General features: G+C 42.5%; 1 protein-coding gene across 1 annotated transcript; it reads right to left on the bottom strand.

Moving 5' to 3' along the window:
* Positions 1-30,095: 30,095 nt before the first annotated feature.
* LOC309561112 (small ribosomal subunit protein eS25-like) lies at positions 30,096-30,547 on the bottom strand. Its single transcript, XM_082264857.1, has one exon. It carries the CDS (start codon positions 30,515-30,517, stop codon positions 30,140-30,142), a length of 378 nt encoding a protein of 125 aa, XP_082120983.1. The 5' UTR covers positions 30,518-30,547; the 3' UTR covers positions 30,096-30,139.
* Between the last annotated feature and the right edge of the window lie 113,632 nt (positions 30,548-144,179).

The following is a 144,179-nucleotide window of genomic DNA, read 5'->3' as shown; positions in this document are numbered from 1 at the left end:
GTGGGATACTCCTTTAGGCTTAACTAATTACACTTGGGACTTGATCCTAGAAAAATGCCCGTTGGCACTTACTTGACGCCAGCAGACGCCAGCCAACGCTCACTAACGTTGAGAACACACTGTAGCTTGATAGAAGTGCTGGATCCTCGACAATAAGTGCAGAAGACCCAAGACTGTGAATTGTAGAATTACTGACACTGCTGTACTGCAAAGTCACTGAATACTTCTCTCCCGCCTTGCACTGGCTTGAGGTAGCACGCTGTAGGGCTCTGTAAAGCTGCAACTGTTAACTGACACACTTTGTAAAATCTAGGGCCTAACTGCAGGTGCCCCCTTTAACCTTGAACTCTTCAGGGTTCACTGACTATGTACCCCCCTCTGTACCTTCAGGGTCCTCAACCTAGGTACCCCCTTTCAGCTAGCTGGCACTGGGCAACCTTAGTACTCCATTGTGGCCATCCCAGAAATCTTGTTCACTGAAAAATTTTCTGGGATGGCCACAATGGAGTACTAAGGTTGGGATACCCATAATATATACACTATTCATTCTGGACACGGGTGATTGGACTTGAAGCAAAGTGGACCAGGTGTAAAGTGGACCAGGCGACCGGACCCCCCTTCCTTGGGAGCGATCCCTAAAATATCGACCTGCATTCTACCCCTGTGTGGGGAAATCTTTCTGGTAAGCTTGGTATTTACTGGAAAGGGGAGCACCGGACCCACGGCATAGGGGAGCACCAGGTTATTTTACACCACAGCTATCCACCCCGCGGCACCAGAATTTCGTGGCACTTATCATTATAACTTCGGACTGTTTTTACTATATTTGGCTTTGAGGACTTTTATATATTTTTCTTTCTCACTGGCATTATATTCCGTTGAAGGCATCTTATATGTATACACTTTGAATTTGTGTATTGTTTAATATTTCTTTCCACCACCATTCCATTGGTACACCATAAATTCTTTGATTACTTTTATCACGTCCTTTCGGAACCTTTAAGGCTGAGATCTTTTCATTGATCACTGTTCACTTTATTCACACAGCCGGGTTCCAATATCTTTTGTCACATTTATTGTGTTTATTTTATATTGAGGATTCATTTGCTCTTGCTTTCACTGTATAGTGGATTCTTTGCACCACAATATTTTTCGCTCACTTTATATACATCCCCATACATCAATTTTTGTGGGCACATTTTCTTTCTTCTTTTAGTTTGGGTGGTGCTTACCACTTATATTGTACTAGTCACAACGTCACTTTTTTCACTTTCATTTGAGAGGCACTAGGTTTTATTTTCATTTTCAACAGCGTTGTATACATGTTATGACATCATATAGATTTTATATTCACTTATTGCTGTCTTTTATGATTATAAGTTTTATGTGGATTTTTTGCTACCCTATTGCACTTTAACAACATATTAATAATACACCATTTATATCATTTTAATATCAACTAATTATTGGCAGCGCCAAGCACTTCCCTTTCTTTCCACATTCAGTGTATAATCCTTTGAGGTTATATTCCGAAGTGGGCTGCAGCCAATTGAACTATTTTAGTGCTTTTTATCCTACTACCCTCCTTTATCCTAAGCGCGGATTTTCTTGTATAATATTCCAAAGAAAGGAATAACACCAGTGTTTCTTAAGAAGTGTCCACTGTCACAGGAAAAGATTGAAGGCATCAGACCTTTGGTCTCACCCTACAACACTCCCATTAACCCAGTGCCTAAAACAGATTGCACTTATCGTTTTGTACAGGATCTAGGAGGGAGTTAATAATCTAGTGATCCCTATAGACCCCATTGTACCTGATATGCCATCGCTGAATACCTCTATACCCCATGAGTCTACACGTTTTTCAGTAATTGATTTAAGTAAAGCATTTTTCTCCATCCTTGTTGACAAAGAGACACAACTACTTACGGCATTCAGTTTTGACGGCTGCCAACTAACCTGGGCCCATCTTTCCTAAGGCTATATAGAATCACATGCAGTCTACTCCATAGCGCTCCATGCTACATTGCAGTCTTGGATAGCTGGTCAGGGTTCCGTCCTCCTTCAGTATGTCGATGACTTACTGTTGTGTAATCCCTCCCTGGAGGCTAGTCAGGTTGATACTGTAAGTCTGCTGCATTATCTGTGTAAAGAGGGTTACAAAGTCTCCCAGTCCAGGGTCCAGCTCTGTCTTCCACAGGTTGAGTATTTGGGGTATACACTCACCCCCCAAGGGAATGCAAAATAAGCTCAGGAAGGGTTACAGCTGTCATGGCAATGGCACGCCAACTAACAAAAAAAGACATGCTGTCTTTTTAGGTATGATTGGTTACTGCTGCCAATGTATACCTTGTATACCTGACTGTTCCCATTTTGATAATATACTCAGACAAAGCACTTTGACAGAAGCTCCAGACCTAGTGACTTGGGATGATGAAAAAATGCATGCTTACACAAGGTTGAAAACTGCAATGGTGACTGCCCCAGGGCTGGGACTCCCTGATAATTGTAAACCTTTTCATTTTTATACGAGAATTGTAAAACAATGGCTGCTGTCCTTGCGCAGGAGCATGAAGGTAAGCTGAAACCTGTAGCTTATTTTTCCAAAGTAGTTCCAGTTCCGGTATAAGGAATGCCGGCATGTCTATGGGCTCTTGCAGCCTGCGCAATGATGGGGGGTAGAGATGTCAACGGTTCTCACATTGGGACATTCAACTGTTTTGCAGACATCACATCAAGTTTTGCTATTGTTAAAAAATCTGAACACACAACATATGACAGCTCTTAGAATGAGTGGTTATGAGATACTTCTCCTGTCTACTATCTCTTTGACTATACAGTATGCTTCTCACACAGCAGGACCTGCCCAATTCTTAATGCTTTATTGGGTTTAAGTCCCGGTTCACATGTGTGCGATGTCAGACATCGCATGTGATTCAGAACGCACTGCTCTGAAAATCACATGCGATGTCTGTGCGATGCAAATTCTGCCATACAGATTGTACGGCTGAATTCGCATCACATTTAGACACAACTCACACAGGACCCTTTTTTGGGTCTGCACCAGAATCAGATTGCATGGGTGTTCACACCTATGCGATCCAATTCATGTCCGAACTGACAGTTCGCGCTGCGATATGCAAACTGATCTGGGGGTGTTGTTAAACCTGTATTGACACCCCAAGTAATTCGCATATGGCAGTGTGAACTGCCTGCGAGTTGAATGTGATGCGGGAACCCGCAGTGGATTCACAAGGTTCCCGCATCGCATATGTGTGAACCAGCGCTTAAAGGAGAAACTGATATGGTTATTGAGCCTCATGACTGCATCACACAGATTCAAGACAGGCAGTCAATATTTATACTGATTCCAAATGTGCACATGGTGTTGCACATGATTTTGGATGCTATTCTCTTGCCTTCAGAGGTTGCTGTAGTTCATTATAGCACACATACACATCCGAGATATTTTGTCTCCAGAGGCAATGCCTTGGCTGAATAAACAGCAAAGGAAGCTGTCCTTACACAGCCCTGTTTTCTTGCCTTACCACCCTTGCAACTCCCAATGTAGACTCATTGCCAAAGAGGGTTCAAAGGGGAGAACAAAATACTTTAATAGGTATTCCCAAACATAGTGCCTCTGTGTTTAGAAGTCATGTACACAGAGTAGAACATAAGAGTGGGAAGGAAAGCAGATTTTAGGGATTTAAAACAAACTTAAGCAGGGAAATAAGTTAAAAGAAAGGGAGAGCACGATATGCATGTGTTGTGTACATATGAGAAAAATGTAAGCAATTTTAAAGAGATAATTGCGTGTGTGTGAATGCTGGAACTCTTAGTTCTATATCTTGTGTCATGTTAGCTGTGTGCAGACGTGATCTTCTACTTTGCCCCCCTCCCTTTTCTCTTTCTCATAAAAGGAATGCACTGGGATGAGACATTAGTAATAACTGGCAAGGTCACCCATGATATGACAACACGCGGGGTTAATTAATCTAATGATTAACAATGTGATCACAGTTATTTTGAACCTGTTTCCCAAACAGAATGGTAAAAGTCATAGTTAAAGAAATAATTCCTCCAGCTGATCTTATCATGGATCGCTTACTCCAATAGCTCCCTGTATGTTCTGTCTGCAGGTTATGGAGCAGATCTTTAATGTGTGCTCGTGTTACCATGCTTGGGTGTGTAGATGTCCTTACTTTACTGGGAATGCACTTTCTTGAAGATGCCATGTATTTGTTGGTTTATGCCTATACTCTCTTTGTAAGGGAGTCTTGTTGAATTGAAGCCTGTGAACTTTCAATTGTGTTCAATAAACTTTGTTTTTGATTTAAAAAAAAAAGAAATAATTCCTGGGTGGGGTTGTCCCCTAGTGATTGCTGATAATGGGCCAGCATTTTTCTCCAGGATCTGCCGGGAACTTGTAAAATTCTTGCAGATTCAGTGGAAATTTCACATTCCATATCATCCTCAGAGTTTGAATGAACAGGACAATCAAGGAAAGAATTGTGGAAGGAGGGACTTTTAAAAAAATTGGGAAGACACTATTCCAGCAGTATTAGCAGAAAAAAGGATGACACCTGCCAAAAATAACAAAATTGTCACCATTTGAAATTTTATTGGGAAAACCATTTTACCTTGGGCAAAAGGTCCTCTTGAAATCATGCCTGGTGATTTGGAGCACATTATTGTACTGGGTTGATTCAGACTTTGAATGGCATCTGCAGTGATGTGTCTGTTTTCCACTTCCTTCACAGGAACCAACACACCCTTTCCAACCCGGAGATGTAGTCCTTGTGAGACAACTAAATAAAAAAACCTTCATTAGCATTTTTACTTTCCACAATAAGGTACCGACAGTGAAGAAAAAGCTGCCCAAAAGGAAAAGCACAGTTTCCAACCTTAGATTTGTTAGTTAGCAGATGTTAGCAGATGTTTTAATACTCATACCTAAGCCTGGTGCTGTGCTCAGGAGTACTAGTTTTCTACCATTAGATGTCCTCAATCTTTCTGACTTCATGACAGCCAGCATTATATAACTCACAGGCTGGCATGTACTCACCCCCAGCCTGTGACTGGACAGTTAAGAAGGAGTGTCCCAGTGATGAGTTCAGTTTGACTCTCGTCTCCTTTTAGCCTGCTCTATGTAAGCACATGCTTTGATTGGGTGTCAGTGCTCTTTGTCCTCTCCATATATGAGCTTTGCTGTACCGGAAATGCTAGAAGCTTGTAGGCAGGTGCAGTCTGTCCTCCCATATGTGTGGTGCTGCATCATAGCGGCAATACAAAAAGGCAAGGAAGGTCAGATGAACTTAGTTCCTCTGCAACTTCCTGCCATCATCAGGGAAGCAGCTGTCTGATTGGATGCTGCTGCCCTGGCTGATCCCCACGGCCATCTTTAATGGGTTAGTGCTTATTTGCGGGACTGACTCCTGGGGTTGACACACAGTTTGCGAGTGGTTAGGTAAATGGTAAGGACAGCTTCCCCATCTGTCAGGGAGAGTGTTAAGGGTTAGGCAGTGGTTCCAGAGGAGTAGGAACAGCGTAAGGACTATGCCTATCTTTTCCCTAAGAAGCCTCCTGTTTTGGCGTGGACCAGCCAGGCCACATTCCCGCTACTCGTTGCAAAAGCTGTCGGCATCATCCAAAGTTAACAGACCCCTGCTACAGTTCTGTAAGTGGCAGCAGACGGCTGTGCCTACCCGCCAAGCCCCGTTGTACTTTGTGGAACTTTCTGTAATACACTGTTCTCGCTAAACTCAACCACTTTAAACGAACTCCTAAAATAAACCTCTAACACAAAACCTTCCTTCCTAATTCTCTAAAAGTAAGCCAAACAATCATCTAACCCCTAAACTAAGCACAAAACAAATGAATCTACTTGTGTACACACCTCATTTAGCCCCTACACAAAAATCACACAATAGCAGTCCCTATTCCCCAAGTCCCGTTTTACACTGATGCAATGTGTAAAACCCAGTTCCCGCATTGCACCTAAATCACACACCGGTTCACACTGACATCTGCGAACTGATAGGGGTGTCAATGTAAAGTTATTGACACCCCCAGATCTGTTTGCAGTTTGCAGTGCGAACTGTCAAATGGTGCAGGAATTGGATCGCATAGGCGTGAACACCCATGTGATCTGATTCCAGTGCAGACAAAAAAAAAGGGTCTTTGGCTCAAATGCGATGCAATTTCAGCCATACAGTTTGTATGGTGGAATTCACATTGCACAGACATCGCATGTCATCTGCACAGCAATGCGGTGCGAATCACATGCGATGTCGGTGATCGCACAGATGTAAACCCAGCCCTACAGTGCAAATCTTCAAGAGCAAAAAACTGTTATAACAATGTATTATATTGGCTAGCAAAATAAAATTATCGGGTCATAATGGCAAATTATTTAACTTTTAAGAGGACATCAAACTGCAAAAGCCATTTATATCAGCATGCTACTGTAAGTTACGTTAAAGTGTATGTGAAGCCAAAAACTTTTTTCTAAATATTTTAAAGTCCCTGACAAGTTACTTTTTTGCTATCTGTGTCTTGCTGGCAATTTTTTATTCACTTTTTTTCGTGGTTATGAGACAGAATATAAGAGCAAATTAAATGGAATTCCCTTTTTAAAGATTTTTTTTGCTCTAATGCTCAACTGTTTTATTCTAGTGACAATTTTAAAATGTTTGCGTAGCAAAGTATGTCAACCAGCTAGAGCAAATTATATAAGCCAGCAAGAGCATAGCACACACCACAAAAGCAACTTATATCAGACAACAAGAGCATATCTTACAAGCTAATTTATCACGTACCATTATATTACGATATATAGGTCAACTAGAGACTTGACATCACTGCCTACTTGTTGTAGCACTCTTCCCATTCACAGCAGCATTTTACAAACCTCCTCTCAGTAGCACTTTACTCCAGCAGTATTTTACTCTCAAATTAAATTAATCTTCACAACCCCCCCCCCCCCCCCCCCCCCACCTTCCTTCATCTATGTAGTATTTTCCTATTCATCGGCAGTATAATTTTCGCAGCAGAATCTGAACCCACTCTACACTAACGCACAGTAGCTCGTCACTGCCAGTAAGTGGCATTTTTAATTTTCCTCTCCAGAATAACTACAAAACACCCACAAAGCAAAGGATATTTACTCTGGCCATTATTGCTCCTGCTGTGATGAAATACTGCCAGTAATTTTACCAAAGATCTGGGTCAGTGGTTGGAAGCAGACAGCTAGGTACAGGGTCCATGTTAGAGAAAAGAAATATGGCGGTTGTAGGCTTTAGACCCAGAGAACCCAGACTGAGATGCCCCAGAAAATAGATTCCAGGAATTGAAGGCAGCCATTGGGCATGGGTTTCCCATAGGTAGCAATAATCAATGTAGTAGTAGGAGGGGTCTGAGACCTCATACTGGTTCAATGGAGCCAGTTTCAGCGGGTCTTTTTTTTTGTTTTTTATATACTGTGACACTATTAATTATTGGGCCCTAAAGTCTCAGAGGCCTTCTGCACAGGATATATGTGTGCCCTCATGGCAAGTAAATGGGAATCTGGAAACAATTGAAAACAGCACATCTTCTAGGACATCTTCTGTTGGTTTGAATTTGCCTGTGGTTTTAAAGAATATCATACAGTGGCCAGGTGGCAACAGGCATGAAAAAAGATGGTAAAGTGCATTTAATTATTTGAAAAGTTTGTTATTTTATTTCCTTAAAAAAACTGTTTAGACAAGAATCAGGAAATGCGGATACAAAATTTACAACTGAGAAGAAGCATTTATGACTTTACTGTATGATGGTAAAATTAACTGTGCCCAATTTCCAGTGGGTAAACAGCATCTGATCTCTGATCCTATCACACCACACTCACTGCCCACTTTATCAGGTACACCTTGCTAGTATCGGGTTGGACTGCCTTTTGCCTTCAGAACTGCCTTAACTCTACATGGCATAGATTCAACAAGGTGTTGGAAAAATTCCTCAGAGATTTTGGTCCATATTGACATGATATCATCACGCAGTTACTGCAGATGTCAGCTGCATATCCATGATATGAATCTTCCGTCCCACCACATCCCAAAGGTGTTCTATTACATTGTGATCTGGTGACTGTGGAGCCCATTGGAGTACAGTTAACTCATTGTCATATACAAGAAACCAGTTTGAGATGATTTGGGCTTTGTGGCATGGTGCATTATCCTGCTGGAGGTAGCCATCAGAAGATGGGTACACTGTAGTCATAAAGGGATGGACATGGTCTGAAACAATACTCAGGTAGGCTGTGGCCTTTAAATGATGCTCAATTAGTATTAAGGGGCCCCAAGTGTGCCAAGAAAATATCCCCCACACCATTACACCACCACCACCAGCCTAAACCGCTGATACAAGGCAGGGTGGATCCATACTTTCATGTTGTTTACGCCTAATTCTGACCCTACCATTTGAATGTCGCAGCTGAATTTGAAACTCATCAGACCAGACAACGTTTTTCCAATCTTCTAATATCCTATTTTGTTGAGCCTGTGCGAATTTTAGCCTCTGTTTCCTGTTCTTACCTGAGAGGAGTGGCACCTGGTGTGATCGTCTGCTGCTGTATTCCATCTGTGTCAAGGTTCAATGTGTTTTGCGTAAAGAGATGGTATTCTGCATTCCTTGGTTGTAACGGGTTGAGTGGTTATTTGAGTTACTGTTGCCTTTCTATCATCTGGAACCAGTCTGCCCATTCTCCTCTGACCTCTGACATCAACAAGTCATTTTCGAGCACACAACTGCCACTCACTGGATATTTTCTCTTTTTTGGACCATTCTCTGTTAACCCTAGAGATAGGGTACAAAAAGATGAGCAGTTTTTGAAATATTCAGACAAGCCCATCTGGCACCAACAACCACGCCATGTTTAAAGTCACTAAAATCCCCTTTCTTCTCCATTCTAATGCTCGGATTGAACTTTAGAAAGTTGTCTTCACCACGTCTAGATGGCTAAATGCATTGAGTTGCTGCCATTTGATTGGCTGATTAGCAATTTGTGTTACTAAGCAATTGAACAGGTGTACCTAATAAAGTGGCCGATGAGTGTATGCTTGTCATTTTTCCCTTACGCAGAGATGGTCAAAATAGTAAAAATATCCTCAAATGTTTTGCTATACATACAGAGGTATGTGAAGACTTTATACCAAACACTCCAGGAACCAAACACCTTGTTTCTAAATATTGGGGTCACCCTAAATAACATGCATCTGTTTGAGTAGACAGCCCTTAGGATGATATCTACAAGCCAAAAATCCTGCAAATTCTTGATTAATGCCAGACCCCTTTGACTAACCAAATAGACTTTGTTTAAATCTATCTATACTCATACAGGATGTTAGAAAAACCTGTCAGAGGGTTCAAAGGACTGCACAAAGAATTATTGACATTAAAGATGCAATACTTCCCTCAGCAGCAGGCTTTGATACGTCAAAGAAACACTCATGGAGCATAGAAACATAGACAAAAGAGTAGTCCATCAAGTCTGCCCCATTTTTTTTTACTTTTTTGTCTTGAATATAGCTCTGTTTGTCCCAAGCATGCTTGAAGCCATATACATTTGACTGACTCACTGCCTTTGTTAGAAGTCCATTTCAACCATCAACTACCCTTTCAGTAAAATAATGCTTTCTAAAATTAGACACAGTATCCTGAGGCTGGGTTCACACTGGTGCTATTGCAGACATCGCATGTGATGCGCACCACAATATCTGTGCGGTGCGAATTCAGCCATGCAGTTTGTATGGCTGAAATCACATCACATTCACTCCAAAATGGTGTAAGACCCTTTTTTTCCCCGCACCTGAATCGAACCACATGGGTGTTTGCATCCATGCAATGTGATTCTGGCAATCGCACTGAAATATGTCCCCCCAAAAATTCTTTCCTCTGTAGTGCTGGTCAGCACCGTACCCCCAGTGTTGTACTCTGCCAATGGATCCTTTTTCCCTAGGTGCATTATTTTACATTTAGAAATATTGAACTGCAGTCTCCACTGCTTTGGCCAATCTTCCAGCAATGCCAAATCATGTTCCATGTTACAGACACCTCCAGGGATATCAGTAAATATTGCATTAAAAACATTTACTGCAATATGAATAATGTTACTACACTGGATTTGAGTGCACTCTATGGGATTGGCTAGGGTACTATGTAGCATGTGGGTAGCAATGGTAAAGGGGCAGTCCTGACTCTTCAGCTGGCTAGCGTTGTGGCCCAATAACCATTGGCACGCTTGGAGACAGTCAACAAGACCTTCAGGCAGTAAAAGAGCTATAAAGTAGCTTTTTAGAAGGTTTCCAAAGTCTCAGTCTCTGAAGTCCAGGTCACACTGCTTTCCATAGACAGCACACTCCCAATGGCTACATGTCCCATCCTTCTCCTCAAGTATTTCTTGATTGGCCCCATCGCTGCTTTCCAGGAGGGGGGACGTGGATGGGGGGGAGTGGGCGGCAAGGGGGGATTACACAGAGTCCGCAGCTGGAAACAGAGAACAAGACCGGCAGGCAGTCAAAGAGCTATAAAGTAGCTTTTTAGGTGGTTCCTAAAGGCTCAGTCTCTGAAGTCCAGGCCCCACTACTTTCCATAGACAACACACTCCCAGGGAGCTATGTGTTCCATCCTCCTCCTCAAGTATTTCATGATTGGCCCCATCAATGCTTTCCAGGAAGGGGGGACTGAGGGGAGCGAACGACAAGGGGGAATACACAGAGTCCGCAGCTGTACCTCTCTCCTGGCTAAGCACAGCTGCTTCTTTCCCTAGTGAGGCGGCTGCAAGGTGGGGGGGGGGTGGGGAAGGCAGGCAAGAGAGCGGTGCACATCTGGCAGAGCACCTGGATGCACAACCTTTTGGTTTTCCTGAGGCACCAAAGCCTGTAAACTCAAACTCAATTCCTTGAAACATGGCTTAAACAAACATTAGGAGCTCAACATTTGTAACCACTTTTCACTATTGAGAGAACGTACTGTGTACCCATGAAACCTTTGCCATTGGGCTCAAAACTTAGACCACTCTAAGATAAATCTACTCTATTTCAAGGATAAGGAATTTATCCTCTGCTTGGCTAGACAACTCATATAGAACCCTTAGCAACTTCTGGAGAAAGCCTAGTTGGGAAAAGGCTGCCCTAGACTCTCCACTTAGTATAGTATTCTAATATATACAACTTGTAGATTAGTACTGCTGAAATTCAATTGGGATTCCAATTGAAGACATATTGGTTATTCATGTTAGAACCTTTTTCTGTAGAGAGATAATGCATAGACACAACTCAACTTTACTGGAGATTGATATGTCTTCTTGTCTTTCTGATGTAAGTTTGGATTTGTTATAAAAAGTATCTTGAAAAGATAACTGACCATTATTCATTTGAATTCTATTTCTGGAGCAAAAAAAAGCACTTTACTATATCTGAAGAACCAAAGGAGACACTAATACGTCATGCGTCAAAAATGATGAATTGTCTTTTTTTAACAACCCGGAAATGTTATCCCAAAGATACTATTATTGTCATGTACAATATACTGTATATTATCAGTTTAGGATTGCGTTTTATTGCATTAGTCATACATAATATGTTAGCCAGTGTAGAACAACTATGTCAATCTCATATCTTAGTTATCCTGTGAGGTTTTATTCTCATCTTAGGAACATTACATTTGGTCATGATAAATTAAAGATGTTTACACTGGCTTTTTTAAGTAGCTCCATGAGGATAATACAAGTCGGAAGAGCTGTGTTTGTTCTTTTATTTGATACAACGTCTGTTCCTTTGCAGTGGAGTTTGCATTAATGACCTTAGCATTTAAAAAGAGAGAAGAGTAAATTATACACTGTGACTGTGTACATGGTTCTAATCACAAAGCAATGGTGTTTCCACACAGGCTCACTGGTGCCACTTGTAGAACTTAGTTAGGTAAAAGGGATAATTAAAGCAAATAGTAGTATGATCAACTCCCCTCTCATATTCCATATGCTGCAAACATTAATAGTCCCTTTCCACCCTTGAGTTATTTTTTATTTCTGTCTCAGGGGAGAGGAACATGTCCTGATCTTACCTCCCCACTTTGGAACTTGAGAATAAGGGACACTTTAGGGAGAAGCTGACCTGCTACATATACCATACCACTGAAAAACGTGGATGTAGTTAAATTACACGAAATTTTGCATGTAGTTTAAGGGCCCATTCACACTAGGCATTGCATGTGAATTGCACAGGAACACATGCAGTTCTAAATTGTCTGAAATCGCACCGCACCAAAAGTAGTGCTTGCACTACTTTTTTTAAACACACGACAACTGGATCACATGGTACTTTTGTATCCCCCAACCCCCCTTTTAGATCAAATCCTCTTACTTCCCACAAGATCCTCCATCCCAGCACACATCCTCTTATTTTACACCCCAAATAACTCTCTGCAAAAACCCTCTTTCCCCAACACACGTCCTTTCACATCTAGCTTTCAGCTCTAATCTTTGTTCCCTCCCTCCCCCAAAGCTCATTGCCCCCCTAGTACAATGTGTCCCTTCCACCTACAGACCTCAGATACAGCACGGCTCAATGCTGGGAGATGTCCATCCTGTGAGGCCCCATCATTATGTCATGAGACATGTCAGAGCCTGAGGAGGAGCCTAGGGGAAGCTTCCCTTGGCTCTGACATTTACTGTTGTGCCAGGCAACCAGCAGGGAGAGATGCCAACTACTGCACAGTTGGACAGTTGCAGCTTCTGAATCTGGAAACCCAGCAGGAGATGCAGGGCATATGCGCTGGATGGCCAGCACCAATGCTCCCCTGCTAGCATTACAAGGTAAATTAGTAAAGCCAGCACTGGGCTCAGGGAGATAGCTCCAATCTGTGGGATGCCAGGATTTGTTGAAACCCCAGACCAGTCCTGCAGAATCCAGGACATTTGGAAGGCATGCCCCATGGCATTAAGCAATGTAGAATTACTTAATATAGCAAGGTAAAATCATCACACTGCGGCCATTATGATATCATAACACTGCCTAGGCCAATTTAAAATGTACTCCAGAATAGCATAGATCAGGGGTCTCCAAACTATAGACCTCCAGTTTTTTAGGAACTACAATTCCCATCATGCCTAGTCATGTCTGTAAAAGTCAAAGTTTTGCAATGCTTCATGGGACAAGTAGTTCCACAACAGCTGGAGGGCCATAGTTTGGAGATCCCTGGCATAAACTTCAAAAGAGATCTGCTCAATAAAGGATTATTTCATCCATAATTACCGAACATTACAGATAATGTAATAAGGAACTATGTGTCTGTACAGCACTTGTGCCACACATTTTAAGTTATTCCATAGCTGATCTTTTTCTTCTTTTTCTTCTGCTGTTCTGATCAAACTTCTGCAAAACGATAGAAGAGATGCATGCATTCTGACTAATACCCCAAGGAGGTAAATAGCTGACAGAGCCTCATTATGTATCACATAACAATCGCTATGATAGAGCATTTACACACCACAGAAATCTGCTCCAGTATGATTGTTGGTGAGAGATTTAGTAGAAGGGGATGGGGCTGGCATGTGGAGGCAGAAGAATGCTAGAGAAGAGCATGTGTGTTCCCCTGGGATATATCGGGGCTGTGCTCACTTTGAGTAGGATGTACAAGGGTCCAATCTGTGAAACTGGATGTGACTGTGAATGGTCCTAAAATAATTGAGCTCTTTATGCCTGTAACGCTCCGGCGTTTGTTTAGTGAACTGGATTTGCAGCTGCAGAATTTCCACTCAGTAGTCGTGTAGAGATGTGTTGAATCACCATATCCAACTCTCCAGACTCATCATTGTGGCCCAGCCTGCCTCAGCATGCAAATATACAGGCACTCAGATAAGATGTTCCTGGAGTGATAGGTTGTATACGATAGTATAGAGGTGATGTGCTGAAAGGACAGGCGTGAGTAGTGATAGCAATGATAGGCACTCAATAGTAATGTTCAGGAGTGTTAGCAGATGGTGATAGATAAAATGCAGATAGGTTAGCAATCATGTACAAATACCAGGTGGTAGGGGACAGCAGATGAAGTGTACAGGAATTGCTAACTCAGTGCAAGGATATAGATGGTAGTAGACTCAAGAGCTAGCAATCTATGTAACAGTGCAGATGATAGAAATAGTAATGCATAGATAGCAACAGTCTTTAGTATGCAAGAGTAGATAGTGTAAGTTGATAGGAAGGAATCCCCTGTGGGGTACTTATCACTAGTTGGTTTAGAGAGATGAGGGGTCCGGTAATGAGATAAGGATCAGGTAGCGAGATACAGGATCAGTAGCGAGATACAGGAAATAGCTGGAGGCTTCGGCAGCGTCAGACAAGGCTGTATAACAAGCGGTTTGCACGAACACCTTGTGAGTGAAAGCCGGCGATTGAAATAGCCGCTCAGAGCGGCGCCTAGTGATGACGTCATGAGAATTAAAGGGACAGGTAGCTGTATACGTTCCACCTACCTAAATGGTGGAACGCAATGCGGAAGAAATGGGCTGGAAGGGTACCGAAGGTACCAGAATCTTACAGTACCCCCCCTTAAGGCCAGCTCCGGAAGGCCTATAGCACTGGTCTCTCCGGGTATTTGGAGTGGAACCTTCGTATAAGCCTGGGAGCGTGAACGTCAGAAGTATCCAACCAGGTGTCGTCTTGGGGTCCATAGTTTTTCCATCTTATGAGATATTGGAGTTTCCCTCTGTGGATACGAGAATCCAAAATCTCCTTAATCTCAAATTCTTCTCCGCCCTCAACTTGTACTGGAAGTGGAGGCGAGATGGTAGGTCTTATTCCTTGGTTGGGAACATGTGGTTTCAGTAGCGACACGTGAAAGATGGGGTGTATTTTAAGATCTGCCGGTAAGGTGAGTTGAACTGCAGCTCTCCCAATGAGCTTCTCAATTGGGAAAGGTCCTAGAAACAAAGGCCCAAGCTTTTTACTGGGGATCTTTAACCTTAAGTTTTTCGTAGATAGCCAAACGAGATCCCCAATAGCATATTGAGGAGAAGGTCTTCTACGGAGGTCGTAGTACCTTTTTTGTTGGCTATGAGCATGTGAGATGGTGGTGTTAAGTAAACCCAGAGAATCTTTTATTTGGGTAAGATAGTCAGAGGCTACTGGGTTACTTGATGGCAGTATGCGTGGTGGAAGAAGTGTGGGATGAAACCCATAGTTTAGGTAGAATGGACTTTGCTTAGCAGTACTGTGGGTTGCGTTATTGTAAGCAAATTCTGCCAGAGGGAGGAGGTCCACCCAATCATCCTGTAGGTATGAGGTGTAGCAACGCAAATATTGTTCAATGCACTGGTTGACTCTTTCAGTTTGTCCATTGGTCTGAGGGTAGTAGGGAGAAGTACGTTTTCGCTCAATTCGTAGTATATGACATAGAGCTTGCCAAAACTTGGAGATGAACTGTGAACCTCGGTCAGATAAAAGAGTCTTTGGAATTCCATGTAGCTTGAACACATGTTTCACTAGTAATTCCGCTGTTTCCTTAGATGAAGGTAGTCTGCGAATAGAAATGAAATGTGCCATCTTTGTCAGATGGTCCACTGACACTAGAATGGTAGTAAATCCTTTGGAAGGTGGCAATTCTACTATAAAGTCTAAGGACACAACTTCCCATGGAACTTTGGGTATTGGTAGACTGCAAAGTAGACCAGATGGTTTTGTAGTGTCAATTTTGGACCTTGCACAGATGTCACATGAGGAAACAAATTTTTGTACAGACGTCTTCATATCAGGCCACCAAAATTGCCTGGTGAGCAAATTGAATGTCTTAGTCATACCCATATGTCCTGCCATAGGTACGTCATGTGATAATTCCAAGATCTTGGTACGCATACCAGGAGGTATGTAGAGTTTGTCGTTAAATTAGAGGAAGCCTTCTGCATCAGCACTTAGTTGTGGTGGTGGTGAATCCAGTCCTATACTGTGCAGAATCTCTTCCTTCAAGGAACGAACAACACCAATAATACGGTCATGGGGTATTATAGGATGTGAAGGGATTTTGGCGCAGTTATCTTCGGTTAGCTGTGATAGCGCATCCGCTTTTTTGTTTTCGTCTGCAGGCGTGTAGGTCACTAGGAAGTTGAATCTTAGGAAGAATAATGACCAACGTACCTGCCGGTGGGAAAGAGTCTTGTTGGTCTGAAGGTATTGGAGATTCTTATGATCTGTATATATGAGTATTGGCAATCGAGTACCTTCAAGTAAATGTCGCCAATTTTCTAGTGCCAGTTTTATGGCAAGCAACTCTTTTTCACCCACTGGGTAATTCACCTCTGGGCTACTTAGTGATTTAGAGAAAAAAGCAACTGGGTGGAGTGGTGAAGTATTCGTTGGTCGTTGGGAAAGAACTGCTCCTACAGCCATATTTGACGCATCTACCTCCAGGATGTATTGGAGGGATGGGTCTGGATGGCGTAGTATGGGAGCAGAAGTGAAGCTTGATTTTAACAAGCGGAAAGCTTTATTTGCTTCTTCAGACCATTTGAATGGTTTCTTTACACTTGTAAGTTGTGTGAGCGGTCTCACAATAGAAGAGAAGTTCTTGATGAACTTCCTATAGAAGTTTGAAAATCCAAGGAATCGTTGTAATGCCTTACGAGTTGTTGGTACAGGCCAATCCAGTATACACGATATCTTGCTCATATCCATCTTGATACCGTTCTTAGATATGATGTATCCTAGGAATAGTACTTCTTCCTTATGAAATAGGCATTTTTTCAATTTTACGTATAAATTGTGTGCGAGTAATCTGGATAGCACAAGTCTTACATGTCTTACATGTTCGGACAAGGACTGAGAATAAATGAGTATATCATCCAGATATACCACAACACAAACATCAAGTAAGTCTCTGAAGATGTCATTTATGAATCGCTGAAATGCTGCGGGAACATTACACAACCCAAAAGGCATTACTAGATATTCGAATAATCCGTATCTGGTTCTGAATGCCGTCTTCCACTCATCCCCATTACAGATTCGGATGAGGTTGTATGCCCCTTTTAGGTCCAATTTTGAAAAGTAGGTAGCTCCGCGCACTTGTTCAATGAGTTCGGGAATGAGAGGTAAAGGATAGCGATCCTTTATCGTAATAGTATTTAATTGCCTATAGTCAATAATAGGCCTGAGACTTAAATCCTTATTGCGGACAAAGAAAAGTCCTGCAGCTGTGGAAGAAGTAGAGGGTCTAATAAACCCTTTCGCTAAATTCTCATCCAAGTATTCCTTGAGATGAGAGAGTTCATCCTGAGAAAGAGGTTAAACATGACCGAAAGGTAGTTTACTATTAGGGAGTAGATCAATAGAACAATCGTAGTCCCTATGGGGAGGCAATACTTGAGCATTTTTCTCAAGGAAGACTTCTGATAGATCCTGATAACATGGTGGTGGTGAAATTTCATCTGACACCATGGACAGGATTTTTTTATATGATTGAAGGTTACACGTGGTCTCGCAGTAGTGAGAGGGGAAGGTTAAAGTCCGTGTTTTCCAATCAATGATTGGTTGATGTATATGTAACCAGGGAAGTCCCAAAATAATGGGAAAATGTGGTGAAGGTAATACATCAAAAGTGGTGGTCTCAGCATGAGACTCGTTAGCAGTAGCAAGGAGTGCTTGTGTCTGATTGGTAATTGGACCAGAAGATAACGGAATACCGTTAATAAAACTAACAGAGACAGGTTTAGATTTTGAAATAATAGGTATTTTATTTAAAGCAACAAAACTAGTGTCAATGTAGTTCCCACAAGATCCTGTGTCGATCATAGCCTTGGTGGTGATCCTATTGTGGTCCCACTGTAAGGTCAAATAAATAAAAAGATAGGGATTAGAAAAAGAAATCGTTAATCCCCCCAGCAAGACATGTGAACACTCACCCTCTTTTTTGCGGACAAGGGGACAGACGCTTATCAAATGATCCGGGGAGGCGCAGTACATGCAGAGATTTTCAGATCTTCTACTGGCTCGTTCAGTAGACGATAATGGTGGGCGTATGGTTCCTACCTCCATAGGAGTAGGGTCAACGGGCGAAACCCGAGAAGGATTGGATAATGGTACTCCCATTTTCTCAGCCTTTCTTTCTCGCAGTCGCCTGTCAATATTGATGCTGAGTTGTATTAAGGCATCCAAAGTGCCAGGTAAATCCGCTCGGGCGAGCTCGTCTTTAACGGCTTCTGATAACCCGAGTCTGAACTGGGTTCGCAAAGATGCATCATTCCACCCTGAATCAAGGGTCCATCTTTTGAACTCTGCTACGAAGTCTTCAACAGGTCTCCTTCCTTGTTTTAAAGCCCTCAATTGGCTGTCAGCAGTACTCTGCCTATTTGGGTCTTCATATAAGCTAGCGAGTTCTGCTAAGAATAAAGGATAGGAGTTAAGAAGAGGGTAATTTTTCTCAAAAAGAGAGTCTGCCCAAGCCCGTGGATCACCCGACAAATATGAGATAGTGGTGCAGACTTTAATTTGGTCTGTAGTGTAAGTACGAGGTTTTAAATTAAAAAGCAATTGACATGCGTTTTTAAATTCACGAAATTTTTTCCGATCACCTGTAAACACTAGAGGAGGGTTTATTTTGGGCTCACGAGGTTGAGCAGCAGTGAGCTGTGAAACACGGGCTATCTGCTGTCTCAAAATCTGATTTTCATTTTTCACTTCGGCAAGGGAAAGGATTAATGCATCTACCTTTTGTGTTAGTTGTAACACATGAGTGGCTAATTCTGCTGAATCCATTTTTTTTTCAGGTTCGTGCAATCTGTAACGCTCCGGCGTTTGTTTAGTGAACTGGATTTGCAGCTGCAGAATTTCCACTCAGTAGTCGTGTAGAGATGTGTTGAATCACCATATCCAACTCTCCAGACTCATCATTGTGGCCCAGCCTGCCTCAGCATGCAAATATACAGGCACTCAGATAAGATGTTCCTGGAGTGATAGGTTGTGTACGATAGTATAGAGGTGATGTGCTGAAAGGACAGGCGTGAGTAGTGATAGCAATGATAGGCACTCAATAGTAATGTTCAGGAGTGTTAGCAGATGGTGATAGATAGTATGCAGATAGGTTAGCAATCATGTACAAATAACAGGTGGTAGGGGACAGCAGATGAAGTGTACAGGAATTGCTAACTCAGTGCAAGGATATAGATGGTAGTAGACTCAAGAGCTAGCAATCTATGTAACAGTGCAGATGATAGAAATAGTAATGCATAGATAGCAACAGTCTTTAGTATGCAAGAGTAGATAGTGTAAGTTGATAGGAAGGAATCCCCTGTGGGGTACTTATCACTAGTTGGTTTAGAGAGATGAGGGGTCCGGTAATGAGATAAGGATCTGGTAGCGAGATACAGGATCAGTAGCGAGATACAGGAAATAGCTGGAGGCTTCGGCAGCGTCAGACAAGGCTGTATAACAAGCGGTTTGCACGAACACCTTGTGAGTGAAAGCCGGCGATTGAAATAGCCGCTCAGAGCGGCGCCTAGTGATGACGTCATGAGAATTAAAGGGACAGGTAGCTGTATGCGTTCCACCTACCTAAATGGTGGAACGCAATGCGGAAGAAATGGGCTGGAAGGGTACCGAAGGTACCAGAATCTTACAATGCCATGGAAGAACTTAGGGCAATTGCTCATGATACAACTGACAAATTCAATAAAACATGGAATGTCTGGGTTATTTTAAAATACTTACAGATTTGGCTGATATGTTGAATGAGTTAAATGTCCATCATAGAGATGGGATTTGGATACATGTAGTTCTTTGCTATCTCCCACATATGCCATTTCTGTCTTTTAACTTTTTTTTTTTCCTAGTATTCTCCTATTCTTTCCTTATTTTGATGTTACTTTACTACCACCACAGGTTTAAAAGACTAAGATATAACACTTGAGATTCTGTTGACACAATTCTTTGCAGTCAGCATTTGACTGGAGATTATTAATGCTATATTTAATAGCTTTCTAAGCATATGTTTGTGATCCAATGTTTCATATAGAATTTTGCAATCATTTGTAAACCTTATGTTACAAAATTCTTAATGTACTATTGTACATGTTTTCTTGTTATGCCTAATAAAACTTTTTATTATATATACCAAGTAACTATAGACCTGTTAGTTTAACTTTTATAGTTGGGAAGATACTGGAGAGTTTAATAAAAGACCACAGAGATAAGTATTTGCTAAGAAAAAAAAAAAAAAAAAAAAACCATTTTAAGCAAAAGTCACCATGGATTCATAAAAGACAGAAGTTGTCAAACAAATCTGACTTCTTTCTATGAGGAGGTAAGCAAAACCTTAGGGAAAGGAGTAACTGGGGATGTAGTATACTTGGATTTTGCAAAAGCGTTTGACACAGTTGGCTGACGTGTAATGTAAAGTCTACAGGCAAATATAGTGTCTCGAGCTGATCCTTAATGAAAGTGGGCCTAAAATTAAAGAGCTGGTAAAACAACAAAAGGTAACCAACATGTTTGTCTAATTTTCTTTCTTTGGAAAATAGGAAAATATCCAGCCCAAAATTGAAAAAACTATGAGCCTCTTGTAGAAATTTATTGGTTCTTCCAGCCTAGACATTTACCACATTTGGTGGTTTAGTTACAAACACAAAAATGACGTGTCCTTTGAAACGCTATGTGTACCTCAGTATTTATGTGCTTTGTTTTCAGAGGCCCTGAAAAAAAATATAGTATTATACAGCTTTGCTCTAGCAGCAGCAAATATTACCTGAATTTGGCAACATCCGGCTTTTCTGGTGTCCAAACAACATGCATAGGGTCTGGATTCCCATTGCCTTCTGGATTCCCTTTGCCTTGGATCACCTCCTTTGATTAGAGAAATTTGCTCTTTGGTACTGTGAATTATTAGGCAATGTTCTTTGTGGTTGGTATTGCAGGTCACAGTTGAAAAAGGGAACTTACAGCTAAAATCGTACAAATATTTATTAAAAAAAAAAAACGTAGGTGAGTACAAAAAGCGTCCCCTGAATTTTTTTCATGCTTTGGAATACTTACTCATTGTAAGTGTGTTTAAAATGTTTTTTTTTAACAAATATTTGTACATACTGCACAGTGAGAGACTTCTCTTTTACCTCTGTATGGGCTGGTAGGAGCGCTTAGAAACATAGGATTACCACCAGTGACAGCTTCTCCTGGACTGCTTCTCTTCCAGTGGAAACATCCAACCACGCTGTCTTTGACTACCTGTAACGGGGGTCAATACATTCTGGTGAGTGGGATGCAAATGTGAATGTTGGTGGAGAGGAGACACACCAGGTCACGGGTGAATTGTTCAAAGAGGCGTTTGGATGCAACCGAGTGTCTATGGGACTGTACTTTGAATTGGATTTGTGGGACTTTTTAAGCACTTTATCTCACTTGACACTTTAATAGATAATTCACATATTTGTGGACAGCAATATTTATTCGTTGGAAACACATTTTAATTAATTTTTCTTGGTTTGTTCATTACTAAGCTTTTGCTTTACAACGTGCAGCTCTCATCATTGCATTTTGCTTGTTTGTTCCATATTTGTGCAGGTGTTGGGGTAATTTACCTATTTTTTCACTTATCAAAATTGCCGACTATGCTCACTCTTCCCGCCTCCTCCTCTATGCATAGAAAACCTAATATAACTTTCATGAGTGAAAGACAGTCTATGAATGGAGGAGTGGCGGATAACTGAAAGGTCCTCATCCTCCATTTGTAGATCGTTCTTCATTTATGGTACAGCTTTCATGAACAGGGGCAGGACAGGCATAGTCAGCACTCTTGATGAGTGCATATGACAGATCCCTCGGTTTGTATTAAGGGGGATCAGAGGACAATGGATTTCAGCTAAAAGCACAATCAGCAGCAATAGGGACACTTCACATTGATTGTAAGTACAGTGCCTTGACTTAACTTAGGCTTTAATGATTATACAGCCTTATAAAAATCACTTATGATTTTTATCCTAAATGGGGTCTTTTTTAGGGTTCCATAAAAGACCACAATTACACTGTTCACGTTTGATAGACAGGATCCCTATTTAAGCAATATGCAAAATACTCCATGTGAGCTGTAAGCAGCCCACTTAGAAAATGCTAGACTAAAAATGATCTTGAGTAACAATATGACTACAACAGGAGACAAATCCATTAAAGGGCAAATGAGTTCAATGCAATTATAATGTCTTTCAGTCTTTTATGAAAGTTTTAGCTTCCATCCTCTGTACAACACTCAAATAAATTTAGATCTCACGTGTATCTAAGAAAAAGCCAACTGTGGCTCTGAATGATGAGTACTGTATTCTCCTATGTAGAATAATGACAGATTGAATTCTATTAATAACAAATTACCTCTATAGATAGTTATAGCATTGGACTATTCAAGCTACACACATATTATACTTCCATTTATGAATGAACACCTCTTGTAGAGATAAGCGAGGCTGAATTAAATGACTATTTAAATCCCAAGTAATGTCTCTGCCACATTGAGGGGTAACTTTTTTTTATCTCATTTCTAATTAAACTTGGAATATACCCAGTGTGTCAAACTGAAAATATTCGGTATAGCTGAAATGAAGAGATCTCAAAGTCAGGATACCCAAAAGACATAAGCCATCGAGTACTGAGCTTTTAAATGTATTCACAAACATTTTGAAAAAAAAATTAAACAGGTCTTAGGATGTACTTCAACAGACAAAAAGGGTCTTCATAGTAGTTTATTTTGCTGACTTGGCACTTGTTAGCTTACTGTAGAGACTACTCATCAACTGTTCATCACTTAGCAATAGAATCAGAGCAGACTGAAATATGTGAACATGATGTCAACTTGTAGCCATTTTCCCCTTATTTCTCAGTTAGTGTTAGACCTCAACCCCCCCCCCCCCCCAGAGGGCAATTATAACTGACATGGTGCTCTTGCTTCTTCTGAATCCAGGAAGTGTAATTTGTTCAGAAAGAGACCTACATGTTGCTAGACAAAGGGGTTGATTTACTAAAATTGGAGAGTGCAAAATCAGGTGCCGCTCTGCACAGAAACCAATCAACTTCCAGGTTTTTTGTCAAAGCCCAATTGAACAAGCTGATGCTAGAAGCTGATTGGCTACCATACAGAGCGGCACCACATATTGGACTCTCTAGTTTTAATAAATCAACCTCACAGTCTTAGACACCACAGAGATAAAAGAGTAATTGTTTACTGAATCCTCTGCAACCTTCTGGCTGGCCAGGAGAATTCTGATTTTGCCTTTCTAGAGCTAAGTTCAGCCTATCCTCTGATCGTTACTTGAGACACCTTCATGCTAAATAGATAGTCCACCTTAAAGTAAATATTGGGCAGACTAGATGGGCCAAATGGTTCTTATCTGCCGACACATTCTATGTTTCTATGTTTCTATGTTTCTATGTAAAACTTAAGCCAAGATATAAACTTTAAAATATTTACATATTGTTTAAAAAAGTAGTACATGAGATATATGTCACTGACCCATATAGCTACAGGCACTATGGAATAATTTATTCTCACACAGAGAGAATTCTTTACACAAAAAAAAATCAACTTTTTGTTTTAAACAGCTTAAAGTATTATTAAACCCCAAACCAAAAATAATAAGTTGCATCCTACCAGTTCTTAGATTAGATTTTTTTGGGGTTTAACCCTTTGTTTTTAACTGTTGATCTGGCTGGTAGGTGTGAGTGGATCCCCTGCTGAATTGCACCTGAACGGGATGGATTTCAGTATTTTGACATTTGTGCTCAGTGGACACAGACAGACATATGATAGCTTTATGGGTGGCATTGTGTTCGTTTACATCTGGCTACCTCATGTTCAGGTCAAGAAAAAGGATGCAGTCCTTTTCAATTTTTTTTCCAGACCTTGTTGGATTTGGAGATAGCAGGTGTAAACAGACACAAGTCTATTTACATCAGCCTAACCATAGAGCTGCATGGAGCTTCCAATCTGGTCTGTGTGAAAAACTGGCAGGCAGACCTGATTGGAAAGCCCCTCTAAAGTGGCCCTAACAGCTTAAAAAGTGTTATCTGGAGTTTTTCTTTTGGAAAATAAATTGGACACATATGAGCGGATAAACACAAATGCAAAGAACCTTCAGTGTTTGCCACAGCATTTGCCATTCATTTGTATAGCAGGCTGTACACTCCAAATGTGGCTGACCAGACACCAGAAAGTGCTGGGAAATGACATTAGGCATATGCCTATAAAAGAACCCTTAGACTTAATAAGCTAAAATATTTTACAATTTTGTTTTTGCGTTTAATATTGCTTTAACTCGTTTTGCTTCTCCTGTCAGCCTTCTAATCCATGTCCTATCCATGTAAACATGAAGGAAAAGTTCTGAGACCCAACTTTGATGACTTCACTGCGTCATTTGTGAATTGTTAGGCTGAATTGCTCCACAGTGTCTGTATCTGCAGAGGTCAGAGATGGCTTGTTTTAACCCTTTCTTTGCCAACAACATAACTATTACATTAGTGTAGTGCCAGCACCAGCATGTAAGCAAACACCTAAACACTATAGCAGCCGAGAGTTTGTTTTAACATTATTTTCTCCTGACTGCCAGCTTTTATCTTATAATGATTTGAGTGGATGTAAAGCTGTTAAACTGCTTCTATATCTATGTGACGGTGACAGCCCCCTCCACATCTGACCATCCTGCCATGTGTCCTGGGCTCCCCTGTCCTTCCTGGGTACTCTGGCCCTTCAAAGCAGGTTCCATGATGAAAAGTGGTGTGAGAGCAGTAAACATCATTCAGCCCTAAGCACTTCAGGGTTCACAGCTGACACTCTGGCTGGGGAAGAAGTTGATCAAGCACAGTCTGTGCTAAGTCAGCTTCAACAAAGTGCAGAGGGAACATTCAAAGTCTAATAGACCTCTGATATCTCCTTGAAGAGAACCTGTCACCAGTACTATGCTATGACATAGGGGGACTTATCAGCCCTTCTGTGAAAGCAATAAATTAAGTTTTTTTTAAAAAAAAAAAGTAAAAATATGTTTAAAAATGAAAGTTTAATAAAATAAATAAAAAAATATAGCCTCCTACCCCAATACAAGAAATGCAATCACATGCAAAGGTATACCAAAACAATGATTGCGCAAGACATATTAGGAATTTTCGTATTTGTGGCAGAGAGTCACGCTTTTGGAATATTAGTAAATATAAGAAAACTAGGACTGACTTAGCCTCCCAGGTTTCAGCTTAATAATTCGTTTTCATGGTAGACCATCGATTACATGTTTTACCTGCTGAAGATTGATTGGAACGAGATATATTGCTGCCAATAATTTGCACTATTATCTCATAAGGAACATAACATCTTTCAAAGTTTTTCCATAGAGAAAGAGACTTTCAATTCCATTAGATGAATCTAGCATGTTATTGTATATAACTTTTTGGAAAATCCCTTGTTTTTTCAATTTTGCAGAGAGATGTGGGGATGGAGGATTAGTATGCTGAGATGTAGGAGGTTACTATGCTGAGAACCTGAGAATTTCGTAGACCATAATGGCTATACTAAGGAGTGTTATTACTGCATGCCTAAACACTGCCACTTACATTATCCACCAACATCTGTTGGCTGTGTGTGGCTTGTACTCCTGGGGGCCATAAACTGTATTGGGCATTGATCAACATTATGTCCACCTGTAAACTGTCAGGGAAGGTGCTGCCATAGATACACATTCTGTTATGGTTTTATTGCAGGATACTATCCTAAAATCCTCTAATATTACTCATTCTGTAAGTTAACCACTTAAGCCCCGGAAGATTTTACCCCCTTCCTGAGCAGGGCCTATTTTGCGATTCGGCACTGCGTGATTTTAACCACTTCCTTACCGAGTCATGTAAAATGACGTCGGCAAGGTGGTTGTCTAGATCCGGGCCGCCGTCATATGACGTCGGCCCGTTCTAGCTGCTACTGCGCGCCCCCGGCGGCGCGCAGCGGCGCGATCAGGGATGAGGCTCGTCCCTCGGACATAGCCCATCACTGATCAAGGTAAACAGCCAATAGAAATTGGCTGTTTACCACGTGATCGGCTGTGTCAATCACAGCCGATCACATGAGCGGCTCCAGCACGAGCCGCTCGTTCTCTCTGCAATGCGCGCCCCCGGGGGCGCGCAGAGCAGCGATCGGGGACGAGGCTCGTCCCTCGGACAGAGTCGATCCCCGATCTAGGTAAAGAGCCAATGAAATTGGCTCTTTACCACGTGACCGGCTGTGTCCAATCACAGCCGGTCACAAATGTCAACAGAGAACACGGTAACTAGCTGTCACCGTGTTCTCCTCCTCACACACTGATCCTGTGTGAGGAGGAGATTGTGGTAACAGCTAGTTACCAACTACAGTGCACCCCAACCACACTGATTGCCCCCCCCCCCCAATAAAGAGCACCTGTCACTAGCCCATCAAAGTACCCGAGTACCTGTCATCAGGTACTCAGATGACAGGTACTCAGGTACTCTGATGGGCTGGTGACAGGTATTCGGGTACTCTGATGACAGGTACTCGGGTACTCTGATGACGGATACTCTGATGACAGGTACTCGGGTACTCTGACGGGTACTCGGGTACTCTGATGACGGGTACTCGGGTACTCTGATGACGGGTACTCGGGTACTCTGATGACAGGTACTCGGGTACTCTGATGACGGGTACTCGGGTACTCTGATGACAGGTACTCGGGTACTCTGATGACAGGTACTCGAGTACTCTGATGACGGGTACTCGGGTACTCTGATGACGGGTACTCGGGTACTCTGACAGGTACTCGGGTACTCTGATGACAGGTACTCGGGTACTCTGATGACGGGTACTCGGGTACTCTGATGACAGGTACTCGGGTACTCTGATGACGGGTACTCGGGTACTCTGATGACAGGTACTCGGGTACTTTGAGTACCTGTCAACGGAGTACCCGTCATCAGAGTACCTGAGTACCTGTCACCTACCCATCAGAGTACCCGAGTACCTTCCACCTGCTCATCAGAGTACCTGACGCCTGAAGTACCCAAGTACTTGCCGCCTGCTCATCAGTACCCATCAGTACTCATCAGTACTCATCAGTACCTATCACGTATCAGTACTGATCATCAGTACCCATCAGTACAGTATCACCTATCACCTATCAGTCAGTGAGTACTACTCATCAGTACCTATCACCTGCCTGTCACCTGCCCATCAGAGTACCCGAGTACCTGTCACCTGCCTATCAGAGTACCCGAGTACCTGCCACCTGCTCATCAGTACCAGAGTACCTGTCACCTGCCCAACAAAGTACCCGAGTACCTGTCACCCTTCATACAGCCACCATGTCCAAGTCCAAAAAGGTTTATATACGTCGTCCGTTTAAACCTAAATACCGGTGTTATGGTAGCAGATAGCTGCCATAACCCTGGTATTTTTTTAAACGGTGGACGGTTGGCTTTCCGATAAGGGTGGTCCCAGCGGCGGATTCGCCGTGGGATCACCCTTCCGGGATGGCGGAAGAGGCGCCCCCCCACCTCCCGACGCGTTCCGGTCCTTTTCCCCGCTTACCGGACCCGCCGACAGCGGGGAAAACGATCCGGTCCCGAATCCTCACAGACAGGATGTCGAGTGAGGGCAAGCTTGCCCTCACTTGACTCTATGGTCTTGGAGGACCGGAGCTACGGAAAATGTTGTTGCCTAGCAACCAGTTTAAAGGTCCTTTTTTTTTTTTTTTTCATTTTATATTATTTTTTTTTTTTTTTTTTCTATCTTTTAGTGTACTTGTGAGATCTGAGGACTTTTTGACCCCAGATCTCACAAAAAAGAGGTCCTGTCGTGCCTATTTCTATTACGAGGAATATTTACATTTCTTTTAATAGAAATAAAAATGATCAATTTTTTTTTTTTTTTAAACGGTGTAAAAATAAAAAATAATAAATAAAATAAATAGTAAAAAAAAAAAAAAAAAAAAAAATTAAAGCGCCCTGTCCCCGTTAGCTCGCGCGCAGAAGCGAATGCATACAGAAACCCCGCCCACATATGTAAACGGTGTTCAAACCACACATGTGAGGTATCGCCGCGATCGTTAGAGCAAGGGGAATAATTTGAGCCCTAGACCTCCTCTGTAACTCAAAGATGGCAACCTGTAGAAATTTTTAAATTGTCGCCTATGGGGATTTTTAAGTACCAAAGTTTGTCACCATTCCGTGAGCGTGCGCAATTTTGAAACATGACATGTTGGGTATCTATTTACTCGGCGTAACATTATCTTTCACATTATGGAAAAAAATTGGGCTAACTTTACTGGTTTCTTATTTTTTAATTAAAAAAAGTGAATTTTTTCCAAAAAAACTGCGTTTGGAAGACCGCTACGCAAATACGGTGTGATAAAAAATAGTGCAATAATCTCCATTTTATTCTCTAGGGTCTCTGCTAAAAAAAAATATATAATGTTTGGGGGTTCTAAGCAGTTTTCTAGCAAAACAACTGATTTTAGCTTGTAAACACCAAATGTCAAAAATAGGCCTAGGCAAGTGGCTAGGATGCATGATGATGCTCCTTGGATGTTCGGCCCCTCTATATGGCTAGGCTGTGAAAAAGTCTCACACATGTGGTATTGCCATACTCAGGAGGAGTGGCAGAATGTATTTTGGGGTGTCATTTTTGCTGTGTACATGCTATGTGTTAGGAATATCCTATAAATTGACAACTTTGTGTAAAAAAAAAAAGTTTTCATTTTTTTCCCACATTTTCCAAAAACCTGTGGAAAAAAATGATATGTTCAAACGACCCATAATGCCTCATAGAATATACGTTGGAGTGTTTGCTTTCCAAAATGGGGTAATTTTGTGGACTTTTCCATTGTATTGGTGCTCTAGGGCCTTGAAAAGTGTGATAGGTAGTAAGAAAGTTTTATGTGTATTTATGCTCCTAGAACGCCTGAATGTGCTTCTTGGACGTGGAGTCTCTTTTTGTGGCCAGGCTGTGTAAAAGTCTCACACATGTGGTATCGCCATACTCGGAAGGAGTAGCAGAATGTATTTTTGGGTGTAATTTTTGCTGTGTACATGCTATGTGTTAGAAATAGCTTATAAATTGACAACTTTGTGGGAAAAAAAAGAAAAAAAAAATTTTTTCTTCATTTTCCCAAGAATTGTGGGAAAAAAATTACAACTTCAAAAAACTCACCATGCCTCTTACTAAATACCTTGGACTGTCTACTTTACAAAAAGGGGTCATTTGGTCGGTATTTGTACTGTCCTGACATTTCAGGGCCTCAAGAAAGGAGATAGGCAGTCAGTACATCTGGTGTGATCAATTTTCAGTAATTGGTACCATAGCTTCTAGACTCAATAACTTTCACACAGACTAAATAATATACACTAATTTGGGTTAATTTTACCAGAGACATGTAGCAGTATACATTTTGGCCCAAATGTATGAAGAAAAATTTATTTTTTGCAAAATTTCATAATTAAAACTAAAAAAAAGTGTTTTTTTTCAAAATTTTTGCTCTTTTTTTGCATATATCACGAAAAAAAAAACCCCAGTTGTGATCAAATACCACCAAAAGAAAGCTCTATTTGTGTGAAAAAAATGATAAAAATTTTGTTTGGTTATAGTGTAGCATGACTGAGCAATTGTCATTCAAAGTGTGAGAGTGCTGAAAGCTGAAAATTGGTCTGGGCAGGAAGGGTGTCTAACTGCTCTGTATGGAAGCGGTTAACGTGCGACGCCGTACCTAAACAATTTGACGTCCTTTTTTTTCCACAAACAGAGCTTTCTTTTGGTGGTATTTGATCACCTGTGAGATTTTTTGATAATGCGCTATAAACAAAAAAAGAGCAACAATTTTGCAAAAATAACAATATTTTTCACATTTTTTTATATGAAATTCCCCCAAAAAAATGTAAAAATCTAAATTTTTTAACATTTTAGGCCAATTTGTTTTATGCTACATATGTTTGGTAAAAAAAAATCACAAAAAGCGTATTTTGATTGGTTTGCACAAAAGTTATTGCGTTTACTAACTAAGGGAAAGATTTTTGTCATTTTTGTTGTTTTTTTTTTTTTATATGGATTTATTTCTGTTAATTTACATAGAAAAGTTGGATCCTTCCATTAGGCCCTACGATTCCTCAGCTCCTGCTGGTGCATCTCCACCCTTTGTATTTCTGGTATAGATGGCCTGGGCTCTGTGCTTGGACACCAACTTAATCAGACCTTTGTTGAGCAGCTCCTGGAGGGCAGCCCTGGCCAGTGAGCCTCTGATCTTCAGCCTCTCAGACACCACAGCTGGAGTAATGAGTTTGTAGTTGGGAACTTCTTTACACAGCTTGTCATAAGTGGCTTTGTCAAAGAGCACAAGGTTGTTAAGCTTGTCCCTCACTTTTCCTTTTGACCACTTCTTCTTTTTGGCCTTGCCTCCAGACTTATTGACTGGGTCCTTATCCTTCTTGGCAGACTTGCCAGCATCCTTCTTTTTCTTGTCGTCTTTAGGTGGCATGCTGCTGCTGTCTCAAAGATGTCGGACAGAAAGCTGTTGTTTTTTTTTTAACGAGTAATGGCGGCGATCTGCGATTTTTTTTTTGTGGGACTGCGACATTGCGGCGGACAGATTGGACCCTTGACTGACATTTTTGACACTTTTGGGGTTACCAGTGACATTACTACAGTAATCAGTGCTATACATATGCACTGTAACTGTAAAAATGACACTGGCAGTGAAGGGGTTAACTTTTTTTTTGAGAGGGAGGTGTTCAGTGTGTCCCTAGGGGCATGATTCTAACTGTGATTGAATGTGGCTTGATGTATAAGAACAGAGATCAACGGTCCTACATAGCAGAACCGTTCGATCTCCATTGTTACACAGGGATGAATGACTGGCGGCTTTGTTTACATTAGCCGCCTGCCTTTCTCCCGGTGTAACGGACGATCGCGAGTGACCGGCGGACATCGGGGGGTCCGTGACCGAGCGGGAGCAGGAGCGCGCCTTCGGGGGCGCGTGCTCGCTCCCTAGAGCCTCACAGGCTAGCCACGTAGTTCTACGTCGCTTTGCCTGTGAGGGGCTGACCGCCGCCGTAAATAGTATTTACTGCGGCGGTCGGCAAGCGGTTAAAGTGTACGCCCAGCCAAAATGTTTAAATTTGGTTTGGATAGAATAGAGAAGGTAAAGAATTTCTATTTTATTACTGCTGTTTGATGGATTTCTTAAACAATCTGCAACAGGTATAGTAGTAAAAGGATGATAGGGCTTTAGAATTATTTTTCAATAAAAGAGAATGCTAGAATGTTCATGTGCAATTGAAGACTTTCCCTCACTTTCTGTCTTACAAAACCCTTGTCACCAGGACTATAAGTGAGTAGAAACCTCTATTTCTTTCTACTGCTATCTGGAGCCCTGTATAGCAGGCTCCCTCCCCTTGGATTGCGAAGGACTTATTCTAAACATAATACTTGTACCCTCTCTTGACTAGTAATTGAGGCCTGGAATGCTTCATCAAAAACTAGGTATACTTGGTAGGAATTTTGGTTATTTATTTTTGTTTGTGTCTGCTTATAACAACTTTAGTGTATGTTTAGCAAAGATATAGTTGTGATAGTAAAAACCTTTTTTAATTTTAAAGGTCCTACATTTTCAGAAAATATATAGATTGGGTTTGGCATAGTTTTCAAATGTCTCAGATCCTGTGGGACAATACTGGGATTATGGGCAGTGTTCCACAGTGTCTGTGTCTTGTGAGCTGTCCCAGAGGGTCCAGGACATTTAGCACTTTGCAGAGTGGCAGCAAGGTGCCAAGTGCTTGAATGATCTGTGTTTCAGCAGCTGGCACTGCAGGTGTGACTACTACACCTCCAAATCCAAATGCCTTAAGGTCCAAAATAGTGTCTAACCTGCATGATGATGAGAGGAAAGCTGACTCCCTTCATGCACAGACTGCAAGACCTGGTGGAAAAGGGACTGAGCAATCCTCTATTAGAGTAGAGAAAAAACTCTGCCATCTGGACTAAATTGTTTGGTATAGTTTGTATCTTCAAATCCCAGAGGTGTCCCTGTGGTTTTCTCTCTGATTCAGAACTGTCTAGAAATAGGGGCCATACTCACAACCTTGCCTATGACACAGGACCATGAATTGGCATATAGAAAATGCTTAAAGAAGGGACCTTGATGAGGTATGCACATCTCTGTTACAAAGAGATCTCTAAGAAAAGATCAAACAACCAGTTGGTATGATGCACTGATGTTTAGAAGCTTATCAGCAGTCCCAATCTGAGAGACTACACACATTTCATCCAATTGCAGGTAGGTGATTTGGAAAATTGGAGGAAAAGTAACAATGTTAAGATAAAGGGCCTACCTGAGTTGTTCACAGGCTTGACACTGAAGGATAGGTTCATTGCTATATTTAATAATCTACTGGACAAACTGGAAATATCTCCACTATAGGACCCTAGAAGCACGACCCATAGTCTTGATCAAACTCCAGAATGTCCTATGCCCCGTTATTTTTTTACTAGAGGAAGAGCTAATGTAGAAAGCCTGGGCAAAAGGTCCTTTACAGCTTAATGATAGTACGACCCATGTCCTGCTGGATTTGTCCCAATGCACCTTAGGGATATGGCCATGTTGAAACTGCTATTGACAAACATTTTGGAACCACGAGCTACCAACAAATGGGGCCTCAGTTCCATGTAGCGATCCATAAAGATGGACAATCTGTTTTCTGCTTCCTAGATGCAGAGCCTTTATTTTGCTTAACTGGTTGGAAGGATACTTAATGTTTAAAGTTCCATTATTCACCTTAGACTTTCCCAGCTTACATACAGGTTGTGCATTCTGAAACTTTACTATGTCAATCCTGGCTTGCTTGGATGCATTACAATGTCTTCTGTTAACTATTATGGCCTACCTGGCACCACTTTTTAACTCGCTTCTTAACCCTGTCTGTACCTGGATTGCTCTTACCAGGGAGCTTTGGGTTAGGGATCGACCGATTATTGGCAAGGCCGATATATCGAGGGCCGATATGCACTTTCCCCGGTATATCGGAATCGGCCCCGGAGGTTACCAATATTGCCGATATTGTTGTGACGTCATTGCGTATGTTGCGCCACGTGCCTTCCGCGCACTGGGACAGCTTCTGCCTTCTTAGGCCGGCTCCCTCAGCCTTGTCTGGAGTTGGGGAATCTCAGGACAGTGAGTGTACAGTGCAGTGTACGGTGCACACAGTGTGTTTAACACAGCCGCCATACCCACATGGAAGAAAAATATATTTAAAATATATTTTTTTTAAAAATTAATTTCCCCCCCAATATATTGGAAATATATTTGAAATGCTACAATTTTTGCCATATTCAATATATTTCTAAAAATTGTTCCCTAAATATATTGGAAATATATTTTTCTTCCATATGGGTACATACACCCACCCACCCACAGCTGCCCGGTGCCAGCCAGCCAGCCACCCACACACCAACAGGCCTGTACCAGCCAGACAGCCAGCCACAGGCCCTGCCTGTATCAGTTATCCAGGCACAGGCCCTGGGCCTGTACCAGCCAGCCACCCACCACACAGGGTGCCAGCCAGCCATCCACCAAAGGGTGCCAGCTAACCAGCCACCCACCACAGGGTGCCAGCCAGCCACCCACCCACCACAGGGTGCCAGCCAGCCACCCACCACAGGGTGCCAGCCAGCCACCCACCAAAGGGGGCCAGCCAGCAACCCACCCACCCACCACAGGGTGCCAGCCAGCCACCCACCCACCACCGGGTGCCAGCCAGCCAGCCACCCACCACAGGATGCCAGCCAGCCACCAAAGGGTGCCAGCCAGCCAGCCACCCACCACAGGGTGCCAGCCAGCCATCCACCCACCCATCCACCAAAGGGTGTCAGCCAGCCAGCCACCCACCACAGGGTGCCATCCAGCCAGCCACCCACCAATGGGTGCCAGCCAGCCACCCACCACAGGGTGCCAGCCAGCCACCAAAGGGTGCCAGCCAGCCAGCCACCCACCACAAGGTGCCATCCAGCCAGCCAGCCACCCACCACAGGGTGCCAGCCAGCCACCCACCAAAGGGTGCAAGTCATGTTAAAAATGTTAATAAACAAACATTAACATGTTCAGTAACAGATTTGTTTCGAAAATTGTGTTTATTTTGCAAAACTTTAAATGTTCAACATATTGGCCCATATCGGTTGATACCGATATGCAATGGCCAAAATATTGGTATCGGAAACGAAAAAACAATATCAGTCGATCCCTACTTTGGGTTAACCCATTATTGTAATTACCACTAGGCTTGCCACCTTCATATCTCCCCTATCATTTTCAAGTGATCTTTCCTCTCTTCCCCAATTCTTTAGGTTTCTTCAAGCTTACCCCCCCCCCCCCCCTTACACACCTTTTTTCCCTCTTCTCTTTCTTTTTCTTTTCCCCACTGTCCCTCCTATTTTCTTTTCTCCCGCGATCTACCTTATAGCCTCATTGCATAACAGTGTCCGCTTAATTTTTCCTAGAAGAGTCTTTTAGGTGCCCATGCCACAGACCCACCAGGACATTATTGTTAAAGGCAAAATTATCCAACAAACGGTTACACTTGTAAATGCTTCTTCCCCCATTGAGAATTATCCTTCCATGTGATAGGGCTATGTTTTATTCTGCTGCACACCAAATGTCAAGATTGGAATTAAAACAATTTCAGACCATTCCCCACTGACGTGCAAACTAGCACTGGGTAAAGACTCCCCAGAGGTTTTTACAGAGGACAGAATGAATCTCTCTTACTGAATCCCCTATAGAAAACACAGATACAAACAGAAATTCATGCATTTTTCTCAGCAACAATACAGCTAAAACAAACCCATTTATTGCCTAGGAAACTCATAAGTGTGATATCATTAAATTGGGGACTCAAGGGCCAAAGGAATGCCAGGCACAAGTTAATGTCATTTTAGACAAAATACCTCATTTAGACAGATCCTTCATACTACATCAAGAGCCCTAGAATAAACTACTCAGGGAGAGAATTCCTTGTTAAACAGCAAAGTTAAGGCTCAAAAGACAAAATGCAGAACGCTATACAATGAGCATAATGGTAAGACATAATCAGCACTCCAATAATATACACTCTTATTAGTGTAATGCTGTATTAGTAAAGAAAGTCAATGTTTCAGGGCTATGTAGGGAACCTTCCTCCCCTGCTGACTACTGTATTCAGGCAGGCTCACTGTACTTTGAAAAATAATAAAGAATTAAAAAAATACATGACTGACACCAACATTTTTATTCAACTGATACTAATGGTGGGACTTTTAATCCCACTAAAAGCAATGATGTTTTTCCTTTTCTCTCACTGATGCCAATGACGTTGCTTATTTTATCTCTCTGGTACCAACGACGTGGAGTTCATTTTATCCCATTATGATGAGGTATATTTTTTACTTTAAATTAGTGTTTTAAGGTAAGGTCACCCCATAGCAAGGTGGAAGACACACCATCCCCACTCTTTCCATCTCTTTGTCATTCTTTGTCTGGTGCAAACAAGAAGCATTAACAAGTCTTTGTAGCTGACTGCACACCAATCAGCTCACAGAGGTCCTGTTTGTTTTAGAAGAGACTTCCTTAAAGTGTTACTAAACCCAGGAGCCTGCATTCACTATATCTGGTCTCCCACAGTACACAGAACATGGAAATCCAATTTTATTATTGTAAACATAAACTGCTAAATACCTTTTCTCATCAGCAGGATATAGCAATCTTTTAGTACTGCACTGAACTGTCCTATCAGGATCCAGGACCCCTGGCCCTCTGTCTGGACAGTGCTGATTGGCCCTGTGCTAATCACATGCACCCTCCCAAGAAAAAAAAAAAACTCTCTAGCAATACACACCAAACTGAGCATGTGCAGCCTGACTCCTAATACTCTGTCTTTTCCAGACATGTTCTGGAGTCAGAGGAAGAAGAGGAGGATCTGTGCACACAAGATCAAACAGCCTTTTTACACAATGCAGAGGAATAACCCCTTAGGTTCCACAGTGAGTATAACAAGCATGCTTTACTTCATACACAGACTGTTTTTACTGTTGTGGGTTTAGTAACACTTTAAGTAGCCATGTAACATTTTGTTCCCCAGCATAATTCATGCCTACTACCACTGAGACTTCTTGAGAGGTAGAACCTTGATTCATCACAATCCCAATATGCTCGATATGCTGATTAAATACCTATTGGGTCATCCAGACCCCCACTACCGGGATGGGCAGACTATTGGCGGCTTTCATTTTGAGCCACAAGGGATCCAGAGTTAGAGACCCTTCACAATGCCGCTTATGGAGGGCAAAGTACATTGTAGTAACCTCAGACCCAGTGTCTATCATGCAGTGTGCGTAGGTTGATTATTTAGGGTAACTGTTTTCATTGGACAAAACAAAATAATTTTGAGATCAGATTGAGCTCAAGGTGACATATGCCCTGCAGGTTGCCCCTCTGACACAGCTCCTGGAAACATGCCCCAGAACTCGACACTGCCAGCATCTCTGGTCTCTGTCAGGGTCCCTTCAAAGGGGGTTCCTTCTGAGTGAGGGCTGCAAGGGTCCTTGCTTGATGGTAGCCACCTCCTGCTTGAAGGAGGCTAGGGATTCCCATCAAATCTCTCACGTCTCTCTGCAGAAGGGTCAGGGGAGAGGGCGTAACTGACAACAGGGATAGCATTGCCGCTACTCTATTTTCAGAAGTACCATGACCACCCCCTGAATCTGTCTCTTTTTTTATCATATTGCTTGATAACCTCTTATAGGATAGTGGCACATTTTTTTCAGCCCTCACTCTGAACTTCAAGGCCAGTTGTAATGGCCCAGACAAGACCATGGAAATAAATTGATTACTAATAACCTGATCTGGATTAAGTATGGCTAAACATCCAAACACATCTTTATCTTTCAGACAGTTCAACAGCTCTTATAGGGCCAAACCAAACTGTGGGATGGTTTCTGTTTCTAAGCAGCTCAGTGTGGCCCCATAAGCCACCATGACTGTTCCTCTTGCCCTGCCAACAGCTGAAGATGATGGTTCTGTCATCTTACTAACTACGCCAAAATGTGTGCAGGGCTAACAAGGTCTTTGTAATTTAAAAGGACCAGCAAAGACATCTTTTTGAAATTTGTCTGTTTTTTTGTACTGAATAATAAAAAGTACAGATAATACCAGGTATATGGTGCCACTAAGCCAATGGGGGCACCATATAAATCCAAATTACCGTATATACTCGAGTATAGGCTGACCCAAATGTAAGCCGAGGCACCTCATTTTACCACATAAAAATGGAAAACTTATTGACTCGAGTATAAGCCTAGGGTGGGAAATGCAGCAGCTACTAGACCCAACTGGACCACCACAAGACACAAAACAGGGGCAGCGGGCATGGTACAAGAGATGCAGGACTGTGGGCATGGTACAGGAGATGGTACAGGCATGGTTCAGGAGATGGTACAGGCATGGCACAGGTGATGGTACAGGAGATGGTACAGGCATGACACAGGAGATGGTACAGGCATGGCACAAGAGATGGTACAGGAGATGGTACAGGCATGGCACAGATGATGGTACTGGCATGGCACAGATGGTACAGGCATGGTACAGGAGATGCAGTACTGTGGGCACAGTACAGATGAATGTCCTGTATCATGCCCGCAGCACTGCATGAGGAAATGCAGGGGCTGTGGAGGAGTCTCACTTACCGGTCGGTGAGGCGCCTTACATTTAAAAATGGCACCGCCCGGCACCAAAACATCACCACGCATCCGCCGCCAATGCTCGGGAAAGCCCATACACATTCGGCTATTCCTGGGCAGACGGCGCATGCGCAGTGACGTGTTGGCGCCGGGCGCCGCCATTTTTAAAAGAATGTGAGACCGTGACTCGAGTATAAGCCGAGGGGGGGGGGGGCTTTTTCAGCATAAAAAAATGCTGAAAAAGTCGGCTTATACTCGAGTATATACAGTATACTACTGTTGACTGTGCATACTATACTATGCATTCTGTACTGACTCTGAGCAACAATAAGGGACAGAATGTTGAATGTTAGTTACTTTGGCTATGACTGTCATCAGCACCTCCAAAATATTTATGCTATCCCCTCTTGTGCTGAAACGTGCACCTTGCTTTATGCTTACTCAGCTATGCTTACTCAGCTATGATGAGTCATCCAGCCCTGAGCTTTAATGAACTCTGACCCAGATTCCATGGCTCAGGCCTAGCCCTGATCCAAACTATATTTTGCCTACACTAATTTCTAGCACACACTATAGGGTTTTACACTACATTACAGTTGGGAACTCTGACCTTCATTATAAGAGTTGCCACCACCCTTCATGGGTCAATAATATGCCCAAGGGGCAACTCTGCAGAATTGCACCAGAGATCATATCACCAAGATTATATCACCCAGAATTCACACCTCAAACAAAAGTTCCTAGATAAAGGCTATCCCCTAAATTCAGTAGATAAGGCATTTAACATGTACCCTATAGGCAAACCATCGCTGTCCGACAAATCCAGAGATAATCCACCTGCTAGATTCATTACTAGATTGCATGTCAAATATAAAAAGATGAAGGGCATCTTAAACAGACATTGGAACATACTTTTACTAGATCCCCATCTCCATAATATTTTGGGCTAAAAACCCAAAGTCACTTACCGAAGAGCTCCTACACTTAAAAACAAAATTGCCCCCAGTAAATTACCTGAACATAAGATATCTCATCCCTTGAGTCTTATTTTCCTTAAGGGAATGTACCCATGTCGCAAATAAAACTTTGCAAGACATGTGACTTCGTCAACTATGGCCAAAAATCTTTCTCCCATAATGGTAAAACCTATCCACTAGACAATTTTTACAATTGTTCTACTGACTACGTAGTGTATTGTCTCACTTGCCCCTGCAAGTTATTATATGTAGGTCGTACCATCTGTCCCCTCAGACAAGGTTTCTGCAAACATCGCTGATTTATAGAGGAAGGCTCAGACAAGCATAGTGTACCCAGGCAATTTTTGGAAGCCCATAACAGATTCACTGAGGGTTTGTGGATCTGGATTATAGAGGCTATATCCAGTCATTTTCCTGAAGCCCAGCGCTTCTCTAAATTATGCCAGCACAAGACTTTTTGGATTTACACCCTCGATATCCTTAAGCCATACGGCCTTCCGGTCCATCTCCTGGCTTCCACATCCCTGGACGCTGGATTGGCAAGCTTCCCCCCGCTGACCACCGGACCCTTTTTTCTATTAAGAGCCTACTTTTATTCATCAAATGTGAGTGTACTATTGCTGTGTGCGAATTGGGTCATTAAAAAATACTGCACTTAGAGGTGCTCCACTTTTTTCTTTTACACTACATTACGGCCACTAGATGTAGCTCACACTCATAGGAAATACACATATTTGTAGCACAATTCCCAGCCGTTTCGCTGGATATGGTTTCCCCTGGGTTACTGCTAGCAACAACAGCACATTTAAGCATGTTTCTCCAAGTGTGAGCACTGAGACAATGACCAGTCCAGTATCTTTGGGTTTTTGTATTTATTTTGTAACTTGGATAGGAGAAGGGATGAGTGGGATACTCCTTGAACTGAACTATGCACAATTTGGCGTGGACACTTGAAAAACGCTACTTGGCGCTGACTTGACGCTGGCTGAATGCCCATCAATGCTGGCTCGACGCTGGTTAACGCTGGCCAGATGCCTGTTAACGCTGAACTGACTTTTGACTGCTTTCTGACTAAAGAAGTCCTCTTTGAGCTCCCTTAAGCACTCTTGCTGAGGTAGTTACTTGTATACTGCTGCACTGCTGAACACTTTAGGGCCCACACTGGCGCCCCCTTTCTCTCTATTATCTTCAGGGCTTAGACACTGGCACCCCCTTTTCTAAGCCTCCTCTACTGGTTAGCTGGATGCCGGATCCCTTTGAGCTTCTGAAGTGGCCCCCTTTCCTAGGCAGACCCCTTTCCTAGGCAGTTTCAAGTACTCACAACACTGTTTTTCCTGGAAACTTCTGCCCAGCAGCTCCACTCGGTCAGCAACAATCTGGATCCTCTTCCTGCAGCCCAGCTCAACCTCCAGTCCTCTAAACCGACCGCCCAGGACACCTTCACTTGCTCTGACAGGAGGAGAGACAGCCGTCAGCCTCTTCCGACTCTGCTTCCTGCCAAAGACCCCCTGTCACATGCTCCCCTTACATCCAATCCCAGGGTGCATTGCGGCAAACTGAGACTGAGACAGGTATAAGCCCTGGTGCGCTTTTGGCCAGGTTTCCTCCACTGTCCAATAGGAGTCCTCATTGCATACAGGGGGAGACTCCCCAAACTCAACAGACCACACCTGGAAACATAACTGAATGATCTGAATGATCAGGGCAGATCAGGCCCCTCTGATAAGCAGACAGGGGCAATATATACTTTTCCTAGCACCTACCTAGGAGGGTGCTACATCTTGGACAAGTTAAGGGGATTATGTATGATGGTAGCACACATTCACATATAAATATTTTCCAAAAAAGACCCCATAGTGCTTAGGGAATGCTGTCTACTTTTTTAATAGCTATGTAAACCTAACATTAGTTTTAACACTACCTAAAATGAAAAATAAAATGGCTTTAGGTACACTTCAAGCTTGTAACAAGAACAAACAGGCAATACATAGAGACAGAGCTACAACTCTAGACGTAGTGAAAAACAACAAAAAAACTCTGTATGAAGCGCTGGGGGATGTAGGTATGTACAGCCCAATCATAGTTCATGTCCTCACACTTGCTGGCTGTTATTTGTAGCTCCATAGAATGGAAACAGTTACCATTGGTGATAAATGATAAAAGGTTAATCGTAGGTCAAATTAAGATTGAAATTCCAAAGACCTGTGAACAGCTGTAGGCAATATATAATAAAGAGACAATTATTCATGAAACTTCATCCTGAGCAATGATCACCATAGGACTACACATATCAGAAACCCAAACACGGAATGGAAGGCAGGAAGTGATCTGCCCAGGAAGAAACCAACCTGTCTCCACAGTGTGGTCAGCGGTGTTTCTGTAGTGTGTCACAGTATGAAGACCCTGTGTGGTTTCTTGAAGGTAATAGTGACAATCAAGAGGGGGAGAGCAGCTTAACATTCCCTGGCTATTTGTCTCCAGAGCTCTGTCACGGACGCTGCAGCAGCAGCCCTGTAATCAGGATCATGGAATTTGAGGATCAATTTAACTAATCCTAAAACTGTTCCAACTCCCTTCTAACACCTATGCTAACTACCCAGTATAAGAAAGCTGTACAGTGTATGACTTACCTATTTTTAGGGTGATTTGGTCACATGATCAGCTCCCCTCTGTCAGCTGGAAGCGGCTTTAAGGTAGAGGAGAGAGTGCTGACAACGGATGGCCCATAGTAAGCCTATAGTTGGCGTCATAACGATTCCAGCTGTTGTTGGAGTGCTATCTCATCTTCCCTGTAGCCAGCACTGGCTGACACAGGGAGATCATGTGAGTGGCCTGATAATAGGTAAATACTGTATATGCATCTTTCTTCCACTGGGTAGTTAGTATAGATATTAGAAGGGGATGGGAACAGTTTAATTACTAGTTAGATTGATTCTGGAATTCCACTTCAGGTTTTTTTTTTTTTCCGAAGCCTAGAATAGTGCTTGTGTAGCACCCTCCGAGGTAGATGCTAGGATTAGGTAAGATTTAGTGCTGGCTCACTGTGTTTAGTGAAGCTGGGTGTGTTTTTTTTTAAGGTAAATTTAGCTTGCCTCACTGTAACCAGTGTGGCTGTAATTAGTGTGTTAGGCAACTCTAGCTAGGCTCACTGTAACCAGTTTAGCTGATTAATTAGGTAGGTTCAGTGTTCTCCTCTGCTGCTAGTCTGATGGCTCCCTCTGCATTTTAGAGAGTGGAAAAGTCTCTGGAACATAGGTGTGGAGCTATGCGGATGGCAGTATGAATATTTATGCAGCCTTGGCCAATCCCAGGGAGCAAGACCCTAAAGGCTGCTTGGCTTCTGGGGTTTTTCTCGGAGAGGATTAGTCCAGCCTGGAGGACTTGCTGCCCTCAAGGGCAGTGCTGCCATGTGCTTGCTGTTCGTGAGGCCTCAGGTGGGTGACCTGGGGGTCTGGATACTGGAGCTAAAGTGAGCTGACAGAGGGGGCTGTCTGCTGAAGATCTAGTTTGGTGTCGCTGAAGAAAGATGTTGCTTGGAAGTTGAAATGAGGCAACCAGCATTCCCTGGACATTTTATAAGTACAGACTGCTGAGAGATCTTAGAGACTTTTGGGGTGCTGCCAACCCTCTTGTGCTAGAAAGTCACCTGTGCGTTTGCTAAAGTGGACATTGGCTGGTGTCCTGAAGAGCTTAAGCTATCTAGGTCTCTGTGAAGGCACTCTGCTCTTGGTGCTCTAAAGAAAGAAGCTTATGTGCATTTACTGATTCAGCTCTGCATTTAACTTTTTCTCCTACAATTCAAGGTCAAAGTTTGCTATATGCTAGGACTTCTGCTTTAGCCTTACAGATAGAAGTTAATTGTCCTCAACCTGTACATTGTTTCTGTATCCCACCTAATTCCCTCAACCCTATCAAAGTTCACCAAAACAAAAAAACAAAAAAAAACAAAAAAAAAACAACACCCCTAGACTGGTTATTGAGGAGAAGTATGGCTGAGATTGTGTGCCCTGTTGCGGGGCAATCCACTGGGGAAGAACCTGGGCAATATTCCAGCAGCTCCTAATGAGGGTACGCGCCAGGGCCGGACTGGGAATAAAAACCAGCCCTGGAAATAATTTCATACCAGCCCCATAATATTATTATCCCGGCCCAACAGCAGAACGTCATTATTTTCTTGTTCATAAAAGGGAAAACCATGCATTTTAAAAGTGTATTATATATAGATAAGACAGATATGTTCTGGCAATATATGCTACAGCATAGCAACACAGGACAGATGTCAGAGGCTGCATATTGGATGGAACTGGAGACATCTTAGGCTGTGCGGACATGGTAGAAGAGATGTCAATGGCTGTGCGGACATGGTACAGGAGTCTCAGAGGCTGAGGACATGGTACAGGAGATGTCAGAGGCTGTGCAGACATGGTACAGGAGATGTCAGAGGCTGTGTGGACATGGTACAGGAGATGTCAGAGGCTGCGGACATGGTACAGGAGATGTCAATGGCTGTGCGGACATGGTACAGGAGATGTCAGAGGCTGCGGACATGGTACAGGAGATGTCAATGGCTGTGCGGACATGGTACAGGAGATGTCAGGGGCTGTGCGGACATGGTACAGGAGATGTCATAGGATGTGCGGACATGGTACAGGAGATGTCAGAGGCTGTGCGGACATGGTACAGGAGATGTCAGGGGCTGTGCGGACATGGTACAGGAGATGTCAGAGGCTGTGCAGACATGGTACAGGAGATGTTAGGGGCTGTGTGGACATGGCACAGGAGATGTCAGGGGCTGTGGGGACATGGTACAGGAGATGTCAGAGGCTGTGCAGACATGGTGCAGGAGATGTCAGGGGCGGTGTGGACATGGCACAGGAGATGTCAGGGGCTGTGCGGACATGGTACAGGAGATGTCATAGGCTGTGCGGACATGGTACAGGAGATGTCAGAGGCTGTGCGGACATGGTACAGGAGATGTCAGGGGCTGTGCGGACATGGTACAGGAGATGTCAGAGGCTGTGCGGACATGGTACAGGAGATGTCAGGGGCTGTGCGGACATGGTACAGGAGATGTCAGATATATCGGCAAAAGTCAATATTGGCCCTCGATATATTGACCTTGCCGATAATCGGTTGATCGCTAGTAAAAACGTGCTTTCAGTAGCCTTTTCCGTTGGCGTTAATGCACGTTTAGCCGCGTTAGCTTTTAGCAGCATTTCTCTGCCTCTATTCAAAATCAATGGTTCCCTTTGAGAGCGGTCTTTGATCAGACTTTCAGCCCATTGATTTGAATTGACGTCACATCCAAGTGGTTGGACTTGTGCTCTGAGGATCTAGAAGGGGAACTTCATGCTAAAATGGAAAAAAATGAGCGTGGGGTCTCCCCCCAAGTTCCATACCAGACCCTTTGAGTCTGGAATGGATCTTGAAAGGGAACCCCATGCCAAAAAAAAAAAAAATAGCGTAGGATCCGCCCCCCAAAGATCAGACCCTCGGTCTGGTATGAATTTTAGAGGGAACTATAGAATAGTATAGAATAGATTAGAATATTACTATAGAATAGTAATAATAGAACTGTAGAATACCACGTGGGGGCATTTTTAGGCTGCAAAAAAAAAATGTCTGACGCTCCTAAAAGCGGCTGTAAAAACGCCCTGTGTGCTTGAGGCCTTACTTATAATATGACACAACTGCTCACTTGTCAAGTGATCCTTTTTTTTATTAGTATTACACAAGCCAAGGTTTTTCTGCGTGTTGCACCCTCTAGATTGGTGCTAGGTTAAAAGTATTATTATGCTCCATCTGCTTATCAGGGGAGCCTGATCTGTTAGTTAAGCCTGTTACATGTGTCCAGGTGTGAGTCACTTGGTCTGAGGGAGTGTCCCCACTGTATCCAATAGGGGAGCCAGTTGGACAGTGGAGGAAACCTGGTCAGTGGCAAATGGGCTTTTGTGGCAGTCCCAGTGGGAGGGCACCACTGCAGTGCATCCTGGGATTGACTATAAAAGCAAAGGGGACATGTGACAGAGCGTCTTTGGCTGGAAGCAGAGTCCCAGGAGGATGTTTATGGCTGTCTCTCCTCTTGCTGTCTGAGCAAGGTGGTCACAGGCAGTCCGCCTGGTGAGCCAGGTGTGGAGCTGAACCTGAAGGATCCTGGAAAGCTGACGGTGGAGCTGCTGGCAGAGTCATCTGGGAAAAACAGTGTCCGTGAATACCAGGGGGCTTGCCAAGGGGTCTGCCCAGGAAGGGGGACCACTCCAGAGAAGTCAGAGGATAGAAGGTCAGCTAACACAGTTAGCAAGAGTAAAGGGGGTGCCAAGTATACCCCGAAGAGTAAGGGTAAAGGGGGTGCCAAGCGGGGCCCTGAAGAGTAATTCACTATACAGTTGGCTTCCCAAGTACTTCACTACAGTTGCAAGGTGAAGCAGCAGCCTTGCCACACTCAACATAGCTAGAAGTCCTCAAATTGTGCATAGTTCATCCAGTTGTAGTATCCCACTCATCCCTTCTCCAATCCCAAGTTCTAAAATAAAAACAACAAAAACCAAATCCCCTGCACTGTTTCCTGACTGGGCCAAACACTTAAAGCACTAAGAATTGATAAGTTGTTCCTATGGGTAACCCAGGGGAATCTGCTTCAAGCAGCTCCCAAGAGAGTAGTGCTACATGCGCATTACCTGGAACTCCTTGTAATGTAAAGGATTTGGACAACTAATAGGCAATTGAGATAATCAGTGTAAGTTACTGTGTCCTTGAACGTTAGTTCTTCCATCTATAGATAAACTATAAAACTCATATTTTCCCCCTATAACAGTGAGTAACTCTGCCTTACATATGGATTTAATAAGAGAGAATTCTGAGGAATAAGATTTAGTTGTCTGGGAATTTTATGTGAGTCTACAAATAATTCTCCTGGGCTATAAAGATAAAAATGGCTCAGAAATCATCAGATTAGAAGTATAGCTCTGAAGAGAATAATAAAAAGCATACTGCAGAAGTGTCTGAGTCATACCAAATTCAGAAAAAGGAAACGCTGCATAGTGAAAGGTGTTCTATTCCATATCTAATACTATCTGCTAGTCATATATTTTATTATGATTGAACTAGATATTTATAAAAAGTTGACCTTACATAGGAAAGAAAAATACAGTATATCTATAAATATCCAGTGCTAAATTTTCATGTGTTTGACAGAATAGTCTGGATATATTTGACTGGCCATAAAGGCCTAGGTCTAATGTGGTAGGCAGTAAGGAGTCTTTAACCACTTGCCGACCGGTCACGTTGACCGTACTGTGGCAAAGTGGCTCGTTCCCGTCCAGCGACATAGACCTACGTCGCTGGACTCCTCCTCTTGTGGGTGGCGCGCGTGCGCTGCCGGAGGCTCGCTCCCACTGTATTCAGTCACAGCGGGAGTCGGGCCAGGGGAGGAGCGACGGCGATCGCCGCTGCTCTTCCCCGATCGTCGGGGAATCAAGCCTGGAGATCCGCCCGCTTGTGTAAACAAAGCGGGCAGATCTCCTAAGTGACAGACAGGGTCAGATTGCAGGGTTCAGCATAGCTGAACCTGCGATCTGTCCCTGTGTCACTCAGTCACCTCCCCCCACACACGTCAGTAAGCACCAGGCATACATTAACCCCTCCCTCTCCAATAAAATTAACCCCTTCCCTGCCAGTGTCATTTTTACAGTAACAGTGCATATTTCTAGCACTGATTACTGTAGTAATGTCACTGGTACCCCAAAAGGGTAAAAAATGTCAGTCAAGGGTCCGATCTGTCCGCCGCAATGTCGCACCTGGACACATGTAACAGGCTTAACTACTCGGTAAAAAAAACACCAAAAATGACAAAAATCTTTCCCTTAGTTAGTAAACGCAATAACTTTTGCGCAAACCAATCAAAATACGCTTATTGTGATCTTTTTTACCAAACATAGGTAGCAGAAAACAAATTGGCCAAAAATTTAAAAAAAATTTGATTTTTACATTTTTTGGGGGGGAATTTCATATAAAAAAATGTGAAAAATATTGTTATTTTTTCAAAATTTAAGCTCTTTTTTTGTTTATAGTGCAAAAAGTAAAAATCGCACAGGTGATCAAATACCACCAAAAGAAAGCTCGGTTTGTGGGAAAAAAAGGACATAAATTTCATTTGGGTACAGCGTCGCACGCCTGCGCAATTGTCAGTTAAAGTCACACAGTGCCGAATCGCAAAAAGTGGCCTGGACGTAAGACAGCAAAATCCTCCGATGGTAAAGTGGTTAAAGTGTACCGTGCTAATATGAAATCCTCTTACATTTATTAATTAAACAAACCTTTTTTTAATTCACTTATAGTTACTGTTTTTCTACTGCTTGTTGAGTGAGGCACTGAAGATGTAACCCTGATCTCACTGATGCATCCTGGGAAGGCTTCATCACCAGTGCCTTTCTACTCACTGTCACATATACTAGGAGGCAGACCCAAAGTTCTGGGCCGAATTCTGTGAAGTAAAGGGAAATGGTTTCATCTGTCCTTAGTGAAAATGGCCACAGTGAGAAGAATAGGGAGAAAAGAAAAATAAAGTATGGAAAGAGCACAAAGCATGCAGTTATCTTTTAATACCTGTTTGCAGATTGCCATTACCAAATATTTCCAAAGGTGCCTTTGTTGTAATTTCTAAGATAAGTGAAAAGTTCTCATTTAAAGAAGATCTATCATCATAGTTTTTATTTTACAGCTCTGTCTCCCATGGGACAAAGCACATGTAATACCTTGTCCTAGGTTTTCAAGTGCTTTCTAATCCTACTTATGAGCAGTGGCTTGGCCAGTCTGGACAACAGCTTGGAAGGAGATGGTTAATTCAGAGCTGTGGCTTGTCTTGTTTGTGAACACTTTGCCTAGACAAGCAGCAGCAAGAGGAATGCAGTGGCTAACATTTCCCCCTTTTCTCTGCTTTCCTCTTGCCCATGTTTGTCTTGGGAACGCATTCACAGCCACTGACCTAGCATGAGGTGGGGGTGCAGCTGGGGCTGTAGCCCCTGACCCAGTGTTTAGAGGGGCACAGAAATGATTCTCACTCTGTCCTGAGTGTGCTGGAACCAATGCCCTAGCCGACTACATACTTAATCACAGCTAGGTTTTTTTTCAGCCGGAACATGGTGGAACTCTGTTCCGCCACCTCTGGCTAACCCTGTTCTCTCCAACTTGTCACAAAACTCAGAAGGTGGTAGAGGAGTCTTGGCAAACTTTTATAGCCTAGCCCATTTTTATGTAGCGCTGGTTATACCTGACTTTTACATCTTTATGTACAGCAACAATTCTTTTTTTCAGATCCTCAAAGAGTTCTTTGTCATGAGGTGCCATGTTGAACTTCAGTGACCAGTATGAGAGTGAGAGCGATAACACCAAATTTAACACACCCGCACCCATTCACACCTAAGACCTTGTATCACTAGTGAGTCACATGACAGCGAGGAGGGGAAATGACTAATTGGTCCCAATTTGGACATTTTCACTTAGGGGTGTACTGTCTTTTGTTGCCAGCGGTTTAGACATTAATGGCACGTTGAGTTATTTTGAGGGGGCAGCAAATTTACATAGTTATACAAGCTGTACACTCACTACTTTACATTGTAGCAAAGTGTCATTTCTTCAGTGTTGTCACATGAAAAGATATAATAAAATATTTACAAAAATGTGAGGGGTGTACTCACTTTTGTACTCACTTTTGTGAGATGCTGTAGCAGAAAGTAAAAAATATTGTAATATAAAATATATTTTTTTTTCAGAATTGTCGCTTTTTCTTTGTTTATAGCACAAAAATAAAAATCGCAGAGGCGATCAAATACCACCAAAAGAAAGCTCTATTTGTGGGAAAAAAAAGGACATCAATTTTATTTGGGTACAGCGTTGCATGACCGCGCAATTGTCAGTTCAAGTAATGCAGTGCCGAATGGCCTGGTCATTAAAGGGGTAAATCCTTCTGGTCCAGAAGTGGTTGAAAATCTTAGAGTCTATGCACTCTGGCTTAAAGGTTAAGTTCACTTTTTAGCCTGCGTTCACATTATTGCAAACACAGACATCGTATGTGATGCGCACCGCATGGCTGAACTCGCATTGGATTCGCACGAAAAAGGTGCAGGAACCTTTTTTTTACAGCACTGGAATCGGATCGCATGGTTGTTCATACCCATGTGATCCGATTACTGTCCGAATTCACAGTTTGCACTGAGATCTGTGAACTGATCCGGGGGTGTCAATAACTTTGAATTGACACCAGCAGTGGTTTGCAGCTGCGGGGGAGATGCAATGCAGAAGCCCACACTGGAATCAAGCTGGTTCCCGCATCACAGTAGTGTGAATCCAGGCTTAAAGAGGAAGTAAACCTTCCTCTGCAACTTGTACCTATAGGTAAGCCTATGGTAAGACTTACCTATAGGTACTGTAAATATCTCCTAAACATGTACTGTTTGCTTTGCATGCAGCCAGTGACATCACTGGCGCATGCGCTCTGAAGGAATGGCCGCTCGTGACGTTCCTTCAGAGCCCTGTGCCATGAACGTCGGCTCCCTCGCGCATGCGTGGGAGTGACGTCATCGCGACTCCAGCCAATCAGATGGCTGGATGCCGCAAACCCGGAAGAAGGGCGACCGAACATGTTACCCGTGAGGGAGGTGAGCGAGCAGCACTGCGGGGCTTCGTTCTAAGGTAAGTATTTCATAATGAGCTAGTATGCGATGCATACTAGCTCATTATGTGTTTGTCTTTCAGGTGTTTGTTTTTCTGAAAAAATGTTTGAGGTTTACAACCTCTTTAAAGAAAAAAATAAATGCACATTTTTTTGGAGGTAAAAAAATGTGCATTTATTATTTTTTGTTGTAGAAGCCTGGAAAGCATTGCACCCGTGAATCAGGGCTGCTGTTAGAACTCACGGGGCCCCATACAGCCTACCTGGCAGGGCCACCCCCCCTTCTAAATTTTTCAAGACAATATTTTTCCTAAAAATACACTGAAATCATTATTAGCAGACACAAACATAACAGAGAACCTGTGTGAATTAGCCCTTTTTTAATTGTTTTTTATTTTACATTAAAAAAAAAAAAAGTTTAATTTTTTTTTTAAATGTTAACCACTTGCCGACCGCTCACATGGAGCGTACTGCGGCAAAGTGGTTAGTTATCGTCCAGCGACGTAGGTCTACGTCGCTGGACTCCTTCCCCTGTGGGCGGCGCGCGCGCGCCACCGGATGCTTGCTCCCGCTGTATTCAGACACAGCAGGAGTCGGGCCAGGGGAGGAGAGGCGGTGATCACGGTCGCTCTTCCCTGATCGTCGGCAATGTCCTATGTGACAGGCAGTCACAGATTACAGGATTCAGCATAGCTGAACCTGCGATCTGTGCCTGTGTCACACTGTCCCCTCCCACCACACACGTCAGTAAGCACCAGGCATACATTAACCCCTTGATCACCAATAAAAGTTAACCCCTTCCCTGACAGTGTCATTTTTACAGTAACAGTGCATATTTTTAGCACTGATTACTGTAGTAATGTCACTGGTACCCCCAAAGTGTCAAAAATGTCAGTTAGGGGTCCGATCTGTCTGCTGCAATGTCGCAGTCCCGCAAAAAAAATCTCAGATCACCGCCATTACTAATTAAAAAAAAAACATGACATAAATCTTTCCCGTAGTTAGTAGCTGCGATAACTTTTGCGCAAACCAATCAAAATATGCTTATTGCGATTTTTTTTTTACCAAACATATGTAGCAGAAAACAAATTGGCCTAAAATGTTAAAAAATTTTGATTTTTACATTTTTTGGGGGGAATTTCATATAAAAAAATTTGAAAAATATTGTTATTTTTTCAAAATTGTCGCTCTTTTTTTATTTATAGCGCAAAAAGTAAAAATCGCACAGGTGATCAAATACCACCAAAAGAAAGCTCTATTTGTGGGAAAAAAAAGACATAAATTTAATTTGGGTACAGCGTTGGGCGACTGAGCAATTGTCCGTTAAAATAATGCAGTGCCGAATCGCAAAATATGGCCCGGTCAGGAATGGGGTAAAATCTTCCGGTCTTAAAGTGGTTAAAAATACGCTCATTGAGAATTTTTTTTGTCAAAGACATGTAGCTAAATACATTTTGGCCTAAATATATGACAAAAATTGAATATATTGGATATTTGTTAACTGTCAAAATGGAAGAATATTGTTATTTTTTTCAAAATTGTTGCATTTTTTTACTAATATCGTAAAAAATTAAAAGCGCAGAGGTGATCAAATACCACCAAAAGAAAGCTCTGTTTGTAGGAAAAAAAGGACGTAAATTTAGTTTGGGTACGGCGTTGCATGATCGCGCAATTGTCAGTTAAAGTCGCACAGTGCCGAATCGCAAAAAGTGGCCTGGACGTAAAGCAGGAAAATCCTCCGGTCCTAAAGTGGTTAAAAATGTTTACAATTATTTTGTTTTAAAATTTTTTAAAAAGAGGGGCACAGAAGAAGACAGAAAAAGGTGGGGGATTGGTGTCTGAGATGCAATTACAGGAACGATGCCCTGTATCTGTGTCTCTCCCTGCAGCAGGTGAAAGCTGGCAGGAGGGGGGGAGAAACTGGCTTTCAGCTGCTGCAGAGAGCTACACATGGCTCCCTTCTGTAATTGCCCCCTTCTCCCGACTGCACTGATTCCGCATGCTGTTGAGGCCCCCCTGTGTGTTTGGCCCCCCTACAGGAGGGTTGGTGGTCCCCCCCTATCAGTGGCCCTGCCCGTGATAAGCAGATTGCTGAAGACCTGTCAGTGTATCAGGTTACCCGTACATCCCGTATGGGTAAGCAGATACTCTGTGACAGGAACAATCAATGAACCCCCAATGCCGCTCCACAGTGCCGTGGTAGGATGTTGGGCTTGTAGCTCATTCAGACACAGGGAGTTGTGTGTCATAATAAACGCAGCCATGTGGGCGGAGCCCCATACAGGAACACTGCTTTAAATAGTGGCGGCTAGTACTGGGACCTTCTCCCCATACTGCTGCCACAGGGAAGGGTGGCAGCGGGTGGCGACTGCAGCACTGGGAACATGTTACATGTTTCGCCTACAAAATCGGGTGGAACATGTAACATGTTCCCAAAGCGGAACTTATCCTTTAAAAATCGCTGCTCCCACAGGAGTTTTGTGTTCTGCCTGAAGAAGCAGCTCAATGTTATCCTTTGTGTCCATGCACATTAGAACAATGGTATTAGAGGCATATTTTGGGGGTCAGCGTTTAGAGGGAGAAAAAAAACCTGGTTTACGTTTTTTTGTTGAGAAAAAATGCAAAACACTCATAAACTTGCCTAAACATGTGCACAAAAACACACTATATGAGCACTTTTTTCTGTCAATAGAGCTGCCATTTTTTTAAGCCCAATGTGCATAAAGCCTTATTGTCTATTTTTTTGGCTTTCTCACTCATGGAGGTGGAAAACATTGTTTTTTCTGAAATGTTTGCTATTTGAGTTTAGAGGTAGCGCGCACAGTGGAGTTTTGCTTCTTTCAGAAAGCTAGTAGGATTATGCAAGGATGCAATTAATTCTTAGTTTTAAACCAATCACAATAAAATCCGACTTCAAATTCTCAGTTCTGTTTTCCATAATAAAAAAGCCTAATAACTTTTAATCAGGGTGGGAAAAAGCTATAATGGCTTTGGACTAAAAGAACAGCAACGTGGGGAAAGGGATTAACGATGCTTATAGCTGAAATCTGTGCAAAACAAAGATGGTCTAAATTCAAGAGGCCGGGCAATGTACGTCATGATATTGATGGTAATTACCTGGGTTATGGCCACAGCTAGCTGCTATAACCCCCCCCCCCCCCCATATAGTTTTTTTCCCTAGGCGGCCCAGCGGCAGATTCGCGGCAGGATCACTTTTATAGGTGGCAGGAGAGGTGTACTCTACCTTCCCACCACTTTCCGGTCGTTTCCAAATTTACCAGAGGGGTCGGTAAGTCCGGAACCAATCCAAAGTTGCCAATGCCTATTCAGGAAGTTGAGTGAGGGCAAGATAGCCCCCACTTGGCTCTATGCCCTTGGAGGACCGAAGCGACCTCTGACCTCACTTCCGATTCCTGGGCATAAAGAGATGATTTTTGTTTTGTTTTTGAAAGTCAAAGTGTCAACATTTTTTTTTCTTTTGCTTTTAAGGGTAAATTAAAGATGTGGGGTCTTTTTGACCCCAGATCTCTCAAAAAGAGGACCTGTCATTCTTATTTCTATTACAAGGGATGTTTAAATTCCTTGTATTAGGAATAAAAGTTTTGAAAAAATAAAAATTAAAGGACAGTGTAAAAATAATAAAAAAAAAAAAAAAGAAAATAAGAAAAAAATGTAAAGCACCCCATCCCTCCGTGCTCGCGTGCAGAAGCAAACGCATGTCACCCCCGCATATGTAAACTGTGTTTAAACCACATCACCTCGATCATTAAAATGAGAGCAATAATTCTAGTGCAGAACCTCCTCTGTAACTCTAAACAGATAACCTGTAAAAATGTTTAAAGGGTCGTCTATGGAAATTTGTAAGTAATGTAGTTTGTCACCATTCCATGAGCGTGTGCAATTTTAAAGCATGACACGTTAGGTATCTATTTAATCTGTATAACATCATCTTTCACATTTTACAAAAAAATTGGGGTAACTATTGTGGTTTCTTTTTTTAAATTCATTAAAATCTATTTTTTCCCCAAAAAATGCATTTGAAAGACTGCTGTGTAAATACAGTGTGACATAAAATATTGCAATGACCGCCATTTTATTCTCTAGGGTCCCTGCTAAAAAAAAAAATATATCTAACGTTTGAGGGTTCTAAGTATTTTCTAGCATAAAATACAGATTTTTACTTGTAAACAACAAACAACAACCAGAAAAAAGGCCTGGTCTTTAAGTGGTTTGCCTGGAGTTCAGCTTTAGAGTATACTGTATGTAAACGCTAATGCGCCATACAACTAGTGCATTAGGTTGCATTGATATGCAAGGACACAACAAATACTATTGCTGTCTTTGTGACCAGTACACACTGAAGCATTGTGATGGTGTGCACTAGGAAGAAATGTAGACATGCAGCATTTTTATACAGCACGGTGCACAAATACATGTTACAAGGTGTGTCAACATGGTGCAACGCGCTGCAGCAGATATAACACAATATTAAAAAAAGAAAAAAAAAAAGCAAGAATAACAATGCATTTTACCAATACATTGCAGCGCACATACATTATTCTTTTTAGTCTATTAAATATGCAGTGGACAGCGTTTTTGCTATATCTGTTCATTAGGTGCAACACAAATACTTATTGATCCTGTCACAAATCTTGCGGGCTCCTAACTTCATGTACTCTGCTTCTGCTGACTGTTACTAGCAATCATTGTACCCAGCTATCTCTGTTAGCTACAAAACAATTGATTCCTATATTATGTAGAGGCGGAGGAGAAAAAGTGTTCTGTAGTCCTATCACATTTTCTGTTATAGGGTGACAATGCTGCTCCCCCATAGATAAAGTACTGTGAGTGAGCATTGCCACCCTAGAATGGAAGTGTGTTACTGACAGGAACACAAGGCAAAAAGAAAGGGGGAATAAAAAAAGCCTGAAAAAGTAAAATTGCGGACACCACATCTATGGACTAGAAAAGCTACAATATGTTACATTTTTAGGGGTTGCATTTAGGAGGCTGAGGAAGTCGAGGTTGTGGCCTTACACATTTCAGGCCAGATAACTGCAGTGACTTAAGTAAAGTCATCCCTGTCTGAAGTAGGTAGTTGAATTTCTATGACTATACAAAGTCATTGTTTGACATTCCTAATTCATTTCACCAGCATGGAGAGAGAACACTCCTAGAGCCCTTTTTAGGTCCATCCCCGTTCCAGAAACACTCTCTTTGATTGTAGACACTAACTGCTCTGAAGATGTTCAAATTTTATAAATTTTTTATTTGCATTTGATCTGCAAAAAAATTGGTTCTTGGTTAATGTTAACTAAAAAAAAACTTTCAGAGAACAAAAAAAAAGAGACACAGTTCCTAGAACCATGTTTGTAAAACGCGCTTGGAACTTTCCCAATCATTTGGCTATTGTAATTGTACTGTAAACAAGGGTTTTCTAGAACAATAATTTTAAATATGCTAAATATGAGTTTAAACAGCTTTGCTGTAAGCGCTTGCACAATAATATTAGATTCTTAAGAAGGATTTGGCAGTTTTATATTCCTTACAGCTTTAGGAAAGCATTTATTCAGAACGTCCCCAAATAAACTCCAATTCAGAAAGAATAAGAGCACTGTCATCTAAAATCCAGCTAAGTCTCTTGAACAGTCCATGTTGGAAACTAAACTGAAGAAGGTTCATAATAGGAGCATCTGTTTCTTCAAACTATTAATTATAACAAAGTCTCTTATAAACATAATCAATTGAATTTCGACTGCATACTGACAATCTCAAAAGCAAGGAAGTAAAACATGTTTTTTGAGGACCAAAAGATCATGATAGCACTCTTGCCTTGTTTATCTTGATTTTCATACATTAACCACTTTAGGACCGGAGGATTTTCCTGCTTTACGTTCAGGCCACTTTTTGCAGCTTGGCACTGTGCGACTTTAAATAACAATTGCGCGGTCATGCAACGCCACAACCAAATGAAATTTACGTCCTTTTTTTCCCACAAACAGAGCTTTCTTTTGGTGGTATTTGATCACCTCTGCGCTTTTCATTTTTTGCAATATTAATAAAAAAAGAGCGACAATTTTGAAAAAATAACAATATTTTTCTACTTTGACAGTTAAAAAATATCCAATATATTCAATTTTGTCATATATTTAGGCCAAAATGTATTTAGCTACATGTCTTTGACAAAAAAATTCTCAATGAGCGTATTTTAAAACCGCTTTAAGACCGGAAAATTTTACCCCATTCCTGACCAGGCCATATTTTGTGATTCGGCACTGCATTATTTAACGGACAATTGCGTGGTTGTGCGATGCTGTACCCAAATTAAATTTATGTCCCTTTTTTCCCCACAAATAGAGCTTTCTTTTGGTGGTATTTGATCACCTGTGCGATTTTTACTTTTTGCGCTATAAACAAAAAAAGAGTGACAATTTTGAAAAAATAACAATATTTTTCACATTATTTTATATGAAATTCCCCCCAAAAAAATGTAAAAATCAAAATTTTTTAACATTTTAGGCCAATTTGTTTTCTGCTACATATGTTTGGTAAAAAAAATCACAATAAACATTTTTGACACTTTTGTGGAAGGGGTTAACTTTATTGGTGATCAAGGAGTTAAATATATGCCTGGTGCTTACTGCTGTGTGTGGGGGGAGGGGACTGTGTGACACAGGCACAGATCACAGGTTCAGCTATGCTGAATCCTGTAATCTGTCTCTGCCTGTCACATAGGAGATCCGCCCGCTTTGTTTACACAAGCGGGCGGATCTCCTCACTTGATCCCCGACGATCGGGGAAGAGGAGCGGTGATCACCGCCTCTCCTCCCCTGGCCCGACTCCCGCTGTGTCTGAATACAGCAGGAGCGATCCTCCGGCGGCGCACATGCGCTGCCCACAAGGGGAGGAGTCCAGCGACGTAGGTCTACGTCGCTGGATGATATCAAGCTACTTTGCCGCAGTACGCTCCATGTGAGTGGTCGGCAAGTGGTTAAAATCCAATACATTAACCACTTGCCGACTAGCCACCGTACTTTTGCTGCAGCAAGTCAGCTCTGTTACGCATAATGATGTATCTGTACATTGTTTAGTGTAATTGCCAGTTGGGGCCAGAGGGGGAGCCAATCAGCGGGTCACCCACCACCCGTGATCGAGAGACAGAACAGCAGACTGCCTATGTAAAAAAGGCAGAACGCTGTTCTGTCACAGATGAACACAGGGATCCTTTGTTCCTGCTATTAAGGAACACAGATCTCTATGTTCATCTAGTACAGGGTTTCTCACCCAGGGTTCCATGAAATGCTAGGGTTCTTCCAGAGGTTGTTAGGGGTTCCTTGAGCAGCTAGCATTTTCTGCCTCTCAGATAAGTTCCCACTGACACCATAATCTTTTTAGCTATCTGGAAGGGGGAATTCTTCCTGAAGACCACAAGGATAAAGAGCATTCTTCCCACTGACCATCACACTAATGTGTTATGAGTGTGATAGCAAGAGCACCCCAAACATTATCGCCCTCTACTACAGGGTTTCTCACCCAGGGTTCACTGGAATGCTAGGGTTCCTCCAGAGGTTGCTAGGGGTTTCTTGAGCAACAAGCATTTTCTGATTTTAGATAAGTTCCCACTGACATAAATGATCTTTTTAGCTATATGTAAGGGGGCAATTCTTCCCAAAGACCACAAGGGTAAGGAGCATTCTTCCCAATGACCATCACATTAATGTGTTATGAGTTAAAGATATAGTAATCATTAGCAGGGGTTCCCTAAGACTGGAAAGTTATTTCAAGGGTTCCCCTTTGCTGAAAAGGTTGGGAAAGGCTGATCTAGTAAGTACATCCCCCACACAGTTAGAAAGCGTCCCCATAGGCACACATTTAAACCTTTGATCGCCCCTGGTGTTAACGCCTTCCCTGCCAGTGTCATTAGTACAGTAACAGTGCATATTTTTAGCACTGATTTCTTTAGTAATGTCACTGGTCCCCTCAAAAGTGTCAAAGGTGTCAGTTAGGTGTACGATCTGTCCACCGCAATGTCGCAGTGCCACTAAAAAACATTGATCGCCGCCATTACTAGTAAAAAATAAATAAATAAATAAAGATGACATATATCTATCCCCTAGTTTGTAGACGCTATAACTTTTACACAAACCAATCAATATACACTTATTGAGACTTTTTTTTTTTTACCAAAAATATGTGGCAGAATACATATTGGCCTAAAATGATGTAAAAATTTTGATTTCTTTTTTTGGCTGTGTTTTATAGCAGAAAGTAAAAAATATTGTTTTTCGTTTTTTTTTTTCAGAATTGTTGCTCTTATTTGTTTATAGCGCAAAAAAAAAAAAAAAAAATCGCAGAGGTGATCTAATACCACCAAAAGAAAGCTCTATTTGTGGGGAAAAAAGGACATACATTTTATATGGGTACAGCATCGCACGACCGCGCAATTGTCAGTTAAAATAACGCAGTGCCGTATCACAAACAATGGCCCAGTCATTAGGGGGGGGGTAAAACCTTCTGGTCCAGAAGTGGTTAAGAAACATTGAATGGTAGGAACATATACAAGAGTCCTCAGCATGAGAATAGTGTAATTGTGTTGCGATATCCAAATAATCAATGTATTGAGAGTATCTTGGCTCTTGACTTTGTTTCTCCTTCTGTCTGTATGTGATCCTGTCTGTATGTGATCCATAGGCAGCAGACAGCGCAACACAGAAATCATATACTTAAAGCGCTTGTGATTTAGCTCTCACTCACCTGATGGAACACTCTGCTAAACTAATTTGGTATTTTGTTATTTGGCCCTTTTATGTGTATAACTTAGACTTCAGATTCAACTTGGCCTCAAACAGCTGGCAATGAAAAACAATGAGAGCTTCCCTCTCATCTATCTCATGATCACAGAAGTCAGATTTTGAGTCCATATCACCTAGAGGTTCCAAAGCTGCAGCCCTGATCCTCAGGCTAAAAGTGTTGTCAAAAGAACTTCCTTTCAGGTTTTCTTGCATCATGGCAAGCAAAGACAGTTGTAAATTATGTGCAAACTTAGATCTGGCTAAAAAAATGTATCTTGCTGTCTGAGATGGCTACCTGATGGTCCCATTTCTGGAGCAATTCTATTTGATGCAACCTTGCTTTTAAAACCACCCAAAGATGAAGCCTTAATGAGGATGTAGCCAGAATGATTTTCTTGATTAAGAGATCACCTGAGTTACCATCTGTTGAGTTTGCTTACTGTTATGGGCAGTAAACTGTATCTGAGAAGATCAAAGTCTATGTTGACTCCCAGAAATGCTATTCATTTAGGTTAACAAACCTTGGATTTCTGCTAACTTGTTGATTAAACTGATTTTGAAAGAAATTGATAGTTGTCTGTTCGACGGTTCCCTGAGTATTATCCAAGACTCTGCTACTATAAGACAGTCATTGAGGTAGGAGACAATCTTGACTTTCCTCTGTCTGCCTGTTGCAGCTAGGAAAACAATGATCTTCGTGAAAGTCCTCAGCACATTGTAAGTCCTGATGTCATAGCAGCAAGCTGGTAGTGTAGAACTTTTTGTTTGGGAGACTATAGCAATTGTGATATAAGCTCTGCATGGGAAGGGGGTTCAGAGATATAAATTCAAACAATCCTCACATCTATGGTTAGCATAAGTCCCCATTTGAAAGCAGTCCACGTTTCTTAATTGCCTATTGTAAAGGTTCATTAATGGATAAAATTGTCTGAGTATTGCAGATCTAAAATTTAAGCCTCGTACACACGCATCGAAAATCGGCAGGGAATTTTCGTCCGACGACCGATCTGCCGATTTTCGGCTTGTTAGTATGATGCTTCCGACAACCAACTCCGACTTTTCGGCCGAAAAAAATCTGGTGTGCAGGCTATAAAATTTTTGTCCGCCATCAAAACACGTCCGATTTTCGTGCAGTCAGTACAGATTTCGACAGGGAAAAATCTAATGAGCAAGTCTGGGCATGCTCATAGAAGAAAGAACACAAAGAAAGCAAACCAACACATGACATCACTTCTGAAGTAGAATTTTGTAGGGCGAGAAAATTCGTGTGCAGTCTAGGCACATTCCAACCAACAAAACACCCCTCTGGACAAAAGACGGACCATCGGTCGGCCGATAATCGTTTCGTGTGTACGGGGCTTTAGGCTAGACTTTCCTCCAGGCTTTGGACCAGAACTGCACAGCTGATCTAGGACACACTGAAGAACTCCCATCTGAAGAAATACTTAGAAAAATATGGGTATTGAGAGAAAGTCTTCAGGGTCTTCAACTTCTCTTGTTGGGTTTCCTGATACCAGAACCTTGAGAACCTCCTTATATTACAACTATATAATGCAAAAGTGTTCTGGCATCAGAACATCAAAACTGGGCAGGTACTTTGGGTTAAATGAAGGCGTCAGATTTTCTTTTGGCACATGAATCGCTATCTTTGTCAGCAAACACCACCTCTTTTTGTTTTCTTCATGGTAATACTTTTGTGAGCTGACAACTGAGCAAAGAATTTATCCAACCCCTAGTGCTAAAATAAACTAGGCCATCTCTCATAAAACATTAGCTTGCCCCATTCATGCCTGAGGGGGCTATATAAAAATGTTTAAAATGTACCTTTAGAAATGCTGCTGGGAGGTAGTGTGAGCAATATTTTAGCCCCCCTTTTTGTCCATTTAAAAAACAAAACAAAGGAATTGGAGGTAGTGTACTGCTATTGACGGTGTTATCTAAAATGGCTATTGCTTGGAAGGTGTAAGTGTGTGTAGCACAATTCCCAGCTGTTTTGCTGGATATGGGTCCGCCTGGGTTACCGCTAGCAACAACAGCACATTTAGGTATATTCTCCAAGTGTGAGCACTAAGACAATGACCAGTCCAGTATCTTTGGGTTTTTGTAACTTGGATGGGAGAAGGGATGAGTGGGATACTCCTTTGGCACAAATTGCTAGGGACAATTGAAAAATGTCGATTGGCACTGACTTGACGTTGGCTGGCTGCCGGTCAATGCCGATTAACGCTGGTTAACGCTGGCCTGCTGCCTGTTAACGCTGAACTGACTTCTGACTGCTTTCCTGAATAAAGAAGTCATCTTAAGCACTCCTTGCTGAGGTAGCTATTTGTATTGACTGCTGCACTGCTGAACATTTCAGGGCCCTCCCTGGCGCCCCCTTTCACTCTCTTATCTTCAGGGCTTAGACACTGGCACCCCCTTTCCAAGCCTTCTCTACTGGTTAGCTGGCTCCTGGATCCCTTTGACCTTCTGGAGTGGTCCTCTCTCCTAGGCAGACCCCTGGGCAGTTTCAAGTACTCACAACACCGTTTTTCCTGGAAACTTCTGCCCAGCAGCTCCACATGGTCCACAGCACTCTGGATCCCTCTCTGAGCCCAGCTCAACCTTCTTCCTCTAGGCCGACAGCCCAGGACACCTTCTCTAGCTCTGACAGGAGGAGAGACAGCCATCAGCCTCCTCCTGGGACTCTGCTTCCCACCAAAGATGCTCTGTCATGTGCTCCCCTCAGACTTATACCCCATCCCAGGATGCATTGCGATAGATATAAGCCCCAGGGTGCTATTGGGCAGGGTTCCTCCACTGCCCAACAAGAGCCCTCATTGGACACAGTGGGGAGACTCCCCAGACTCAACAGACACCCCTGGAAACACATGACAGCCTAGCTGTATGATCAGGCCCCCCTGATAAGCAGACAGGGCCATATAAATGCTTTTCCCAGCACCTACCTAGGAGGGTGCTACATGTGGTTTAGCCATAATGGGCATGTGAGCCTAGTAAAACAGAGTCAGGTTTTTATTATTCGTTTATTCATTTTAGTAATTAGGGAAAACTGCAGTGCCTGCATCCCTTTAGATGTGATTTCCTATTGGGAGTATCTCACCAAAAAATTAAATTTTTGTTGCAGCTGATGCCTGAAATCTGACTTGTATCTTAGTGCAGACTTCTGGGAAAATCAGTGAGCCAATCACACAAGCAGGAAATTAAATATCTGGAGGGTGTTCTGTACACATTCTGTGTACGAAACATTTCTAGGTAGCCATATTGCATTGCATTTCACAGAAAATTACAGAGCTGCAGATTGAACAGGAAAGGTCATTTTTAATAACATTCAATTACAATATGACTTGTGTTGCAATTGTATATGCTACATTATTTTTTTTTATTTGCTATTTTTTTTCCCTTGAAAGTTGAGTTACCCTTAAATGACTCCTCTTATAAATGTACAAATTGTATTCTTTGATTTGACATGTTTATACCAACACAAAAGATTTTCTTTCTGGCACAAAGAATAGTGACAATTTTTTCAGTTTTTTTAACCACTTCAATACAGGGCACTTACACCCCCTAGATGCCCAGGCCAATTTTCAGCTTTCTGTGCTCTCACATTCTTAATGGCAATTACTCAGTCATGCAACACTGTACCTATATATTATTTTTTAATTTTTTTAGACAGATAGAGTTTTATTTTGATGGTATTTAATCACCATTGGATTTTCTATTTTTTGCTAAATTAACAAAAAAAAGACAGAACATTTTGAAAAAAAAAAAGTTTTTCTTAGCAAATAAGTAATTTTTTTTTCTTCGCTGATGAGGCTGCACTGATGAGCACGGATGTACCCTAATGAGGCTGCACTGATAGGTAGAACTGATCGGCACTGATATGTGGAACTGATGGGCACTGATGAGGCTGCACTGATGTTCACTGATGAGGCTGCACTGATGAGGTGGCCGCGATGGGCAATGATAGGTGGCACTGATGGGTACTGATAAGCTGCACTGATGGGCACTTATGGGGCTGTACTGATAATCAGGGCACTGATTAACAGTGCCCTGACTATCACTGTTAATAATGTAGTCACTGTGCCCTGTCCTCACTATCTCCATGTGAGGAAAGGAGAGCCACTGTCTGACAAGTCTGTTTACATGTAACAGCTGTGATTGGACACAGCTAATCACATGGCTAAGTGCCTCCAGATACGTGCCCTAGAGGCCCGCGCTGTAGCTGTCTTTTGCAGGGATTTACTCTCACTTCCTGTTTTGGCATTTGGACAGGAAGTAAAGGGAAATCTTCCCAATGGGACACAGGAGATTAAAAAACACTAACAGGAATTATAACCATCCCTTACTCTATCCAACACTTAAAAAAGTTTTCCCTATAATTCTACTTTAATAAATACAAAATTGGTAAATAATGGGGAGGAAAAGTCTTGACTATGCTTTTTGACCTCATTGACCTGAAAATATTTGCCCAGTCTGCAACCCCTGTCGCAATTCTTTAGGTAAGCCATTCTCAACCAAGGTTTCACAGCACCCTAGGGTTTATCCAGAGATTGCTAGAGGCTACTTAAGATGAGGCTGATTGACCTCCCATTTTAGGGTGCCTACATCATTTTGGGTCCATCACCACTTGGCAAAGCCAGCAGCATGACACAAATGATCTTTTTAGCAATCTGTAAGGGTTGCATTCTAACTGCCACTACAGTATAAGGGGGCATTCTTCCCATCGACCAACAAATGCAAGGGACATATTTCCCACTGATCCTGATTCATTATTTTTTTCTGGGGTTCCCCAAGACCTGAAATTGAAGCTAATTGAGCATAGGTTCATAGGCAGAACATAAGATGAGGTTGTGGCAGGTACTGATTGGGTCTTGGGCTAAAACATTTTCCAAGGTACTGGAGAAGTAATTCTGCTTTTTGATAGGAAAAAAATATATATTTTCCTAGAACATATGTGATGAAATAACAGCAAAAGTAAAATTGGTTCAGCTGATACAGGCAAGTTCATACATGGTCAGAGTTTAAATAAGCTAAGCAAGACATAGACCTTCATACTGGATGTCTGAATAATGTCTAATTTTCTATAAGAACTTGATGACTATAATTACATTAGAATAGAGAGAAGATTAAATAATTACTTTATGAACACAAAGCCTCCTAAGACTTTTCACAGAATGCTTTTAAAAGCAATTAATTTTGATGATACTCTCAGAATTCTGTTTGGAGGATTAACTTGGCGACTGCCTAACTGGGAAAATATGTCATTTGTTTGACGTTAAATACTGGGGTTATGACGGCAGCTAGGTACCATAACCCTGGTTTTTCCCTCAAGTGCCAAACTTTCAGATAAAAGTAATTCCTGTGGCAGATTCGACGTGGGATCACTTTTAGAAATGGTGGAAGGGTGCCCAACCCCCCCCCCCCTTCCCGCTGCTTCCCAGTGGTTCCTAGGCTTACCTTACTGATCAGTGAGCCCAGGACTCCATCCAGTGCTTGCTATAGAAATCAGCGATGGCACAATGGCTGCCTCTCATCTCTATGCTCTTGGAGGACTGAAGCAATGTCATGATGTCACTTCTGGTTCTCAGGCCATGTGAAAATGCCTTTTTTTTTTTTCTTGAAGCAAAAGATTAAAAAATATTTTTTTTTTGATCTTTAGCTTTTAAGGGTAGAGGAGAGATTGGGGGTCTTTTAGACCCATAGATCAATCCATAAAGCGGACCTGTCATGCTGTATTGTTATTGCAAGGGATGTTTACATTCCTTGTGATAGCAATAAAAGTGATCAAAAAACATTTTTTTAAAAGAACAGTGTACAAATGAAAAAAATATTCAAAAATTAAAAATGAAAAAGCCAGGGAAGGAGCTGGGGTTGTTGTCTCCATGCACAGGTCGGTGTGACTGTTCCAGGGAAAGCTCATTAATGGGTAATAATTATCTTGTATATTGTATATAGGTTCACAGTGAAGAGTTATGGCAGTTTTTGAAGGCAGTGATATAAGGCAAGGCAACGGTTTGTTTAACACTGTGCTACCAGGCTTTGGTCTGTGTTACTGGAGGACAGCTTCTGCTGGAGGGGTGGAGGTTTGCGATGCACTGGGATGGCACTGTAATGCTACTAGGAAGATCCCCATGTTACTATTTCAGTTAACGGGATGTTTCCTTTCTGTGGGTGTTGTCCCTGTCCTTGCACTACTCTGTCCCTGACCCCCACACTCTCAGGGGTGCCCAAATGATGCTGGTATCCTGTTATATAAAGTCCCACACCAAAATGGCCACCTGAGATTTTGAGAGATTGTAGCTTTAAATTGGAACAGATGGCTTCTCTGAAAAATGTTCATAAGGGGACATTTATCCCAATGGACTCCATTTCATCCGTAATAATGACACAATGCCACCTACAGGGCGGAGGGGAAAACTGCACCTGTCCACAAATTTACATGCAATGCTTCTATCTACTTGTCACTCCTCCATGCAGTAGCACAGGAAACAGCATGCATTCCCCAATGGTGCCTGAGCTTTCCCTGTACTCAGGGCGGTAATTGTACATTTCACTTTCAGCAACACCTGCTGGTAAAAATAGAATGCCAAGGCATTTATTTTTTTGCATTTACATGGATGGTTTCACAATATATTGTAAATATTTATAAGATCGGGATTCTACTCTTGTTCACAAAGGGGTAGAATGGGATGAAGAACACGTTACACTAAGCAGGGCCAGATTTATGCACAGTCAAAGTAAGCCACATCCTGTTTCTGACTGTCAGTAACACATTTCCCTGTTTACCTTAATGTCCAAGACTGCTACCTTGCCATCCTGAGAAATCCATCTTGGTCTGTTAGTTTTGTGAGATTTGAAGTACAATTTTATAATGTTACTACTGTTCTGCTTGCTGGACAGGAATCTGTACTTGAAGACCTATATTGCGTGCATCTCCCCCCTTTTGCTGTATTCATTTTATAAATCTGAGTATTGGCCCACCAGTCATCAGATCACCCAGTCATCAGAGGGAAAGCTCTAACATGAGGAAGCAAAGCTACCACGATGGTCGATACACAGTGTGGAACAAGACATGGTAAGTCAGTAATGGGGAAAGGTTCAGCTGCAGTGAGCCTGCAGACAATACTAGGGACTAGGGATGGGCGAACAGTTCTGCCTGAGCAGGAATTGCATTGGAAGCCATGATTGGCTGAAGCAATGAAAGCTTTGCCCAATCAAGGCACAGAGCGCTATTAGAGCCATAATTGGAGGAAGTAAAGATGACTCTATCCAATCATGGCTCATTGCTCTTAGTCCCACTCCCACACTATAAAAGTATTCTTTCAATAGTGGCCATTTGTAGTGTGATATCGGTGTGGAGAGAGATAGAACAGGGCTCTGTTCAGTGCTACTAGAGAGTTTGAGTGGTATAGTGTACTATTCTGATTCTATTGCCAGTGTAGAATTTCAGTTTAGTGTGAATCTAGTGATAATTCAGTCTGTGTGAGTGTAGTGACCGATCATTCATTTTAACTTTAGTGTCAGTTTGTTTTGTTAGAGCAGGTTTTAATGCATTATAGTTCAATGCATTAGTGCCCGTTTAATGAAGTATATTTCTGTGCGTTACTGCATGTTTAACGCAGTATATTTCTGTGCATTACATGCCGTGTAATGCAGTATATTTCAGTGCGTTACGTGCTGTTTAATGCAGTATTATTTCTATGTGTTAGTGCACGTTTAATGCAGTATATTTCAGTGAGTTATTGCACATTTAATGCAGTATTTTTCTGTGTATTAGTGCATGTTTAGCGCAGTATATTTCTGTGCACATTAATGCAGTATATTTCTGTGCGTAATTGCACATGAAAGCAGTATATTTATGTTTGTTATTGAATGTTTAACGCAGTATAGTTCTCTAACTTATTGTGCGTTGAACGCAGTATATTTCTGTGCATTATTGCATGTTTAATGTAGTATATTTCAGTGCGTTATGTGCCGTTTAACGCAGTATATTTCTGTGCATTATTGCACGTTGAACGCAGTATATTTCAGTGTGTTACTGTATGTACCGTTTAATGCAGTATTTTTCAGTGTGTTAGAGCACATTTAACACAGTATATTTTTGTGCGTTAGTGTACTTTTAACGCAGTATATTTCTGTGCATTATTGCATGTTGGACACAGTATATTTCAGTGTGTTACGTGCCATTTAATGCAGTATTTTTCAGTGTGTTACTGCACAATTAACGCAGTATTTTTCTGTGTGTTAGTGCACATTTGACGCAGTATATTTCTGTGCATTATTGCACATTGAACGCAGTGCCGTTTAACACAGTATTTTTCAGTGTGTTAGTGCACATTTACCACAGTCTGTTTCAGTGCGTTACGTGCCGTTTAACGCAGTATATTTCTGTGCGTTAGTGTACGTTTAACGCAGTATTTTTCAGTGCATTACGTGCCATTTAGCACAGTATTTTTCTGTGCATTATTACACGTTTAACGCAGTATATTTCTTTGTGTTACTGCACATTTAACACAGTATATTTCTGTGCGTTATTGTATCTTTAACGTAGTATATTTCTGTGCATTTCTGCACATTTAATGCAGTATATTTAAGTGCTTTACATACAGTTTAACGTGGTATATTTCTGCGCATTAGTGCGCATTTAACACAGTATATTTCAGTGCGTTATGTGCTGTTTAACGCAGTATATTTCTGTGTGTTACTGCACATTTAATGCAGTATATTTCTGTGTGTTGGTGGAATGTGTCTGTGTAGTGAGTACTCAGGTTAAAAAGCACCAAACACCACTTCCCATTGATTAAAGTGCATTTGCGTACATATTTCCACATCCTAATTACATTTTGTTATTAAGCACCTTCCCATCGTGTCTGGGAGGCCAAAAAGGAGAGGCAGACGTTCCGATAGCACTGTGTGGGGGCCAGCAGCATATGTGTCCACAGGCAAAGCTGGACGTGGTCAGTCCTCAGGCAGGGCATCATTTTTTCTGTTTAATAATGTTGCCCGTGCTATCCAGTCACAGCATGCAGAGGAGGTAGTGGACTGGCTTACTAAACCATCCTCATCCTCCTCATTCTCTGTCACCCAAGCAGAGACTAGTGTGCAGTCCACTGCAGCTGCCAGAGTGGCTAAATCTCCCTCCTTGTCCACAGATATTCCTGCCATAACTCCAGCATCAGGCATGGAGGAGTCAGTTGTGTTATTTGAACACAGCATCAGCCACTTTCTCCTTGATGATGCACAGCCATTACTTGATTCAGATGTTGGTTCTGCGGTTGAGGAAGGTAGGAAAATGAGCCTACAGAGATGGGAGAACACTGGTACACAAATTCGCAGTCATGTTCCCCCATCTGCAGCGTATTGCCAAGGTGTCTCCAGTGGTAATGAGGATGGAAGAGATGATGATGAGGTCACTGATGTGACTTGGGTGACGGATAGAGCGGAGGAGGAAAGTGAGGGTGTGGCACATCGAGGTAGCCATCATGAAAGAGTAGAGAGAAGCCACCCTATTCCATTACATTGTGGAGCTGTTATCTCTTGGCACCCTTCCCACAGCTCAGCTGTCTGGGCCTTTTTTTAGCACATGTGCAGCCGATTGCACTGTTGCAATTTGCAAACATTGTCTCAAGCACATCAAGCGTTGCAAGAACACCAGCCATTTGGGTACCACATGCTTGACAAGGCATTTAGCCTCCCACCACTCAGCCTGTTGTCAAAAGCACCTGAAAGCCACACAAAAGGAATGCATTTTTGCTCCTCCTCCTTACTCACCTCAGTCTACCCCTGCGTTACTCCATGACCTCTCAGCAGCCTCCACTGACAGGGATGATGGTATGGCGCAGGGTGTTCCAGGTCCTTGCAGCACATCTGCCAGTAGCAAATAACCAGCTGTAGATTATAGCCGGCAAATTTCTCTGCCCCATCTGCTACAATGGAAAAAAAAAATACAGTCACTGCCACCCACATGCCCAGCATCTAAATGCAAGCTTGTCAAAGCTGCTGGTTTACAACTTCTGCCTTTCCATCTTGTGGATTCTGCCCCTTCAGTGAATTTGCAGAATGTGCTGTACCACAATGGCAGGTTCCCAGTTGGTATTTAGTTTCGCGTAAGGCCATTCCAGCTCTGTACTATCACGAGGAAGGCAATGTTGTGGCATCATTGGGCAAGGCAGTCATCCGCAAAGTCCAAGTTACTGCTGACACATGGTCAAGCAAGCATGATCAGTGTCACTATATTTCATTCACAGCACACTGGGTAACACTGCTTGCAATTTGGAAGGATGTAGGGCAGGGCTCAGTGCTGCAGCTTGTTGTGCCGCCATGTCTCCATACAGCTAGGGGTGATGATGCAAGATTTGTCAGCTCTACCCCCCTCCTCCTCCATACCCTCCTCTGCTGAATTGTCCTACAAACCACAAGTACCACCTAAGTGTTCAAGGGGCTATTCAATGAGTCAGGCTAAAAGGAGCTATGCTGTGTTTCAGTTGGTGTGTCTAGGGGACAGGAACCACACCAAAGCAGAGATTCTTCCAGTTCTTCAGGGGCAGGTTTAGAGGTATTTCACGCCATGCCAGATGGAGCCAGGACTAGTGGTGTGCGATAATGGTACAAACCTCCTGTCTGCCCTTAGAGAGGGAAAGTTGACACATGTGCCATGCCTGGCATATGTCCTAAATTTGGTGGTGCAGCGTTTCTTAAAAAGGTACCCAGGGTTGAAAGATATGCTAAAGCATTCCAGAAGAGTCTGTAGCCATTTCTGGCGGTCATACACAGCCAGTGCTCGCTTGGCTTAAATTCAGCGGGAATTGCACTTGTCTGTAAACAGCCTGATTTGGATATACCCACCAGTTGGAACCCGACTGTGGCAATGCTGCAGCGGCTGCACATGCAACAGAGGGCTGTCAATGAGTACCTGTGTGAGTATGGCACAACAACAGGCTCAGGCTGACTCAGCTTTTTTTCCCCACGCCAATGGCTGCTGATAAAGGATGCATGTACTGTACTGTCACCATTCAAGAAGGCCACAAGGATGGTGAGCCGTGACAATGCATGCATCAGTGACAGAATCCCTGTTGTGTTCCTGCTAGAGAAGACTCTGGGTGGCATTATGGACAGGGCACTCGAGGCAAAGCAGCAGGAAGAAAAGGAGGACTTCCTTTCCTCTCAAGGATCACTTTATGTAGACACCATTCTTCCTACACCACAGAACGCAAAAGAGGAGAGGGAGGAGAAGGAGGATTCTGGTAGTTTTCGAGGCATTAAAGCAGAGGAAGACATATGTCAACCCTCAACAAATGTTTTTCCATCCCCAGAACCCTTGGGAGTAGTACATGGCTGGGAGGAAGCAGTTCCAGATACTGTAATTCTCAGTGACCCAGAGGAGTCGTCTTCTCATGCCTCCACAAACTTGTGGTGCATGGGCTCCCTCATGCTTCAAAGTCTGTGAAAGAAGATATAAAAAGTACGGCACCTCCCCTAATAATATTTTTGTGTCTTATGTAGAGCTGCCTTCAATTTAAGTAGTAATACTTAAATGAAAAGTGAGGTTTATAACGAGGTGCTGACACTGGTTAATTATCACAAACAGGTAGGTATGGCTATAGAGGATATACACTTCATACAATCCTAAAATTAATGACTCCAGACACCCATACTGGAATGGATGTGCCTTATTCACACAAAGATGCCGTGAATAGTGGATAAAAATTACAATATATACATAGTGTGACAGGAAGTCAGGTAAATCTGTGGGTGTTGTCACAGACGGGAGATACATTTCTGCCTTGTTTAGACAATTCACCAATTACTATCAGATGTCGGCTGCGGAGGTAACCAGAAAGGTTTAGGACGTTGGAAAGCTTCAGCTATTCAGAATGAGGTAATTAAGGCCTCTATAATTTATCCAGAGGATGACTACTGATTGCTGCATCCTGAGGCTTTTTGCGTTAAGGAGAGCAGTGAGCTGAGAAAGACTTCTGAAGGTGAGGTGGTGTTGACTTTTTCTGTGTGAAAAGAAAAACAAATAGACTATTGGTTTTCTGCTGTATGACCAGCAGTGTCTGCCCAGCAGTAGGTTGTGGCAGACTCCATAGGTAGGTTCCTGTGTTGTGAAGGTAAACGACCCAAGTGGCCAGGGTTTATTTTGTTTTGTTTGATTTATGCCGTTTGGATGCTTGCACTTGTTTCCAGCAAATTGGAAGAATAAACCATAGACCGTTGTTTTCAACCACTCCTCGGCTGTCTCTCTGTGTAGCGAACCCACCCAGGGGGTCACCCACACCCGCTACCGAGCCAACCCCTTACAATAGATAAATAAATAATAATAAATATTGAATAGTAAAGTGCTTGTGCCAGTCAGTGCTATATCTCAATACGTGTTGTATCTCAGCCTGTGCAATAGATACCAAAAAAGAATAAATACTATAAATAAATAAATATTGTCATGCACAATGCAGGTGCCAGGGATCAAATAACAATAATAAAGGTGCTGAGTATAATGTGTTTGTAAAGCTCTATTAAGAATTCTCAATACTAAAAAAGTGATATTAGGTGGTCAGAGTTTCATCCAGGTATGTAGAGGATAAAGGAATTGATTATTAAAATTGCAGGGAAACAATGCATAAAATATCAACAATTAGTGTTCATAGTGATGGTGCTAAGTGTTTTCTTTCATCCCTTGGTTCAACAAATCTATGGTCCAACAGATCTCTAGTCCTCCACCTAGTAAACAGTGGCCACTCACCAGAAGCACTCAGGCCTCTAGGACCTAAAGTGCCTGTAGAACTCCTCTCTTTATGGGGCCACTTCCTTCTAGGGCTAGGTCAGGGTCTCATGTAATCCACTTGTGCTTTTTGTCTTAAAGAAATGTAAAGAATCCCTTCATTGTGTAGTATATTTTATTAAAGGTAATTAAGCAGAGATAAAAAAAGTACACCCACATTTAGAGGTGCCTCCGATGGCACTTTCTATAGGCAAAAATAATAGTAATCCAGCAACCGCCGCTCTGCAAATGGCGTGCATTCATGCTCCGACCAGACGCAAACCGGAAAGGATGTCACGCTGAAACCTCAATGCATTTCGCTAGAAAGTAGCGTCATCAGGGAGAGTGAATAAGGCACATCTATTCCAGTATGGGTGTCTGGATTCATTAATTTTAGGATTGTATGAAGTGTATATCCTCTATAGCCATACCTACCTGTTTGTGATAATTAACCAGTAGCAACGCCTCATTATACACCTCAAAGTCTGTGAAAGGACCCAAGAATATGTGGCATTAAGGAGAAGGATCACTATTGGTTGACCACCTTCTTTGACCACCGTTACAAGGGGAAAGTCTTAGAACTCATCCCGTCCCCACAAAGGCTGCAGAAAGATGAAATCTTGAGGAAACCTTAAAGAGGAGTTTATCTAATACTTTTCCCTACTCTAGTAGGTTACAGTGTCATGGGAAACATAGTTTTGAGGCTTCTTTTGGTCAAGAGAGGAGCGGTGGAGAAGGGGGCCGCCTGTCAAGGTCTTACCTTGTCCTCCTGTTGGCAGCCATCTTGAACATGTGCAGACTGCTGCCTCTTATAAACTCTGTTTGCATCATCACTTGCCTGCTGCCTGGGTGTCACACAGTGATGATGCTGCACACCTGACTATATCTATCATCTGATGGGTTTCAGTCCTTGCCCTTGCGTTTGTGCATCTCTGCTAGCAGTCTTCTTCTCTCTGTGTTACTCCGTGTATGACCTGGCTTGGCTGATGACTCTCCGGGCTCTCGACCCCGCTTTGGCAGATGACCCCGCATTGGCAGACGAGCCGGTATCGGCAGATTACCCACTTCTGAACTCGACCCTGGCTTGGATGACTACCCGCTTCTGGACTTGACCCTGGCTTGTTCCTGCTCTCACTTTCTCACTCTTGCTGTGCGTTTATTGTTGTTTGCTCCAATAAACTGCTTTATTTTACCTGCATCCCTGTGTGGTCTGTTTTTCTGGTACCCTGACACAGCCTAAGTGATGCATATCACAATTTCTGTAGTACTAGCCACCCAGGGCTCTCAGCTTCCCCATCCCATCGGCAGCATCTGCATCATATGGTAGATGATTACCTAGGGGCGAAAACAGAGATGGAGAGCTTTCCAGTTGACAATCCACTGGGTTACTGGGTCATGAGAATAGACCACTCGCCAGAACTTGCCCGGTATGCAATTGAGCTGCTGGGCTGCCCTGCATCCAGTGTGCTTTCCGCATGGGCATTCAGTACTGCTGGAGGCTTTGTTACTGATAATAGAACATGTCTGTCCACAGATTCCTTGGTCCATCTGACATTTATCAAAATGAATCAGTCCTGGATTACCAGAAGCTATGAAGCCCCTGATGCCGATGTCACTGATTAAGTGTTTTTGGGATGTGGAATCTCTGCAAGAATTCTAGGCTGCCTAGTGTTGTGGTTGTTGATTTCATCTGGAAGATTTTTTTGGTGTAGGTTTCATGGGCACAATTAATACCCAAAGACCAATTTTTCTGCACCTGTTTGACAGGTGCATATGATTTACATTTTTGACAGCAAGGCCAATGCTTGCTTTCATCACAAAAGTACCTCTATAGGGTTACGGTGTGAAGGCGCCACAGATGCCCAAAGACCAATTTTTCCACACCTGTTTGACAGGTGAATATCATTTAAATTTTTGACAGCAAGGTGAATTCTTGTTTTCATCAAGAGTACCTCTATAGGGTTACAGTGTGAAGGCACCACAGACACCCAAAGACCAATTTTTCTGCACCTGTTTGACAGGTGCATATCATTTCAATTTTTGACAGCAAGGCCAATTCTTGCTTTCATCAAGAGTACCTCTATAAGGTTACAGTATGAAGGCGCCACAGATGCCCAAAGACCAATTTTTTCACACTTGTTTGACAGGTGCATAACATTCCAATTTTTCTTTTTCCACACCTGTTTGACAGGTGCACATCGTTTCAATTTTTGACAGCAAGGTCAATTCTTGTTTTCATCAAGAGTACCTCTATAGAGTTACAGTGTAAAGGCACCTCCAACACACAAAGACTTATTTTTCCTCACCTGTTACTGCTATACAAAGTCTGTGGATGAGACACAAGAATTATTTTTTAAAAAACCTCTAACCTTGTTCCCAGTGCACTTTATTGTGGCCTTATCATACAGACTGGTTCCCCAAGCTGTTGTTTACAAAATAAAGAAAGCTTGAAGGGTAAATGTAATTATTTTGGCTTTATAAATGCAATTATTTCTGCAACAGCTTCTATACCCAGTACAGATGTGCCACTTCACCGGTAGACTAGGGGGATCCCCCAAGCACTATATTGAAAGTAATTTTTAATTTTTATTGTTATTTCTCATTTTGATGGTTTCACTATAAGCATCAGTAAATTTCTGCTCATTTAAAAATGATGTTTTTTTTTACAAACTTTTTTTCATTGATACATGTCCCCCCAGGGCAGTAACCAGACCCCCATAACTATTGTATGCCCAATTACTTGCATATAAGCCTTTAAAATTGGCTTTTTTGATTTTTCCAGTTTGGGTTCCAAAGACTTCAATGGGGTTCTCTATTCGGTTCCGAACTTTCACGATGTTTGAAAGTTCTGGTGCGAACTGAACAGGGGGGTTGTTAGGCCCATCCCGACCAAGAACTATGAAAAAATGGTAGGTGGTAGTCCACTCTGCACCAACAGGGGTTATCTACAGAACCTAAACAGCATAGACCAGTATATCCACTTTCAGACCGGAGGATTTGGCTGCTCAATGACCAGGCCCTATTTTGCGATTCTGCACTGTGTGACTTTAACGGACAATTGCGCGGTCGTGCAACACTGTACCCAAACAAAATTGACGTCCTTTTTTTCCCCACAAGTAGAGCTTTCTTTTGGTGGCATTTGATCACCTGTGTGATTTTTATTTTTGCGCTATAAACAAAAAAAGAGCGACAATTTTGAAAAAAACACAATATTTTTCACATTCTGTTATATAAATTCTCCCAAAAAAATGTAAAAATCAATTTTTTTTAACATTTTAGGCCAATTTGTCTTCTGCTACATATTTTTGGTAAAAAAAAATCGCAATTAGCGTATTTTGATTGGTTTGCCCTAAAGTTATTGTGTTTACTAACTACGGGAAAGATTTATGTCATTTTTATTGTTTTTTTTTTTTTTTTACTAGTAATGGCGGCAATCTGCGATTTTCTGCGGGACTGCGACATTGCAGCGGACAGATCGGACCCCTAACTGACATTTTTGACACTTTTGGGGGTACCAGTGAAATGACTACAGTAATCAGTGCTAAAAATATGTACTGTTACTGTAAAAATGACACTGGCAGGAAAGGGGTTAACCCTGTTGGTGATGAAGGGGTTAAATGTGACCCTAGGGCCGTGATTATAACTGTGGGGGGGGGCGTGGCTTGTGAAGTCATCACAGAGACATGTGATCCTATATTGCAGGATCACATGACATCGGAGTCGCCTGCCACATGCACTAGCTTCCCCACTGACGAGCGGGGGCGGGAGCGTGCCTCTGGCTGTGCGTGATCGCCCCCTAGCTCCTCCCAGATGAGCGCCATACATGTACTTTTGCCTGGGAGCACCAGCCTGCCGCAGTACATCTGCGGCGGCTGGTGCTAAAGTGGATATAGATATAAAAAGTATACATTTATTTGCACATCTAAAACAGACAATGCAAAAACTACTGCAATAAAAAGGACTACATCCATCACTATCACCAAAAGACGTTGTCTACCCACAATTTATCTACTTGACATCAAAAGTACCCAACCAGATGGAGGTGTTTTCCCGAGGTGCAGATAATATTTACTGTACTGGTTCACCAATTCCACCCAATGTAGTATACCTCCCGTGAAGGCCACTAACAGCAATGAAGAGCTAGCTTGTACTAGTCACTATATGTATGGGTGTACTAGGAACTAGCTCTTTACCTTTTGCTTGCTATTGCTGGGAATATCTTACTCTTTCAAGTAAACTTATTGCTTAATTCCCTCCCCAGTAACAAATGCCTGCCTAACTTTCACTCATGCATGGCCAAAGCACAGGGTTCCTTTGAAGATGGCACCATTATAAAATGGCAGAGGCTAAATATAGTGCTACCTAGGCACTGTGCATTTAAGATATCATGCTGCTTTAGTGCTTCATGGCTGTGTAAACAATATCATTTCCTGACAGAAAGATGGAGGGCAAAGATCCTCCCTGTTGCTAAGTATGTTTGTGGGGGTGTATACAAGGCGTTCTGTGCAGCCTGCAGTGAATATTTAGCCATATATTGGTGTGCGGAGGTGACACAGGAAGGGTAAAGCAAGCAACAGATCCTTGCAGAAATCTGACTGGAGAGAAAAATATTTTATTACATTAATTACCTGCAGAGATTCTGAACAGCTGCTTTGTGTAGGCAAACACTGGCATATGGGCCTAGCACTGCTTACCGCAGGAGAAGCTCTATTTCTGTAAAGCTGTCATTCTTCCAAATGTGATGTATTTATTTTGCTCTGTACTGGTGCTACATAAATTAAAGGAAGTTTTTTTTTTTTTTAGATACATGGTTTCAATTGGTGAATAAAAACACAAAATTAGGCCAATACATGTTTGGCAGCATTCATGTTTTAAATTGGGTATAGCATAAGGATAGTCAGTTTGCAATTACAGCATTTAACAGGACGGCTCTCCCACACACGCGGGACGCCGCGGTTTTGCTCTGTGTCTCTGATGTGCCTTATTGCAAGTTTTACAATGTAAGTGCAATTTTAATAAATCCTTGAGTTTTACCATAACGGGATTACGCTATGTGTACTTCATTTCTCTTTTGACATCACGTTTGGAGCTGGTACATGATATAGTGGAATACATCTGGTTTCCCTGGACTATGAAGGATACAACTTATCTGGTTTGACATCTAAAGTGTGTATGGCCATTCCATTAGGTTGGAGGCCTTAATCTCTCGTAAGCAGCCACTTTGACATAAATACAATGGGTGTATTCCTATCTCTCCTTGGGATTCAAGCCTTCCGCTCTGACATCACCTTTCTGGGGACTTTTTTGATTTGGAGTAATGATTATCAATTTATGGACTTTTTGTTCACTTTATCACTAAGTGTTATTTTATTTAACACCTTATTGTTGCATTTGTATGGTTCACTATATGTTTGATAGCGCTGCACTATTTTGTGTCTTATATTGTTTGATTTACTATAATCAAGTGTTTCCAGCTGCTTTCACCAATTCCTCATTTACATCATTCATTCAGTCACTCAATTTTTAGCGCAGGATCTTTTTTGATTTTACTAATTACAGCATTTTACAGAGCCAGCCTATAATTGTGGTATAGCAAATAATTAGAATAAAACCCCACAAAAGACAAGAAATAATTTTATAAAAACAATGCACCCCTGACTTGAAGTGTGTGAATGATGCCTTTATAGCCCGATACCTTTGGCCACAGAAGGGATTCTGTGAGCCCTTCCTTTAGTATTCTCTGCTGAACAAAAAGTGAATGTGAGCCCTAACAAAAAAAACCTCTTTTTTAATTCCACCAGCCTGTTACATATACCATTGAAAGTGTTTGGTTATATCTGTTCTGTTAACTATTACAGAATGTCTCCTTCTTATGGTATAGAGATAAGGAGAATGTGACTTAACATGCTTCTAGTCCTCGGGTGGCAAAGCTGCTCCCCTTAGATACAGTATGCTGAGTGAACACTGTTTGATCAATGAGGAATTTCCCACCACTAGTGCCCATGGAACTCTGGGGAAGAAGTTCCCTGTAGCATTACTACTTATATTTAGACTAAATGGGCAAAGCATGAAGCAGGAAGATTGTCAGTTTGTAATTACTGTACAGCATCTTAGAAAGCCAGCTGAAAATTGTGGTATGGAGATATATAAAAAATAAAATAAAAATACAGTTCAAAATATGGAGTGCCTGGATGATGCCTTGACAATCTTGTTCCCATGCCCACAAAAGTGAGACCTGCCCCTAAGAATCAAAACCATTGGGGGTTCCAGCTAGGTGGTACATAATCGCACCTTGCAGACCCTCTCTCCTAAGCATCAGGCATGCCTAAGGGCCTAGTGCCCTAAACAATAGGCTAGGACCCCAAATGCATGGAGCAGCGAATGTGCAGCCCTCTGTTAATTGCATACCACTCTGCTTGGCTTTAAGAGGGGTTCCCCACAAAAATTGGGCTCCCACATCAAAGCACTTATGTAGTATGTATGTATGTATGCTTTCAGGTACTGGGCTTCTCAGTACCCCCAGGGCCCAGGAGGGGGTTTGTCAGCAAGGGGGAAGAGAAGGAGGGATATGTGTACCTCCCTTCTCAGTAAATTGTTTTTAGGAGTACCCTATACGGTAAATGATGTCATAGATAATTCCCCGCATTGGAAATACATCCAAATATGAGCATTGATGTCACTCCGTGTCAGAGTTCCCTTGACATTTAAAACCATGCCCAGTGTGGTCTAATATTTGAAGTTAGCTGGAAAGGTAAGAATTAATTAAAAATTGATAATTATTTATTTATCTAGATGCACAATGACCTGGATAGGAGTCTGAGCTACTCTTAAACCAGTTTGCGAGGGAGGGAGCAAGCACCTACTAGATCGACATGAGGAGGAAGGTAGGTGGAACATGGGCCCCCTTTGCTGGCAGTTCCTCCTGGGCACCGGGGATGAAAAGAGCCTGATGACTCTCAGCATTTTCTGGGGGAACTCCTTTCAAAGCCTGCCCTAAAACTGAAACTCACGCTAGTGCCACATCTAGTTCAAAAACAAAGTTGTTCTAATCTTGTGAGAAAACAATGAAACCATTCAGGTCCTCGGAATAATCGCTGTATTGTCACGAGTGTTACTTTAACTTCTCTAATCCTAATTGGTAAGGGATTGAAGAGTATAATGCCATTACATCACATGTAAACAATTTTTGATCCAAATGCCAATAATATCTCTCTACTGAATTACATGTTTGGTAACTTAAATAAGTGAACCAGAATTTTAACATTTTATCTAACAGATCTCCAGATCTCATCATGCTAAATTCAGAGAGCCTGTGCTAGTAACTATGGGTCCGGCTATTACATTATATGCTCACCTTTTATGTATTTTAGGCAAATTATATAAAATTTGAGAAAACAGGATACTGGGTTACAAATATGCAACATAGTTCTTTGTCCAGTGTGTCTATAAAAATTATTTTCTATCCAGGTCACGTTATACCCAGTAATAGTACCCAGCAGTAGTACTTACACTTAACTGGATTTGTTCTGTAATGCTAACGATATTTCAATCCATTTAAGCAGTTTATTCTATTCTAATGAGTATTGTAAACATTGAGACCATTTATAACCACATTTATAGCCAAGAACATGATACGAAGTGTGAAAGTTTGTGAAACAATTATGTTCTAATTACATAATCCAATCCCATGGGGCCATAATGTTAAGGACATGTTGCAGTTGTTTGATTTACATGACTGAATGCATAAATCCTTTTCAAATTTCCAGGGTACAAATATTAACCGCGTTCTGCCCATAGGACGTCATACAGATACCTTTCTTTTCTATTTCCTACAATGTAAAAGCCATCCTAGTGGCTGATTAGCCACTGGATTGCTTTTACAGGCAGCAGGAGGGGATGCCCCCCCACTTCCTGCCACCCACTGGCACCTCGCCAGGCTCTTCTGTGTGATTGGAGAGCCCAGGGTCTGATCTGGTTTCGGCTCTGAGTTACCACAGAGCTGTCCTTGGACTGAATGGTCCCCGGCCATCTTTATGATCCTGGGAGGCCAAAAGTGACGTCATGTAAAGAATAAAAGTGATAAAAAATGAAAGGGACAGTGTAGAAATAAAAAACACAAATAACAATAAAAACATTTTTATTTTTTGCCTTTTTTCTCTTTTTTGCATTTTTTTTATCCATTTATAAGTACGATGGTAGTAGTCGCTGCATACACTGTTGTTCAATGCTGTGTCAGCATTATCTGATACTCTACCCTGTTACTCTGCTATCTCAGGCATACGAGCAACAGTGTAGAAATGTCTATTATGATACTGCACTCTCTTATGATACGTATATTTTGCATTATGCACATTTTGAACTATATTATTTATCAAGTTCAATTTGTTGCAACAGATTTGTAAAATATACATCTGTGTACACATTATTTTCCTTAATAAACACTTTAATGTTAAAAAATAAAAACATTTTTTTAAAGTTCCCTCGTCCCCTCGTGCTCGCACGCACTCATACGTAGATTGCGCCTGCATATTTAAACCATGTTTCCACCACACATTTGGGGTATCACTGCAAACGTTATACTTAGAGCAATATTTCTAGCACTAGACCTCTGTAATTCTAAACTGGTAACCTGTATGTTTAAAGCGTCGTACCATAGTTTGGCGCCATTCCACGAGCATGCATGATTTTAAAGCGTGATATGTCAGGTATCTATTTATTTGGCATAACATTATCTTTTATATTTTCCCAAAAATTGGGTTATTTTTTTTTTTTTTTTTTGTGCAATAAAATTCATTAAAGTGTATTTTTAACCAAACAAAATCGCTGCGCAAATACTGTGTGTGAAGTAAAAAAAATTGCAACAACCTCCTTTTTTATTATCTAGGGTCTCTGCTAAAAAAAAATATATATAATATAATAATATATATATATATATATATATATATATATATATATATACAGTATCTCACAAAAGTGAGTACACCCCTCACATTTTTGTAAATATTTTATTCTATCTTTTCATGTGACAACACCGAAGAAATTACACTTTGCTACAATGTAAAGTAGTGAGTGTACAGCTTGTATAACAGTGTAAATTTGCTGTCCCCTCAAAATAACTCAACACACAGCCATTAATGTCTAAACCGCTGGCAACAAAAGTGAGTACACCCCTAAGTGACAATGTCCAAATTGGGCCCAAAGTGTCAATATTTTGTGTGGCCACCATTATTTTCCAGCACTGCCTTAACCCTCTTGGGCATGGAGTTCACCAGAGCTTCACAGGTTGGCACTGGAGTCCTCTTCCACTTCTTCATGATGACATCACGGAGCTGGTGGATGTTAGAGACCTTGCGCTCCTTCCCCTTCCATTTGAGGATGCCCCACAGATGCTCAATAGGGTTTAGGTCTGGAGACATGCTTGGCCAGTCCATAACCTTTACCCTCAGCTTCTTTAGCAAGGTAGTGGTCGTCTTGGAGGTGTGTTTGGGGTCATTATCATGTTGAAATAATGCCCTGCGGCCCAGTCTCCGAAGGGAGGGGATTGTGCTCTGCTGGCATTCATGGTTCTCTCAATGAACTGTAGCTCCCCAGTGCTGGCAGCACTCATGCAGCCTCAGACCATGACACTCCCACCACCATGCTTGACTGTAGGTAAGACACACTTGTCTTTGTACTCCTCACCTGGTTGCCACCACACACGCTTGACACCATCTGAACCAAATACGTTTACCTTGGTCTCACCAGACCACAGGACATGGTTCCAGTAATCCATGTCCTTAGTCTGCTTGTCTTCAGCAAACTGTTTGCGGGCTTTCTTTTGCATCATCTTTAGAAGAGACCCTTCTGGGACGACAGCCATGCAGACCAATTTGATGCAGTGTGTGGCGTACGGTCTGAGCACTGACAGGCTGAACCCCCCACCCCTTCAACCTCTGCAGCAGTGCTGGCAGCACTCATATGTCTATTTCCCAAAGACAACCTCTAGATATGACGTTGAGCATGTGCATTCAATTTCTTTGTTGGACCATGGCGAGGCCTGTTCTGAGTGGAACCTGTCCTGTCAAACTGATGTATGGTTTTGGCCAACGAGCTGCAGCTCAGTTTCAGGGTCTTTGAAATCTTCTTATAGCCTAGGCCATCTTTATGTAGAGCAACAATTCATTTTTTCAGATCCTCAGAGAGTTCTTTGCCATGAGGTGCCATGTTGAACTTCCAGTGAGCAGTATGAGTGAGTGAGAGCGATAACACCAAATTTAACACACCTGCTCCCCATTTACACCTGAGACCTTGTAACACTAACGTCACATGACATTGGAGAGGGAAAATGGGTAATTGGGCCCAATTTGGACATTGTCCCTTAGGGGTGTAATCACTTTTGTTGCCAGTGGTTTAGACATTAATGCCTGTGTGTTGAGCTATTTTGAGGGGACAGCAAATTTACACTGTAATACAAGCTGTACACTCACTACTTTACATTGTAGCAAAGTGTAATTTCTTCAGTGTTGTCACATGAAAAGATAGAATAAAATACAGTAAACCCCCCTCCATTGCGGGGGTTACGTTCCGGACCCAGCCGCGAAAAGTGAAAATCCGCAAAATAGAAAAACCCTATTAAAATACATTGCAGGCATGTTTTTTTTTTCTGTTACTGTACTTTTAAAAGCATTTTAAGGTCTTTAAACACACTTTTAAAACAATAGAAACTCATTTAAACACACAAAAGATACTGAGAGACAGAGCAAGAGCTATGGAAAGCACAAAAATATTTAATTTTTATTGAATTATATAGTAAAATAACATTACAGAAAAAAACGCAATATACCGGGACCGCAAAAACTGAACCGCGATGGACCGGGGGTTTACTGTATTTACAAAAATGTGAGGGGTGTACTTACTTTTGTGAGATACTGTGTATATGTATATATATATATATATTGTTTGGGTTCTGAGTAATTTCCCAGCAAAAAAAAAAAAGATTTTTACATGTAGGAGAGAAATGTCAGAATTGGGCTGGGTGGGAACTGGTTAAAACAACATTCTATGTAGGCGAGATATGGTGCTGAAGTTCCCCACCCCTGTTTAGGGTTGTTACAGTTTTTTTAACCACTTAATGATGAGAAAAAATGTGTCCTCCACCTTAACCAACCACCTGTTGAGCTTAACCCATCTCCTTTTACAGCCAGCTAAGCACATACCTGTATCGCTTGATGTTAGAAAAAACATATCCACCCTCCACCTCTCCTAACAGCCAGCCAAGTATACTCCTATATTTCTTATTTCTCCACCGCCGCATACAGCTGGCCAAGCATACTCCCTTATTGCTTGATGTTAGAAAAAATAAAAATGGCAGCCAAATACGCTCCTTAATGCCCAAGAGATCAAAATAAAGATAAAATTAAAACAAAACAATTTACAGCATGATGTAGATTTACACAAAGTGGGAACCTGATGGCTTAAAACCTCTAGTGATATTCTTTTATATCATACTTACAAACTTAGTTTTGCCACAAAGTATCCCTATAATAGAGGTTATTGGGTTATTCATATGCTAGTATGACCATGAGTTTTCTCATGGTCACTGTTAGGTGTGACGCGTCCTGTCCCTTCACTTCCTTATTGGCTCCAAAGTGTGATGGTGTCTTTATGGCCAATAGGTAGGCAAGGAGAGCAGGGAGGGGTACTACACATTGACCGAGAGAGATATAGTCCCTTTTTTTCTAATACATCAGCCTAGATTTTAAAGTTAGTGGGGCGCTTTTCAGAAAAACTACATCTACATGAATTCCACTACCAGCTGCCTTTGTTTTACCGCAGATCTGATTGCTTGTTTTACAAAAGGTCTAAATTCCAGTCAATAGTTCTAATGGAACACAACTTCCAGATAATAACAGTGACTCTGTGACCCTCTGGCCTTGCCAGAGCTGAGAACGGCAGGTGGAGAGAATCTTGCACAGGTTTTAGGTGACAGTCACAGTTCACTTAATTATGAGTTTATGGGTTTGTTCAGAAGCACACCGCTATGATTATTCAGATCTGCCTTTATTTTATGGTTATGGTGATTTTATTTTATTGATGCCATGGACACCAATCACAAAGCCTAGATTTATTATTGTTGCCACTGTCACCGATGAAGAGAGGGACGTTTATTATTGCTGCCACTGTTACCACTAAATGGGGGGGGGGGGTATTATTTCTTTCACTGTCAGCAATAAATGAGGGGTAATATTGCTGCCACTGTCACCACTAAATGGGGGGGGGGGGGGGGGGAGTTATTATTGCTTTCACTGTCAGCAATAAATGAGGGGTAATATTGCTGCCACTGTCACCAGTGAGGGGGGTTGAATTGATATTTCCTCCTCCTCATTGAAGGGGGTGGTGCTATTTATTTTAACACTAATGAGGGGGATGCAGGCCCGGACTGGGACAAAAAATAGGCCCGGGCATTTTGGACTGAGCAGCCCGCGGGGGGGGGGGGGGCGTGGCGGGGAGGGGCGTTCGTCGGGATGCTTGATGAGAGGTTTTAATGTTCCAGGATGTGTGGATTCGATTACGGTACCTTTTTTAGATTAATCTGATAAATTGGGTCCAATTTAGATCAGAGCTGCCATATGATGCTGTTTTTTTTGTCTTACTTTAAATCCTGTTTTGATGGTTGAGTCCTATGAAGCAGCACAAGATGAGGGTTACTCTAATCAAGGGGTAGACAACCTTTTTGGCCACAGTGTGCCGAATGGTATATGTAACAGGCTGGTGGAATTAAATAAGAGTTTTTTTTTGTTAGGGCTCACATTCACTTTTTGTTCAGCAGAGAATACTAAAGGAAGGGCTCACAGAATCCCTTCTGTGGCCAAAGGTATCGGGCTATAAAGACTTCAAGTCAGGGGTGCATTGTTTTTATAAAATTATTTCTTGTCTTTTGTGGGGTTTTATTCTAATTATTTGCTATACCACAATTATAGGCTGGCTCTGTAAAATGCTGTAATTAATAAAATCAAAAAAGATCCTGCGCTAAAAATTGAGTGACTGAATGAATGATGTAAATGAGGAATTGGTGAAAGCAGCTGGAAACACTTGATTATAGTAAATCAAACAATATAAGACACAAAATAGTGCAGCGCTATCAAACATAGTGTGAACCATACAAATGTAAAATCAACAATAAAGGAGTTAAATAAAATAACACTTAGTGATAAAGTGAACAAAAAAGTCCATAAATTGATAACCGTGACTCCAAATCAAAAAAGTCCCCAGAAAGGTGATGTCAGAGCGGAAGGCTTGAATCCCAAGGAGAGATAGGAATACACCCATGGTATATATGTCAAAGTGGCTGCTTACCAGAGATTAAGGCCTCCAACCTATTGGAATGGCCATACACACTTTAGATGTCAAATAAGATAAGTTGTATCCTTCATAGTCCAGGGAAACCAGATGTATTCCACTATATCATGTACCAACTAAAAACGTGATGTCAAAAGAGAAATGAAGTACACATAGCATAATCCCGTTATGGTAAAACTCAAGGATTTATTAAAATTGCACTTACATTGTAAAACTTGCAATAAGGCACATCAGAGACACAGAACAAAACCGCGGCGTCCCGCGTGTGTGGAAGAGCCGGCCTGTAAAATGCTGTAATTGCAAACTGACTATCCTTATGCCTCGTACACACATGCAGATTGTCGGCCGAAAAGATTCGGCCGACGACCGATTGGCCGATTTTCGGCTTGTTAGTATGATGCTTCCGACAGCCGACAGCGCACTTTCGTCCGATAAGAATCTGTCGTGCAAGCATTAAAATTTTTGTATGCCGACACCAGAGCGGCCGATTGTTCGCCAGTCAATACAGAATTCGGTCGACAGACAGCAGATTTGCAAGACTGGGCATGCTCAGAAAAGAAAAAACACAGTTAACCAAAATCACGGTAAAAAATCGCTACCCTTTGCCTCTCATCTCGGAACTCTTTGACCGTCTGCGCGGAGCAAGGGTCTTCACCAAGCTTGACCTCAGGGGCGCTTATAATCTCATCAGAATCCGTGAGGGAGATGAGTGGAAAACCGCTTTTAATACCAGAGATGGCCACTTTGAGTATCTCGTCATGCCGTTCGGCCTGTGCAAGGCTCCTGCAGTCTTTCAAGACTTTGTCAACGAGATCTTCCGGGACATGTTGTATACTTGTGTAGTGGTCTATCTCGACGACATTCTAATCTTCTCCTCCACCCTGGAGGAACACCGTCACCATGTTCGTCAAGTGCTCCAGCGCCTTCGTGTCAACCATCTGTACGCCAAAATGGAAAAATGTCTTTTTGAACGTAGCTGTCTGCCGTTTCTGGGATACCTAGTTTCTGGACAGGGTCTTCAAATGGACCCTGACAAACTCTCTGCAGTCTTGGATTGGCCACGCCCCTCAGGCCTTCGCTCTATTCAGCGCTTCCTGGGATTCGCCAATTATTACCGTCAGTTTGTTCCCCATTTCTCCACTATCGTGTCGCCTATTGTGGCCCTAACCAAGAAAGAAGCGAATCCGAAATCCTGGCCTCCCCAAGCTGAAGAAGCCTTTACTCGTCTTAAAGCCGCCTTCGCCTCCGCTCCAGTCTTGAATAGGCCTGATCCGCTGAAACCATTCTTCCTGGAGGTAGATGCCTCCTCTGTCGGAGCCGGAGCGGTTCTTCTTCTTCAAAAAAAGGGAAAAACGTCACCTGCGGTTTCTTCTCAAAAACTTTTTCTCCCCCTGAAAAGAACTACGCCATCGGAGATCGTGAACTTCTAGCCATAAAATTGGCACTGGAAGAATGGAGACACCTTCTGGAAGGATCCCCTCATCCGATCACCATCTATACTGACCACAAAAATCTCTCGTACCTTCAGTCTGCCCAGCGCCTTAATCCACGCCAGGCCAGGTGGTCATTGTTCTTTGCCCGATTCACCTTCCAAATCCATTTTCGTCCTGCTGATAAAAACATTAGGGCGGATGCCCTATCACGCTCCACCGATGCCTCCGAGGATGAAACCGTTCCTCAACACATCATTCCTCCTGAGTGTCTAATTTCAACTGCCCCTGCTTCACTGGTACCAGTTCCTCCAGGGAAAACATTTGTTCCTCCACGTCTTCGCCTGCGGACTCTCAAATGGGGTCACTCCTCTCACCTGGCGGGTCATGCTGGAATTAAAAAGACGACTCAACTAATTGCCAGACACTATTGGTGGCCTTCCTTTGAGAAAGATGTGACGGAGTTCGTTCGGGCCTGTACTGTCTGCGCACGTGATAAAACTCCCCGCCAGAAGCCTGCAGGTCTTCTTCTCCCTCTGCCAGTGCCTGAACAGCCTTGGTCCCACATAGCAATGGACTTCGTCACGGATCTTCCTGTATCCCATGGCAACACAGTCATATGGGTGGTTGTCGACAGGTTCTCTAAAATGGCACATTTTATTCCACTCCCTGGCCTCCCTTCTGCGCCACAGCTGGCAAAGGAATTCTTTTTACACATTTTTCGTCTCCATGGTCTTCCAACACACATCGTCTCCGATAGAGGCGTTCAGTTTATCTCAAAGTTTTGGAGAGCTCTCTGCACCCAATTGAAGATCAAATTGAACTTCTCCTCTGCCTACCACCCTCAGTCCAATGGACAAGTGGAGAGGGTTAACCAGATCCTTGGTGACTACCTGCGACATTTCGTCTCCTCCCGTCAGGATGATTGGGTCGACTTGTTGCCCTGGGCCGAATTTTCTTACAACTTTAGAGACTCTGAGTCATCCACCAAATCCCCGTTTTTTGTGGTGTACGGCCGTCACCCGCTTCCCCCCCTCCCCATTCCCACTTCTTCTGGAGTTCCTGCCGTTGATGACTTGACCCTGGACTTCTCCTCCATCTGGAAAGAGACTCAAAAGTCGCTCACCCTCGCCTCTTCTCGCATGAAGAGACATGCAGATAGGAAAAGAAGAACTCCTCCTGTCTTTTCTCCTGGGGACAGAGTGTGGCTCTCTGCCAAATACATCCGGTTTCGGGTCCCCAGCTACAAACTGGGTCCACGTTATCTTGGGCCTTTTAAAATCAAAAGCCAAATTAATGCTGCCTCTTACAAACTCCATCTTCCTCCTTCTCTCCGTATTCACAACTCCTTTCATGTATCCCTCCTCAAACCCCTCATTCTTAACCGATTTTCCCCCAAGGTCATCGTTCCTGCTCCTGTCTCTGGGTCCTCTGACGTCTTCTCAGTAAAAGAGATCCTCGCCTCCAAGGTCGTCAGAGGTAAAAAGTTTTTTTTGGTTGACTGGGAGAATTGTGGTCCTGAGGAGAGGTCGTGGGAGCCCGAGTCCAATATCCTTGACAAGGACCTCATCCACAGGTACCTGGGCTCCAAAAAGAGGGGGAGACCTAAGGGGGGGTACTGTAACGCCGAGTGCTCCGGGTTCCGTGGCTTCCCCGGAGCACTCAAGGCATCCTGCGGGCTGCAGCGCTCCGGTCGGCGTCCCCGACCATGAGCGCTGTTCCCCCGCATTAGTGGAACTCACCCGCCGGGTCCTCTCTGCTCCCGGCGCACGCCGGGCTCCTTCCTCCTCTTGGCGCGCGCGGCCCCGCTCCCTAGGGCGCGCGCGCACCGCAGCATGTAAATTTAAAGGGCCAGTGCACCACTAATTGGTGCCTGGTCCAATCAGCCCAAATTCAATAAAAACCCACTTCCCCTTCCTGTCCTTGCCGGATCTTGTTGCCTTTGGTACCTTGAGAAAGCTTTTGGTGTATCGTTCCCTGCCTGTGTATCTGACCTTCTGCTGTTGCCCCTGACTACGAACCTTGCCGCCTGCCTTGACCCTTTGCTCCGTCTGACCTTGCCTTTGCCTTGTCCTTCTGTACCGCGCCTGAATCAGCTGTCTTTGAGGTTGAGCCGTTACCGGAGGATACGACCTGGTTGCTACCGCCGCAGCAAGTCCATCCAGCCTTGCGGCGGGCTCTGATGAAAACCGGTAGTAACTTAGAACCGGTCCCCTGGTACGGTCCACGCCAATCCCTCACTGACACAGAGGATCCACCTCCAGTGCCATCACCTGCCGCCAGTCCGGACCCTGACACTGTGCTAGTAACTATGGGTCCGGCTATTACATTATATGCTCACCTTTTATGTATTTTAGGCAAATGATATAAAATTTGAGAAAACAGGATACTGGGTTACAAATATGCAACATAGTTCTTTGTCCAGTGTGTCTATAAAAATTATTTTCTATCCAGGTCACGTTATACCCAGTAATAGTACCCAGCAGTAGTACTCACACTTAACTGGATTTGTTCTGTAATGCTAACAATATTTCAATCCATTTAAGCAGTTTATTCTATTCTAATGAGTATTGTAAACATTGAGACCATTTATAGCCACATTTATAGCCAAGAACATGATACGAAGTGTGAAAGTTTGTGAAACAACTATGTTCTAATTACATAATGCAATCCCATGGGGCCATAATGTTAAGGACATGTTGCAGTTGTTTGATTTACATGACTGAATGCATAAATCCTTTTCAAATTTCCAGGGTACAAATATTAACCGCGTCCTGCCTATAGGACGTCATACAGATACCTTTCTTTTCTATTTCCTACAATGTAAAAGCCATCCTAGTTGATTAGCCACTGGATTGCTTTTACAGGCAGCAGGAGGGGATGCCCCCCCACTTCCTGCCACCCACTGGCACCTCGCCAGGCTCTTCTGTGTGATTGGAGAGCCCAGGGTCTGATCTGGTTTCGGCTCTGAGTTACCACAGAGCTGTCCTTGGACTGAATGGTCCCCGGCCATCTCTATGATCCTGGGAGGCCAAAAGTGACGTCATGTAAAGAATAAAAGTGATAAAAAATGAAAGGGACAGTGTAGAAATAAAAAACACAAATAACAATAAAAACATTTTTATTTTTTGCCTTTTTTCTCTTTTTTGCATTTTTTTTATCCATTTATAAGTACGATGGTAGTAGTCGCTGCATACACTGTTGTTCAATGTTGTGTCAGCATTATCTGATACTCTACCCTGTTACTCTGCTATCTCAGGCATACGAGCAACAGTGTAGAAATGTCTATTATGATACTGCACTCTCTTATGATACGTATATTTTGCATTATGCACATTTTGAACTATATTATTTATCAAGTTCAATTTGTTGCAACAGATTTGTAAAATATACATCTGTGTACACTTTATTTTCCTTAATAAACGCTTTAATGTTAAAAAATAAAAACATTTTTTTAAAGTTCCCTCGTCCCCTCGTGCTCGCACGCACTCATACGTAGATTGCGCCTGCATATTTAAACCATGTTTGCACCACACATTTGGGGTATCACTGCAAACGTTATACTTAGAGCAATATTTCTAGCACTAGACCTCTGTAATTCTAAACTGGTAACCTGTATGTTTAAAGCGTCGTACCATAGTTTGGCGCCATTCCACGAGCATGCATGATTTTAAAGCGTGATATGTCAGGTATCTATTTATTTGGCATAACATTATCTTTTATATTTTCCCAAAAATTGGGTTATTTTTTTTTTTTTTTTTGTGCAATAAAATTAATTAAAGTGTATTTTTAACCAAACAAAATCGCTGCGCAAATACTGTGTGTGAAGTAAAAAAAATTGCAACAACCTCCTTTTTTATTATCTAGGGTCTCTGCTAAAAAAAAAATATATATAATATAATAATAATATATATATATATATATATATATATATATACACAGTATCTCACAAAAGTGAGTACACCCCTCACATTTTTGTAAATATTTTATTCTATCTTTTCATGTGACAGCACTGAAGAAATGACACTTTGCTACAATGTAAAGTAGTGAGTGTACAGCTTGTATAACAGTGTAAAATTGCTGTCCCCTCAAAATAACTCAACACACAGCCATTAATGTCTAAACCGCTGGCAACAAAAGTGAGTACACCCCTAAGTGACAATGTCCAAATTGGGCCCAAAGTGTCAATATTTTGTGTGGCCACCATTATTTTCCAGCACTGCCTTAACCCTCTTGGGCATGGAGTTCACCAGAGCTTCACAGGTTGGCACTGGAGTCCTCTTCCACTTCTTCATGATGACATCACGGAGCTGGTGGATGTTAGAGACCTTGCGCTCCTCCCCCTTCCATTTGAGGATGCCCCACAGATGCTCAATAGGGTTTAGGTCTGGAAACATGCTGTGCCAGTCCATAACCTTTACCCTCAGCTTCTTTAGCAAGGTAGTGGTCGTCTTGGAGGTGTGTTTGGGGTCATTATCATGTTGAAATAATGCCCTGCGGCCCAGTCTCCGAAGGGAGGGGATTGTGCTCTGCTGGCATTCATGGTTCTCTCAATGAACTGTAGCTCCCCAGTGCTGGCAGCACTCATGCAGCCTCAGACCATGACATTTCCACCACCATGCTTGACTGTAGGTAAGACACACTTGTCTTTGTACTCCTCACCTGGTTGCCACCACACACGCTTGACACCATCTGAACCAAATACGTTTACCTTGGTCTCACCAGACCACAGGACATGGTTCCAGTAATCCATGTCCTTAGTCTGCTTGTCTTCAGCAAACTGTTTGCGGGCTTTCTTTTGCATCATCTTTAGAAGAGGCTTCCTTCTGGGACGACAGCCATGCAGACCAATTTGATGCAGTGTGTGGCGTATGGTCTGAGCACTGACAGGCTGAACCCCCCACCCCCCACCCCTTCAACCTCTGCAGCAGTGCTGGCAGCACTCATATGTCTATTTCCCAAAGACAACCTCTAGATATGACGTTGAGCATGTGCATTCAATTTCTTTGTTGGACCATGGCGAGGCCTGTTCTGAGTGGAACCTGTCCTGTCAAACTGATGTATGGTTTTGGCCAACGAGCTGCAGCTCAGTTTCAGGGTCTTTGAAATCTTCTTATAGCCTAGGCCATCTTTATGTAGAGCAACAATTCATTTTTTCAGATCCTCAGAGAGTTCTTTGCCATGAGGTGCCATGTTGAACTTCCAGTGAGCAGTATGAGTGAGTGAGAGCGATAACACCAAATTTAACACACCTGCTCCCCATTTACACCTGAGACCTTGTAACACTAACGTAACATGACATTGGAGAGGGAAAATGGGTAATTGGGCCCAATTTGGACATTGTCCCTTAGGGGTGTAATCACTTTTGTTGCCAGTGGTTTAGACATTAATGCCTGTGTGTTGAGCTATTTTGAGGGGACAGCAAATTTACACTGTTATACAAGCTGTACACTCACTACTTTACATTGTAGCAAAGTGTAATTTCTTCAGTGTTGTCACATGAAAAGATAGAATAAAATACAGTAAACCCCCCTCCATTGCGGGGGTTACGTTCCGGACCCAGCCGCGAAAAGTGAAAATCCGCAAAATAGAAAAACCCTATTAAAATACATTGCAGGCATGTTTTTTTTACTGTTACTGTACTTTTAAAAGCATTTTAAGGTCTTTAAACACACTTTTAAAACAATAGAAACTCATTTAAACACACAAAAGATACTGAGAGACAGAGCAAGAGCTATGGAAAGCACAAAAATATTTAATTTTTAATGAATTATATAGTAAAATAACATTACAGAAAAAAACGCAATATACCGGGACCGCAAAAACTGAACCGCGATGGAGCGGGGGTTTACTGTATTTACAAAAATGTGAGGGGTGTACTTACTTTTGTGAGATACTGTGTATATGTATATATATATATATATTGTTTGGGTTCTGAGTAATTTCCCAGCAAAAAAATACAGATTTTTACATGTAGGAGAGAAATGTCAGAATTGGGCTGGGTGGGAACTGGTTAAAACAACATTCTATGTAGGCGAGATATGGTGCTGAAGTTCCCCACCCCTGTTTAGCGTTGTTACAGTTTTTTTAACCACTTAATGATGAGAAAAAATGTGTCCTCCACCTCAACCAACCACCTGTTGAGCTTAACCCATCTCCTTTTACAGCCAGCTAAGCACATACCTGTATCGCTTGATGTTAGAAAAAACATATCCACCCTCCACCTCTCCTAACAGCCAGCCAAGTATACTCCTATATTTCTTATTTCTCCACCGCCGCATACAGCTGGCCAAGCATACTCCCTTATTGCTTGATGTTAGAAAAAATAAAAATGGCAGCCAAATACGCTCCTTAACCACTCTAGAACCGCTCACAGTAATACTACTGCGGCAGAGTGGTTCGTTATCATCCAGCGACGTAGTATTAACGTCGTTGGACACTCCCCCTTCTGGGCGGCGCTTGCGCGCCGCCGGAGGCTCGCTCCCGCTGTTTTCATTCACAGCGGGAGTCGGGCCAGGGGAGGAGCAGTGGCTATCGCCGCTGCTCTTACCCGATCGTCGGGGATCGAGTCTGGAGATCCGCCCGCTGTGTGTAAACACAGCGGGCGGATCTCCATAGTGACAGGGAGTGACAGATCGGACTGTTCAGCATAGCTGGACATCCGATCTGTCCATGACTCACACAGTCACCTCCCCCCCTACACGTCAGTAAGCACCAGGCATACATTAACCCCTCCTTCTCCAATAAAATTAACCCCTTCCCTGCCAGTGTCATTTTTACAGTAACAGTGCATATTTATAGCACTGATTACTGCAGTAATGTCACTGGTACCCCCAAAAGTGTCAAAAATGTCAGTCAAGGGTCCGATCTGTCCGCCGCAATGTCGCAGTCCCGCAAAAAAAATCGCAGATCGCCGCCATTACGCGTTAAAAAAAAAACACCAAAAATGACAGAAATCTTTCCCTTTGTTAGTAAACGCAATAACTTTTGCGCAAACCAATCAAAATACGCTTATTGCGATTTTTTTTACCAAACATATGTAGCATAAAACAAATTGGCCAAAATTTTTTAAAAAAATTGGTTTTTACATCTTTTTTGGGGGGAATTTCATATAAAAAAATGTTAAAAATATTGTTATTTTTTCAAAATAAACGCTCTTTTTTTGTTTATAGCGCAAAAAGTAAAAATCGCATAGGTGATCAAATACCACCAAAAGAAAGCTCTGTTTGTGGGGAAAAAAAAGGACGTAAATTTCGTTTGGGTACGGCGTCGTACGACCGCGCAATTGTCAGTTGAAGTTGCACAGCGCCGAATCGCAAAAAGTGGCCTGGACGGAAGACAGCAAAATCCTCCGGTGGTAAAGTGGTTAATGCCCAAGAGATCAAAATAAAGATAAAATTAAAACAAAACAATTTACAGCATGATGTAGATTTACACAAAGTGGGAACCTGATGGCTTAAATGCAACCTCTAGTGATATTCTTTTGTATCATACTTACAAACTTAGTTTTGCCACAAAGTATCCCTATAATAGAGGTTATTGGGTTATTCATATGCTGGTATGACCACGAGAAAACTGTTAGGTGTGACGCGTCCTGTCCCTTCACTTCCTTATTGGCTCCAAAGTGTGATGGTGTCTTTATGGCCAATAGGTAGGCAAGGAGAGCAGGGAGGGGTACTACACATTGACCGAGAGAGATATAGTCCCTTTTTTTCTAATACATCAGCCTAGATTTTAAAGTTAGTGGGGCGCTTTTCAGAAAAACTACATCTACATGAGGGCGTGGCGGCAAGGGGCGTGATGAGAGGTTTTAATGTTCCAGGATGTGTGGATTCGATTATGGTACCTTTTTTAGATTAATCTGATAAATTAGGTCCAATTTAGATCAGAGCTGCCATATGATGCTGTTTTTTTTGTCTTACTTTAAATCCTGTTTTGATGGTTGAGTCCTAAAAATATTATGAAGCAGCACAAGATGAGGGTTACTCTAATCAAGGGGTAGACAACCTTTTTGGCCACAGTGTGCCGAAAAATGTTTTAAAAGAAATTGGGAGTGCCAGATACATAAAAAAAAAACTGTCAACTTCATATAAAGTAACTGCTGTAAACCGCTTGAATAATAGTAAGAAATCAAGTGAGCTTTGCACCTTCACACATCAGATCACACCAATTCCTGCACTATCACACCTCAGATCACCCCAATTCCTGCACCTTCACACATCAGATCACCCCAATTCCTGCACCTTCCCACCTCAGATCACCCCAATTCCTGCACATTCCCACCTCAGATCACCCCAATTCCTGCACATTCCCACCTCAGATCACCCTTATTCCTGCACCTTCTCACCTCAGATCAGCTCAATTCCTGCACTATCACACCTCAGATCACCCCAATTCCTGCACTATCACACCTCAGATCACCCCAATTCCTGCACCTTTACACATCAAATCAGCCCCAATTCCTGCACCTTCACATCTCAGATCAGCCCCAATTCCGTCACTATCACACCTCAGATCACCCCAATTCCTGCACCTTAACACATCAAATCAGCCCCAATTCCTGCACCTTCACACCTCAGATCAGTCCCAATTCCTGCACCTTCACACCTCAGATCAACTGGCAGGCTGGCACTGGCAGCAAATATTTAATTTAAATCAGGATTTCTTCTACAAATAGGCTGGCATCAGAGTCAGATAATTACCAAAATCGATGTCATCATGACACATGATCAAAACATTAGGAAAAATAAGGTTTTCTTCTGCAAATAGGCTGGCAGTGGCATCAGATCAGACAATTAACAAAAAACAATCTCATCAGACACATGACATGACCAATTCAAATCAGGATTTCTTCTGCAAATAGGCTGACCTGGCACTGGCAGGCATAGTACTAGACTAGTACTATGCCTGGCTGCCAGTGCCAGGCCAGACTATTTGCAAAATAAATCCTGATTTGAATTAAATTGTTGCTGCCAGTGCCAGCCTATTTGCAGAAGAAATACTGATTTCTTTGAATAAAATTGTTGCTGCCAGTGCCAGCCCAGCCTATCTGCAAAAGAAATCCCTAAGTAGAAGTCACTCCTCTCTCCAGACCTCCACTTACCTTGGATGTGCTGTGCGGTGCGGCTGCAGAGTGTTCCCGCTGGACATAGTACAGGAGATGGTCAGAGACTGCAAACATGATACAAGAGATGGTCAGAGACTGAGGACATGATACAAGAGATGGTCAGAGACTGAGGACATGATACAAGAGATGGTCAGAGACTGAGGACATGATACAAGAGATGGTCAGAGACTGAGGACATGATACAAGAGATGGTCAGAGACTGAGGACATGATACAAGAGATGGTCAGAGACTGAGGACATGATACAAGAGATGGTCAGAGACTGAGGACGTGATACAAGAGATGGTCAGAGACTGAGGACGTGATACAAGAGATGGTCAGAGACTGAGGACGTGATACAAGAGATGGTCAGAGACTGAGGACGTGATACAAGAGATGGTCAGAGACTGAGGACGTGATACAAGAGATGGTCAGAGACTGAGGACGTGATACAAGAGATGGTCAGAGACTGAGGACGTGATACAGGAGATGGTCAGAGACTGAGGACGTGATACAGGAGATGGTCAGAGACTGAGGACGTGATACAGGAGATGGTCAGAGACTGAGGACGTGATACAGGAGATGGTCAGAGACTGCAGACGTGATACAAGAGATGGTCAGAGACTGAGGACGTGATACAAGAGATGGTCAGAGACTGCAGACGTGATACAAGAGATGGTCAGAGACTGCAGACATAGTACAGGAGAAAGTCAGAGACTGCAGACATAGTACAGGAGATGCTCAGAGTCTGCAGACATAATAGAAGATAGAAGGACACTAGGGGGGCCGGAGAGCACAGGGAAAGCAGATAGCACTGGAGGAGCTGAAGGGCAAGGGGGGGGGGGGGGACTGGAGAGAATTAAGGGGGGTTGGAAAGCATTGCAGGGGGGTTGGAAGGCGCAGGACGTGGATAGCACTGGGGGGGGGGGCAGGCAGGGAAAACCAGGGGGATGGAGAGCATGGGGAAGGGAACTGGAGAGCACTGGGGGGACTGGAAATCACTTAGGGGGGAGCCAGGGAGCAGAGGGGGTGGAGAGCACTGGGGGAGCCAGAGTGCATAGGGGGGGATTGAAAAGTACTATGGGGACTTGAAGAGCACGGGGGGGGGGGGGCGCTAAGATCACTGGGGGAGTGGGGGGCAGTAAAAGAAGTTGTATAGGAGGGGGATGGGACAGCTGCATATAGAGAAATTGATTATATTTCCATATTTCTCCTGCAGCCACAGAATGCCTGCAGAGAGGAGAATCGGGCATCCATCCAGCGGCAGCAGGGAGGAATAGGTAAACATCAAAAATCCTCTATATGCAGGCTGCAGCCGCCCCACCCATCCCCCTCCTATTGAGCAGTCACACACGGCCGGGGCTGCACAGCACTGTCTGCAGGCAGGCACTTACCTTCTCTGCTCTTCTCTCCCCGCCGCCCCCCCGCGAGCAGCCCGGAGTTGGACTGAAGGAGCTGCCATCTGCAGGCTGCAGCTGCTTGAGATGCCGTCCGATACTGGCAGGGCTGGGCTGGCCGCGCCGGGCAGGACACCGGCGGCCGGCGGGAAGTAAAGTAACACACGCTGAACTACTTGACTTCCGTCTCCGCTGCCAATCAGCCTTCTGGTCAGGGGGGTGTGACTCACACCTCCCCTGAGCAGAAGGCTGATTGGCCGCGGAGCCGGTAAGCTGGAAACTGGCAAGTACATCGGCCGGCGGCCGCAGTGAGGGAACTTACTTTTACCGTGGATGACTCGCGGCGCCGCGGCCCACCTGGACAATGCCCGCTGTGCCCAATGGTCAGTCCGGCCCTGGGGGGATGGGTATTATAGGTTTGTGGTGACAGGGTCTTTAATGAAGTAGAATATACAGAAAACACATATACTGTATGATAACTGTTATTATACAACTGCCGAAGGCTGTCGAAATGCTCTTATGAATCTGTTACCTTATTTGATTTAGGGAGGCAGTGCATAGCATGCTAATGGTGTATAAATGTTTTTTTACTCTTGGGTTACAGACCCAGGGTTTTCTTTAGGTAAGTTTAGAGAGTTTGCAGGTTTTCCAGGTGTTTTCATTGGTTTCCTCCAAAAACAGACGAATAAAGTTCATATATAGACAACCAGCCCAGTAATAAGGCTGATCCTAGGGTTTCCCATCCATGCTATAGTTTATTTAACAGCAAAAGCCACAGTTTAGACTGAATTTATTCAATTAAATTCTGGTGAAATGGAAATGCATGACATGATACATGTTGGATCTGTACCAAGACATCTGAGGAAAATTGTTCTTTGAATTACACTTCTATAGCAGACGGCTGGAAGAAAAGTTTCCCAGGATCTCACATAAGGGTCCCATGGAATATGAACACCATCCATGTATATGTCACAATGATAGACACGCATGTGCCTTTTGGCTGTGTCTTTTGTATCCTTCTCACCAATTATAAGCCCACTTCTTATCTTGGCAATTCCTGACACTATTTACGCTAGGATAACAGCACCCTAAGTGCCGGTTCACACTGCAGCGGCACGACTTCGGGGGCGACCTGTGAAGTCGCGTGCACCGCGACTTAGGCACGACTTGCACAGACTTCATAAAATGAATGTCTATGCAAGTCGCTCCAGGTCGCCTCGAAGTAGTACAGGACCCTTTTTCTAAGTCGGTGCGACTTGTGTCGCTCCTATTAGAACGGTTCCTGTAGCAGTCAATGGATCGCGACGGTGCGTGACTTGTCAGGCTGACCAAGTCGCCTTACAAGTCGTACTAATGTGAATGGACACTAATGGTAATTCTTCATCACTTTGCTGTTCATGTAGTGACCATAGTAGCAGAAAATAGCTAAGATATGAGATAAAATGAGAAGCTTTTTTTCCGGTAGCCCTAGGGACATCCTTAAGATGAGAAGCTCTTTAAGACTCTGTTCACATCTAGGCATTTTTGGACGATTTTCTGCTCTAAGCCTCAGCTCTAAAAACGCCCAACGAGACAAATCCCATACATTTCAATAGCCCCTGTTCACATCCAAGCGTTCTGTCACCTTAAGCAAAATGCCCGTTGCTCAAAAAAGTACATGAGCTTCTTTTTTGGCAGATTGCAGGCGTTTTACTGTTTTTTATTGGTCACTTGTTAACTCAAAACGTCTGCACAAAAACTCTGCAAAAACGCTACGAAAATGCAAGAAAAAATGCCCGAAAAACATCTGTAAAAATAGCAACGCCTTGATGTGAACAGAGCCTAAGGGCTAATGCACACAGTGTCTAAAAACACTGCTTTTAAGCCCCGTTCACATACAAGCGACGCTACTTCGCACCGCGCCACGACCTCGGAGCGGCCGCCACGGACTTCATATCATTGAAGTCTATGGCGGTCGCCTCCAGGTCGCCCCAAAGAAGCTCCGGACCCTTTTTCTAAGTCAAAGTGACTTGTGTCGCTCCTATTAGAACGGGTCCGCAGCTTCCCTTTGGGAGGCGACCTACGGAGACCTGTGAGGCGACCAGGTCGCCTCACAGGTCGCCTTAGTGTGAACGGGGACTTACACGTTTTTGTTTTCTTAGTCTGTAAAAACAGGTTATGGGTCCATGCACACATAGGCGTTTACAGGCATATTGGAAGAGGAACGTTTACAGGCTGACGAATAAATGTATGATTATAAAATGAATGAATTAGAATGCATTAATTCTCAAATCCTAAACTTGCCAAAGTGCATGTGTGGCTTTTAGTGTGTTTTTTAACCACTTTAAGACCGGAAGATTTGAACCCCTTCCTGACCAGGCCCTATTTTGCAATTCGGCACTGCGTTACTTTAACGGACAATTGCGCGGTCATTCAAACCTGTACCCAAATAAAATTGACGTCCTTTTTTTCTCACAAATAGAGCTTTCTTTTGGTGGTATTTGATCACCTGTGCAATTTTTAATTTTTGCGCTAAAAACAAAAAAAGAGCGACGATTGTGAAAAAAAAAAAACAATATTTTGCACATTCTGCTATATAACATTTTCAAAAAAAAAATTTAGAAATCAAAATTTTTTAACATTTTAGGCCAATTTGTTTTCTGCTACATATTTTTGGTAAAAAAACCGCAATAAGCGTATTTTGATTGGTTTGCGCAAAAGTTATCACGTTTACTAACTACGGGAAAGATTTATGTCATTTTTATTGGTTTTTTTTTTACTAGTAATGATGGCGATCTGCACTTTTTTGACTGTGACATTGCGGCGGACAGATCGGACCCCTAACTGACATTTTTTACACTTTTGGGGGACCAGTGACATTACTATAGTAATCAGTGCTAAAAATATGCACTGTTACTGTAATAATGACAAAGGGCAGGGAAGGGGTCAACCCTATGGGTGATCAAAGGGTTAAATGTGAGTCTCATGCTTACTGACGTGTGGGGGTGGGGGTGGGGGGTTCTGTGACACAGACAGAGATCGCAGGTAGGGTTGAGCGGACACCTAGATGTCCGTGTTCGACGGGTTCGGCCGAACTTTAAAAAAAAGTCCGGGTCCGTGTCCCGGACTTTTACCGAACTTTTCCCGGACACCGAACCCCATTGAAGTCAATGGGGACCCGAACTTTAAGGCACTAAAATGGCTCTAAAACACCAAAGGAAAGGGCTAGAGTGCTGCAAATGGCAGCAAAACGTAATTAAGAGCATGGCAAGTGCTCTGCAAACAAATGTGGATAGGGAAATAACTGAAAACAACAAAAAAAAACAGAAAAATAAAACAATGTTCTTCTTCATCTCTGAAGGACGAGGCCCATATGGAGTAGGAGGGAGGTTGAGGTGGTGGTGGATGTGGCGGTGACATAGGCGTGCGCACAGGGTGTGCTGGGTGTGCCTGGGCACACCCTAATCACCTAGGGCACATAGCATTGTCAGTGAGGAGATGGGAAAGATCTCCCTGGGACCTGCTCTGCTCTATTTCTCCTTGCCTACAGGTACATGGCCCCGATACATTACTCTCCCTGCTGGCAAACACATGCATGTGTATTTCAACTTTGGGGTGCACACCTTAATGCAATAGGCTGCGCACATCTATGGGCGGTGTAGGTGGAAGCGGCGGTGGAGGAGGACCAGGGCCGGATTAACAGCATCATGGGCTTGGTGCTGAGGATTTTGAAGGGCCTTAAGGGCCGTGCCTTGCCATGCACCCAGAGGAGGAAGGGTGCAGCCATGCATGCCTAATTCAACATGGGATGCTGTCTATGAAGCCCATAAACACATCCATGCATCGCCAACTGTCCCTCCTTGTCCGGCCTTCACGCTGTGTGGGGAGGTTCTGAGGGTGCTGCCTGGGGAAGCGAGCATAGAAGCCAGACTTCTGTGTTTACAAGTGACAGAAGAGCGGTAACAGTGAATATGGCCAACCCGGGGCCTATATAAAAGGTAGGGGCCTGGAGCTGCAGCTCCAATAGCCCCTACATTAATCTGGCCCTGAGGAGGAGGACGAGGTAGCCAACACTGCTTCTTTTCAAAAATTTTAAACGAGGGTACACCCCAAAAGAGTGAGAAAGAGCAAAAATGGAACAATGGGTGGGTAAGGTCGGTATCCATTGCTATTCTGCATAAGGTACGGAAAAGTCCCGTGGGATCCATGCCTGGTTCATTTTAATGAACGTGAGCTTGTCCACATTGTCTCTGGACAGGCGGCTGCGCTTGTCTGTTATAACGCCCCCAGCCGTGCTAAATACCCGTTCAGATAATACACTGGCTGCAGGGCACGCCAGCACCTCCAAGGCGTAAAGGGCAAGCTCAGGCCATGTGCCCAATTTGGAGACCCAGAAGTTGAAGGGGGCAGACCCGTCATTCACTACATGTAGGCGTGTGCACACATACTGCTCCACCATGTTGGTAAAATGCTGCCTCCTGCTAAGACGTTCCATCTGAGCTGCTGGTGCTGCTGTTTGTTGTGGCGTGCTGACAAAGCTTTTCCACATTTCGGCCATGCTAACCCTGCCTTCTGAGGTGCTGGCGGTGCCCTGGTTGCGTTGGCGACCTCCTCCTCCTCCTCCTCTGCCTTGTGCTTCCACTGTGGCCCCGCTGTCAGATGGGAATGCCAGCAGCATGGCGTCTACCAGCGTGCGCTTGTACTCGCGCATCTTGCGATCGCGCTCCAGTGAGTGAATTAAGGACGGTACGTTGTCCTTGTAACGGGGATCCAGCAGCGTGGCCACCCAGTAATCAGCACAAGTTAGAATGTGGGCAACTCGGCGGTCGTTGTGGAGACACTGCAGCATGTAATCGCTCATGTGTGCCAGGCTGCCCAGAGGCAACGAAAGGCTGTCCTCTGTGGGAGGTGTATCGTCCGTGTCCTCTGTATCCCCCCAGCCACGCACCAGTGATGGCCATGAGCTGGCCTGGGTGCCACCCTGCTGTGAACATGGTTCCATCTCCTCCTCCAGCTCCTCCTCCTCCTCATCCTCCTCATCCTCCAGAACTGTGCCCCTGCTGGACAATTGCGTCCCTGGCGTTTGCGTGTGCAGGAACCCACCCTCGGAGCCCCTTGCGAATGACTGCCCTGAAAGCCTTGGAAATGTTACCTCTTCATCCTCCTCCTCCTCCTCATCCTGTGCCACATCCTCTTCCATCATCGCCCGAATTGTTTTTTCAAGGAGGCATAGAAGTGGGATAGTTAAGCTGAGAACGGCGTCATTGCCACTGGCCATGTTGGTGGAGTACTCAAAACAGCGCAACAAGGCACACAGGTCTCGCATGGAGGCCCAGTTAAATTAAATAGCGGAATAGAAAATATGATCCAAAAAAAGTGTATGTATATCACACGTACACAACCACACTGGGCCCCAATTACTATTGTTTGTACCCCTAAAAGGCTAGATGAGGAGTAGGGGGAGTATGGAACAGGCAGCACCCTCAAACCTTCAGAAGTATGAGATGAACCCCAACAACTTGGAAAGGTGGATCTCTCTCACACGTACCAACACAGACTATCCCCCAATTTAACTGATCCCCAAAGGTTTTTGATTAAATAGCGGAATAGAAAATATGATCCAAAAAAAGTGTATGTATATCACACGTACACAACCACACTAGGCCCCAATTACTATTGTTTGTACCCCTAAAAGGCTAGATGAGGAGTAGGGGGGGTATGGAACAGGCAGCACCCTCAAACCTTCAGAAGTATGAGATGAACCCCAACAACTTGGAAAGGTGGATCTCTCTCACACGTACCAACACAGACTATCCCCCAATTTAACTGATCCCCAAAGGTTTTTGATTAAATAGCGGAATAGAAAATATGATCCAAAAAAAGTGTATGTATATCACACGTACACAACCACACTGGGCCCCAATTACTATTGTTTGTACCCCTAAAAGGCTAGATGAGGAGTAGGGGGAGTATGGAACAGGCAGCACCCTCAAACCTTCAGAAGTATGAGATGAACCCCAACAACTTGGAAAGGTGGATCTCTCTCACACGTACCAACACAGACTATCCCCCAATTTAACTGATCCCCAAAGGTTTTTGATTAAATAGCGGAATAGAAAATATGATCCAAAAAAAGTGTATGTATATCACACGTACACAACCACACTGGGCCCCAATTACTATTGTTTGTACCCCTAGAAGGCTAGATGAGGAGTAGGGGGAGTATGGAACAGGCAGCACCCTCAAACCTTCAGAAGTATGAGATGAACCCCAACAACTTGGAAAGGTGGATCTCTCTCACACGTACCAACACAGACTATCCCCCAATTTAACTGATCCCCAAAGGTTTTTGATTAAATAGCGGAATAGAAAATATGATCCAAAAAAAGTGTATGTATATCACACGTACACAACCACACTAGGCCCCAATTACTATTGTTTGTACCCCTAAAAGGCTAGATGAGGAGTAGGGGGGGTATGGAACAGGCAGCACCCTCAAACCTTCAGAAGTATGAGATGAACCCCAACAACTTGGAAAGGTGGATCTCTCTCACACGTACCAACACAGACTATCCCCCAATTTAACTGATCCCCAAAGGTTTTTGATTAAATAGCGGAATAGAAAATATGATCCAAAAAAAGTGTATGTATATCACACGTACACAACCACACTAGGCCCCAATTACTATTGTTTGTACCCCTAAAAGGCTAGATGAGGAGTAGGGGGGGTATGGAACAGGCAGCACCCTCAAATCTTCAGAAGTATGAGATGAACCCCAAAAACTTGGAAAGGTGGATCTCTCTCACACGTACCAACACAGACTATCCCCCAATTTAACTGATCCCCAAAGGTTTTTGATTAAATAGCGGAATAGAAAATATGATCCAAAAAAAGTGTATGTATATCACACGTACACAACCACACTAGGCCCCAATTACTATTGTTTGTACCCCTAAAAGGCTAGATGAGGAGTAGGGGGGGTATGGATCAGGCAGCACCCTCAAACCTTCAGAAGTATGAGATGAACCCCAACAACTTGGAAAGGTGGATCTCTCTCACACGTACCAACACAGACTATCCCCCAATTTAACTGATCCCCAAAGGTTTTTGATTAAATAGCGGAATAGAAAATATGATCCAAAAAAAGTGTATGTATATCACACGTACACAACCACACTAGGCCCCAATTACTATTGTTTGTACCCCTAAAAGGCTAGATGAGGAGTAGGGGGGGTATGGAACAGGCAGCACCCTCAAATCTTCAGAAGTATGAGATGAACCCCAAAAACTTGGAAAGGTGGATCTCTCTCACACGTACCAACACAGACTATCCCCCAATTTAACTGATCCCCAAAGGTTTTTGATTAAATAGCGGAATAGAAAATATGATCCAAAAAAAGTGTATGTATATCACACGTACACAACCACACTGGGCCCCAATTACTATTGTTTGTACCCCTAAAAGGCTAGATGAGGAGTAGGGGGGGTATGGAACAGGCAGCACCCTCAAACCTTCAGAAGTATGAGATGAACCCCAACAACTTGGAAAGGTGGATCTCTCTCACACGTACCAACACAGACTATCCCCCAATTTAACTGATCCCCAAAGGTTTTTGATTAAATAGCGGAATAGAAAATATGATCCAAAAAAAGTGTATGTATATCACACGTACACAACCACACTAGGCCCCAATTACTATTGTTTGTACCCCTAAAAGGCTAGATGAGGAGTAGGGGGGGTATGGAACAGGCAGCACCCTCAAATCTTCAGAAGTATGAGATGAACCCCAAAAACTTGGAAAGGTGGATCTCTCTCACACGTACCAACACAGACTATCCCCCAATTTAACTGATCCCCAAAGGTTTTTGATTAAATAGCGGAATAGAAAATATGATCCAAAAAAAGTGTATGTATATCACACGTACACAACCACACTGGGCCCCAATTACTATTGTTTGTACCCCTAAAAGGCTAGATGAGGAGTAGGGGGAGTATGGAACAGGCAGCACCCTCAAACCTTCAGAAGTATGAGATGAACCCCAACAACTTGGAAAGGTGGATCTCTCTCACACGTACCAACACAGACTATCCCCCAATTTAACTGATCCCCAAAGGTTTTTGATTAAATAGCGGAATAGAAAATATGATCCAAAAAAAGTGTATGTATATCACACGTACACAACCACACTGGGCCCCAATTACTATTGTTTGTACCCCTAAAAGGCTAGATGAGGAGTAGGGGGGGTATGGAACAGGCAGCACCCTCAAACCTTCAGAAGTATGAGATGAACCCCAACAACTTGGAAAGGTGGATCTCTCTCACACGTACCAACACAGACTATCCCCCAATTTAACTGATCCCCAAAGGTTTTTGATTAAATAGCGGAATAGAAAATATGATCCAAAAAAAGTGTATGTATATCACACGTACACAACCACACTAGGCCCCAATTACTATTGTTTGTACCCCTAAAAGGCTAGATGAGGAGTAGGGGGGGTATGGAACAGGCAGCACCCTCAAACCTTCAGAAGTATGAGATGAACCCCAACAACTTGGAAAGGTGGATCTCTCTCACACGTACCAACACAGACTATCCCCCAATTTAACTGATCCCCAAAGGTTTTTGATTAAATAGCGGAATAGAAAATATGATCCAAAAAAAGTGTATGTATATCACACGTACACAACCACACTAGGCCCCAATTACTATTGTTTGTACCCCTAAAAGGCTAGATGAGGAGTAGGGGGGGTATGGAACAGGCAGCACCCTCAAACCTTCAGAAGTATGAGATGAACCCCAACAACTTGGAAAGGTGGATCTCTCTCACACGTACCAACACAGACTATCCCCCAATTTAACTGATCCCCAAAGGTTTTTGATTAAATAGCGGAATAGAAAATATGATCCAAAAAAAGTGTATGTATATCACACGTACACAACCACACTAGGCCCCAATTACTATTGTTTGTACCCCTAAAAGGCTAGATGAGGAGTAGGGGGGGTATGGAACAGGCAGCACCCTCAAATCTTCAGAAGTATGAGATGAACCCCAAAAACTTGGAAAGGTGGATCTCTCTCACACGTACCAACACAGACTATCCCCCAATTTAACTGATCCCCAAAGGTTTTTGATTAAATAGCGGAATAGAAAATATGATCCAAAAAAAGTGTATGTATATCACACGTACACAACCACACTAGGCCCCAATTACTATTGTTTGTACCCCTAAAAGGCTAGATGAGGAGTAGGGGGGGTATGGAACAGGCAGCACCCTCAAACCTTCAGAAGTATGAGATGAACCCCAACAACTTGGAAAGGTGGATCTCTCTCACACGTACCAACACAGACTATCCCCCAATTTAACTGATCCCCAAAGGTTTTTGATTAAATAGCGGAATAGAAAATATGATCCAAAAAAAGTGTATGTATATCACACGTACACAACCACACTAGGCCCCAATTACTATTGTTTGTACCCCTAAAAGGCTAGATGAGGAGTAGGGGGGGTATGGAACAGGCAGCACCCTCAAATCTTCAGAAGTATGAGATGAACCCCAAAAACTTGGAAAGGTGGATCTCTCTCACACGTACCAACACAGACTATCCCCCAATTTAACTGATCCCCAAAGGTTTTTGATTAAATAGCGGAATAGAAAATATGATCCAAAAAAAGTGTATGTATATCACACGTACACAACCACACTGGGCCCCAATTACTATTGTTTGTACCCCTAAAAGGCTAGATGAGGAGTAGGGGGGGTATGGAACAGGCAGCACCCTCAAACCTTCAGAAGTATGAGATGAACCCCAACAACTTGGAAAGGTGGATCTCTCTCACACGTACCAACACAGACTATCCCCCAATTTAACTGATCCCCAAAGGTTTTTGATTAAATAGCGGAATAGAAAATATGATCCAAAAAAAGTGTATGTATATCACACGTACACAACCACACTAGGCCCCAATTACTATTGTTTGTACCCCTAAAAGGCTAGATGAGGAGTAGGGGGGGTATGGAACAGGCAGCACCCTCAAATCTTCAGAAGTATGAGATGAACCCCAAAAACTTGGAAAGGTGGATCTCTCTCACACGTACCAACACAGACTATCCCCCAATTTAACTGATCCCCAAAGGTTTTTGATTAAATAGCGGAATAGAAAATATGATCCAAAAAAAGTGTATGTATATCACACGTACACAACCACACTGGGCCCCAATTACTATTGTTTGTACCCCTAAAAGGCTAGATGAGGAGTAGGGGGAGTATGGAACAGGCAGCACCCTCAAACCTTCAGAAGTATGAGATGAACCCCAACAACTTGGAAAGGTGGATCTCTCTCACACGTACCAACACAGACTATCCCCCAATTTAACTGATCCCCAAAGGTTTTTGATTAAATAGCGGAATAGAAAATATGATCCAAAAAAAGTGTATGTATATCACACGTACACAACCACACTAGGCCCCAATTACTATTGTTTGTACCCCTAAAAGGCTAGATGAGGAGTAGGGGGGGTATGGAACAGGCAGCACCCTCAAACCTTCAGAAGTATGAGATGAACCCCAACAACTTGGAAAGGTGGATCTCTCTCACACGTACCAACACAGACTATCCCCCAATTTAACTGATCCCCAAAGGTTTTTGATTAAATAGCGGAATAGAAAATATGATCCAAAAAAAGTGTATGTATATCACACGTACACAACCACACTAGGCCCCAATTACTATTGTTTGTACCCCTAAAAGGCTAGATGAGGAGTAGGGGGGGTATGGAACAGGCAGCACCCTCAAACCTTCAGAAGTATGAGATGAACCCCAACAACTTGGAAAGGTGGATCTCTCTCACACGTACCAACACAGACTATCCCCCAATTTAACTGATCCCCAAAGGTTTTTGATTAAATAGCGGAATAGAAAATATGATCCAAAAAAAGTGTATGTATATCACACGTACACAACCACACTAGGCCCCAATTACTATTGTTTGTACCCCTAAAAGGCTAGGAGTAGGGGGAGTATGGAACAGGCAGCACCCTCAAACCTTCAGAAGTATGAGATGAACCCCAACAACTTGGAAAGGTGGATCTCTCTCACACGTACCAACACAGACTATCCCCCAATTTAACTGATCCCCAAAGGTTTTTGATTAAATAGCGGAATAGAAAATATGATCCAAAAAAAGTGTATGTATATCACACGTACACAACCACACTAGGCCCCAATTACTATTGTTTGTACCCCTAAAAGGCTAGATGAGGAGTAGGGGGAGTATGGAACAGGCAGCACCCTCAAATCTTCAGAAGTATGAGATTGTGTTCACTGTACCCCACAAAGATTGAGTTCACTGCACCCCACAATGATTGTGTTCACTGCACCCCACAAAGATTGTGTTCACTGCACCTCACAAAGATTGTGTTCACTGTACCCCCCAAAGATTGTGTTCACTGCACCCCACAAAGATTCTGTTCACTGTACCCCACAAAGATTGTGTTCACTGCACCCTAAAAGGATGTTGTTCACTGCACCCCACAAAGATTGTGTTCACTGCACCCTAAAAGGATGTTGTTCACTGCACCCCAAAAAGATTGTGTTCACTGTACCCCCCCAAAGATTGTGTTCACTGCACCCCACAAAGATTGTGTTCACTGCACCCCAAAAAGATTGTGTTCACTGTACCCCCCAAAGATTGTGTTCACTGCACCCCAAAAAGATTGTGTTCACTGTACCCCCCAAAGATTGTGTTCACTGCACCCCACAAAGATTCTGTTCACTGTACCCCACAAAGATTGTGTTCACTGCACCCCAAAAAGATTGTGTTCACTGTACCCCCCCAAAGATTGTGTTCACTGCACCCCACAAAGATTCTGTTCACTGCACCCCACAAAGGATTTTGTTCACTGCACCCCAAAAAGATTGTGTTCACTGCACCCCAAAAAGGATTTTGATCACTGCACCCCAAAAAGGATGTTGTTCACTGCACCCCAAAAATGATTTTGTTCACTCCACCCCAAAAAGATTGTGTTCACTGCACCCCACAAAGATTGTGTTCACTGCACCCCAAAAAGATTGTGTTCACTGTACCCCCCAAAGATTGTGTTCACTGCACCCCACAAAGATTCTGTTCACTGTACCCCACAAAGATTGTGTTCACTGCACCCCAAAAAGATTGTGTTCACTGCACCCCAAAAAGGATGTTGTTCACTGCACCCCAAAAAGGATGTTGTTCACTCCACCCCAAAAAGATTGTGTTCACTGCACCCCACAAAGATTATGTTCACTGCACCCCAAAAAGATTGTGTTCACTGCACCCCAAAAATGATTTTGTTCACTGCACCCCAAAAAGGATTTTGTTCACTGCACCCCAAAAAGATTGTGTTCACTGCACCCCACAAAGGATTTTGTTCACTGCACCCCAAAAAGATTGTGTTCACTGCACCCCAAAAAGGATGTTGTTCACTGCACCCCAAAAAGGATTTTGTTCACTGCACCCCAAAAAGATTGTGTTCACTGCACCCCACAAAGGATTTTGTTCACTGCACCCCACAAAGATTGTGTTCACTGCACACCAAAAAGGATTGTGTTCACTGCACCCCAAAAAGATTTTGTTCACTGCACCCCAAAAAGATTGTGTTCACTGCAGCCCAAAAAGATTGTGTTCACTGCAGCCCAAAAAGATTGTGTTCACTGCAGCCCAAAAAGATTGTGTTCACTGCAGCTCACACACAGAAAAATGGATGTGGATCACTGACACCTGCCTATCTCCAATCCCACACCACACAGCAATATCGATTGTAGTTTGTAGAACACAGTTTCCCTAAAATTCAGCAGACTCTGTCCCTAACAGGATTGAGAAGAGATCGTAGATCAGGATTGAGTGCAGATTCACCCCACCCCCCACACAGCAATATCGATTGTAGTTTGTAGAAGACACTGACCCTATAATTCAGCAGACTCTATCCCTAAAATGCCTACAACTCGCCCTGCCTAAACACTCCGACCTGTCCCTCAATTCTATCCGGACACAAATGGTTTTTTCCTGCCTATCTTTCCCTAATCAGCAGCCAGCACATTGATGTGTGCTCTGTCCCTTAGCTAAGCAGCAGAATGACGCTGCTGCGGCGGCTGCCTCGAACTTATAAAGACTTGGTCACATGCTTCAGACGGCCAATCACAGCTACTAAGACATTTGCAGGCATGGCTGGGATGGCTTAAGGCACACCAGTTAAACGATTGTTGATTGGCTGTTGAAAGCCCGCCATGAAAAGAGCGCCAAAGCATGCAAAACCCGGAAATAAAACGACCGAACACGGATTTTTACCCGAACATACAGTAAAGTGTCCGTGTCCGTGTTCGGGTAAAAAAAATCCAATTATTCGGTACGAACACGAATAATACAGTCCGTGTTCGCTCAACACTAATCGCAGGTTCAACTATGCTGAATCCGGTGATCTCCTGTCCATCACTGAGAAGATCCGCCTGCTTTGTTTACATAAGTAGGAGGGTCTTCTCACACTTTCTCCACAGACTCCCGCTGTGTCTAATCACTAGGAGTCCAGCGACGTAGGTCTACAGGCAATAATTTAAATCTGAAAAGACTGTAGTCAGACAAAGAGATGAAGAAAGGAGGTGAAGCTGACAATAAAGGCCTTTGATGACTGAACATATTGAAGTGTTTGGCTGCAACCAAAGACATTGACAAACTTACTGACACTGTGTCATAATTTGTTAGCTTTTATGAAGATGTGCAGGCACACAAGTATTTTAAAACATTCAACAATACAATAACAAGCCATGGTTTACAGGAAAATTAAAACAGCTCAGGCAAGCTAAGGACGTAGCCTATAGAACGGGGAACAAAATCCTGTACAACCAGGAGATCAGAGCAGCAAAGAGGAGGTACTCTGGCAGGCTGAAAAATGTGTTTTCTGCCAAGAACCCAGTGCCAATGATCTGACAGACAGAAAGCATGTAGACAGATGCAGTCTACCTTCTCCACTGAAGGTAGTGATTTTCTGCAGCGGCATTGCAGTTGGAGAGGAAGTCAGAAGGAACATGGTTCCTCTAGGGTTTCCGGGGTCACTGGGGAAGTTATCCAATTGGATGCTGCAGCTCAATATGACTCTAAAAGCCATCTTGGGTCAGGCAAAGTCTATTTTAGGCCTTAGCTCCCAGGCTTGGTGCGCTTTTTGCGAGTGAGCAGAAGAGGGACAGGTATCCCGCCTAGTAGGGACAGAACTAGCGACAGGGAGAGGTTCCTGATGAGGAGGGAAAGTGTAGGACTTGCAACTTCTCTGGACATCTTCTTGCCCGGGCACAAAGTGGCCAGGCCACATTCGGCCCCTCCTAACAGATATTGTCAGTTCGGCTAGAGCCTGCTGTCTACACTCTGTTGGACCCATGAGTATTCCCGGTTGGGCTGTCTTCACACCGGGGTTATTGTAAATTGTTTTTGCATTATTTCAATAGTTCTTTCATTGCACTTGGAATGTGTGTGTTTTTGTGGTTGCACCATGCTGCACTCCACCTACAAGCAGCAGGGAGGCTGGAGAAAATTCTATCCAGCACCCAGACAGTCAGTACTGGTGTTCCCCAAAGTTGTGGGCTTCCCCACTACCCTTTCCCTACTAAGTGAATGCACCTCAGGAAATGTGTCTATTATGGTGGTAAAATATGCACATGACACAACTGTCATTGTTCTCTCTAAGATGGTAACAAGTCAGCATACAGGTAGAAGTGCTAGTACTGTGGTGCACTGGTAACAACCTGGAGCTTAACACACAAAACCATACAGATGTTAGTGGATTTCAGGTAAAGTCCCTCATGCTATCCCCTCTAACCATACTCAACAGTACTGAGTCCTTCAGATTTCTGGGATTTATCATTTCCTATTACCTAGACATCTTGGATTAACAATGTAGCACTACCCCCACGAGAGCCACTGGTGATGGTGAGTTCTCTGTTTTGTCAAGATTCTTTCGACTGCGCTGTCTCCGCCGACACACCTGTGTAACTTAAAAGTTAGTATGCTCCCCCTATATTAATGCACAGAAAATAGGGCACAAGCAACCGGATGGCTGATTGAAGGAATGTATTATGGCAAGGAAGTTAAACAAGGCATGAATCCATAAATAGACAATCTAACGTGGTTAAAGATGTCATATTAGACAATGTGAACACTGACCCATAAGATGGCAACTAACTTAACTCTAATAATGCTTATCCCACTTATAACTTATAACATTAAAAGTATTGGTATTAACTAACCCAAAAATAAAGGTCCATGTGTGCACATAGTGGGTGGGTGGATGTATACATTTCTGACAAAGGGGTACCCCTGGAGGTGACCACAAGTACCTGATGTCTAATTGTCAGTATTAGCCAGCTACTGTTGGGACCCTTCTGTAAGGTAGTGCACGTGCAGATGCCCATTTGGAGTGTGTAGTGGTGGATGGCTGATGGGTTGCTGAACAAGGAGTAATCTCTACTGCATTAATTGTGTCAGGAAAGAGATAAGCACAGACGATTCATCTCAGATGCTCCAGACATGCAACAGGTCCAGTCCCATATGTTTTGTCTCTCACTGGTGTAAACAACAGATTTTTACATCTCTGGTCCCAGCTCAGCAAAAGTCCTTTCTGTGGCTCAGTCTCCAGGCTCTCTCTCAGGCTCAGTCTCTCTGCTCAGACAGGTAGGGGCAGCAGATCTCTACTCTACAGCTTGCAGTCCTCAGTTTCTATCTGGCGCACCAAAACTCTTTAGTTTCTGCACCCCAACACAGGTACATACTGTCTGGATCCCCACCTAGTTGCTATCTATCTCTGATAATTTGCCTGGGAAAGGTTCTGGTTTCCTGGGTGTTGTAGTTCTAGCCGCCATTCATTTGTACTGTACTGTGGCCCTTTAAGGACTACACATCTCATGATCCTGAATGGCTGTGTGTCATCCAATCTCTTCCTCACTGGCTCTCCACTGCTGCTGCAAGGAGGGCGGAGGGAGAAGCCAGAACAAGTGGGGGATATTCATAGAGCTCCCCCATTGACAGCCAACAGGGATGTGAAAGGGGAGAGGCACACACAGCTGGCAGCACACCTGGCTACACACTAGGGATGGGGACGGGGGGCTGGGGGAACAGAGGAAAAGAGCTGGCACAAATACACACAGCTCCTCCTCAAGCAGCCGGCCTAGAAACGGGCCATAACACAATCCATAAAAAAAAAAAAAAAAATGGTCAATTGTTTTATATCTTTGTAATGTAATATTCTCACTTTTTACTATGTGAAATAAATGTATTTATTTTATACTCCTATTACGCCATTCATTCTCTGCCTATAAAGTCCCACTTGGGGGGGTTCCTCTTTTTGTGTTCCATGTTTGTAGTCAAAAAGCAGCCCAGCAGCGTAAATGAACCAAAGTAAATGAAGGAAAAAGGCAAACCATTAAAAAAAAAAAAAAAATCAATGACCGGCAGCTGAATGAGTCACAGCCAGTGCTCCTTTCTAAATGAGAAGCAGCCAGCGCTCTGTTAGCTAACCCAGGTGGAACTAAAACAGCAGAACAGATAACCCTGACTTACTGTAGCAGCTTGTGGTTTTCCCAGTCAGTCACAAATGGCAGATGACCAAGCCCCATCCAGATCATCGTCCTCCTGGTGGGTATACCCCTTAAGAGGTCTTTAGGGACAGAGTTCCACTGGAAGATGAACCATGGCCCTGGGCCTAGTTAGCACCCTCAGCCTATTCATAGTGTTGCACTTCATTCCTGGGTGAGCACCTCACATAGGATCCATGCTCAAAGCAACATTACAGGCTGGATCCACATCTTTCTTTTTATTGGTGAGGTATGGGTACAACCCCCTAAGCTCAACTGAGGAGTCAACTGATCTGGAAAGTTGCAAAAAAAGTGGCATCTGGGAAATTTTGCTAGAAGAAGTTTGAAAAAAAGGTTTGCTTCTCTTAGAGCAGAGAGAAACCATCTGTTCTTCTAAAATCATTGTCAAAAAACTGAAAGAGAGACTTATATTTTTTTAAAATAACACAAGGCTTCTTTTAAATTTGCCAGTAAGTGGAGCCTTGTATTCATTGATAAAAAGTACAAGTCTTCCTCTGAATGGCTGAAAAGCATTCATACCTCAATTTTATTCCGGCAGCAGCCGGAAAGTTTCCTGTTGTCTGGCCTTAGTTTAAAGTGTCTACGTCTTTGTACCTCTTCATGGTGATTCTCCTTTTCTCTTCTTGTCTTACGGGATTCTTTCACCTTATGTGATATGACATCCTGAAGACTTTGGGTTAGATTTACTAAAATTGGAGAGTGCAAACTCTGGTGCAGCTGTGCATGGTAGCCAATCAGCTTCTAGTTGTCCGTACACACTATCCAAAAATCGTACGAAAAATACCACTTTCGAAACAATTGTACGATAACCTGATCCTTAGTACAGAGCTTTCAAGAGCTGATCACGATATTTCATCCGATATTATCTGACCAAACAAGCATGAAAATTATTCTCGTACGATACCAGATCATATCATTTTCAGTACAGTAAAACTGCAGGCAAGGGCACTGGGGGCAAACTAATGTCAATTTTTTTTTTTTAGTAATGTGATCCAATAGGATTACAATATATTAGTGTGTTTGTGTGTTTAACTATTTTAATTTGCCGCCGGTTCCACCCCCCTGCGACGCGACGCTCGCAGGAGACGGACGCTGGGGCACAGAGCATCAGACGGAAGATCTGGCCACCGTACACTGCTGGAATACATCGCGGGATCCTGGGGACAAGGTAAGTAACCTCTCCCAGATTCCAGCGACTTCTCCCTGGCGGTACCCCGAGTGTGGCTCGGGGTTACCGCTAATGGCACTGAAATTCCACCCCGAGCCACACTCGGGAATATCGCCAAGGAGGTTAATCAGCACAGTTACCATTCAAAAATCCAATACAAATACACTACAACACATTACAACACTTCCGATTTTTTATTCTGTCGTATAAGAATGTTTAGAAAAAAAAAAACAATAAAAATTACATAAATCTTTCCCATAGCTAGTAAACGCAATAACACAAACCAATCAAAATACACTTGTTGCGATTTTTTTTTTTACCAAACATATGTAGCAGAAAACAAATTGGCCTAAAATGTTAAAAAATTTTGATTTTTACTTTTTTTTTTTTGAGAATTTCATATAAACAAATGTGAAAAATATTGTTATTTCTTCAAAATTGTCGCTCCTTTTTTGTTTATAGCGCAAAAAATAAAAATCGCACAGGTGATCAAATACCACCAAAAGAAAGTTCTGTTTGTGGGAAAAAAAGGACATCAATTTTGTTTGGGTACAGCGTCGCACGACCGTGCAATTGTCCGATAAAATCACGCAGTGCCGAATCGCAAAATAGGGCCTGGTCTTTGAGCAGCCAAATCTTCCAGGGCTTAAGTGGTTAAAGAGTAACTCCAATTTTGTTGAGAAAAAACATTCCCCTCTGGGTGTTCAATGTACATTTGACAAATGTTGAGGATTTTACCAAACTTTCTTGCAGATCTTGCCTTCTGTTATTCTGAAGAAATCACTGTTTGTCTGTGTCCATGTGGGAAAGTGAATTAAATGGGAGTGGTTTCATAATTATCAATCAGCTGCAGCACCTGCAGGGCACTAATGTGGAAAGCTGGGCCTGCATCCCTTTAGTCGTGAAATTTTCCACCAAAAAAATGAAATTTTTGTTGCAGGGGGTGCCTGAAATCTGACTTGCACTTAGTCCAGACTTCTGGGAAAATCAGTGAGCCAATCACACATGCAGGAAATGATGTTTCTAGTAAGCGTACTGTATACATTCTGTGTACAGAACACCTCCAGGTGGCCATATTCCATTGCATTTTCAGAAATCTACAGAGCTGCAGATTGAAAAGGAAAGGTAATTTTTAATAACATTCAAATACAATATGACTTGTGTTGCAATTGTATACGCTATATTTATTTTTCTTTATTTGCTATATTTGTTGCCCACAAAAGTGGAGTTACCCTTTAAACTAGAAAGCTGTCAGAGACTGCAGACATGCAACAGGAGATGGTCGGGTACTGTGAGTACACTACTAAAGAGGGTCAGGGAGAGTAGACATGCTGTAGGAGACTTGGATCATGCTTCAGGAGACATAGACTACAGACCTATTAAGTAAGACTGCTAGAGATCACAGCAATTGCAGTGCCTTTAATATTCAGTGTGATTCCACATTTGAAATAAACAGAAGCAGAAGCTTCTGAGGAAGTCCTGCTATTGGACATTATTCGTAAAGGGGCAGAGCCTGATCCTGATGATGTCATCATGCTGAGGGTGCCGTGGATTCATGATCGGAGCGGTGAGCTGTGCATAGGTGCCATCCTTTGACGTATATGCACTGGCATGATTGTTTTATATGCACTTCCACTATTTGCATAGTTTATTTGTATTTGCTTTTAACTCTTATTGCCATACAATAAAATTATATAGTGAGCATCATAAGAGTTTGTTTCTCTTGCACATGGTTGTGTATTTGTTGATGATTACTGCAAGGAAAGATTTTTGATCTGGATGAGTGACCAAGTATCTATCCCTGTGGGGATGCAAGACAGCTATACCTCATATCCATCCAGGGGTCACGCTATCAAGGTGAGCAGGTTAGAGTCACACTGGGTGACTGGGTTGAAAATGTGAAACACTGTGTGTAATTTAAAGGAGAATGCACATCTGGATTTGAACTTTAGTACAATTTCTTGCACATTATTACGTGTATTAGAGCACAGTATATTTCTGTTTCAGCACGATTTATGTGAGTTTCATATTTGTAATAATTCAATAATAATAATAATAATTCAAATACTGATACACTTGTTGGAGATATTGCAACCATGCATATGAATACTGTCACTGGTTGTTTTTGGACACTTATTATTCTGGGGATAAGTCATGTGTGTATTTTTTTATTCTTGCTTTTTTATTTACAATTGAACATTGACATTGTTTTTTGGGGGGTGATTTTTGATGTGGGGGTAGCACTGCTCTAGTTAGTTTTGTTGTTTAGATTGCACATTTGTGCTCCTTACACCCCCCCCCCCCCATAAAAATTATTTGTAATGAATTTAATATTACCCTCAGCAAAACCCATTATAAAAATCAGAGGAAAGAAAATCATAAAAAGAATAAAGGGATAGACTGCATCGAAAAAGGTACAATAGCGGGAAATAAAAAAAACAAGCCATTAAATGACCTGAACCCAGTTAAAAGAATATTTTTGTAACACCCTCCTGGGTTTAGGTAAGGTTGTTAGGTAAATTTAGTTTGGCTCCATGGTAATCAGTGAAGCAGGAGCTGGTTGGTTAGGCCTGCCCATAAATAGTTTAACCTGAGCAGCAAGGGGGGATTGCAGCATGCTGGAGTAAGGTAGCATTCCAGGATCCAGCTGGGAGGAGATCCCTGCTGAGGAGCTTTGCCCTCCTGGGCAGAAACCAGAAAAGGAGCCAGCAGAATGCATCCAGGGTCCCAGCTAGACTTAACTGGACTTAGCTGGGGGAGGGACCTGAACATGAAACATTCCAAGGATCCAGGGGTCAGGGGAAAGCTCACGGGAGGAGAGCCGGGAAGGAAGCTATGGGAGAGAGTTTAAGTTGGCCAGAGACTGGGGGAGTCTTTACCTCCCTCACAGGGAAAGAGCCTGGTAGATATCTTAAGGAGGCAACCCAAGATCCTGTGAGAACAAGACCCCATTGCTGCAAGGGTGACTGTATAGTTCTGTACATAAAAAAAGGTGCGTACAAGAGCCTCAGCCCACATAAACACTAGCAGCGCTAAAGACAGCCTCTGAGGAGGTTGAGGGTATATGGCAAAATGAAAACAGCCTAACAAAGTAGTGGATTGTTATAAAGCCATGAAGTTCATAAGTCCATGGATTCCTAGTCTCCTATTAGCTGTCAGCTCCCAGCTCAGCTTACATGGAATGTGGAAGGCTCCTCCTGATTGGTTGAAGGATGCAGTGATGCTCTTTGTCACCTCTCTGTGTCCCCATGTGACAGATGGAGGAGATCGCTGAGGACTGAGCCCAGCCTGGATCGGTGAGTACCAGGAGAGGAGGAGGTGCTGCCTATATCCCTACTAGTTGGAGTGGAATCCTGAGGGGATCGCCATCCGGAAGTGGAGGATTATTGGTTGAATAAAGCGCTACACCCTAGCGTTAAGGGTACGTGTTCACTCTCAAGGGGGGGAGCACAGTGGTGAGGTGAAGGATATGATGGTTGCTGAGTGATCAACAAAGAAGTCTTGTGTTTCACCACACAACGAGTTTTCTATGCACCCAATCTTTCGTGTGACTTCACCCTGAGAATATCATGGACTTATGAACTTCATGGCTTTATAACAATCCACTACTTTGTTAGGCTGTTTTCATTTTGCCATATACCCTCAACCTCGTCAGAGGCTGTCTTTAGCGCTGCTAGTGTTTATGTGGGCTGAGGCTCTTGTACGCACCTTTTTTTATGTTATGATCTGAGTATAGCGGCTGCTTTATTGGTTATATAGGCATATGAGAACATACATCTTGCTGAATTGCTAGATATATATGTTTGATCCTGGGAGTATTGCATACACATGAGCGCTGAGTGGGTGGGATAAGGAATATTGTTTCTTTCTTGCTCCTTTTGTATATGTATAGTTCTGTAGTCTTTGGAAGAAGACATATCTCAGGCAGCATAGATATTCTATGGGACAGTTGCTAGGAGAAGTACAGTCTAAAGTGTGCCAGTACAGCTAAACAGGGGTGCAATACCGTTGGGTGTTGTACAGGTGCATCTGAAGGAGTACAAGCCTTTTTGTAGAGAAATGGACGAGTGCAGCCAGAAAGTTAGTAGTCCTTAATCAGTTCAAGTTCATGTTCTCCAGTTCCAGGGTATCACATGTTCCCTATCCCCATCCAAGTTCATTGTTCCCTAATAAAAACCAAAAACCCCTAGATTGAGCCAGAGAGAGACTGATGAAAATTCTGTGTGCCTGGCTGTGTTTGCGCTAAGGGGATGAAATAGGTCCAAAGTACCAGCAGCTCTCTAGGGGATGCGTTACATTTTTTTTTCACTGGCCTGAATAAGAAACTAGGTAACGGAGAACACAAACTACTGACCGAAGGAGCCTCAAGGGCTGTACAAAAAGGGCTATGAAGCTGCAGGTAGGGCACCAGGGCTCTATATGGTAAGTCCTCCAAGTCTTCTTTCTGCTGGCGATATTTCTTCTTTGATGAAGTACAGTTTAGTCCTCTTTTTTGGAGTTGGCAGAGAGCACACTTACACAGCTTTTCTACATCTGCACCATATGCCAGTTGTTGGTGCTGGTGTCCTGGTTGAATTACTTAGACTTAGCTGCTTAACCAAGTTTAATTCAGTGCCAGATAAGAATTATGAATTGTATTTTAACTTTTAAGGGCCGAATTTTGGTTATTTTAAAGCCAGTGTTGGGGGTAACTAGTTACAAAGTAACTAATTACAGTAACTAAATTACTTTTTTTGGTAACTAAGTAAAGTAACTAGTTACAATACTAATATTGGTAACTACACTACTTTACTAGGCTATAAGAAGTAACTACACTACTTTACTAGGCTATAGGAAAGCGCTTTCCTGCGTTACCCAAGCCGTGCGATACAATCGTTATTTAGAAGAATAGAGAGGGATGAAGTTTATGACTTTTTGTTGCACTTTATGTTTTATTCTGTTTTTTCAGGTTTTGTTCTCATTTTTCTCAAAGCCTGTGTTTATACAATAAACTCTATGCAGAAAGAGTGTCATGTATCTTCTTCTACACGGTCAATTATGAAAGAGGAAAGTAAAGTAGTGAAGTTACTTTTCAAATGCAGTAACTAGTAAAGTAATCTCATTACAATTTACAGAAGTAACTAGTAACTAGTAACTAGTTACATTTTTTGAGTAACTACCCCAACACTGTTTAAAGCTGATCACATACTGTGTGACAATCTATTCGGACAATTGTATTAGATTATTAATACCTATGTAGTTCAAGGACCTACCGACTTAAATATAAATTAATTGATTTGATTTAAATTTAATTAACTACAGAAATTTGTTTCTCAGTTTACATAGTTATTGGTAAACCTAAGGGAGATTGGAAAGATGCTATGCAATACTTTTAATGTGTTTGGACAGCTTTAGTCTGTTAATCATTACTGGTTCAGTTTACCCATAAATAAGGCCAAATCTTTTTTTTTTTCATTCAGTGACCCAGTTACCAACAAGGTGTGAATCAGTCAGTATTTTAGAAGGCACTAAGGTTACTGGATCAGCTTCTTAGCCTGGCAACTAGCATTTTTAGAAGGACACAGCCCTGATTTTGTGTAATAGCTATGATAATGGTAGGAAATTAAAGGTATCTATTGATTTTTTATTAAGATAAGATATGAATTTGCTTTTTCTCATTCCATTTATTAAATTGATTGTTGGCTTATCTTTAATCACCTGGGTTTTAACTGATTTACTGTACATTTTCTACTTCACTCCTGTATTTTTTCACTGATGTATTTATTATTGGCATTTGTCTAGGGTAGTGGTCCCCAAACTTCAACCCGCTGGTTGCTTGTGGGTCACTGGTCACCATAAACTAGCCCTTTAGGCAAGGCTTTCTCATTGCAATCCAGAGGCAAGAAGCCACTGACTGCAGTGTGGCAGAAGGTGCTGGGTGCTGTAATATCCTGGCAATCTATTAAAGACATTATCAGGCAGATAGCTTAATGGTACCTATATAGCCTTGACTGTAATGTTAACATGAGTTGCAGCATGATATTCCTCTCACTTAACACCAATAATGGGGCATTACGTTCCTCCCATCGAACACTACTGATGAGGGACTATATTTTTCTCCCTGAACAATGACGGGGCACTAAATTTCTGCCAATGAACACTAATGATGGGGCACTACATTCCTCCGAATGAACACTAATGATGAGGTACTATATTCCTCTCACTGAACACCAGTGATGGAGCACAATATTCTTCTCACTGAACACCAATGATGGAGCACAATAGTCTTCTCCCTAAAACACCAAAGATAGGACGCTAATATTCCTCCGACTAAACACCAATGAAAGGGCACAATAATACTCCCAATGAACAATGATAGGACACTACATTCTACCCACTGAACAGCAGATGGGGCACTATATTCCTTCCACTGAACACCAATGATGGCATGATACTCTTCCCACTGAACACCAATGATGGGAAACAATATTTCTCCGGCTAAACAATAATGATATTGTACTGTACTTTTCCCCTGACTACTGATGCCGGGGCATTTATTACTCCTAATGACCACTGATGCAGAGTTATTTAGTATTCTCATTGATGGAGGGGCATTTATGACTCATACTGAGTACCAACACAGGGGGCTCTGTCAGTATTCATGGTAGAATATTACTCAGGAGGCTGTTGTGCTGAACAGAATTAAAATTAATTTTACAGGAAAAAAGTTAATATACAGTATATGTGCTTCAACTCTGTATTCTGATTTTTGTCTGGAGTTCAACTTTAAGGTAATGCTGTATAGGCATGCATAGCAGTCAGCAGGTATGATAGAGTATTACACTGCCATTTAGCACTAAGCGTTTAACACAAACTGTAATAAATATTGCCCTGCACAAGTCTCTGTCCCCTCTGTGTTTGCAGGTGAATTCCCAAAATACAGTTTTTCTCTGAATTATGGTGAATCTGTTATGATACAGGGCGCTTTTATTTAGCTTGTAATGTTTCATGGCAGGTGGGGGATATGTAAAAGAAGTCAGCATGCCAACCAACTTGTTAACAGATCCTCGAAACTGAAGTGCCAGTGTGGAGTTGGCCTAAAATAGACAATGTAGAGCTATAAGCAAACAGCACACACTCCACACTGAATATATATATATATATATGTATATATATATATATATATATATATATATATATACATGCAGTATCTCACAAAAATGAGTACACCCCTCACATTTTTGTAAATATTTTAGTATACCTTTTGATGTGACAACACTGAAGAAATGACACTTTGCTACAATGTAAAGTAGTGAGTGTACAGCTTGTAAAACAGTGTAAATGTGCTGTCCCCTTAAAATAGCTAAACACACAGCCATTAATGTCTAAACCGCTGGCAACAAAAGTGAGAACACCCCTAAGTGAAAATGTCCAAATTGGGCCTAATTAGCCATTTTCCCTCCCGGTGTCAGGTGTGAATGGGGAGCAGGTGTGTTAAATTTGGTGTTTTCACTCTCACTCTCTTATACTTGTCATTGGAAGTTCAACATGGCACCTCATGGCAAAGAACTCTGAGGATCTGAAAAAATAGAATTGTTGCTCTACATCATGGGTGTCCAACCTTTTGGCTTCTCTGGGCCACATTGAGTGTAGAGAAATTTTCTCAGGGCTCATATAAAATATATGCTATAGTTAAGGTATATCAGTAATAAAATGCCGCCACGCCCTTCCCACACTGCCACACCCCCCGCACTAATTTAACACAACTAGAGGATGATCAAATGAAATGGAATCCTTATACAGAGGTTTAATTCTTCTGAGAGATATTAAAGAAACACTCTAACCATCATGACCACTCCAGTGATTTAAAGTGGTCATGGTGGTAAGAGTCAGAAACACTGCACATGCTCGCCCCCCCCCCCCCCCATCAAAGGCAGCCTCTGCCTACCGTTAGTTGGAAGTCGCTGTGGCCATGCCCCCGACCTGACTTCCTTCCTCCCCAGCAAAAAAAGAAATTGGCAGGGGGCAGTGGGCCACATTGCCTGGGGTTCTGGGCCGCATTTGGCCCCTGGGCCGCAGGTTGGACATGCCTGCTCTACATAAAGATGGCATAGGCTATAAAAAGATTGACAAGACCCTGAAACTGAACTGCAGCACGGTGGCCAAGACCATACAGCGGTTTAACAGGACAGGTCCTGCTCGGAACAGGCCCTGCTATGGTCAACCAAGGAAGTTGCGTGCACTTGCTCAGCGTCATATCCAGAGGTTGTCTTTGGGAAATAGACGTATGAGTGCTGCCAGCATTCCTGCAGAGGTTGAAGGGGTGTGGGGGGATCAGCCTGTCAGTGCTCAGACCATACGCTGCACAATGCATCAAATTGGTCTGCATGGCTGTCGTCCCAGAATTAAGCCTCTTCTAAAGATGATGCACAAGAAAGCCTGCAAACAGTTTGCTGAAGACGAACAGACTAAGGCCATGGGCTACTGGAACCATGTCCTGTGGTCTGATTTGGTTTAGATGGTGTCAAGCGTGTGGGGCGGCAACCAGGTGAGGAGTACAAAGACAAGTGTGTCTTGCCTACAGTCAAGCATGGTGGTGGGAGTGTCATGGTCTGGGGCTGCATGAGTGCTGCCGGCACTGGGGAGCTACAGTTCATTGAGGGAACCATGAATGCTAACATCTACTGTGACATACTGAAGCAGAGCATGATCCCCTCTCTTCAGAGACTGGGCCGCAGGGCAGTATTCCAACATGATAACGACCCCAAACACACCTCCAAGACAACCACTGCCTTGCTAAAGAAGCTGAGGGTAAAGGTGATCGACTAATCAAGCATGTCTCCAGACCTAAACCCCATTGAGCATCTGTGGGGCATCCTCAAACGGAAGATGGAGGAGCGCAAGGTCTCTAAAATCCACAAGCTCCGTGATGTCATCATGGAGGAGTGGAAGAGGACTCCAGTGGCAACCTGTGAAGCTCTGGGGAACTCCATACCCAAGAGGGTTAAGCCAGTGCTGGAAAATAATGAAGGCCACCCAAAATATTGACACTTTGGGCCCAATTTGGACATCTTCTCTTAGGGGTGTACTCACTTTTGTTGCCAGTGGTTTAGACATTAATGGCTGTGTGTTGAGTTCTTTTGAGGGGACAGCAAATGTACACTGTTATACAAGCTGTACACTCACTACTTTACATTGTAGCAAAGTGTAATTTCTTCAGTGTTGTCACATGAAAAGATATAATAAAATATTTACAAAAATGTGAGGGGTGTACTCACTTTTGTGAGATACTGTATATATATATATATATATATATATATATATATATACATACACAGTATATAGATAGATAGATAGATAGATAGATAGATAGATAGATAGATAGATAGATAGATAGATAGATAGATAGATAGATAGATAGATAGATAGATAGATAGATAGATAGATAGATAGATAGATAGATAGATAGATATAGAGTTTGTTTTATACATTATCGCTGTGACCTTTTAGGTCTTGCCAACTTAGGTTCATAGAAAAGTACATTTTCACAGACTAGACTTAGCTGAATCAGCGGGTGGCATATATGCCAATGAATCATTCCTCTGTGTTAGATGGAAAAACTAAGCTCACGCAAATATTTGCAGGCTGAATTTTCAAGGATTCAAGGGCTTGATAAACTGCACTAGGGAAAAAAAGGGCACATAAATTGCTGGCAAATGTTTATATTGCCTAAAATATAACATATAAATGACCTCATAATTATCAGGTTATATTTATAGTTAACTAATTCCTAAAATCTACATAGATCTATATTTGGTATAGAACCTACTAGTCCCTTTTTGGGCCTGGTAAGCATCATGCTGTACTTAACTTAACTTAATGAACCAACATTTAATACTGGACAAATCTAAAGTGAAACACCAGCCAAAACTCTTTATTTTTGTTTTGGTTAGACTAGTGAGGAAGGCTTAGAACCTATTTCAGGTTTTTATTGCTGTGCAAACGTCAAACAAAGAGTCCACAATCATTTAGAGCCGGTTCATACTTCATACTGCCTGCACACTAAACCACTGCGGGCACCCTTTGTTTTTCGGCTGCAGTGAGTCGGCAGTAGGGGGCGGTGTGATACGTTTCATTGCATCACACAGGTCTCCTTTTTTTTACATCAACTTTATTTGAAGTGCACAAAGTGACACTTCATTCATGTCACTGTACAGAGCAGTGATAAGAGGTGTTTCTTGACAACAAAAATGATTTGATAGAAAAATGTATTCGCGTGTTAATCAGTTGGGAAGGTCGGTACAGGAGGAGGTGTTTTGTATGTATGATACACTTTAATATTTAAAAGCTAATGTGAGATTTTATTGATTGGTTTTCCAATATACATTAAATTACAATGCCATTCAATAAGCACTTGGTGCTTCAAAAGCACAAAGCTTCAAAGCTTTGAAAAAACAATTTCAACATTGGCTGCAGAATATATGAAAAGATTGTGCTGCTGATACATAATACATATACTGTACAAGTTGAAATCTCTGGGAGCAAACATAAATAACACAAGAAATACCAACCGTTCAAAAATGAAGAAACAATTGAATAACCGAAACCGTTTTAAGTTACTAATTATAATCAAGTCTTTTGTCACATAGTCATTTTCCTGGATACTGGTAATACAGTGTCATGGTCAGTAACATCATTCTGGTTCTGGAGATTCCAGAATAACTTATCTTCATCTTTCTAGCATTCTGAAAGTACTGGATACGGGCAACCTAAACTGACCTGAGCTGGTTTGAATGCTTCACAGATCAAATGAAATGGATTAGACATGGAAATTAACTTAGAGGATTCTTCATGTCATTGCTATGTACAGTTTAATTATCTGAAACGTATATGGCTCAATAGAGCATTAGACTACGTTTACAGTTCTTTTAATTGCTAGTTTTAGTACTTAGTTTTTCTTTGCTTGATGTATTTATAAATGGTTCATCATATGCATATTGCCGGTGGTCTGGGACATGCACATGTACATGTTCTGTAAGGAAGAAGAGTATGTAAGTTTTTATGGGAAATTGAGGAAACATGTTAACTACCTACAGACACAATAGCAGATCATACACAATCTGGTAATCAAACAAGCTTTGTGCAAATCATGAATCCCTACCTTCACTGTAAAGTGCAAATATATACAGTATGTGCAAAATTATGCAAAAAATGTGCAAACTCATATGAGTGAAATACAACATTGTATACATTTTGCAAAAAACTGAAAGTGCAATTATATGTGCAAAATGAAGCAAATAAAGTGCATATATATGTATACGTGTAAAGACGTATACACTTTGCCAGGAACTAAAAGTGCAAATTTATGTGCAAAGTTAAGCAAATAAAGTACATAAATATAAAGTGCATACGTATAAATAAAAACGTATGTAAGTGGAAAAAAATTGTCCATCGTAAGAGAAATTCGTGATACATCCACCACAGAAGTGCAAAGTGCAGATAAGTCCTCTTGAGTGGTCTTAGGTGTGTAACCACCACCGATGATACAGGTAGATCCCAGATATTGTGGACCCAACAAAGTGTCTCTTTGGGTCATTCAGGCTTACAAAGGAAATAGATCTCCCTGTATGACAGATGTCACAAATCCTTCAGAAGATAGTACTTTCAATCCAAACTCATCATCCACATATTAAGGGGAGGATAACCACTGATGACTACAGCAAGGAAATTCTTCCACGAGGTAATCAAGGAAATAAAAAACTCACATAGTGTGTACCCTCTTCTGCTGCCACTTCCAGCAATGTCTCCTCTACTTCCTTCCAACTCACCTCTCACGACATGCTTGTGCCTATGAGGAGCTTTGCCACATTAAGGCTCCAAGCACACTGGCATTTTTTTAACCACTTGCCTACTGGGTACTTTTACCTCCTTCCTGCCCAGGCCAGTTTTCAGCTTTCAGTGCTGTCACACTTTGAATGACAATTGTGCGATCATGCAATGCTGTACACAAACACATTTTTTACCATTTGTTTTCACACAAATAGAGCTTTCTTTTGGTGGTATTTCTTAACTTCTGGGTTTTTTATTTTTTTGTTAAATAAACAAATAAATACTGAAACTTTTGAGAAAAAAAAACCCAACTTTTTCATAGTTTGTTATAAAATTTTGCAAACAGGTAATTTTTCTCCTATACTGATGTGCGCTGATGAGGTTACACTGATGAGCCCTGACAGGGTGCACTGGTGGGCACTAATGAGGTGGCACTGATGAGGTGGCACTGATGGGCATTGATGGGCACTGGTAGGCAGCACTGACATGCACTAATAGGCAGCACTGATGGGCACTGATAGGTGGCACTGATGGGCACTGATAGGCAGAACTGATGGGCACTGATAGGTGACACTGATGAGGAGGCACCGATGGGCACTGGAAGGCGGCTATTTTAGGTGACACTGATGAGGAGGCTCTGATGGGCACTGATTAGCCGCACTGATGGGCACTGATTGCAAGCAGTGGTGGGCACTAATTGGCAACAGTGGTGGGCACTGATTGACAGTAGTGGCGGACATTGATTGGCAGAAGTGGTGGGCACAGCGTGGCAGCACTAGTGAGCACTGTTAGGACTGCACTGATAATCAGGACACTAATAATCAGTGCCCTGATTATCAGTGTACATGTCCCTTTTCCAGAAGCAGGTTATTGGCTTTCTTCTCCTCTCCTCCTCATGCTGACAGCAGGAGAAGAAAAAGAAAAGAGAGCCGATGACCGGCTTCTATTTACATCCATGATCAGCTGTGATTGGACACAGGTGATTACATGGTAAAGAGCCGCTGATTGGCTCTTTACCTCATTCTGTAATTAGCGATCACAGAGCATGCCGCCCACGTGTGGTCGTGGGAGCACAGTTGGCGCAATCAATGCATGCCATCATATAATGGTGTCCCAGAACTTGCCAGCCACGCTGTAGCCGTCATTTGGCTATAGAACGGTCAGCAAGTGGTTAAGCTCCTAGAAGCTATTATGAGCATTTTTTTCTGCTCCTAGACGCTAATAGTGTTATTCTATGTGTTTATGCACACTATGCTATGCTAGAACCATATTTCGAGCTTCGGTTTTTAGGAACAGAAAAAAAATTGTTTTTGGAGAGTTTATGGGAGCGTTTTCCTGGCAGAAAAAATGCTACTGTTCTAAACACTACTAAAGCACTCCTAACAGCTTTTTTTTTTTAGCGTTTTTTTTTTTGTTAATGTACTTTAAAAATGCTAATCCCCTAAAAGCTACTACAACGCTTCTGTAAGCGCACAAAAACACTATTATCAGTGTTTTTCATCCAGAGTTTTTTTTCCAGCATTTTTTGAGCTTATAAAAAATGCTAGTGTGCATGGTGCCTAAGGCTTCATGCATACTGGTTGTAAACACTGTTTCTTCTGACACGAGAAAATCAGCATTAAAAACTGGTGATAATGGTAAACAGGACAAATAGAGAGAAGGAATCTCCCTAACGGAGACACAGACAGCAATGAAAACTGACTAGCATTCTAATCTCTCTCCACTCCATCCAAAACTGAAAAAAGTTTTGCCTTTAGTTATACTTTAGGTTTATGCTTAACCAGTTGCCGACCACCCCATGCAGATATACTGCGGCAGGACGGCTCGGCTGCACAAAATCACGTAGATCTACGTGATTTTGTGTACGCGGTCTTGGCGGCGCGCGCATGCCGCACTCCCGCTGTGTTTAGACAAAGTGGGAGGCGGGCCGTGGGAGGAGAGGCGGCGATCACCGCCAGCCTCCCGCGATCGTCAGAGAAACTGACAGAAGACCCGCCTGCTTTGTTTACAGAGTCTTCTGTCACACATGTAGAGAGAGATATGGAAACCCCCGATCTCTCTGTGCCTGTCACAGAGCCCTTCCTCCCTACAGTCAGTAAGCACAGTTAGACATAAATTAATCCCTTTGATTACCCCAGTGTTAACCCCTTCCCTGCCAGTGTCATTTATACAGTAACAGTGCATATTATTTAGCACTGATTGCTGTATTAATGTCACTGGTCCCCAAAAAGTGTCATAAATGTTAGTTAGGGGTCCGATCTGTCTGCCGCAATGTCGCAGTCTCGCTAAAAATCGTGATCGCCGCCATTACTAATAAAAAAAAAGTAAAAAAATCTATCCCGTAGTTTGTAAACGCTATAACTTTTGCACAAACCAATTAAAATACACTTTTTGGGATTTTTTTTTACCAAAAATATTTATGAGAATACAAATTGGCCTAAACTGATAAAAAAATTAAATTTTTAAATTTTTTTTAAATTGAGAATGTTTTATAGTAAAAAATATGTTTTTTTTTCAAAATTGTCGCTCTTTTTTTGTTTATAGCGCAAATCCTAAAAAAACAGAGGTGATCAAATACCACCAAAAGAAAGCTCTATTTGTGGGAAAAAAAGGACATCAATTGTATTTGGGTACAGCTTGGCACAACTGTGCAATTTTTCGTTAAAGTAACGCAGTGCGAATCGCAAAAAATGGCCTGGTCATTAAAGAGGAGTTTCGGCCTCAAATACCTTTTTTAACTAAAAATACCCCTATAATACTAATCCATAGCCCTTTACAGAACCGCTATTCTCATACTTACAAGGTGTACGGTATTGGATTTTAGTCAAAATCTTACTTTTAAAAACGCTGTCTGGGCGCGGCCATCTTGGATGTGGGCATCTGAAGACTCAGTGTAATCTCCTGTGTCCTTCTTCCTGATTCCAGGGAGTGTTCTGGGAGTTCTTCCTAAATTCCAGCCTCCTGGGAGTGATGACAAACAGCTCCCAGGATGCAATGCAAAGGCGGAAGTGATGTCGGTGGCTGTGGCCACAGTGGGGGGAAGGAGGAAGTACAATCAAAAATGCCCTGAAAATAAAGTAAGGGACCCCTGAAAAAAAATGAAAATGCCCAATTGTTGATCAGCATAGCGAGCACTCCAGGAATCACTAAAGTTGCAAAATTGTCCGGGGGTAAAACCTTCCAGAGCTGAAGTGGTTAAAGGAGATAAACTGTCATATTGTCAAGAGAGAAATACATTTCCTAAGTTGAAAGACACTTAGCCTAGTTTGTGTCTAGTCTAGAACTTAGTCTAGTTTGTGTCTAATTACATTTTTAGTTTTGGATAAGTCATGTTTTTAATTCTGTCTGTGACCCCACCTTTGGGAAGATCTCCCAGATTTCCTTATTACTTTAATTCCAGGACACAGAAAGGGAGATGTTTTTGGCATTATCAGAATTTCTAATCTTTCCCACCACCAAATACAGAATGTGCTTTAGTTTCTTGTCTGCATTCCTGTTGGTGAGATTTCTCATCACTTCATGTCTTGACTTTTAGTCTGACGCCCATCAAAAGAAAGGAGAAATCTCTATGATGTAAGCAATAAAAACCCCTGACAGAGTTTCTATCTCTACCCCCAGCCATCAAATTTTTTTTTTTTCTCAGACTGGTCTTTATAATGATTAAAAAGTGCACTTTAATACCAAGAGCTATTCATATCCTTTCAATGCAGATAATCCTGCAGGGGGGGGGGGGGGGTGGGGGGGGTATTCATCAAAACTGGAGCAGCCAGAATCTTAAGCAGCAATGCACGCCAACCAATTCACTTCTATCTACACTACAGCTTGTTCAGGTGAAGCGGAACTTTACCTGTAACAACTTAATAAAAAAATAATGTTCTTTATCAAGGAACATCCATTCCCCATTAATATCATCATTTTTATTTTGGTACAGCATCGCACGACCGCACAATGTTCGGTTAAATTAACGAATGGCCTGGTCATTAACCAGGCTAGCGGTAAACCCGAGCGTGACTCGGGGTAGGAATTTCCTGTTATTATCGGTATCCCCGAGTCACGCTCGGGGTGAATGAGCAGAGCTATGCAGACAGCGCAGCGGAGTGTCTTACCTTATCCTGGCGATCCAGCGATGAGCTCTCATTGCTGTGACCGCCAGCCGAGATCTCCGCCGCTCGTCTGTCGGTAGGAGGACTTCCTAGTTCCGTTCCCTGCAGCAGCAATGCTGCATGGGAGCGGAACTAGAGAGGGAAATTAAAAAAAAAAAAAAAGCGTTGCACAAAACACAAACACATTTTATATTATATATATATATATATATATATATATATATATATATATATATATATATATATATATATATATATGCATATATATATGTATATATATGTATATATATATATATATACCTATATACACACACATATATATATAAAATTATATTATTGATTCGATTATAATTCATGCGTATATATATATACACACACACACACACACACATATATATATATATATACACACATATATATATATATATATATATATATATATATATATATATATATATATATATATATATATATATATACACACACATATATATATATAGATAATATATAACGCATGAATTATAATCTAATCAATAATATAATTTTATTATATATATTATATATTCTATAATAAAATTATATTATTGATTCGATTATAATTCATGCGTTTGTGTTTCAAATTTATCACATCTGGGATGTCTACTAGAGTCTTGTTTTGGTCAGGTTTAAGTCAGTAATTACTAAGAATTGTAGGCCTATAATACATAACGCCAAATTTCCATGAAAAAAATTGTACCGCTTTTGGTACAGAATTCCTGACAGAATCATACCGCCAGGGAGGTTAAGGGGGCAAATCCTTCCAGTCCAGAACTGGTTAAACAGGATATGGACTTTTTAAAAATGTTTTACATAGCTTTGCCTGCAGAATAGTCCAACATTAAGTGATCTAGCAGGACTGCCTTACGCCCCTTTCACACTTACCGCTCCGTCGGCGAACTCCGTTTTTCTCAGCGGGGGATCGATCCGCCAATCCCCCGCTGAGCAGGCGGATGATGGCTCTGTCTCCGCACTGTGTGGGGAGACAGAGCTGTCAGGTCCCCGCTCTTCTCTATGGGGGAATCGGATGAGAACGGACTGCCGATCCCATCCGATCTGCCAGATGGATGGAAAAAATAGAGGTTTCCATCCGTCCGGATTTGACGGATCAGATTGGATGTCAGCGGACATGTCTCCATTGACATCCGATGCCTTATAGAGATGCATGGGGCATCCGTTCAGATCGGCCTGAAAAACTGACAGGCGGATCTGAACGGTCTGCAAATGTGAAAGGGGCCTAAAGTTCCACCTATGAAAGATATAAGCTGATTGGTTGCCAAGCACAGCTGCTCCAGAATCTGCTCCAGGTTTGATAAACTTTGTGTGTAATCACCTGCTGAAATCGTTTTAATCCTTTATTACTTAGATTATACTACATCCCCATACTACTGCAATAAAAGATAAGAGAAATAAGATAATTTGAGTAAATCTTTTACAACTGTTGTTTCTGTAAATGGCATAGTTGAATAAATAATTTTGAATAAGAGAAATCCTGACCCGTTAAAGCTATGGGCTAAGGATTACAGCCTTGTCAAATTATAATCCAAAACTGTATTGACCAGGTTATGGTAAATATAACACAACTAGGTGCCCATGTTCAAATGTATTAGATTAGCAAAGAGAGAATGGACTTTAATGGCACCACAAACACATAAGGCTGCATTCACATGTCAGCGTATAATCGCGGGCAGAACCGCCGCGGTTCCGCCCGCGATTCGGAGATTTATTGCAAATCGCGAGACGCCTAGCGTTGCCCGTTGATTTGCAATAGCCCCCCAAATGCCGAGCGATGTTGCCGCGATTTACACCCGCCGAATCGCGGCAACATCGCGCAAACAAAATCGCGGGACGCAATATGCTCCAAAGAAGCTCTTGTACTTTTTTGGAGCGTATTGCGTCCCGTGATTTTGTTTGCGCGATGTTGCCGCGATTCGGCGGGCGTAAATCGCGGCAACATCGCTCGGCGTTTGGGGGGCTATTGCAAATCAACGGGCAACGCTAGGCGTCCCGCGATTTGCAATAAATCTCCGAATCGCGGGCGGAACCGCGGCGGTTCTGCCCGCGATTATACGCTGACATGTGAATGCAGCCTAATTGTTAAGCCTCGGTTCACATATATGCGATGCGGGAAGGCTGCGAATTCGCAGCCTTTTCCCGCATCGCACACGCACCCCCGGCAGTTCACACTGCCATATGCGATACGCTGGGGGTGTCAATGTAATCTTAACGACACCCCCAGTTTGATCGCATATCGCAGTGCGATCGTGCAGTTCGCACAGGATCGGATCGCACAAGTGTGAACCGCTGTGCGATCCGATCCTGATGCGGCTAGAAAAAAGGGTCCTGTGCGTGTTTGGAGCGGCTGCGGTGCGAATTTAGCCATACAAACCCTATGGCTAAACTTGCACCGCACAGCCGATCGCATGTAATGTCGGAGCAGTCCGCTCCGATATTACATGCGAACCCCGCACACGCACAAGTGTGAACCGGGGCTTAAATGTACATATTTATTTTTACCATAATACAAAAAAAAAAAAAACAGAAAAAGGTTAAATATTTATGCTTTTACGCGTCCCGTAAAAAAATGTAGATTTAGTGCTGGCCTCAAAAAGGTTTGAACGTTACTGGTCTATAGGATGGAAATCATTCTATATCATGCATTTCTTGTGCATTTTGACAGTAATGATTAAAGCCTGAAAAATCTGCTGAGTTGTTTCACTTCATCTTCACTGCTGATTTAACATTGAAAACTTCACACTTTTCGGAGCTAGAAAATGATATAGCAGCAAAAATTGTATCTGGCTTCCCGCAGTGCTGTTATTTCCACAGCAGGTAGGCATCACACCCTCACAGTATATAACACTATAGTCTGCAACAGTCATATATCAATGCACTGCGCTCACCCTGACCTGCTGCTGAAAGACATGAGATGGGAATTTCTAGAGCTATTAATATGAGAATGAATTCTTGGTAAAGAATGGATTTTTACCCAGAAGGTCATTACACAGCAGTGGCTTCGTGAGCCGGGACAAGTGTCGCAAAGCCCCTGTATTCACAATTCACAGCATGTGGACAGATAGATTTTTTTCCATCCTCTGATCTCCGGGGTCATGGGATGAATCTCCTTCATTTCCTGTCACATTACTGGAAGAGCCCCAAGAACGTGCACAGACGAGGGTTTCTATAAACATTGTTAATACCACGAGGACTGTATTATACCATAATATTTAATGTGGAATAAACTATGATTAATTGGTCTTCATAACAACAATGGAAAATTGCTTTTAATAAAAAATAAATAAGTATAGGCAATGATAACAATTGAACAAGAATATTATAAAGCAGTAAATCTGTGTACAAAGCATAGTTTTATCGTCTTTGCAAAAAAGTTCTTAAAGCGGTATTAAACACAAAACCAAAAATTAAATCTATTGCAGCTTACCAGTCATTAGATGTGGTAACTGCATTAATTCCTTTTTTACCAGTCATTAGATGTGGTAACTGCATTAATTCTCCTTTTTTTAAAAATTTTATTCCTCTGTTTTCACCTGGTCATCTGGCCAGTAACACACCTCCTGAAGCAAAGTGCCTCAACTCTGGATGAAGAAGCACAGGAGGCACCTTTGGACAGCAGCATTGTTAATCTGTGGGAGGGGAGTGTTAGACACACCAGTAAATTTAGATACACTAAATTGAAGATAACACTATATAAGGGGTCAAAACAAACAGTTTTGGGATAAAGGTTTTACATAAATAAATAAATAAAAGCTGATCATTGTAAGCACCCATCTCAGTGTTGAATGGTTTGTCTCATCCTTGCAATCTGATAGGTACATAAATTATGACTGTAAAGAAAAAGAAAAGAAGGCACACCAAACTTGCGCATTACTCAAATGGTATTTATTTGTATAAAAATAAAGAGCTCTGAGGAAGAGGGGCGCTCCCCTCGAAACCCGTCAGCCATCTCGAAGGTCCCCTGGTGACCCGCTTGCTTTGTATCTATTGTAGACTTTTAAATGACTGATTTGTTTGTGAGTATATTTGCTTTATTTTTATACCAATAAATACCACTTGGGTAATGCGAAAGTTTGGTGCGCCCTCTTTTCATTTTCTTTACAGTGTTTCCGTTGGGTGTTCCCTGACCTTTGGAGGGCACTTATCCAGGGCCTGGGAAATCCCAGGCAATATCCACCACAATCACATCACTTTTGAGAGTCTTTCTTGATAATAAATTATGAGCTATAAATGATCATTCCTTCCATAACTGTTTTTTTTTCTTTTTTTTGAGAGTTCAACGACCAGACATACATTTTTATGTCTGTTGGGAACTTCATTGGTGATATTTTTACACACCTGCTGCTGTTATAAGAGGCTTTTGGTTGTATTACTTATTTTATGCAAAATGCAGCAAGAGTTGCTGAGCCAAAATTCCCAGTTGGACAGGAACATTTAGGTATTATAGTACTGAGCTCTTTCTGATGGAGTATTCAGTATATGTATACAGAAGCCACCCTACCTCAGGTTCCAGCTATAAATAAAATTATGCATGGACTGATTTGTTAACATTCAGCTTTCAAATGTGCAGTTACACACTGGGGCATGTAGTTTTCTCAGTCCTCTTTTCCAGCCTATACTCACCTGTCCCTGATTCAGCAAGGGATTGTCAAATATACCCCACATCTGCTTATCAAAATCTTCTGAGCTGTACCTGCCCATAGCATGTGTACTCTGCATTTAATATGTAGTGCTGTTCCAACAGGAGCTCCTGGTGTTTTACAGGCTCTCCTACCATTTCCAGTGAAACGTCTCTGCAACTGGACCCCACAATACACTGGCATATCATTGACTAGGGTAAGGCTTTATTAAAGCAAAGATAAGCACTGCAGCCTAGAACACACCACTAGTTTTTTTCGTTCAACCCAGCGGGTTGAGCAAAAAAAACCTGACAGCTTAGGTCGGAGCTGTCCGATGTTAGTACAGTGATCTCCCCTGCTAAGCTATTATGTTCTGATAGGGGGATGCCCCCCCCCCCCACCAGAACACTCTGGTTGGCGCTCTCAGCCATTGGCTGGAAGCGCTGATCGGGAGTCAGTCGGCAGATCTCTTTTGGTCATGACATTCAGCCAAAGGAGGAGCGGTGGAGAAGGCGGCCGACTGACCGATGCCTTTACACAGTTCTTTAGTCCTCAGCAGCACCCAGGACTGTTAGGTTTAAGCAACCATCGACAGCGTCTGCATCATATGGTGCATGATTATCTAGGGGCAAGAGCAGACTTGGAGACCTTTGCACTGGGTTACTGTGTCTTGAGGATAGACCACTATCCAGAACTTGCTCAATATGCAATGGAGCTACTGGTCTGTCCTGCTTCCCGTGCGCTTTTTGAACGGACGTTCAGTGCTGCTGGAGATTTTGTGACGGACAAAAGAGTGCATCTGTCCACAGACTCTGTTGACCAGCTGACTTTTATAAAAATGAATCAGTCCTGGATCAACAGCAGCTATCAAGCCCCTGATACTGACGTAACTGATTGAATTTGCTAGGGGTCTGCCATCCCTTGTAGACTGCATTTCCTGCCTATCCTATTCCTCAACCTTGATTCTGCTAGCTTCCAACAGTGTTTTTGGTTTAGGTCACCAGCATCACCCAAGGCCTAATTTTTCTGCACTTGTATGACAGGTGCATACAATTTAAATTTCGTATGTGATTTTTAACAACAGGCCCTGTCCCTGTGCCCTGCGCCCAGCAAAAGTAACTGTGAGGGGTTACAGTGTTCAGGCACCACCAACACCAAAGGCCCAATTTTTTACACCTGTATGACAAGTACATGCGATTTCAAATTTGTATGGAATTCTTACCAGCAGGTCCTGTTCCTGCACCCAGCAAAAGTAACTGTGAGGGGTTACAGTGTTCAGGCACACCAACACCAAAGGCCCAATTTCAGTTTAATTTCCTGCCGAAACTAACGTTCCAGGTCCACATCACTCCAGCAGGTTTGCATAGCCAACACCCAACCCTGGCCAGGTCAGATGACAGCACAGCGCCCCCACTAGATCACTGATAAGTACAGATACAACACTTGATCTTTGCCAATTTCAAATTCGTATGCCATTTTTACCAGCAGAGTCCGTTTCTGCGCCCAGCAAGAGTATCTGTGAGGGGTTACGGTGTTCAGGCACCACCAACAACCAAGGCCCAATTTTTCTGCACCTGTATGGCAAGTACATGCAATTTCAAATTTGTATGGAATTTTTACCAGCAGGGCCCGTTCCTGCGCCTATCAAAAGTAACTGCGAGGGGTTATGGTGTTCAGGTACCACCAACAACCAAGGTCGAATTTTTCTGCACCTGTATGATAAGTACATGCGATTTCAAATTTGTATGGAATTTTTACCAGCAGGGCCCGTTCCTGCTCCCAGCAAGAGTAACTGCAAGCGGTTGCGGTGTTCAGGCACCACCACCAACCAAGGTCCAATTTTTATGCACCTATATGACAAGTACATGCAAATTCAAATTTGTATGTATATTTGTATATGACATTTTTTCTTTTAGAAATGTCAGTATTGCTGCAGCAGGCTACATACATCCTACAGATGTGCTACTTTACAGGCACATCAAGGGGACCCCCCCCCCCAGGCACGATATTTAAAGAAACTTTTAATTTTTATAGTTTCACTTTGAGCCTCATTAAAATCAGTAAATCACTGCTCCTATAAAAACTATCGTTTTTAAATACATTTTTTGCATTGGTACATGTTCCTCAGGTCAGTACCCGGACCCCCATACACTTTTTTTGGGCAATAACTTGCATTTAAGCCTTCAAAATTAGGACTTTTGATTTTTGACGTTCCATAGACTTCAAAGGAGTTTGTTTGTTCGAACAAACTTTTCCCCTGTTCGCGGTGTTCTGGTGCGAACCAAACAGGGGGGTGTTTGGCTAATCACTACTTGTGAATTACAGCAGCTTATTAAACAGTGCACATGACAGCAGTGAATCTTACCACTGTGCAACACACCCCATGGTTCTGTGAATTTTTTTGGTGGCCTGCATGGTATCCTCTCCCCATGGTGGTCCAGTGACTCCTTCCTTTCTCTCTCAGGGGCATGCAGGCAATTACAACATCCTCTGGTTCTGGTGGGAACTGGGGCAAGCTAAGTGTAGTCTATCACATTCTAGCTCCCTCTATCCTCCTGACAGCAGGTCAGTCAATGGCCCAGGAGGAGAGGCAAACCCACAATGTGGTCAAGGCTCAGGCAGTAGACACAGGCAGCAATAAGGCCCTTACAAGGGGCTACAAACCCTATGGAGAGTTACTACTACGTGCTCCAGTGGAGTATGAACTCTCTGTAGGATTGAATGGAAAATGCATGTGTGGGCATGTCCCAGAAGAATTTGACAATGCGCTATTTGGCCTTGTTGGAATGGGGACTAATGAGTATAAGACTGGCAGGGAGGGCTAGGAAAGCCAGAGTATAAATGTAACTGCACATTTGAAATAAAGCGTAGGCGTAAATAATCAGTTAACTCTTTCATGATCAGAGTTTTTTGAAGCTTGGAAACCCGGATCAAGTTTAGCAGTGCTTGCATGCATCAGTTAATGTGACAATACCTGTGTGACTAATTTTTCTGGTTACTGTTTGGCCTGAGAACTAGGAACACCCAAAGATGCACATTCTGAGTTCCTTATTGCAAAATGAAAGTAATTACAAAGTTTTTTTTGCAGAGAATGCATTAAAAAAAAAAAAAACTTCTGACTTTACAACCACTTTAATTAACATTCTTCACTGAATACTTGAATGTGCATTTTCATATTACTGTATCTAAACACCCTTTAGGAGACTTGATTCTGTTCTCCATTAATGATGTTTTAAACCCAATAAACTGAATTATTTTTCATAATATGTATTCTGTTTATGTATCATTGTACTCCATTGATCTGTTCCTTTTTTTTTCATTTGGAAAAGTACTTTGACTTTTGAAAGCCTAAAACTTGGCACACACTACTATACTATACATGCAATGTTAGTACAGCGATCTCCCCTGCTGTTCTATTGGGTTCTGACAGTGGGGACTGCACCCCCCCCCCTGCCAGAACACTCTGGTCAGCACTCTCAGCCAATGGATTGGGAGCCGATCGGCAGACCTATTTTGCCCATGCCCAGGTGAATAGTTGGCTTCTGTCAGACTGGCTGCAGTACCCACAGGCCGAAAATGGCACCTGACATTCTAGGCTTAAGTGACAGTTAATAGGAGATAAGATTACCCATTACATTTTTTGCTAAGATTTTCTGATAGCGTGTACACAACTTTCGACAGCTGATTCCGACCTTCCGAACAAAAATTTCCAAAGAGACATACGCCAAATTTTTTGTCGTACTGGAACAGAACGAACAATTTTCATTTATTGTGTACTGTTTTTAAACGATTTTTGTAGGAGAAAAATCAGGTACCAAAGACTCCGCATTATCAGAAAAAAAAAAAAAAAAGCCGTTGTCATACGAGAATTTTCGTACATTATTTCTATCCTCGGTTCCGACTTTCTGTGAAACAACAAGGGAAACCGGCTGATCGTTCACATGATTTTCTCATAGTGTGTACGGGGCTTAAGGCTTTAAATATATGCTAACAACAGCATAGCCATCAGTAAACTAGTACATGGATTGCAGGAAAAAACTTACCAGGAAAGGTTAAAGGACCTTAACATGTATAGCTTGGAAGAAAGAAGAGACAGAGGGGATATGATAGAAACTTTTAAATACATAAAGGGAATCAACTCGGTAAAGGAGGAGAGCATATTTAAAAGAAGAAAAACTACCACAAGAGGACACAGTTTTAAATTAGAGGGGCAAAGGTTTAAAAGTAATATGAGGAAGTATTACTTTACTGAGAGAGTAGTGGATGCATGGAATAACCTTCCTGCAGAAGTGGTAGCTGCAAATACAGTGAAGGAGTTTAAGCATGCATGGGATAGGCATAAGGCTATCCTTCATATAAGATAGGGCCAGGGACTATTCATAGGATTCAGATATATTGGGCAGACTAGATGGGCCAAATGGTTCTTATCTGCCGACACATTCTATGTTTCTATGTTTCTATGTAAGTATGGTGCTTATTGGACGGAGTTATGGCAGTCCAACAGTGCAAATCCACCCAAAAAATTGATGAACGGGAAAAAGGATTTTCTACTTTCAATGTGATGTGAGGAAATTCCCTTTATGATGACAGTTGATCCTTTATGACTTTAAACCTTGAGGTGATGGAATGGAAATTTAGTGTTTATAAATGCTGATTTAAGATTTTCCATCTAGTTGCATGTAGATTCCCATGTTTCTGTATCTTAATAACCCATTACAACAACGCAGTCTAAAGGTCCGCTTACTTCCTCATAGTAAGCAACAAAGTTATTAATCATGTATTAAAAAAAAACTGTTGACATAATCTGATAACACTTATTGCTGTCCATGAATACTTTTTATATTTAGCATCAAACAAACACGAAGGGGGAGATTTACTAAGACTGGTGCACTCAGAATCTGGTGCAGCTGTGCATGGCAGCCAACCAGCTTCTAACTTTAACTTTTTCAAATAAGCTTAGGCAAGAAAACTTGGAAGCTGATTGGTTTCTATGCAGAGCTGCACCAGATTTTGCACTCTCCAGTTTTAGTAAATAGCCCCCGAAGGAAACATATGCTGGGCTGTCTTTCTGGGCTGCCAATGACTGCTCCTTCTGAAACTGCTAGCTGTTTGGCTATAATACTAATCCACGTGCTTCATTACTTTGGGTTTCTGCCTGGAACAAGTAAGCTGGTCAATTGTACTTGTTCTGACTTCACTTGTTGAAAGTTTTGTTTGGGTCACTCAAAACAGTTTGTGGCTGGCATTTAGTTCCTAAAGTTGGCCCAATTCTATGGGTTAGCATCAGGTAAGAGGATAAAAGTGCATTTCCACTGGGCAAGCAGCTCCCATGTGTAGAAAGGCCTATAAGTAGGAAACACAAGGGCAAGTGGAGTAGGCTCATTGACTTGTGTAGAACTTCAATCCAGAGACGGCCAGGCAGAATAGAATTTATAAAATAACGTTTGCAATGTTAATTCACATATTTCCTTCAAAAGAGGTTACCTTTATTATTATTTTTCTTATATTATTATTATTATACAGGATTTATATAACGTCAACAGTTTGCACAGTGCTTTACAATGTTATGGCAGATAGTACAATTACATTACAATTTATTACAGGAGGAATCAGAGGGCCCTGCTCATTAGAGCTTACAATCTAAGAGGAAGGGTCAAGTGATACAAAAGGTGATAACTGTGGGGGATGAGATGATGAAGAAAATTGAAAGTACAGTTGTTAGATGGAGGCAGGATAGGCTTCTCTGAAGAGAAAAGTTTTCAGGGATTGTCTAAAAGTGATGGAAGAGGCTCGGGAGGAGTCTGGAGGCGAGTATAGGAGGAGGTGACAAGGGAGCTAGAGAACAGGAGGTCTTGGGAGCTAGAGAGTAGGAGGTCTTGGGAGGAATGAAGAGGATGATTTGGGTGGTACTTTGAGACTAGGTTAGTAATGTAGCTGGGGGCAGAGTTGTGGATGGCTTTGTAAGCTATTGTTAGTATTTTGAATTTCATTAGTTGGGTGAGTGGCAGCCAATGGAGGGATTGTCAGAGAAGGGTAGCAGACGCTGAGCTGTTTGTAAGGTGGATGAGTCTGGCAGCAGGATGGACTGAAGGGGGATAACCTATTTAAAAGTAAGCCAACGAGGAGGAAGTTGCGGTACTCAATGCAAGAAAACCAGGGAGTGATTTAGGAGCTTTCTGATTTCATTGGTTAGGAAGGGATGTATTTTGGAGATGTTGCGGAGGTTGAGGTGCCAAGCTTTGGAAAGTGATTGGATGTGGGGTCGAAAGTAGAGTTCAGAGTCCAGGATAACACCTAGCAGCCTGGCATGTAGGGAAGGGGGGATTGTTGTGCCAATGCCATTTATTATGCTTTCAAAAGGAAGAAGGCAGTTGAATTTAACTGAAACTGTTAAACCACTACAAAAATAGAAGTCAAGTCCTGAAATCCATTTGGCTCATATCGATGTATATATAGTTTAGAATAGTTACCTAATCTTCTGATTTCGATTTTGTTTTTGGGTATTAGCAGACATCTTAGCTCATTGTTGTAGACAGAAAAGTTAATTGGCTGCAGTAGACTTTCTCAGCTGATTGCTATGTTTTCTCCAAAGATTAAGGTAATGTCATAGGGCGTCTATACTTTTCCTGCCATTTCAAGATAACACAAACTCTGGATATACAGTCATTCCACTTTAAGCAATTATGTATATTTGAAAAAAACAATTGTTTGGTAATCTGATCTTTGTTGACGGTCCAAGTGCTTTCTAATGTTAAAACTAACTATATTAACATATAAATGTACTTATCCCTTTGGCCTACACCTTCCCCACCCTAGATGTGGCCCACAGGAATCTTCAGAACCTCTGGTCAAAATCTCCTATCTTTCCTCCAAGCCTGTGGAGTCAAACCCCATAGACATCTATGAGGACATCTCTTGAGCTTTTCTTTTAATGGAAGATGGCCAAAGAAAGGTATCAAAGGCTCCACTGTGCTGGTAAAGCTAGGAAAAAATGTTTTAATCTGAAGACTCTGATGATTCCTGTGTACTGGGTTTGTTCAAATCAGATAAATCTATACAGGTGGGGCAGAGAATGGGTTTATTTGGTTATCTGAAAGTACAGGTATCCTTTCACCAATCAGATTGAACTTTTTAGCTCTTAAGAGATTTTTAGTGAGAATAAGAAAATATTAGCATGCATTGGTATTTATGGCTTAACCTCCCTGGCGGTATGATTGTTTCGGATTTTAGGTGCTGAAAGCAGTACCATTATTTTGCATGTAATTCTTAATGATGAGCAGCCCAAACCAACTATTTACATATGATTTTTTTTTACTGTGTGTTCTTCTTTTTAACATCTCGGTTATGATAAAATTTGAAACACAAAATCATAAATTATAATATAATAAACAACTATACATAAGTTAAAGTATGTATGTATGTGTGTATATATATATATATATATATATATATATATATATATATATATATATATATATATGTAGATAAACTGCTTACACAAACGCGATACCCAAAGTAAGCAACCAAGCGCTCAGTGAGGACACGTATAATATACAATGCTGCTACTTAAAAGTAATAATGTAAAAAACGGAATACATGTAAATCAAAAACATATGATAAAATATTCCAGTAGCGCAAAAGGAGATGACAACCTCTCATCACCTAACAATCAGTAAACGTGACTGCTGATATAAAAACAGTCTGGATGCAATCAGTATAATCGTGACCGCTAATGTAATCAATATAAATTCCACCAAAGCAACAGGAATAATATCAATAGTCCACAGTGAGGATTCCTGGGAAAATTGTATGTGCAGATATACTGGATCACCACGACTGCCACCACCGTGCTCGAAGGGGGGAGAAGCAATGCAAACTCACCAGCTCCAATGGCTCAGTCACCCTCGTGACTGAGCAAACAAGCCAAATGTAAGCCACATCCACTCAGGAGTCCGAGACAGGAACAATGGTATATGATCGGTCGGGCTCAGCAACATGTAGGGGAAAGAACAGTGCTCCACTAGTGTGATAACGTTTAACTCACTTTATTTCAGCACATAAGACAAATATTGCACTCACATGTATCCAGTTAGACATCCGCATAAAATAGGGAGGTGTGCACCCTTCGGGACTCCTGTCCAGACTCCACGCCGTGGATCACACTAGTGGAGCACTATTCTTTCCCCTACAGGTTGCTGAGCCCGACCGATCATATACCATTGTTCCTGTCTCGGACTCCTAAATGGATGTGGCTTACATTTGGCTTGTTTGCTCAGTCACGAGGGTGACTGAGCCATTGGAGCTGGTGAGTTTGCATTGCTTCTCCCCCTTCGAGCACAGTGGTGGCGGTTGTGGTGATCCAGTATATCTGCACATAAAATTTTCCCAGGAATCATCACTGTGGACTATTGATATTATTCCTGCTGCTTTGGTGGAATTTATATTGATTAAATCAGCGGTCACGATTATACGGATTGCATCCAGACTGTTTTTATATCAGCAGTCACGTTTACTGATTGTTAGGTGATGAGAGGTTTTCATCTCCTTTTGCGCTACTGGAATATTTTGTCATATGTTTTTGATTTACATGTATTCCGTTTTTTACATTATATATATATATATATATATAAAGTACAGTAAAACTGCAGGAAAGGGCACTTGGGGGCAAACTAATGTCAATTTATTTTATTTTGTATTGTAATCAGTGTGTTTGTGTGTATAACTTTTTAAATTTGCCGCCGGTTCCACCCCCTGCGAGCGTCACGTCGCAGGAGATGTGAGCCGGGGCTCACAAGCATCGGGCGGAAGGTCCAGACGCTGCACTCAGCGGGGATACATCGCTGGATCCTGGGGATAAGGTAAGTAACCCCTCTTTCAGGATCCAGCGATGCTCCTGTGGCTCGGGGTTACCGCTAATTGCACTGAAATTTAACCCCGAGCCACACTCTGGAATACCGCTAAGGAGGTTAAAGTAGGTTAAGCACATTTCGCCTGTTTTGCCAAAAAAAAACCTCTTTGTTTTCCCCAACTTCTCCATAACCTCTTCCTGTATGTTGCAGCTCTTTACCCCGTGTCCTCTAGCTGTCCCACACAGCATATACAGAAAAGAGAGAGAGAATAATACCTCGTATAAACAGTTCTGACTTTCCAGTAAGCGAGGCAACTACAATCCCATAATTTAGTGAGGACATTTCCCAGCAAATCTACTGGATGATTTTAAACAGGCGCAGACAAATGTTTGGCTCATGCCAAAAGCCCCATAACTTATTGTAATAAGCGTTAGATCTTATTTTTAGAAATATGTCATGCACATCTATTACGCAATGGCTCAGCATGATCGCCTTGTAATATTGCTGCAACTTGTGACAAGGCCCTGCTCTTTACCGCTTACCAGAAAGAGTTGTAGTTTGCACACAGAGTTACAAAACAAGGCCATTATTTACTATGACTATGTTATCCTGGATAACACTAATTTCCCTGCTTTTCTCAAGGGTCAGAGAGTTTTTTTAATGGAAGTTAAAGTGTTACAAAACCCAGGACCCTGCATTCACTATATCTTGTCTCCCACAGTACACAGGACATGGAAATGCAATCATTTTAGTAAATATAAACTGCTAAATATC

This window comes from Pelophylax lessonae (assembly GCF_965119305.1).
Source record: "Pelophylax lessonae genome assembly, chromosome: 8".
Classification (NCBI taxonomy): domain Eukaryota; kingdom Metazoa; phylum Chordata; class Amphibia; order Anura; family Ranidae; genus Pelophylax; species Pelophylax lessonae.
This window is presented reverse-complemented; position numbering and strand designations above follow the sequence as displayed.

Excerpts from the sequence above, each read along its gene's own strand:
- LOC309561112 (XM_082264857.1), bottom strand. The coding sequence starts at position 30,517 with ATGCCACCTAAAGACGACAAGAAAAAGAAGGATGCTGGCAAGTCTGCC.